Consider the following 144,179-nt stretch of genomic DNA (forward strand, 5'->3'; position numbering starts at 1 on the left):
ATAATGAATTCCTATACACTTAATTACTCCTAATGCTTCAATATTCCTTTCTTTATATTCACCTTTATCTACTCAATCCAAGTTCAATCTGTGATCAATTCACTAATACATAATTAAACGTGTTTCAATGTTTAACACTTTAAATCTATAAATTTCTTATCTTAGCAAATTTATCTGATGATCAATCCAATACCACATAAATAATCAAACTCAATACTTAACTTTTTATCTCCACCATTATTTACCTTAATATTTTTCAACCAATAATCAATTTTATATTAAACAACAATTCTAAATCGATATGATATGTATTCTGGCTCGCCAGCTGAATTTTTTCTCAGTTTCAGCAACTGGGCTTAACTTATTTCTTTGCTATTCTGGTACACTGCCTTCCGTTTGGGAATTATATCCTGGCTTGCTTTCGCCAATTGTGGGGGGGGGGGGATTTTTGAAAATGCTATTTTATATATTATTCTTATTTCCCCTTTTAACAACTCCCCTTTATAATAACTCCCCACTTGCGCAATCTGACTATTTTACTTCACAGAAAATTTCCAAGTTCTAGGGGAAAATCTCCTTGATGAGTTTAATTCCCTTTGGATAGGCTTTTTCTCAGAATAACAAAGAGACACACAAATGTTGTATAATAAAAATACAGTTTATTGGACACTTTTACATAGATACATCAAACAAAAGAAATTTATTAAACTCATGACCAAATAGATTTAATTTCATCTTCTTATAACAGAATGTAAATGAGCAAAGTAATTTGCCTATTGAGCAAACTCAAGGAGGGCTATTTCCTTTACATAAATCATAAACAACTATCTCCTCTTTTAAACTAACAAAATGTTTCTACTTCCTTACTCCTGAGTTCAATTAACTTTCAAAAGAATCTATTAACATTCTCCTTTCATTACAAAACAATTCCTACTCCAAATTGATAAAGCTCCGATACTCTTAATTTCAGTATAAATCATTACTCTGGTTTCTAACAGATTATAGCCTACAACCTTCTCTAATCTAGGTAATCAATACTATCAAATTTCTACAATTAACTACTTGCACATTCGGGGGTTACTGACATCCGTCTATCCCCTTTCAAAATTCATACTTAGTCATTCACTTATTTAACCAAATATTAACAAGTATCAATCACTTCAAAAATTTTATATCTATTCCCTTCCAAAATTTATCTATATATATTGACTTGCCCTGGGTAATGTCCTTCAGTTCATAACATTCACTAACTTATTCATTATAATATAGTACTACTTATACATATGTGTTCAATCAAAAGTTCTGATAAATTGGTTATCAAGTGTCTATAATCGATGTGATGGTGAGAGTACTTAAACAAACTAATCACTTACTGACATAACTTGGCAGACTTCACGGTACATCCTTCTCTAAGCGAGTAGGGGATCCTTTCTATCTGGGTCGCATCTCACAATCACTGGGGGCGTTCGACATAAGATGCTGGATTCCTTCCTGGGTACCTTTGTATTTCTTTATGGACGCATTAATTTCATCTGATCAGAATGGCTGTACTCTTTTTGTCCGGCTTCGGATTTCATCAGCTCCAGCGTACTTGCTCTCAGAATATCAGGCAATCTCGTTCCTTCATAATGGAGTTGACTCCTTCTCATCTACTTTAAGGATCTTGAAAAATTTTCCCTCTTTTCTATGGCACGTGTTCATCTCTCACTTCAAAACTCAGTCTACTTTTGACTGACTGTCTGACCGACTTCTGCACCTCAACTTCATTTTCCACTTACTCGACTGCTTCTCTCACTACTTATTAGATCACTGACTTAACTGTTCACTTAAAGCTTATCTACCCCTCATACTGACTACACATTAAACTTAGCCACTTTTCTCCACCGGCTACTCTATCTAAAAAAACTCATTCCTTTCTTTTCTTCTCCAACTCTCATCTTACTGCCCCACTCACTGACACTGAACCCCTCTCATCTTACTGCCCAACTCACTGACACTGACCCACTCTCCTCTTACTGCCCAACTCACTGACACTCACCCACTCTCATCTTGCTGCCCAACTCACTGACACTCACCCACTCTCATCTTGCTGCCCAACTCACTGACACTGACCCACTCTCTTCTTCCTGCCCTCCGCACTTCTCCTCCCACTCACCCGACCAAAAACAATCTCTTACTCCTGAATTTTCCACGCCTCCCCACAGTGGGTTTCTTCCAATCACCTCTTTCCTATATTCATTTTTATCCTTTCATTTGTTGGCGGGTCAGCCAGCCTAGTGGCACGTGATTCACAATACCCCTCTCCTTTTTTATTTCCTACCTGTTAACATCCGTTGAGCTCTTTCATGTAGGCCGAATGCATCAAAACACCTCCTCCTGTGTCATCACAGCTTGTCTCTATAGCACTTCAGAAAAACCACAAATTGTGACACTAGCTACTATAGCATCTATTTTTAGAAACTAGTGTGCGTTTTGCCGTATGCGTTTCCGGTGCGTGACCCCTCATAAAACTTAAGTTGTTTTTGCAGCGCCGGACCCCCTGCTGGGTTTGTCATAGTATTCTCCGTCAGTTTTCTGTTTTGACGGATGCAAAGCTAATTTTCCTGTTTTTCGTTCTTCCTACCTTTTAAGTTTTACAATCCTTACTGGATAATTCTTGTTTATTGAAACTGACGCTATTAACATTTCTCCCAACGGCAAGAATCCAAAAAGGAAAACTAACTTCAGAAGTCAAAAAAAATATTTTATTTTTGTAAGATTTTCAGATCTTACAAAATACAGCCATAACATATAGCTGATTTTTTAAAACTATAGTGTATATTTATATTCAAATAATAATGATAAAAATAATATCAAAATAAAGGACAATAAAGGGTAATAACTATAAGATTTCAACGTAAAATACCATAGTAAATTACAAATGAGAATCTATATAATGGCACGATTGATTCACCAGATTATTAAGTCTTGGTCGATTCCATTCCAAGGAATGGACCTAAACTATAAAAACATACTAAAAATGGTTTGAGTTCTTTAAAGCCTTTAAAGCTAATTCCAATCAAATACACAATACACGAATAAAGTCGAAAAGCAAAAATATTGGCTCGTATGTTAAAATAAAATAAATAAATCTTGATTCATATCGGTTCGTTTTTTTTTTTTTTTAACCCTGCTAGCCTATCCAATGGTATTAAGGATTTTGTACTTGGATTTGTCGAAACGGTTTTTGAAATTGTAACTCGAATCTAGACTTTTTCAGGATTTTACTCATTAAGATAGTAGTCTCTGATAAAACTGCTTCCTAGAAATTACAACCAACTTCTTATTCATATTATTCGGGAATTATAAATTTATTTCATATATATGTATAAAAATACGAAACTTATCACTCGGTTTTGAAAAATTAAAATCCTATGTTACTGTAATCTGCAGTTTAATAACACGGATTAATTTATTATATCCGCTGCAAACATGTAAGGACTACAAAATCAGTAAAAATACCGATTTAACCATTTTAGGAGAAAAATACTTTAACAGCGTTATCACAGACATATTTAATTCAATATTTGCAATATTTTTAATAAGGTTCGAGCGCACAGTGACGTGCTCGCGAATGTTACAGTTTTTTTTTTTTTTATAAATCAAAGTAAAATCTCTTAATTTTATTGGAATCATACTCAGAATAAAATGTTTAGATAAAACTGAAAATAAGATTCGGCCTTATTGCTAGTTACACTGCAGGCAGCAAACAAGTAGCAAACTTAGAGAATAGAATTTCCTCACTGCATGCAGCGAGAATACTTGTCTTCTAAAAGAGGAGTCTGTCCTTGCATAATGAATGAGGAACCTGCTGTCCTTACGACATTTTAGCCAGTTATTGCCAGCTATTGGAAGATAGAGAAACGATACGGGTTTTCGAATGCGTTGTCTTGACCTGTAAATCTCTAAGTGCAGAAAAAGCAGAAACTTGTTTTCAGTTTTCTTCAAAATCGTTTTTCTAGTTTCGTATTGATCGAATATAACTACCAGTTTTGTTCCAATTTACGCCTGTTATCATCTCCTGTTTTCTTAAGGGAAATAATAAGTTAATAAATTATTTTCGCGTTTTTAGCTTCTGTATTCGAGATTATCCAGACGTTTGTAATTCCGATAGAAACGGTATAACCAACGCACAAAGTGGAGTATAAAATTAGAGAATTTTTCAAAACACGAAAGTGCTCAAAATAAAAAAAAAACAAAACAAAACCTTTTTATTACATGTAAGTACTGGTATATGCAAATGGCAAAGCAAACGAATTATAAAAAAAATTGTTTTAGTTTCGGAATTTTGAGGAATAGTTTTTCTAAAAGCAAGAATGACATTTAAAAAATCTTTAGATAGTTCAGCATAGTCGAAAACTTACCATTTTGTTGGGGTTCCACCATTCTCACCAGAGCGAAAAATAAAATAATGCTAAAAACTATAAACGTTAATTTATTCATCGTGGAACAGTAAATAATCTGGATATAGGAAACCCTGCGAGCTTTTATATATAGAAAGGTCAGGAAATTCTTTAGGAAGGTGAGCGTTTATATGAAAGGTCAGATGATTTTTTTTATACTAAACGATGGACAAATATTCCTCGAAAAGTAATCACATTCTTATAACTAGACAGTAGTGAATGGACACTGAATAAAGGCTTTGACAGATACCATATTTGAACAGCCTTCAGTTCCGTGAAATGTAGCTCAAACATGGACTGAAAGGCTGATCAAATATAGCTGCTGTGGGTGGCCATTAATACTACAAAGAAGCGTTCCTCTAATGCATTTTCACAAAGCTCTCACTCAACACCATTTAACGATCATTTTGTGTCCCGAAGCTCGTATTACTCACCTGCTAAAGGTGACATACAAAAGCATTCGTTGAGAGTTGTGCTTTGTCACGTTTTCAGGAGCTGAACTAATAAAATTTCCAACTTATTTGTATTCACAAGTATGCGTTAGTAACTTTTCCGGAAACTCTTTTATTATGTAACTGTTCCAAAGTGTTGGGTTAACTGTAAAATAGTTTCTTCGAAACTTATTTCAATTTGTACTTTTTGTCGCTTTACGATTTCTCTGTTACATAATATACATGTAATAGACAAACGATATTATAACCCAAATTTATAACCATATGTCTATCTATATATAGATTTTTTTTTTCAAAATATTCATATTATATTAAAACAACAGAAAGAGATATGGTAAACTCCACTTCTAGAGATCCGTAATCCGTAAAAATTGAAATAGGCTTCACAAGGCACATTAGCATAAGCAGAGTTTTAAATTAAAACAAGTAACATTAATTTAGAAATGTGTGTAATAAATACTCGGTTTCTATAGCAAAAATATGCAGTTTTTCTGTTGACAACCAGATACTGTATTAAATTAGACAATTTTATAATATTACTTAGTAATTGACTGTAATAAGAGATGGCGCCACCACCACAAGTAAATGATTACAACCACTGGTTTATAATATTTTGGTATTCGACGTTATTGTATCTGTGATCCAGTCGATGAAATAGGAAACTTCAGTATAAACTCCAGGATTCTGTGGCCGGGCGCATCCTTTACCCCACGAAACAATACCAATTAGTACTCCTCTTCCATTTTTACGTTGAACCATAGGTCCACCAGAATCGCCCTAAGAATTTATAATTTAATAAATATTAGAAATATGGCTTTTTTTTTAAAAAAATAACACAGGCACTTACAGATATTCTGACTCCTCATAGCCTGATGCATAAGACCTCTCTTTATTTCTTCACATACCACACAGAATGGAGGGAATAATACCAAAATGCACTCATTGTGAGCAACCAGTAAGATTTGAAGTAACATGGGAGGCTAAATACGTAACGGATGATCGAAGAATAGAAGAAAGGAGTATGAAAAGAAGAAAAGTGAGAAAGAGAATTTTTAGATATAACTTCAGATGGTTACTTCAGCATATCTTTTGGCGCACTTTGGAAATTGCTATAATTTAAAGATTCAAGAGAATCAGTTTTGAGAGAATGTGAAAATTGAAGAATTTTTTATATAATTGGTTATATATCTAAGAAAAATAAATTATTTTATACGGTGTTTTCAGCAGAAACATGAAAACAAAACTAACTTAGGACATCAGGCAGGCAATATAATTTTATGATAATTTTACCACGTGAACCAAGAACAGCTATTTTATTAGCTTTTAATAAAAGATTAGACAAAAAAATGAAAGCATAAATGAACGTTTCGGGGAAGGTGACAATGTCAGAAGTACTCTTATTTAAATAATTACATTTTATTTCTACACAAATATTCCATATCAATATTAATTATATATTATATTGTGTATTTAATCCTAATATTAATTATATAAATGTGAATAAATATCCGATTTATTATAAACCAACAGAATATTTTTCGAGTTAATATTTAAATATATTTTATTAAAATGAAGTGGTATTTAAATTTAAATAAAGAATTTTTAAATAACTAATAAATAATTTTAAGAATAATTAACCGAATAAACAATTTATTCATATTACAAATAACATTCATATAAATATAAATAATATATCAATAACGTACAAATAACATTTATACTACAAATAACATAAATTGACATAAATCGATAATTTCATTGCAATAGGCATCATTATTTGTATCTTCCCGAATGCAAGAATTTTTTTTTTCCCAAAGAAGTTTAAAAAAAATGAAATAATTAATTACCTGGCAGGAATCTTTACCTCCTTCTTCATAGCCAGCACAGATCATACTATCGTAGATATTTTTAAAACCTTGATATTTTTTTCTGCATTCTTCATCTGTAATAATAGGGACATCGACTGCTTGTAACGTCTTCGATATATAGCCACCTGTTAACAGTACCATAAATTGTCGAAGATGAAAATCAAACTAGCACTTGAGGACATAAGAATTCCTAAACTATCTTTAATATTATATGTCTAACCTTAGACGCTAAGTGTAAGTCTATGCATGCTTAAGGTACAGTATAACTTAATGTTTGCATTATTGGATTTTAGTAATCGATTAAATGATTTAGAAAGGCTGTTTAGAAGAATAGAAACATATGAAAGTGTAGAGCAGCGGCAGCTTCATGGCTTGAATAATGGTTATAATCCCTATTCCTCCAAGCTGTATAAAAAGGCTAGATTTTGAATTCCATCTCAGCATAAACATGTTTGTTGTGCTTTTTAAACTCCATAGTCGAACAAGTCGGTCTCGTGAGGAGGTTTAATGGTTTTTTTCTTCTTCAGTTTTATTCCTGTTTCTACTCCTGAATCCTTGTTGCGTGGCAAGCATTTTCATGATTATGACGAAGTTTTTTCTGAGACAGAGTCATTGTTTCAAAGGCAACCAGCCAGAGGTGTGTTCATCGATAGCAGAAATGTGTCTCCTTAGCTAGTAATCAGCATCTAGTCCCATACTAGACTCCCTAGCGGTTCTAGGTGAATATGAATCTTTACCTCCGCAATTTATCGTTGGCGTAATTAGAGGTTTTTGAATTCTTGAGAAGGCCATTGCTTTTCCAAAATATCTTTTTGTCAGAATTCCAGAAGACTCGAATTAATTTTTAATAATTTATCATTTACGTTAGGAGGAATTCCTCTTTTATGTACTGGATTTTGGTAAATAAGTAAATAAATGCGAAGGTATACGCGTTTGAGTTAATATTAGTATTAGTGGTACATGATGCACGGAAGCAGACTTTTTCTGTATCTGTCAAAAAACGGCAATTTTTGATACCTTCGCTACACACATTCATGAATGTCATCAAGGAAGATGAGATATAGAAGCGGTCCCAACTTATCCTGGCGGAATCCACTTGTTACATTGGTCCAATATCATTAATTGACATCCCTTCTTAGGGATCTCAATTAATGACTACTCTCTATCTCCTATTTTTAGCCAGTTTTTGATCCAACAAAGGATCTTAATTGTAACCTCAGTTTGCTCAAGTGTATAAAATAATTTTATACACTTGAGGTGCCAAAAACTTCACTGAAGTTAAGGTAAATAATGTTAAAGCTGGTCCTTGCATCCAACTGTTTTATGACTTTGTCATAATGATTAACTAGATTGGTCCAAGACTTTCCCTTTTCCGAACCCATGCTGCGATCCCTTAAGGATGTCTATCTTATCGGAATGGTTCTGTAACGTACAGACTCCATGGTCGTACCCACCACTGGAATCAAGCTAGCTGTTCTTTAGTTACCCTTCACTTTTTTCGCACTTCCCTTATGGATTAGGAAGACTTTAGCACTTCTCCAGTTCAGGAAGAGATCATCCCCACGTGGGTAACACAGTTAGTATAATCACCGTCCTGCTCACACTGAGCGGAAAAGACCCGATGAAACCCGTCAGTGACGCGAAGAATTTTTATGGGCCTTTTTCACAAAGGCCCATAAAAATATTTTTTCTCCCGGAAACTCGGGTTTTTCGTTCAGCAAATAGCAAATCAACCAGAGAACACGCACAGTTTACAGGCGCATTATATGCGGCGAAATATGGTCTAAGTTGCTGATGCGCCTAAAATACTACAACAAGGGAACGTTCATGTGCTGACAGTGGTTCACTTCCGCTTGACTGATAAATATCGGTGGTGTATACTTTTATATTCTGTCTATTTTGTTAACTCCTCTGACCCTATGTGGCCGTCCCAGAGTATAAACAGAAATTTATTTAAATTCAAGCACATGCAATACAAGGATTTCACCTACCTTCTGATGTGGTACCCCATCCTGTTACCGTAGCATACCCACTGTGTGAAGCTCCTTTAAAAGGAAGGCATACACTATTGATACTTCCTTCGGACTCTTCTATTGAGATGGGATTTTCAACTTGTAAAAGAGCGATGTCATTTTGTATAGTAGCCGCATTAAATCTGGGATGGCGTATCACAGTCTTCACCTAAGGACAGGGGATAATCAATTTAACCTTTCACGGATCAAGCACGAGAGGGAAAGAGAAATTGTGTTTCTTTTAGTAACGTATGTTTACAAAGTCTATATTTTAAGTACAAAAATGCAGTTGTATAACCTTAATTGGCCTCCTAACATATGAATGCTGTGTAGGGGCCAATGTAATTTATTTATTTATTAAATAAATAATAATAATAATACCCTGTAAGCAGTGGATAACAAGCCAGTGGACAAATCATTGCTGCCCAGCACTACCTGATAGTTCTTCGCTGTTCCTCTATTTGTGAAGAAAAAAGAAACAACTTATAAAGGCAACTAATTAACTTAATTTCAGTATCATTTTAAGTAATTAATTCATAATTATTCAGATTCATAATTTATTTGAAATATAATATTTTAAATAAATATTTGAAATAATAAAACAAAACATAAAATGTCGTTAGCGCGTGCTGAGCATAACTATCAATACTGCGGATGTAAATAGTGATAGCCATATAGTTCATGGAAGCCACAGGCTTTTGCTGCTCTGGACACAAAGAAAAAAAAGAAGAAAAAACGAGTAGGTAAGAAAATACAAGTTATTTGCTTCCCCCCTCACATAGGTAACTATCTAGTTGACCTTTGCATATATTTAAAAGAAAACTTCCTACTTGGTCTAAACCTCTTCCCCTCTAATTTGAATTTATTCCCCCGAGTTCTGGAATTCTATATAACATTGAAAATTCTGCCTTCATTCATTTTACTAATCCCTCTCAGAGTCTTATAAACCTCAATCAGATTCCCTCTAAGGTTTCCAAGCTCTGTAGCCCACATAATCGCAGTCTTTCTTCGTTTGGTTGCCCTTTTGCTGATCTTACCATGCGAGTTGCTTGTCTCTGGACCCTGTCAAGAAGCTCAATGTATTTTTTTAGTCTGAGGTCTCCATACTTGACCACAGTATTCCAAATGAGGTCTTACAATTGCGTTATACAGTGGGACTATAATCGCCTTATCTACACAGGATAATGTTTTAAAAATCATCGATAGAATACTATGGGTTTTCCTAGCTGCCTGTTTACACTGCTCAGAAAACGTCATACCTGCCTGTATTATAACTCCCAGATCACTTTATTCCTCTATTATTTTTAATTCAACCCGACAAAGCATATAATTTATTTTAAGGTTGATTTAAACCAAGTGTAAGACCTTGAATTTTGCTGCTTTAAAACATAGTTCACTTTTCGGAATATTCTTGCAGCCTATTCAAGTAATCCTGAAGGAGCGCTGCTTGGTACTGATCATTATCTACTCTTCCAATCTTTTCGTCATCTGCAAATTTTGACATCAAGCCATCTATTCCATCGTCGATGTCGTTTATGAAAATCAGAAACAACGGTAGTCCAAGAACCGATCCTTGGGAACCCCACTTTTGAATTTACACCAATCTGAAGAATATCCTTTAACCACAACCCTCTACCTTCTGCCCTGCAGCCATTCAGCAATCCATCTTAGAATTTTTACAATAATCCCAATGTTCCAGCTTATACAGTAACCTCTCATGAAGGACTGAGTCAAATGGCTTGTTGAAATCCAAATAAACTATGTCGAAATTGTTCTCTACATCCAGCTCATGAGTAATTGTGTCAAAATAATCTATAAAGTGAGTTAAACATGATTTTCCTTTTAAAAAACATATTGTGTGTGTTATTCCGAATGCCATGTTTATCTAAATGTCTGTAGATTACATTCTTAATTATTGCCTCTAACATTTTCCCTGCCACTAAAGTCAGACTAACCGGTCTGTAGTTACCAACTTCGCTCTTAGTTGGCACTTTTCCAATCCGAAGGAATCTCTCTCGAGTTCAAAGATGTTCTCATAATTATCTTTAATGGTTCAATACACTCCCTGGTGGCCTCCCTCAAAATTATATGCCATCAAATCCAGGAGCCTTACTTGCCTTTATACTCGAAAGCTTTTCTAATAAACAGTGATCTGTAATTTCGAAAACAGTAATTTCATATGGCTCAGTCTCACTCACACAGCCTCTTCTCAGTATTAAAGATATTCAGTAAAGACAGATACAAAGTACCTGCTCAATTCATCGCAACATTATCAGTGTAAGACGTTATGGTACGATCTAATTCGTTTTTTTCTTCCTTGTATATGAAAAAAATATAAAAAATTCTTTGTCCTCGTTCTTTGCTTTCGTAGCCAGCGCTTAATCATTACTTAATCACATGTTTTCTCACACTCATTCTTGGGTTCTCTGACATTATCTGTGGTACATTTACAGATCAGCTTGTACCTTTTGTAGGCTTCAGTACTTTTCATCGCTCTGTAACTGTCCCATGCTATCTTTATCTGCTCTATTTGTCTAGCCAACTCCACATTTCGGCATCCTCCTCCTGCAATATTTTCTTAATGGTATGTAGGCGTTCATGGCTTCTGTGGCATCCATTAATTGGACAGATTGCAGAGTGAGGGCGAATACACTTTAAAGATATTCCATAATTCAATTGTATTCGCCCTCACTCTGCAATCTTCCCAACTAATAGATGCCACATAGCGACTTCAACTGTCAAAGTTCCCTCTTCTGAAATTAAAATCTGCGCCTTTACCTTTAACTTCTGCAACATCTTTCTTCATCTTCCAACAGACGACTGCGTAATCACCAATTGCCAATGGTTCCTGTATTTTAAGCCCTGAGGGGACAGCGAGTAACTTCGGATGGGCATAAAGTACATTTATAGGGATTGTATAAGAATTACCAAAAGGTCACATTACAGAAGTTGATACAGGATGTTCGAAAATATGGTCACATGACATCAGCATAGCGTATGATCCCCTCCAACCGCTAAACAAACCTGACAGTGGTGAACCATGCTCGATATAAGGGTGTCTACAGACTTACAGACACACACATTCTAACCTAACTCGCAGCATGGTCGTTTATTTATTCTACAAATGGTCAGGTCTTGTTCGTTTAATATTGTTAGTTCCCAAATGAATAATAATGCTCTCTTTGCGCCCCCCCCCTTTAAATCTGACAATCTGTTTGTAACATCATAAATTGTAGCTTCCAATATAAATAATATAGAATAAAGTAGAACTTGTAATAACCTTTTATACATCAGGGCCACTTGGCTATTTTTCGTTCTGAATATAAACTACTTCAAATTAACTTTCATGTTTTGGTGTATTTATTAACGGTAATCAGCAAAACGCTGATTATCCAAACACGGAACAAATGATGAAGAGATTGCTTGATGTGGTTTTATTTATACTTTAAAACTTAACACTATCCATGAAGAATTATTTACTACAAACCTATACTGTTAATAGAAAGGAAATAGAGTTACCTGAGTACGCAGTGAGCAGCGGTAGCAACCCAGTTTTCATTAATTATAGCTGCACCACAGGTGTGTTGAAATCTCCCAAACCAGTTACGTTGAAGAGAACCCTAAAAGAAAACAACGAGTTTAGTTATTCCAGAGTGTTTACAAATACACACGGGAAGTTCGAATAAACTTCATCTTATCCCAGAATAACCGAGAGTAAATTTAGTGTGTGGAAGCCAGTATCTGTTCAATCACTTTAGTGGTTCCCACCCTCAAAGTTTCTCTACTTGCCTTAATGCACTTATCCCATCCAGCCTCGCATTTCTCAAACGCTTCCTGTGCACTATATTTTGCGTCGTTCGCCTCTACGTTTGATCCAGAAATTCTGCCCTTTCGTCTCCATTTAAGAAAACAACCAAGAGTCACGTGTTATAAGATCTGGGACATAATGTTTCTTTCTTAAAATGTATTGCAAGGCATTTCTTTCTAATATGTGTCTGAAGCGATTACAATACTGAGAGTACATGGGGATGCATATCGGTTCTTACTTAATTTGTCATGAAATAGAAACTTTTTTTGTTTATTAGAAAAGTTTTCGAGTCTAAAGGCGAGTAAGACTCCTGGGGTGATGGATTTTGAGGTAGTCGGCAAGAGAATGCATTGAACCATTGAAGTTAATTATGAGGAATCATTGGATTCAAGAGAGATTCCTTTGTACTGAAGACGTGCTAACATAGAATCAATATATATAGGCTACTCTAAGAGCGAATTGGGCAACTACTGACCGCATACTGTATTTCAGTGGTTTGGAAAATCATGGAGGCAATGATCAAGAATGCAATACATGGTAATTTAGATAGAGATGGAATTTTGAGGGGAACGCAGCACGGCTTTTTAAAGGAAAGATAATCGTTTAGTCAACCTCGTTAGCTATTTTGACACAGTTACTCATGAGCTGAATGCAGGAAATAATTTCAACATTGTTTATTTGGATATTAACAAAGCCTTTCATTCAATCTCTCTTACCAGAGATTACTTGCATAATCTGGAACATCTTGGGATCATAGGCAAGGTCCTCAGATGGATCGTAGGGTGGTTGAAGGGCAGCAAGCGCAGGATTGTATTTAATAGTTACCTTTCAGACTGGGCTAACGTAAAAGTGGCGTTGCTCAAAGGATCGATAATGAGACCACTGTTTTTGATTTTCTTAAATGAAATGACATCCGACGAAGGGATTCAGAGCGTGATGTCAAGATCGACTGTTTCACGGATGGTTAAAGAAGTGGCAGTTGTGTTTTAATGCAGCAACAAAATGCAATGTATTACACTTGGAGAGATTGAATTTAAAAAAGTAGATGAAGAAAGGGATTTTTGCAAAAAAGATGAAGCAAGACAGGCAACAAGGGGGAGATCCATGCTGTCCTTTGATGATTTAGCGAACATTTTCTTGTAGAGATAAGAAGACATAAACTCACTGCACACGGAAATTTTAAGAGCACACTTGGAATAGTGTGTCTAAGGGTGGAGGTTGCACTTAAAAAAGACATCGAGCTTCTTGAAAAGGTTCGAAGACGTGCGACCTGCTTGGTGAGAGCTACAAAAGGGCACCAGTATGAGGAAGACATCAAATATGTGGGCTACAGAGGTTTGCAACCAAGTACCTTAAGTGCAGAGCGAAGACTATGTTGAGCTTTACAGAAAAATGGTGGGGTTTATAAGGCTCTAAGAGAAGAGAGTAAAACAGAATAGAATCTTTAATAACACTATAAGATATATACAATTAATCTCATCACGGCATGGTAGTGCCAGGGGTTTATAAACACATGTTGAATGATTACATTAAACTAAAATAAAGACATATATTGGAATTCAGATATTGTACAGACACATTCCTATAAGTTCTTATGGAGAACTGTAACGTTGTGTACTCTTAGTATAACAGTCCAGAGCTGGAGTGGTGTGATGTAGCAGTCTGGAACCGGAATCTAGGGACAGAGATGAACAAGCGTGGTCGACTGGGGATTGCAGATTCAGGCGGCGATGGCGTCTTGAGGACACGTCTGTGATGATATCACGGATATCACTATTGGCAGGTAAAAACGCAGCTTGCTGGTACGTGGCATTCTAAATTTTGAGTGTCGTAAGATTTCCACTCTGTACTTCTTGTTGTGTACCATTCCTTGGACGTCACCGTCAATCTGTTGTAATGAGGACAGCGTTTGGTTAGGTAGGAATCTATCGGTGAGCGCTAGCCGGTTATAGTTTACTAGTAGCTGTGCTGAAGACGAGAGATTCGCCAAGAGCATTGATTCTAAAAGGTCCGCTCTGATATTTTACCAGTGGCCATCTTGATCGTGAAGAGCAGCCTTCTTTCTCCGATGTAAGATTGCAATCTGCACAGTTGAAGGGCATCTGCTAATGTTCTAAGAACTGGAGGAGGGTGACGATTGGTGTTGGTCCATTTTTAACAGCCATAATTCTGCAACAAAGATCCTTTTTAAGGTTGGATTCGGCAGCCGAGGTCCATACCTCTGAGGTATACAGGATGACCGGGTATAGATGGGATAATGTATCATTTTAGCAGGTGATGAAGGCGAAATTTTCAAACTTATAAATGATTCCAAAAGTAGGGGCTATAAATTTAAATTACTGGAAAGTGGTTTAGACTGCACTATAGCAAGTTTTCTTTTAATGAGTAGTTTTTTAATTACTGGAATGCGTTGCCACCATATGCGATTGAGGCTGACAACTTGAAGAAATTTAACAGTCAGCTGTATAGATAACTACGTGAGAAGGGAGTAAATAACTTTTCTGGTGCAGCAAAAGCCTGGAGCTACCGGGCGCCATATGGCTAATACTAATACTAATACTAAAATTAATAACGCTTCTTTCCTGGTAAGATGCGTTATTAATTTCATTTATTAAATTTTAGGGAATAAATGACACAATGTCGTTCCAAAACAGAAAACACATGTCTCATCACTTGCATTACCCTCTAGGATTTCATTTGCAACACCCATAGTTTACAACTGTATATCTGAATTCCAGTATTCCACATTTCTGTATTCCAATATCCGTATTCCACAATTGTACAAAATTTGTTTTACTGAATATGATCTGCAAGAACGTTGCTTTACCAAGAAAGACCAATTTTGCAAATTGAAGGGTCTGGAGGCAAGGCACCTGCGAGGGGATCTAATTAAAATGTTTAAGGCATTGGATGGATTGAATAAGCTCAATGTTGGTGGCATTCTTCCTCTCGCTGAAACTACACAGGAGGAGGCATAAATCCAATTTGGGGAAGGATGGTTTCAGGATAGATGTGCGTAAGTTTGCTTTCAGGCCAGCGGGTTGGTGATTGTTGGAACAAACTTCCATCTGTTGTTATGAAAGTGGGTAGTGTGAATAAATTCAAGGAAGAGCTATATAAATTCTTGGAAGGGATGGATGGGTGAGGTGGTTAGTTTTTCTTTTGGCTGATGTTTTATAAGCTTGCTTTCTCTCATCATTTCCCGCTACTAATACTAATAATATTAGCTATGCACAAATGTCCATTCTGAATTGCATTCGGAGGAGATTCCATGAACCACCAAATAATATTTTCACTGAAGAGAATTACCAGTTCTGTGTTCTCTTCCCCCTGGTAGTACAGACTGCTGTTGTCAAATGCAGCAGGACAGCAGTCGTCTGGATTAAAATGTCATGCACAATCTATAAAGAACGAGATCACTTTTAGTTATGCTGGGAGGACAGTTATTTTCAAATATCCTTTTCGAGAGAACTGGAAAATCTGTGTATTTGAAGAAAGAGGACACAGCAGATTATGTAATCTTTTCAAGTATTGATCGCTATAACGGACTTGGTATTCGGTTCCCTAATGAAGCTGTCTACCGAACTGAAGGCGCTGTGAAACGGTTGCGCATAGGCTAATTTCATGTTGTTTCAGCTCAAAAAATCCGGAAAATCCTTCCGCCTGAGATCGAATTGCTAAGCCTCCCATTGGAGAACATTTCAGAAGTTCCCTCAATTTACGAGTATAACGATACTCGATCCCAGGCCTCTCTGTGACTATGCTGTCACAGTGGTGGCTAATAATTAACTGGTGGCTTACTAGAAACAACGATAGTGCTTGGACCGTACTGACCTCTAGCAGATTAATGGGAACTTTTTCCTTAAATAAACACCATTAGGCCTAATTTTTGAATGCTGATATTTAGTTCTGTTTGTTGCGATATCTTTTTATTATAAATGCCGAAGTCATCGAGTGCCCCTATTTTTCGACATGCCTAGGACAATTGACGCCCAACGTAATGTTTGTTTATTGTCTCTGTACTTAATATCATTAAATAATATAATAAGTCATGGACGTGGCCACGGAGGGACTGCCTCTACTGGACGACGTAGGGAGGGCGAAAAATTACTTTTTTGCATGAAATTTCTACTGACAAATAAGGGCAAGGACTGAGAAATCAACCCTTGCCCTTTGCACCACTATAATAAGTATCTACACCGTGAAGCAGAATTATTATCTGAGTTTAAGAAATAAATTTCCAAAATCAGTTCTTGACCCTATATTAAATTTTTCTGAAGCGATTGCTATTATCTCGCTGCAAGCGGTCGCGTAATACTTATATTAAGTGTTGAAAAGAACGTTCTGATGTATTCTTAATGACACTGCTTTGAGGAAAGGTATCATAAGAATAGTCCCTTTCTGGAGACCTCTGGACTGCTCTTCCCTGTGGGGTTGACAGTTTGCTCTCGGCAACTGTGGTTATCTACTCTATTGCAGCCTCTTCGGAACTGAATCGATATCTCTTTTCCTGGGGCGTGATATAAGCCGCTGTCTGAGATGTGCAATCATTGTAAATGTCCTTCGGCCAAAATATCGCATATCACAAGCGCTAGTTGACACGTTCCATTTAACTCAGTAACCATATCGCATGCTAAGAACTTCCACAATCAGGGTAATATACTTTTATGCATATTAAGCTATTTTATACTTCGTTTCGACTTTTCTCAGCCCATCTCCATGTCATAAAGCGTCAGAGCTGAACCCTAACCGAAACTTCTGATAAGCTGAGTTTGTAAAGAAGAAGGAATGATATTTATCAAAGAACTAATATTTTTTAAACATGCAAGTATATAAGAGGTGTGATCAATGAAGTTTGGAGACTGATGACTTCCTCGTCACTAATTTGAGAAATTAGTGATGAGGAAGGAGGAAATGACCTGGGAAGAAGTTTTTTTTTCAGTATTTGAATGGATTTCCTTCGAATTACTCTCTTGGCACAGTCTACGCTGATTCCAATGCTCCTGCATCTTCTGGAAACATTCTTTTGGACTTGTTAATACTTTCGGTGTTGTATTCTGGATAATTTCTTCAATCGTTGCAAATCTGTAATCTTTCAAGGGTACTTTAAGCTTGAAAAAAAAAAAAAAAAAATCACAGGGAGCTGAATCCATGGGAGGGAGTGGACCACAAAGAAAGAAAACTATACACTTTTCTATACAGAACTTCCTTTAAGAAACAGGACCTTTTGAGCTTAGTAAAGTAAAATCATATTCCTATTCCGATTTTTGCAGTTTTTTGTAATTAGACTGATTTTTTTATGCACTTTTCGTATTCGAATTTTGATGAAATTAAATTTATTATATCTTATACTTCGCAACGATTTTTTTTTTACATTTTTGCATTTATAATAAGTTTTATCATAATTTACGCTCAACGTATTTTATTATTATTATTATTAACATCATTTTATTTCCACATCAGTGGGCACCCCCAGAACAGCCTGTTCGGCTAGAGGGGTGTATATAATAAATATTTAAGGCGATTAAAAGCTACACTGAGTTTAAAGAAATAGGAAAACACATTGTGCAGTATTTACAAGTAAGCTGACGTAAAATAAACTGAAGTTTCAAAACTGTGAAGGTGGTACCGTCAATAGTTTTACTTTGTACAGTTCTTTCAGGGTGTCCTGTCTGTAGCGCTTCGAGCTGCAGAAAGCTGAGGCATCGATTCCGAGGGAGTTATATGGTCCGACCGTATTTGCCGGAAACACTGATCCTTGGTATTGCAGGTTTTGTATTGAAGATCGTGGACAAGGTGTTGCACTGCACCGGGTTCGTTGGATGGTCCGAGAGTTTGTCGTCACTTCCCAGATGTGGGGTGAATCCATTCGGTCACAAGGGAGTTGAGCCAAGTTGTGCAGGTTCCTCTCCTTGATGATGGTTTCCCATAGCTTCATGCCGAGGTTTGCACAGAGAACGCTCCGAGAGATGATAAAAGGGAGGCCATCACCCTGTTTAACCATCTCAGGAGCCAGTACCCAGTCTCAAGGAATCTATTGAGTTGAGCAGGGGAGGCCTCTGTGCTTTGGTCAGGAACCCTCCCTCGAGGCTGAGCAGCTTCTGTCGGATTGCCCAAAGAGCAGCAAGCGTTTTCTATCTAGCCATATTGAGGTGGTCTTTGAAGGTTAGTCTGTCATCCTACTTCAACCCCAAATCAGTGTGAGAGTTAACCTTTTCAATGACGATCCCGTTGATTTTTAGTGTAATTTTCGATTCTTTGTCTTCCTTTTTGTGAAGGTCATATGGGCTGCTTTCTGAGGATTCAGCTTTAGCCCGAGACATCGTAGATAATCCTGAAGTTCAACCAGGACATTCTGTGCTTCAAAGGCGACTGCATCTACTTTTGCTGGATCAGGACATTTTAATATCCTACTCTTTAAGGTCTTAGCACATCTTAATGCTATGTATATATACATGTATATCACTGTTTAAAAAATTATACAAACTTCCGATGCCAGTTAGATTCCTCTGCCAAAGCTATATGAACAATGTGTTCGCCAGTTATTCCCCGCGCGTCAGAGGTGCTGCTCCTTCAATATCTCAATTCCTTTACCTCTTTATATCTTTTTTACTATGGTGTTGGAAGTGAATTATGGTGACCCAAGCAAAAAACTAATGTTCAAGCGACAATTCGCCAATTATAAGTCGGCACATGTCTTAGGACATTTGCACAGCATTGAACGAGCGTTATTTAGTTGAGCATGGTGCCACTGTGATTCTGCTGAAGACAGGGATGCCGATCTCTCTAGGATCGGGGTAGATTTGACCAAGTGTGGATATCCCGTAATGTTCGGATAGATTCCAGGTGTACGGAAATTATATAGTTGTCAATTACGATCGAACAATGAGCTAATTGCCGCTGCTTATATTATCACTGCTTATATTGCCACTGTTTATATAATAATATCTCTTACCTGCCATGGAAATTCTCCAGTTAGAGCCTTTCTTCCTCCTACAATTCGATCGCCATCATATGCTACTCTACTAATTCCACAAGTCGCTGTCATAATGGGAGCAATATCTGTCTGATTTTGTTCAATTGGAGGTACTATGATATCCGAATCATCGACATCCAAAACATCAATCCTGCTCTTCCAAGGAGATTCGACAGATAAAATTTCGCAAGCTATAAAAGCCGATTAAAGAAAATATGATAAAAAAGTATTTAGATATGTAAGATTCAAAGAGTATCAAACAGATCAATGCGTCTCAATCAGATTTTTAATGAATATACTACATAGTTTAATTTATAGTATAGGAATTTTTTCGATATTACATTAACATTCTGGAAAATCACTTTAATGAAGACATCTCTGAGAAATTATTTGTTAAATCCATAATAAAATCATTCGCTTATCTTTCACACGAATTGTATTCATTGCAGCCTTCTACTAATTAATGAAAACTAAAACGCAAGCTGTAGTAGTATATGGACATGACCAATTATAAAAATTGCTGTTTTTGTTAGTATTAAGATATTAAAGTTTACATAGGCGTATTCAGGGACATGGGGGTACGTGCTCCCTCTAAGCCCTTGGACTTCGTTCAAAAGACGGCATTCAAGTTCATTGATGATCCCTCTCTTACGAAATCACCTCTCTATTTTTTGTCTCATAGATGTTTAGTTTCTGTTACATGCCTTATCTGTAGATTTCCTTTTCCAAATTTTTAATCACATGTACCATTTGTTGCCTTAATGTAAAACTCCTGGCCATGTCGCCGTGATGAGGATTATTGTTCCTATTGCTTCTAAGTACCTGTACCGTACTTAGCAGCAATAAAGAAATTTCATTAATACTTCCATAGACACCGTTCTTCTGAACTTATATCTGTGATTACACCGCTCTCTTCCAAACCAGTTCGAAGATGCGCCTCAAAATTCATTCATTGTCCAGCTCCAGACACAGAATTAACTTTTCGTCTTTTTCATTTGTCCCTTCTAATACGAAGGGTATTAGAGCCACCTTCTTTTACAAGTATTTCTTGAAAATTACAATCTATGGAAAGTCAAGTCTAATGTCAACAAGTATTTTCTATCATCTCAACAACCTTCAATCCATGCATAGTACTAAGTACTATAGGTTCTAATACCCTTCGTATTTTGAGCCTTCATTAAAAAAAAGTTTTATTTACAAGGCTTTATTTGCGCAGTTCTGGGAAGATAGATCCAACTCCAATTAACATTAGCAGAGGCTGCGAAAACAAATCTGGAACTAGGAGGACGGCATCTACCATGTCTTCCTCCCCATTTCTAGCCCTAGCCCAGTTCATTGATGTACATGTACAAAGCACTGAGTGAGGGCTGTGTCCAGCACTCGACATGATTTTCGTAGCCGCAATTATAATTTCATACTGGTCTATCTGTTACTTCTCTTCATGATGCTCTGCTAATTTTATGAGTTGCCTAATCTTAATCGTCAACTTCTACGAAAACGTTTACACAATAATCAGAACTGGATTTTAAATAATGATATGATTATAGCGCTAATACAAAAGAATGCAATCCTAGTTGGTTTTTGCCCGAGTTGCGCTACCAAATCCATGATCGAATCAAAATCTTTATTACTAGATTCTCAGATTAACAACGTAAACTGCAGCCATTATCAACCCACTGCAGGATGGAAGCCTCCTCAACAATTCATGCTGAGGGAAATGGACCATAATCTGTCACGCTGGTCCAGTGCGGCTTGGCAGATCGACCGTATTTAGCAGTCAGGGGCTTGAACCCCGGTCTACTCAAAGAGCGTGTGCTACTGCACTACCGCTCCTGACCACTCGGCTAACGTAGATAACTACAAAGCGTTCATATTTTTTTCCTCGCTTTGATTTCCAAAGACATATCAGATGAGAATTACACTAGATACGAGAACCGGTATTTGAAGGAAATTGAGCCAGTGACCGAATGATACAACTGACTGGAATAGGTCGATAAAGATAGTCAAAGTATATTGCAATGAAAACTGAAATCAAAAATTTGTTATGTGCCACTTGTAACATTTTAGTTTTTGTCTCTCTTTTTCTATCGTGTTCTTTCTCCCGATACAACTTCCGTGATCCTTCCAAAGCTTGCTGTGGAAGGATCACGGATTAATTGAACGTTCGTGACATAATGAGAAAGACAAGAAATGCCTACTAACGCATTACAATACACTTACAAATCTCCTTTGTATTTCTCATTAACTGCAATTTTACATTATTTTCTAGAGAATTTTTTATGGATTTTAAACTGATTATTTACCCTATGGATCACAATAATGTCGATGTTTTCTGATGATGTTTGTGTTGTACAAACTTTATACTTCATTGGCCTGGCTAGCTGTTTCCACATTACCGAGATGTTTAACTTAAAATTACTGAGGTGTTAAGCGAGTAAGAATAATTAGGTCGATAAAGGCTGACAACATAAATTGCCAGTTTTATCAACACACAGAGATATAAGATAATTCCGTGAACTGACAAACTTTCACAATTTTTTTATTTACAGTTATTAAGCACAGATTACACCAGATTTTACGTGTGAAACGTAGGAAACTGAACGTTACTGTTTCACGTTTGACAAATGAACTGTAATAGCAATGTTGACAAACAAGCAGTTTGTCGACGAGAGAGCTTTTCTTTTTTGGAAAGTCAGGTAGATGCTTGCGTGTTGTTCGCTGGTGCGAGGACAAGAGTTAAAAATAAGTAGGATGTTTCACATTTGAAAGAAGGAAGAGCAAACAGACGTTATGGTCTGACTCAAGAGACTAGCATCAATCTCTTGCTGTTTTCTTGTCAACAGTTGTCGCTTCTGGTAAGGAACTGAGAGTAGTCTTCCTACTCATCCTTTTCCCTGTAGATGATAAACAGAAACTTAAGGAATTTTTCTTTTCGGAGAAAATAATTTAGTGGTGAAACCTGTCATTTGAAGTTTTTAAAAATAGTAACATTCCAAAGGAGATATTTACAAACGTGGAACAAAATAAACCCAACGGTAGTTTCGGGCTAAGAAACCAAATTGTGATTAGCGAGGAGAAATAAAAGTAAACAGAAAATAGAAAAATAATATTTGTTGTAAGTTCTTAATTATATATATATAAGAACATATATAATATACTGAGTGGACAGAAATCATAGGATACCTACTTAGGTAGGCCCACCTTTCGCCCGGATAAGGGCAGTCACACGGCGAGGCATTGAGTCCACTAGTTCACGAAAGCGTTCCACAGGTATTTCCGTCCATGCTTGCTGCACTGCTGTCCATAATTCCGTCACATTCCTGGGTGGAGGATCCAAAGCTCGAACGGACCTTTCCATGGCATCCCAAAGGTCCTCCCCAGGGTTCATGTCCGGTGAACGGGGAGGTCATTCCATGGTAGTAAAATTTGCGAAATGCTCTTCGAGCATTGTTCTAGCCACCACGGCTCTGTGGGGGGCGCATTGTCCTGTGGAAGAGTCCATTGTCCCGTGGGTGCACGATGACCACAAAGGGATCCAGATGGTCTGCAAGGATGGACACGTAACCTGGACCGTTCAGAGCTGCATCTAGAAATACAGAGATCCCAATGTGAGCCAGTTAAACACTACCCAGACCATTACCGACCGTCTACCTGCCTTAACAGTTCCTCGTTGACATGACCGGTGCATAGCTTCGTGCAGTTTCCGCCAGATACGCACCTTCCTGTTCCCTCGAAATAACTGGATACTGGACTCATTGGACCAGGAGACCCATCTCTAATCATCCAGTGCCGATGTTCTTTCGCCCAGTTGAGGCGTAGAGTCCTGTGTAGTGGTGTTAGCAATGGGGCTGTAGTGGATCGGCGGCTTCTATAACCTATTGCAGCTAATGATCGCCTGATGGTCTCGGTGGAGACGTTTCTGGCACCTCCTTCATTGAAGTCGGCCGTGATTTGTGGCACTGTCGCTCTCCGGTTGGCAGAAACAATGTGAGACAGAAGTCGACGGCCATGTTCATCCACCACCTTTCTCCGCTCACAGCTCTGTCCACGATGAGATGGTATTCCAGAAATGGCGTATTCCCGATACAGTCTTGATACTGTCGAACGGGGGATAGTGCAATTTCTGTACCACATCCGCGATAGAGTAACTCATACGTCGGGCACCCAATATCATCCCTCTTTCAAAGTCGGTTAACTCACGACGTTTATCCATACTGAGATCGAATTAATGTCTACGTGAATGCAGTGTACCTATATATCTGCCAAGAGGTGGGTTTGTCCACTAACGAGAGGTGTGACAGCGTCCTGTTGCTCAGGAACCAGGTATCCCATAAATTCTGTCCTTTCATCGTATATAAGAATAGCGTATAGGGTAGGGTATAGGCAAGTGCATCAGATTTATTTGTAGCCATCTACCAATCTGATGCACTTGCACTAATCTATACGCTAGTCATACTACCACTAGCTTGAGGCTTTGCCCTTAAATGTAGTTCAGCATACAACAAAATGATAGCATTAGTATCCTGCGATACATTAAAATTAGTGACTAGCCGAACCCAAGCAATGATCGGACACAGTGCTACGAACGTGGCCAAGTGGTCATCGTAAAAAGTACAGAATTACGCCCGCTGCTAGTTCGGAACAGTGCAGTAATAAGTTTAGAAAGTCTTCACTTTCATAAACTCCTTTCAACTATGTGGCCATTCCGGATAAACAGAAAAAAATTGTCTATTTAACGATATAATTACATTTAACTATTTAACGATATAATTACATTTAACTATTTAACGATATAATTACATTATGTTTTGTACCTTGAAACGGAAAGGAATATCCTATTTTATGAAAGACTATCATATTAATCGCTACCGATATTTCCAATCCTTATAAATTTTTTATTCTTTCGGAAAATGGCAAAAATGAAAATTCAGATTAATTCATTGATTGACGATCTGTAATTTAATTTTCTTAAGCATAATTAATTAAGAAATTTCTCCTTGGGACAAACAACGTCGTACAGTTAAAGAAAATAAGAAAGAAAAAACATCGATTTCTTAAGAGAACTTTTTTCTTGTTATGCATTTAATAATTAATCATTTCATGTTTCATGTTTTTTTTTTTTTTTTTTTTGTTCTTTGCAATTAATTGTGCAGTTTACAATTTTATTGTTCCTAGAACGCGAGGCAGCCAGTGGCAATTGGTTGTTATACAGACTATTCAGCTTCATTAAAATCTTAATACTTGAAACAGAAGCAGGCTTTGATAGGATTTTAATAACACCAACTTATATTTTTGATTTAACAAAAATTTGGTTTCTCTTTTTCACTAAATTTGAACCAAGAATGCCATCAGTAGTAGGGCCTTAGGAGGAGAGAGCATATAATTAGTGTGAAAGATAGCATTCTCTAGAACTATTTATAGTAGAAACATTCAAAATTCAAAATTGTACAGAATACTTCACCGTTAATTGTGCGTTGTAATCCGTAGTAAGCGTTTTTGAGTCTTCTTTCCCACGATTATTACAATTAAATATATAGAAGTATAATAGGATTTTGTGACGTATGATTAGCCTTGCCGTATCAACTCGACCCTATTATAATATCAACACATTGTATTATAATTCGCATATCTTCTTTAGAAATAAACCGATTTTAATTGATGAAAAGTGAGTTAAGGATTTTCATTTAACTTCTAAAATATAGTTTAATGGCCACTAATAAGATAGTTCTGATTATTGATTACGTCAGCAGCCTTGTCGGTTTTATCAGTTACAGATACGAGAGTGTTATCTGTAAAAGAACAGATAATAGTCTCATATCATGCGAAACAACAGCTGTTCCCTCTATTACGCTCACGTTTCCAAACATACCTCTTTTTTTAACACCTAGTTGTAGAAAAAAATCGAATCCTTATTTCTCTCTGTACATATTTTCACATTCAGCATTTCCGATACATTTATCGGTGATTTTTGTCATATAAATTAACTAAACGGAAAGTGCAGTGAATCATTTTGTTACCGCAAAGACGTAAAGAGGTATTGAATGGTTCCATCTCTAAGTATTCTGATACAAGGGAGAATCAAGAGGTAATGGCAAAGAGAAATTAACACATTGGCAAAATAGTAAATAAAAGCTTTAATCCTAAGATTTTTTATTAACCAATCAGAACAGTTATAAATTGAAATTAAAAAAAAAAAAAACTCTTCAGAATTATATCTCATCCTTTATGTTATTGTTTCTTTTTATGGATATATTCTTTTTATATCAGATTTTTTTTCTTACCACCATATATAATGGAGGTACATAAATGCATAAATAAGGTATAAAATTTGGGACATAACTTTCCGTAACCTTACTTCTATATGATTTTGCTTTTAGTGTTATTTAGCAATATTAAGATTCGACATCAGGCAACTGGAGGACGGATATTAGACCAGCCCGTCTGTTGTAATATGGGGAAAAACAACTTCGTTCATACTAGCACGTACAGACATTATGTAAATGTATGAATAATTAATGGCGTAAGAGTCTCATAAACCCACGATGAGAGTTATTCCGTTTCCGTTGAAGAACCTTCGTTTCATTGGAAATCTATTTCTGTTTTTCAGGTCAGGATGACTTTTACAACATTCCAACATTCTTTTGTAGTTTTTCTTTCTTTCTTTCTTAAACTGCATATAAAGTAGAACTTTGGTGAGAACGAGAACAGATACTTAAGAAAAGTAATGGCAGAAACATATGTAACTGAAATATAGTTAAAATAATGTATTTAGGCGATCTTTCTACTTACTTGTAGTGGTAAGAATGAATAGAATTAATAACAGGAAGTACAACATCGCTTTATAGTATGCGTTACATGCAGGAGAGAAAATCAACATTACAAACTACTTTTTCAAGCAACCTTTTATAATAACACATGGGACAGGAGCAATTTATGGCAAGGATTATGATTATGGATGTAAAATATTCATTCTGTATTTCCTCATTACTGCTATCTTTAGAGTCAGCTGTACTTTCTTATCTCCATATATCTGAAAAGTTAACGAAAGTTCATTACTCTTTGAAAAGAAGAAAATTATATCTTTTCGTAAACACGCGTTCTCAACTTTCCATCTTTTAGCTATTTTTACTTCCTGTTTCTTAATGTTTACTTAAATGAAAGAATAAAGAAAACAAATTCATATAACTATTTAAACACGAATAGCGTAATCATTCTTGTATACTAAGTAGATATCACTATTATTAGATATGTTTAATATATCAATTACTGTGTCATTTTGGTATACATTAGGTTAATCGATGATGTTAATTGAATAGTTATTGTTGCATCGATTAATTATTATTACTTCATAATTATTATTTTATTTATTAATTGTTATTATTCCACATTATTATCAGATAATAATAATTGTGAAATAATAGTTATTTATTAGTTATAATTCCACAAATGCATATGATTGAAATTTACTTTAAAAATTGGCTAATTATTATTTAAAAGCATTTATGTATTTTTAATAGTCACTAATACAAAAAAAAAAAGGAAAATTAAAGGGGCAGTAATCTTTTATTTTTTTAAGAACGTTTCAACAGCAAATTTTCAAAACATTAATTTAATTTTTTTCGTGTACGTTTTATATTTTCGTTACGAGTCAATAAATAAAATATTTATGCAACACCTCCAAGTGGCCATTTGTACATTAGCGTCTGCAGTTTAGTGGTGAGTGTTTTGCTGGCAGTTAAAAAATTAGAAAATAGTTATGAATAAGGTAATTGAAATAAGTTTCTAGGAAGACATTCCTTTACCACTTATAAGGATTGGAGGTATGAATATAATTTTGTTTCAATTATTCCATTTGACTTGATTTTATAACATATTTTAGCGATATAGAAGGTAGGCGCCACAGTGACTGGCGCTTTATTGGGCGTCTGCTAAACTTTTCTTAAAATTCGCAATTAGGGTATCGAAAGTTCATGTATAAAACTATTTTTTAGAAATTGAGTGTAGGAATTTTGAGGGTAGCATTTAGTTAGATGATGCACGGTATCGACTTTGAAATACAGAACAATATTTCAGAATATAATTTCAGATGCTTAAAGGAAAAGATCATAATAAAAACTTAAAATTGTTATCAACTATAATATTATATATTATAGTATTAGAATAGCCAAAATGAAGAAAGAAGTTTTAGCGCATATGAAGCGTCATTGTGGGTATATGTAAGAACTTGTAATATGTAAGAACATTGTGGTGATGTGTTTTACAAATTTTACAAGTAATTACCAGTAGATATACTATGAATGCATTCTGGAATCAAAAGAAGAATAAAAATAATTATTATATTATCCACAGGAAAATTATTTCTGGCTAGGGCCGTAGCTTTTATTGAACATTCAGTGCATAGTTTATACGTTATATGCAGAAATAAATTATACACATCTTAAGGCTCTTAGTCGGAATTAATGGATATATGTAATTAGAATCGGGAAGCTATAAATGTATTCTGCCCCATTTTCACATATATTACAGCCGAGATTTATATAAACTGATTGAATTTCTACTGATCAAATATAAAACCAAAATAAAATTTTACACGCATATATTGTTTCTACGTAAAAATAAATTTTGGTAATATTCCAGAACACGGTGCCCCTTTGAAAATCACGTCGAGAAGAAGAGGGGGAAAGCAGTGACGTACGGTTCGTAACTCCGCACACTCACCGCGTTCCCCCTCTTCTCGACGACTGCACGTGGCAAATGTCAGGCGACATTACAGTATGGCGGAGCTGAAAAACAACGAAATTAACGGCAATATTTTCGGAGCATCAACCAAAATAATTATACATAAAAATAATACAGTAATTTTTTTTTCAAAACGAAACAAACTAATGAGACGTAGTAAACGACCAATTTTCACTAAATAACTCCCGAAGTAGCATAAAAAGATAACCTAAAAACCTAACAATTTTTCACTAAACACAAATGAAAGCTGATGAAAAACAACTCCCATTGTAATTTTTTTTGTGCAATGACTGGTTTTCGCTTGAATCCCTCCCGAAGTCGTCGCGTAAAAACATAACCATTTTTCTAAACACAAATGAAAGTCGATTAAAAACATGACGCCTGTTATAATTTTTTTTTCGTCCAAAATCCCTGCTGAAGTCGTAAAAACATAACCTTTTTTCGCTAAACAGAAATGAAAGTCAATTAACAGATGCAACGAACAATAAAATTTCTCTTTGCATAAGCACAAAACAGCAACATAGAGTTTTTTTTTTTTTTTTTTTTTGAAAAGAATGCAGTCAACACAATACTAGGTTAATATGCAACATTCTCACACTCACTTCCTCCATTTGGACTGAACAAAGGCAAAAAAAAAAAAAAAAACCACAAAACAGACAAAAAACACAAAAAGAACCAAAGAAATAAAAAAAAAAATAAGAAAATGTGACAGCAACACATGGCAGCAAAAAACAAAGAAACAGTTTACCTGAAGGATGGAATGGGATAACAACACAGAAACTCAGGACCACGTGGCAAGTAACATTAACACCAGCAGAGAAACAGTAGAGCACCGAACTGAACAGAACAGAAACCAGCAGTCAAATGAAAGTATATGCAACGAATTTCACATTTAGCGCTCCAGTGACGTCTGCTTGAAACGAAGAGGGATGCAGTCAGTGGGCAGAGTCACAACCTGTCAATCACTGCTTTTCCCCATTCTGACAGCCAGTTACAAGGGTGCACCGTATACTGGAGTACAGCGTAAATTTTTTTCATTTTTATTTCTACTGTTCATTGCTATTCTTTATTTTTAAGTCTGCTTTCAAATTTTGTTCATTTGTTTTATATAATTGCTCATCAGTTTTTATATACTTTTTTGTAAAGCTATTGCAATTGTATCTTTTTATATCCCTGTTCCCCTTATATCTGTGTATTATGAGGGGCGTTTCTAGGGTATGTGGAGCCTGCATGCCAATCGCAAATTTGCACCTGCTAATTGAAATTTGGCATCTCCCTTTAAAATTTTCTTAATATGTGTATGTAAGTTTTAGGTTTTCAGACATCTGTTGAATGTTGCCGCCCGGGTGCAGTGCACCCTTGCACCCTCAGGGCAGCCCGCCTCTGTGTGTATATAGTATCTATATGGTTTATCTATTCCGTCTGCTGAACTACGTGTGTCTACTTCTACATGTTTCCTCGCTTAGCTGTAAGGTGGTGGGGATTTTGTATACAAAAATGTATTTTTTCATTATAGAGTATTTTTGTTTAATTGATGACAGATATAAAGAAAATTTGAAATTGAAAAATAAAAATGATTATATTAAATTGAAATTTTATTATACATTGTTCCACAAAATTAACAAAACAAAATGTTTTTCATTAATATATAATTGTGAACTGTGTTACTGAAGGCGAATTTTTGATATAATAGGCATCCTGAGTATTCAATAGAAATCCCACTACCACCTTAGAGCCTTATATTATGCAAATTATTCAGCCTATAAAATCATGGGTTGCGACCACATGACTTCATTCCCTATTTTTTTTTTTTTTTGGCTTGCTCAGTGGGATAGCCACATCTCCAGTACTCAAGGAGGGCAAATCATTATTGTTTAGATGATTCTTTGAAATGGCAGGTTGTTGGACGACTTGAAGCCGGGCAGTTGCAGGTGGAGGTGGCATTAGTTCTCTGATGAGTTCAGTTTTAGCCTACAAACAGATTCTACATGTTATTTTGTCTGGAGACAACGAGGAATGTAGTACCATCCCTCCAACATCAGATTAAGGACACTTACACTGGAGGCAATGTTCTTGTATGGAGGTGTGCAGTAAATTTATTCTAGTTAAAGCTGAGAACATGAATTTGCACATAGCTGTACTGCAGCCAAATGTTCTGGAGGTGTGCAGTAAATTAGCATTAGCAGAGGCATTTGATGCAAGAAAGCAAGCTTATGCAGCATCAGCCAAAAAAAAAAAAAAAAAAAACCCACTTCCACTTCACCCCTCTGTTCGTTCAAAATACCTGTCCAGCTGAGCCTTAAACTTATTTAGGCTATCAACCTCCACCACAAGGGATGGAAGTCTGTTCCACCAACCAACCACCCGCTGGCTAAAGGCAAATTTCCGCATGTCTATCCTACATCTGTCTTTCCTCAATTTGAATTTATGCCCTCTCAGGTGATTTTTCTGAGCTAGAGGAAGAATCCCATCAGCATTGAGCATGCTTAAACCATTCAAGGCTTTATACACCTCTATCAGATCACCTCGCTGGTGCCTAGTCTCCAGACACTGTAATTTGCAAAACTTAAGCCTTTCTTCGTAAGAGCACCCCTTTGTTCCATTGGGGGCAGAATAATGATCAATGGCTGCATCCCTCCATGTTTTTTATAGGAGTACCGCCGTTACTGCGCAAAGTTACTGAGAACTGATCCTTGAACCCTATATATGACTTTTAGGGATACGGTTGATCCAGATTTGCTTTTCATGCACATAAATGCCACTGCACTTAGAGCTCAAGTAGTGGAGGAATATCTTAAAACTCAAGATATCCAAGAACTCCCGTGGCCATCACAATCACTACACTTAAATCCTATCGAATATGTGGGACGTCTTTGGGTGTTGTGTTGCACACTGACAACCACTCCTTGGTCACCTGGTGAGCTAAGGTCTGCATTGGTGGAAGAATGGGATTTGCTTTTGCCACAGAATCTTATAGAAACCCTTATATCGAGCATGGTTCACAGCAGCCAGACCTGTTTAGCCATTGCAGTGGATCATATGCTGTATTGATGTCATGGGCCCATATTTTCAAGCATCTTGTGTTGACTTCTGTAATGTGACATTTTTGGTAATTCTTATACAACCCCTATAAATGATGTCCCTTATACATGTCCGCAGTTTCTCGCTGTCTCCTAATTTCATTGCTTTTGTTTGGTATACTACCAATCCAAATTTTGTCCTTCTTCATTGCAAGCGGCACAATTTACACCATGTTTTCTAGGTGTTCTGTTAATTTTGTCGAGCAGTGTATAATTTTGAGTAGGGAATTTATTCCTCCTTATGCCCTTGTTTAAATGACAAATAGTGTTAGATTTTTTCAGAAAATATTTAAGGTACTTCATTCTGCACACTGTAATTAAGGAGCCTTTTAATTATGCTAGTTTTTTAGATTTTTGAACATCCTTGTCAGAAATGGATGAAGGTTACACAGAATGCTTGGTGGAAATAGTTTAAAAATCCTTTAAAAAATTAGCTAAAATTCCTGTGCTTTATTAATAATTTTTTGGTAATTATTTTTAGTATTGTAAACACTATAAATTATTAGGTGCAGTCATTCTTATTTGGGTCCTGGGCAATCGAAACAGATAATATCAAATTGTTAGGAATGTCCCGGTGACATTCCTAACAACAGTCCACCAACCATTATTCCATTATTATGTAATGAAGCATTCCATTCAAGTCACATTATTTTATTTGTATATATTAGCTTATTAAGTTGGTTACATATTTATTGTTGCCCGCCAACTGGCAGACCCTAGTTCAAGTCCCACCTTGGCTAGAAGTAGAATAGCAAAAGTCACTTAATTGGACCTACCTCCCCAAAGTCGAAGTGACACCTGAGGCTGGAAGTGGTGCCATCTGGTGCCACTCCTAATAACTAACATATGCCACTGGATGCAAACCAAAGTTGAACAGATCCACCTCCAGAGCTGGATGAAGATGTCAAATAGAACCATACAGCCCAACCAACTGTCACTTTGTTGAGTATTGTTTCACTTTTTAAGCTTGATTTCTGTTTTGGTTGATTTTAATAATTGCCCATCAGTTTTTAAAGGGATGTACCTTTTTTTGGCAATCTATTACAACTGTTTGAATTTTATCCATGTGATATCTTAAGGAACACAGACATTTTATTAGAGGGGATGGACAGATGAGGTGGGTAGCATTTTTTTTTTTTTTTTTTTTTTTTGGCAGATGATGTATAAGGTGGTTTCCTTGCATCATTTTCCAGGACTCTGCCGCTACCACTACTGCTAATAATAAAAATTATGTCCCCTACATAAAAATACCCCAATAATTCTCTATTCATTTTGCCGCTTTCACTGCACAAAAAAGCAGAATAGTGTAGTGGTTGTGATGTATGAAGTCTGCCTGCCAACTGCCAGACCCCAGTTCGAGTCCCACCTTGGATAGCAGTAAAATCGCGAAAGTCACTTAATTGGACCTACCTCCCCTAACTGGAAGTGGTGCCATCTGGTGCCACTCCTAATAGCTAACACATGCCACTGGACGCAAACCAGAGTTGAACAGATCCACTTCCATAGCTGGATGAAGATGTCAAATAGAAGCATTGAACATCCTGCATTGAGTGATGCAGGATAAAGTCACTCATGTTCAGGTCTTAGGCAGAAGTCACCTTAGGAAAACACAGAAGTAAATGGCACTATCCCCTATATGGCTGTCACATGTAAAGGGAAAAACCATACAGCCCAACCAACTAGAAGTACTTCCAGTGCAACTGTGCTAGTGACCACCTAGGATGGGAAGAAATGTCAATACTTGAAGTGATGCAGCAAAACGAGTATGTTCGTCATGTGAACATATTATGAAGTAACCAAGATGAAGATAAGTGGATAAGATGATCCCACATAACAGACGAGACATAACTTTCACTGGCAAGAAAGAAAGACCACCTTCCTGATCAATAGCGGTGCCCAACACCAGAAACTTCCTGAAAACTTACGAGGAAAAGATCAAAAAGTACACAGACCTTACGCAGGAAGTAAAAGAGATGTGGTATGTGGAACAAGCATTGACCATCACTATCACTGTGCCAGCCTACATAAGAACCTAGCAGCAATTGGCCTCTTGGAGAATATTTATAAGGAGCTCCAGAAAGCTATACTAGAGCCCCCCACCCCTGAACAACTGTAGGAAGTAACGTAGGATAGTCAGAGAATTCTTTCACCAATAATAGTAACCAGGCTTAACAACTACCCCATGCACTTGGTACCAGTAATCATATCACGCGATGGGAAAAAACTGGATGACGCGATGGGAAAAAACGCGATGGAATAATAATAATATTATTAATAATAATAACAGTAACAAGACATGGGCCGCAGGATGCAAGGTGATCACCCAGATGGAGTACACTCGTAGACATGACCAGGTAGCCAGGATAATACATCAGAAGCTAGCGAGAAAATACCAGTTGATCAAAGAAAGTGTACTGTATTACAAGTACGAACCCCAGGTTGTACTAGAGACCCCACCTTACAAGCTATATCGGAACCATGCCATAACAATGGACAAGACAATCCTTCACAACAGACCAGTCATAACCCTTGTCAACAAGAAGGAAAAGGCTACTTATCTGATTGACATAGTGGTACCCAACACTGGCAACCTGCAGAAAACCCATGGGGAAAAAATCAGGAAGTACACAAATCTAAGAAGGAGATCAAAGAGATGTGGCATATGCAACATGTAACGACCATCCTGATCATTGTGTCAACCACCGGTATGGTGCCAAAGACCCTACATAACAGCCTACCAGCAATAGGTCTCCCACCTACAAGGAACTCCAGAAAGTCATAATCCTGAAAACCTCTAGGCTAGTCAGAGAGTTCCTCGACCAACAGTAACACCAGACATAACAACCACCCTGTATACTTGGTACCAGTACCTGTTATGGGGTGGAACCCCCAATCAGGGAGAAATTATATAAGAACAACAACAATAATAATAATAAAACAATACAAAGCTTTGTTTGTTATCATCTTAAATATATTACATTTCCAACTTGTTAAGGATCAACAAATCCTTATCAATGAGTTGCTGAATTATATGACACAAATATAAATACAATACAAATTTAATGATGTTCCAGTTGAAGTCTTCCACTGAGAAAAAGAAAAGGGGATGGTGTTGGGAGAGGGGGAAATAAACAACAATTTATTGATTCCAAAAACAAAAAGTAGAATAAAACTCAAAAAAAAAAAAAAATGAAGTTAATTAATAATCAAATTCAATAAATAACAAAATATCTTTCCATATAAAATTTAACTTTAGAATAAGGATAATTGTTCCTAATTAAAAAATCAATATTTCCTAATATATTATTAACAGTATAGTGGGGGTGTCTACTTCCATATTGATTTAGTACCATTGAATAATTCAGTACATGGCTCCTAATGAAACATGTTAACAGGTTTAAAATTATTAAATTGTAACTTTAACATTGCTAAAAATTTTAAATTTAAAAAAAAATTAAATTTATTTTATCAACCGAGAATATTTAAAAAAATTTTCTGAGTTTGTAAAAGAATTTTATATTTTAATAACATTAGTAGTGTTCTTTTTTAATTTCCCATAACTTTTCATAAGATCAAACCCGGCATTCCTATTAGTAACTTATTTAAGGGATGAAATGAGTGAAGGTCTGATTTGGCTTTTGCCCAAATATTGATGGCATAATTAAGCAGTGAATCTACCACAGAGAAAAATAACATAACTGTAGTTTTTAAATTAAATTTGTTATTGATAGGATAAAACAAGTATACATGAAAATCTTAATTTACTTATGAAGTTTTTTTTTTTTTTTTTTTTGTTGTTGTTTATTTATTTCTTAAAGAAGGTGGTCCTAATGGGGGAACCCATTGGGAAAAAATTAGGAAGTACATGAATCTAAGACAGGAGATCAAAGAGATGTGGCATATGCAACAAGTAACGACCATCCCGATCATTGTGTCAACCACCGGTATGGTGCCAAAGACCCTACATAACAGCCTAGCAGCAATAGGTCTCCCAGCAAACACCTACAAGGAACTCCAGAAAGTCACAATCCTGAACATCTGTAGGATAGTCAGAGAGTTCCTCGACCAACAGTAACACCAGACATAACAACAACCACCCTGTGTACTTGGTAGCAATACCCGTCATGAGGTGGAACCCCCAATCAGGGAGAAATAATATGAGCAATAATAATATTGTTAATGAAACATCTATTTTGCACTAAAGCTGATCACGAGTCTGCTGGTCTTGATTAGAGAATAAGTCTTTCTCACAAGTAAATATTTAATTTCACAAGGAAATACTGTTTCACCTCACCACAGACTTTGTATTCATACAAAAAATCATAATCAGTATAAGTCAAGAATTTTGTAACCACAACAACATATGCAGCTGATGTACCCATCACATAGCAATTTTGAAGCTGTAATCAAGAATAGCACTGCTCAGGAAATGGAACACAATCCATATACAAGTCGATGCAGTAATGGAATGAACAGGGGATGTAGCATCCTTTCATTAACCACTAAGGAATATGTTTTTCCTATGTTAGTGAATAATCTGACTATATTCCAGGTTTTTTAACATCAGAACAGCGATATTATCACAGCTGCATGAATCAAAAGTTCTTGAATGAAGCAATCATGTTTATGTAGCTTGAGTATAGTAATAAATTTAACTAGCATTAGCATTAGTAAAAGCATATGATGCAAGAAAGCAAGTTATACAGCATCAGTCAACAAAAAACACCCCTTCCCATTTCATCCATCTATTTGCTCCAAAAGTTTGAGCAGTTCTTCCTTGAATTTATTTAAGCTATCAACTTCTACTATGACAGATGGAAGTTTGTTCTAGCAATCAACTACCTGCTGGCTAAAGGCAAATTTTCGCACATCTATTCTTCAACTATCTTTCCTCAATTTGAATTTATGTCCCCTCAGGTTTGTAATCTGAGCAGGTGGAAGAATCCCATCAGCATTCAGTCTGCTCAAACCATTCAAAGCCATAAACACCTCACTCAGATCACCTCGCAGGTGCCTAGTCTCCAGATGCTGCAATTTGCAGAACTGTAGCCTTTCTTGGTAAGAGCACCCCTTCATTCCCCTCACCAGTTGTGCTGCCCTTCTCTGTACTCATTCTAGCAACTCTGCATCCTTCCTAAACGAGGCCTCCAGACCTGTATGCAGTACTCAAGGTGTGGCCTGACCATTGTCTTATACAAAGGGATAATCATGTCCTTATCCCTACTAGCAAAATTTCTGTATATTATTGACAAGAACCTATGACCTGCTCTGGCAGATTGTCTGCACTGCTCAGAAAATTTCCTATCTGACTGTACCATTAACCCCAGGTCTTTTTCATTCTCTGCTACCCTGAGTATAGTATCACACAGTTGGTATGTTTCTCTTGGATTACTGTTACCAGTATGCATTACTTTGCATGTGTCAATGTTAAACTTCAGTTGCCACTTCTCAGCACATCTGTCCAAATTTTCTAGATCCTGTTTCAGTAGTATACTGTCATTACAATCATTAATAACCGTGCCAACCTTTGTATGATCTCTAAACTTGGACATTAAGCCTGATATACCTTCATCAATATCATTGATAAATATAGAAAACAACAATGGACCCAATGCTGAACCCTGGGGATCTCCAATAATAACATTAGTCCATGAATTGATTGATGTGTTGGTTTTATAACTTAAACTTAGACTTAGGTATGCTTTATACCAGATGATTGTCATATGTTTGTTTGTTATTTGGTTTTTAGGAGCATTAGCAACTAAGGCCATATTGCTCCGGGATATGCGGTGGTCATTCCCTGACCTTTCCGCATCCTCCGTATTTGGTGGTGACGGGCTCGAACTCCAGTCTAATCAAGAAGCGTGTACTACGCACTGCTGCTCCTTCCCACCTGGCTACGGAGATGCGATTGTCATATATCCAACCTTGAAAGGCTACTAAGTCTGTAAGTCAGTAGCCATTACATCTCTTTTCATGGAGTATAAGCCAATATCATCTGCATATATCTTAATAAAAGTTTTGTTCATTACCTGAAATATAATTATTAATGAATATATTAAAACAAATTTGGGCCAGCATGTGCACCTTGAAGTATACCTGGAGAAACTCCCTTTTTAACACTTTGACTGTTACATACTGTACTATTATCCTGTGGTTATTTAAACAGCATTCAAATAAACTCAGGATATTGTCTCTTATTTCATATTTATTCAATTTTTTAACCAAGAGAGATGTGTCTGTTAGATCAGATGCCTTTGACACCTCTAAAAATAGCACCAAAATGAAATTATTCCAGTTAAAATTTTCATTGAAGGAGGCATTTAATTGTTCCAGTGACTGTACTGTACCTTTATTTTTCTGATATGAATACAAATCTGTTCAAAAAAGAATACTTCCACAAATAGTTACTCAGTTGAGAAATAAAGAAATTATCAGTAACCTTGCTTAAAACAGATTGGAAAAAATAGGTCTATAATTATTGCTTTGCCCTGTCATATACTGCTGTTATTCTAAAGATGATTAATGAAGGTGGAAACTCCCTTTTTCAATGTTCTTGCAATTAAAGATATCAACAGTAATGAATGGAAATAAGTCACCTCAGGGGCTCACATCTGGTGAGTATGGGCTTGGCACACCCTGGGTCCTGAGCTGGATATCATCATTCTTCTCTTTCTTGGTGATTCCTTTCTACTTCTGTCTCTCACTCTCAGGGTAACTTGGGAATTTTTTTTTTTTTTTTTCTGGTGCAGCATAAATATTAGGTTTCCTTGCACCATATGGCTAATAATAATAATAATAATAATAAGAAGAATAATTTTAAAATAATAAATAATAAATTTTTTTTACTTTCTTTTCAAGCACTGAAGATTAATATTAATATTATTATTATTATTAGTAGTAGTAGTGGCATATGATGCAAGAAAGCATGCTTATAAAGCATTGGCAAAAAAAAAAAAAAAGAAACCTCTCTCACCTGTCCATCCTCTCCAATAATTTATTCAAACTGCCCACTTCCACAACAAATCAAACCTCTGAAAACCTATCCTATAACTATTCTTCCTCAGTTTGAATTTATGCCCATTCATGTGGATAGTCCTAACAAAAGGAAGAATGCCATCAGCACTGAGCTTGCTCAGTCCATTCAAAGCCTTAAATACCTCAATCAGATCACCTCACAGGTGCCTAGTCTACAGACACTTTAATTTGCAGAACTGAAGCCATTTGTTGCCTTCACCATCTCGTTGCTCTTCTCTGCACCTGTTCCAGCAGATCTAAATCCTTCTTAAAATGATCTGTATGCAGTACTCAATGGTTTGCCTAACCACTGCCTTATACAATGGGACAATCACCTTCATATCCCTGCTGGCAAAGCCCCTGTATATCATAGACAAAACCTATCGTCCTAGCAGTCTGTATATGTTTCTCAGAGAACTTCATATCTGACTGCACAATTACCCTCAGGTCTTTTTCATTTTCCACTACTCTGAGTATAGTGCATACAGTTGGTTCATTAATCAATACTGCTTCTCAGTTTAGTGTAATTTGTTGCATACAGTTAATTGGCCAACAATCAAAAGAGAACTTCTTAGTATGTTCTTTTTATAGACTACCTTCTTTGTCAATAAATAATTTCTTGAGTGAATTGCAAATATATTATCTTCTTATTCTGAACTTACTATTAACAAAACTTTCATAGTTGGATATTTCAGTATTAACTTACTGAATGTTCATTCAGTTCATGTTGTTTTAAATTATTGTTCTGTTTTAAATGAAAACGGCTTTGACCATATAATTTTTGGCATAACTAGGAAGCAGTATTTGGGTGATGCATTGGTGAAATCTTGCTTGACTCAAACAATGCTAAATTTAAGGATATTCAGTCTTATATTTTAAAGACAGACTTTTCAGATCATTACAAATGCCTATGCTTTTACTATCACAACAGAGAATTTTTCACCTTAACAGAAACTGTGCAAACAAATCTAAATAGACAAAAAATTTTCCATTCTCATCCCTTCTTACAAATCACAAAAACTTCTTACAAATCATGCCAACACATTCTTAAAACAGGAAGCAATGAATCCAACACAAGACAAATTGTTTTTATAACAAAATAATTTGAAATTCAAAAAACATTCTAACCTAAGGAAAGAGATTATGCACAATGTTACTAGCAAAATTAGGAAGCAAGATAAACCATGGATGACACCTGACCTGAAATTAAATCATTAATTGTTCTGAGAGATAAGTTATTTAAAAAAATTCAGAACTTGTTCAAATAGGATTTCACACTGCTCATATTATGATTACAAAGTTTTAAGAAACAGAATTAATAGTTTAATAGAAAAAAGAAAAATATGTTTAGTGTTAAGGACTTATCAATGAAAGAAAAATGATCAATAATCAGTACCTCAATAAGTAAAAGAAAATGTCCTATTAAAATATTCATCTTAATCAATTAATATTGATACTGTAGGTAACAATAGACATTTTCAGATTGTTAACAGTTTTGCAGAAATATGTAAAATACTCGTATTTACTAATTTTTCAATATATAACAATTATTGATTTACAGCACACACCCTGTGTTCCTTTTAATATCAGTAATATGACTAATTCTTGCATAATATTTAATCCTTCTTATGAAGATATTATTCAAATTATTGATCACCTCAAAAATAAAAATTCAAAAGGTCTGGACAGTATCTCTGTTAAGGAAGTAAAGCTATACAAACACATTATTATTATTGCTCTTATATTATTTCTCCCTGATTGTGGTTCCACCTCGTGATGGGTATTGCTACCAAATACACAGGGTGGTTGTTGTTATGTGTAGTGTTACTGTTGGTCGAGGAACTCTCTGACTATCCTACAGGTGTTCAGGATTGCAACCTTCTGGAGTTCCCTGTAGGTACTTGCTGGGAGACCTATTGCTGCTAGGCTGTTATGTAAGGTCTTTGGCATCATACCTATGGTTGACACGATGAACGGGATGGTCATAACTTGTTTCAGAATTGTTTAGTGTTCCAGAATTGAGACATTTTTTTAGTGAAATGATCATTGGAGAATAGTACACTGTTAGAATTCTTGAAAATAATCATTTGAAGTTAATTTTAGATTTGATTTTTTACATTCCATCCAGAATTTGTAGATAGTATAACTAGAGAACTGTATTATTAAAGTTGATTTATTTGGAACTTTTGTATTTTGCATAATATAAGAGTTAATAATGTCTTCCTTTTTTCAAAATTAATTGTAATAAGCAATCTGTGTGATGTAAAAGATGATCATGTTCAGTATTATTTGATAATTTCAAACCAGATACTTCCGTATTAGTATCTTCCGTATTAGTAGTGGCAAATGGTGCAAGAAAGCAAGCTCATCATCAGCCAAAAAAAAAAAAAAAAAAATCCATTTCACCTATACATCCCTCCCCCAATAGTTTGTATAGTTCTTCCTTGAATTTATTCATTGTGCAGACAGATATGAAGTTTTCTGAGCACTGCGGATGGTCTGCAAGAGTAGCTCATGGTGTCTTGTCAATGATATACAGGAATTTTGCTAGCAGGGATAAGAAGGTGATTATCCTCTTGTATAAGGCAATGGACAGAGCACGCCTTGAGTACTGTATACAGGTCTGGAGGCCTCATTTTAAGAAGGATGTAGAGCTGTTGGAACGAGTACAGAGACAGGCAACAAGATTAGTGAATGGAACAAACGGTTGCTCTTATGAAGAAAGGCTTAAGTTTTGCAAATTACAGTGTTGGAGACCAGGCACCTGCAAGGTGATCTGATTGAGGTGTATAAAGCCTTGAACGGTTTGAGCATGCTCAATGTTGATGGGATTCTTCCTCTTGCTCAGAATAATTGCCTGAAAGGGCATATATTCAAATTGAGGAAAGAGAGTTGTAGGAAAGATGTGTGGAAGTTTGCCTTTAGTCAGCGTGTGGTTGATTGCTGGAACAAACTTCCATCTGTTGTAGAAGTTGATAGCTTAAATAGATTCAAGGCAGAACTAGACAAACATTTGGAGCGAGTGGATGGGTGAAATTAGAAATTATTTTTTTGCCGATGCTATATAAGCTTGCTTTCTTGCATCATGTGCCTTTTCTAATGCTAATGCTATTCAAACTAACTTCCACAACAACAGATGAAAGCTTCTTATAGCAATCAATCACCTGTTGGTTGAAGGTAAAATTCTGCACATCTATTCTGCAACCATTCTTCCTCAATTTGAATTTTTGCCACTCATGTTTAGTCTGAGCGAGAGGAAGAACCCCATCAGCATTGAGCTTTCTCAATCCATTCAAAACCTCAAACACCTCAATCAGGTCACCTCACAGGTCCAGATGCTGCAATTTGCAGAACTGCAGCCTTTCTTGATAAGAGTAACCCCTTGTGTTCCCCTCACCAATCCCATTGCCCTTTGCTGTATCCTTTCCAGGAGCTCTACATTTTTACTAAAATAAGGCTTCCAGACCTGTATGCAGTACTCAAAATGTAGCCTGACCATTGCTTTATACAATGGGATAATCACTCGTTATCCCTGCTAGCAAAATCCTGTATATTATTGACAAACCCCATTAGCTGCCGTGACAGCCTGCCTGAACTGCTCAGAGAACTTCATATCTGACTGCACAGTCACCCCTAGGTTGTTTTTATTTTCCAATATCCTGAGTGTAGTACCACACAGTTGGTACGTTATTCTGCGATTATTGCTACCCATATGCAGCATCATTTGTCAATGTTAAACGTCATTTTCCATTTCTCAGCCCATCTGCCTAATTTTTCTAGACCTTCTTGCAGCAGCAGCATACCTTCATTACTGTCTTAGCCAGCCTACCAACTTTTGTATCATCTGAAAACAGACATTAAACCTGATATACCTTCATCAATAACATTAATAAATACAGAAAACAACAATGTGTATAGCACCGAACCCTGTGGGCCTCCACTAATAATATTAGTCCATGAAGAGCAGTGTCATTGATAACCACTCTCTGTCTTCTCCCACTTAACAAGTCCTCTATCCATAGGAGTAGTAGTGGCATGTTATGCAAGAAAGCAAGTGTATGAGCTTATGCAGCATCAGCCAAAAAAAAAAAAAAAAAAAATCACACCATTCCCTCCAAATGCCAGTCCAGTTCCTCCTTAAGTTTATTTAACCTATCCACTTCCACAACGACAGATGGAAGTTTGTTCCAGCAATTAACCACCTGCTGGCTAAAGGCAAATTTCCGCATATCTATTCTACCTCTGTCTTTTCTTAATATGAATTTATGCCCCCTTAGGTTCGTAATCTGAACAAGTGGAAGGGTCTCATCAGAATTCAGCGTGCTCAACCCATTCAAGGCCTTATACACCTTAATCAGATGACCGCGCAGATGCCTAGTCTCCAGCCACTGCAATTTGCAGAACTTAAGCCTCTCTTGGTCAGAGGATCCCTTCATTCGCCTCACCAATCTTGTTGCCCTTCTCTGTACACGCTCAAGAAAATCTACATCCATCCTAAAATGAGGCCTCCAGACCTGTATGCAGTACCCAGGGCGTGGCCTTATACAGAGGGACAATCACTTCCTTTTCCATGCTACCAAAATTCCTATATATCATTGACAAAACCCCATGACCTGCCCTGGTAGCCTGTGTGCATTGCTCAGAAAACTTCATATCTGACTGCACAATTACTCCCAGGTCTTTTTCATTTTCTACCACCTTAAGTGTAGTACCACACAGTTGGTAAGTTTCTCTGGGGTTACTTCTACCCATATGCAGTACTTTGAATTTGTCAAGGTTAAACTTCAGTTGACACTTCTTAGCCCATCTGCCCAAATTATCTAGATCCTGTTGCAGTAGCACACTGCCATTACTGTCATTAACAACCTTGCCAACCTTTGTATCATCTGCAAACTTCGACACTAAGCCTGATATACCTTCATCGATATCATTGATAAATATACAAAACAACAGAGGACCCAACACCGAACCCTGTGGGACTCCACTAATAACATTAGTCCACAAAGAGCAGCACCCATTAATTACCACCCTCTGTCTTCTCCCGCTCAACCATCCTTTTATCCATTGTAGCAACTTATCCTTAATATGATTCTGCTCCAATTTGTACAATAGTCTTCCATGTGCAACAGTGTCAAAAGCTTTCCTGAAATCCAAGTATATGATATCAAAATTAACTTGCCCTTAATAACACAATGCTCCAATTTGTACTGTAGTCTTTTATGTGCAATAGTATCAAAAGCCTTTCTGAAATCGAAGTATATGATATCAAAATTATTTTTCTCATCCAGTTTCTTTGTAGTATCCAATAAAATTGGTCAGACAAAATCTCTCGTTAATGAACCACTGTTGTGACTGAAGTAGAAATGCACTCCTGTGTAGATAGTTCTGCATTACTTCTTTATCCAGTGACTCCATTATATTTGCTGCTGGAACAGAAGTTAAACTAACAGGTCTATGATTACTCTTGTAACTCTTTGATCTCTCCCCCCCCTTGTGAATGGGGGATATTATTTCAATCTTGATTAATCAAGATTGAAATAATAAAATAAAATAAAAGAAAAGCAGAATATTCACACTATTCCCAGTCCCATAAGGTAACTACTTAATTCTGCATTGAATTTAGTCAGATTCATTGCAACGTTGAGAGGCAACTTTACAGTGTGCAACAATCCGGTGCGCTGAAGTGAACTTCACATGATCCAGTGTGCTGTTATTCCCTGAGATTTTGCATATGTGTTCCCTGGTTCTTGTCACCCTTACGAGTGAGAATCAAAAAAAAAAAAAAAAAAAGAAAGTGTCATATTAGGGCTGCACAAATACTATCTCATCTGCCAATCTGTGTGTTATGGTTACAAAATTGCGTGTTCTCTGTTCAATTTGTTTCTTTTGCCGGATGAAATCCCCCTGTTTCCAGAATAGAAAAAAAAAGTTCCTTTGCTGTTTATATCTAATATAAACTCAGCCACGGAATGAAAAAGGCACATAAAAGTGCCTCACATTATTGACATGATTTAAACTCAGCCACGGAATGAAAAAGGCACATAAAGTGCCTCACATTATTGACATGATTTAAACGCAGACATTTTCTGGCCACTGAGGGAAGGGGGTGATTGATTATAATCACTCTGATATCATGTAAACTATGCAGCGAACATTAATAAAAAAATTTACTTATTTATGTTTTCAAAATTTATTAAACTAGTCGGCTCCACCAGCCTTCTGGCAACACTGCCACCTGTATACAACACTGTTGTTTTTTTTTTTTTTTGGTAGTTGTTGGCGCATCGGCTTCTGTGGCCATAATGCACCTACCAAGGTTTTTGCAGTACTTTGATCCAAACCCGAGGCGGGATTCGAACCCGCAACCTTTGGGTTGCCAGGCAGGCACTTCACCCACCCGGCTAGCCCGGTCGGCATACAACGCTGTACAGATACATCACTCCTGCCATGTTGAGTGGGACTAGGGATCTACAATGAGTGGACAGAACTCATGGGATACCTATCTAGTAATGGGTAGGCTCACCTTTCACCCGAATAGGGTCAGTCACACGGCGAGGCATCGAGTCCGCTAGTTTACGAAAGCATTCCACAGGTATTTCCATCTATGCTTGCTGCACCACTGTCCATAATTCCGTCGCATTCCTGGGTAGAGGATCCAAAGCTCGAACGGACCTTTCCACAGCATCCCAAAGATACTCCACAGGGTTCATGTTCAGTGAACTGGGAAACAGTTCCATTGTGCTAAATTTTTTGCGGCTTGTGGAATGCTCTTAGAACCATGCTCGTTCTAGTCACCACGGCTCTGTGGGGAGGTGCATTGTCCTGCTGGAAGAGTCCATTGCCCTGTGGGTGCACGGTGACCATGAAGAGATGCAGATGGTCTGCAAGGATGGACATGTAACCTGGACTGTTTAGAGATGCATCTAGACCTACCAGAGGTTCCAACATGTGTCTGTTGAACACATCCCAGACCATTACTGATCCTCAACCTGCCCAAACAGTTCCTTGTTGACTTGACGGGTGCATAGCTTCGTGTGGTTTCCACCAGATACGCACCCTCCTGCCCGCTTGAAATAACTGGAGATGGGTCTCCTGAACCGATGAGTGCCATTTTGGATCAGGAGACCCATCTCCAATCATCCAAGGTCCAGTTCCTCTTCTTTCACCCAGTTGAAGCGTAGAGTCCTCTGTTGTGGTGTAGCAATGGGTCTCTGGTGGGTCGGCAGTTCCCATAGCCTATTGCGGCTAATGATTGCCAGATGATTTTGATGGAGACATTTTGACATCTCTCTCGTTGAAGCTGGTGGTGATTTGTGTCACTGTTGTTCTCTGGTTGGCTGAAACTGCGAGACGGACGTTCATCCGCCACCTTTATCTGTCCACAGCACTGTCCACGATGAGATGTTATTCCGGAAATGGCATGTTCTTGATACTGTCGAATGGGGATAGTGCAATTTCTGTACCACATCCGGGATAGAGCGACCCAGACCCATGCATTGGGCACCCACTATCATCCGTCTTTCAAAAGTCAGTTAATTCACGATGTTTATACATACTGATATCGAATTACTGTCTATGTGAATGCAGTGATGCAGTTTACATATGCCAAGCGGTCTGTTTGTCCACTAGCGAGAGGGGTTACAGCCTCACGTTGCCGAGGAACCAGGTATCCCATGAATTCTGTCCTTTCAGTGCACTATCTAGTATTACAAATGAGTTCTAAGTTCTTTTGCTGGGATGGTAGTAAGTCTGATTCAAATGCATTAGCAACGAATGGTAAATACATCAAATGTTAATTCTGGTATCCAAGCCAATAAAAATGTAATAGTCTTTATCAATAAAAACAAAATATAGTCAACCTTCCGCCTTAGATTTTAATGGTACACATGACAAACAGTCACAGAGAACACGGAAGTGAATCTAGCCACAAACGTCTGGCATGCAGGCCTGCTTGCCGGTCTGTCCCTCTGCTGGATTGACCCAGATGTGGGAAACCACCGATGGTGCCTGACCCTAAATACTATGCCACTAGCATGCCTTCACTGGATCCTTCCCCCATAATTCTTATAACCAGGCTCGCACAAGGCAGAAGCTCCTTGAAGCTGAACCTGCATTTGGTCATGCAACCCCTTTTGTGTTCAAACTGGGTCTCTCCCTGGCAAGCTCAGGCATAGCCCAAGGTTCGCCCCTGCCAGAGAGCCTTCACGGGTAGTGCAGTTGGTATGGTCGTCGTCCTCCCATCACCAGGTGGAAAAGACCCGAGTTCGAATCCCGACGATGACCGGAGGAAATTTTATGGGTCTTTGACAAAATGACTGAGTTAGTTAGTCTCAGGCTAGGGTAGTATGGTTTTTTCTCCCGTAAAATCGTTCAGCAAACAGAAAATCGACTTCAGAACACGCAATTTACAGACAATATACACTGCGCAACATGGTCTTAGTTGCCGATGCTCCTAAAACCCAACAACCAACCTGCCAGAGAATTTTCTTCTACTATACCCAGCTACTTTCCCGAGGCGGTGGACGGAAATGCCGGGACCCACTAGGGGCAATAGTTGCTAAATGCCAGAGGAACATAACCCAAAAGACCAACATAACTCAACACTACACGACTGTGGGCTCTATGAGGACTTAAGATGTACTCTCTTCACCAAAATCCACTATCTTCCAAAAGACCGGGAACAGCATAACCTTGATAATGCCAAAGACTACATTGCCTTCACTCACTTTGCTCAAGAATTGTTCACTCGACGTAGGGCGCTTCCACAGACACAAACTTGAAACTGTACCGTACCACCCACAACTCACGACGCAGTTTTGAATCACTGACTGGAGCCTTGATTGAGAGAGAAGTTCCATTAACGCACAGCAGAAGATAAGGAAACTGACATACTCAAACCCCATCAAGTGCCATCTGGCGATTCGAAATAGGTGCTTAACCTAGTTCCCTATAAATCCCATTCCCAGGCCGGGGGGAAGATACGGGTTTCTGTCTCCTCTCCTCCCCTCCCCTTCTTCTCCTGTTGGGGCCTGGGCCTGCCCCACTGACTTTTTTGGGGTCGCCTTCTCTGTCGTCCCCATACTTGTGTCTTTTCCCCCAGTCTTCAGTCTCCCCTCCCCACTCTGCTTAAACTGTCAGCGTACACCCCACACAATGTCAAAATTCAACAACGTCCAAAATTAAACCGCGTTAATATAAACCTCTTTGGGCCTTACTTTTCCACTATTTTTTTGTCCCCATTTTTTTATTATTTTATTTATTATTTTTTTTTAAATTTTTTATTTTTATTTAATTTTTTTTAAGGTCCTAACCATTGAAATCTCAGGAAATTAGGTAGCAAGACCTGCCACAGTGAAATTTTAAAATTACTGGGTATCTGGTCTGCCTCCACGAGGGACAGTGGACAACGTTGGGCCCCAGCAGGGGCCTAGCGACTAAATGGCTAGAAGAACAACGATACACAACACTACACTTACAAAATCCATACACTTTTAAATCTCTGGCCTTTACAGTGAACTGTTACACCTACAATGAAAGCAACTCGGAGATGGGGGAAATCCCTGGTGCCGTTAGACACGAACACACTATACTACATAACGCAAACTTACGCTAAAACCTACGCTGTCTCTGTCATAGAGTTTGTAATGCGACACAGAGTGTGCTTTTTGGTTTATAGGGAGAGAACCCCTGTTACTGCTGGACAATAAACACTATACACGAAGGTCATCCAACCCACAATACCAACACCAAAACTCGCACTATCTCTGGCATTTACGGAGTTTGTACCGTGACACTTGGATAATCATATCGTGTAGTGTCGAGGAACCGGGGTTCCATCCGCATTAACGCAGAGTTGGGGATGGACTCCCCACTCCACAGCGGTACTGGGAACCGCGTCAAAGATGTTTGGACAACTGTTAAAACCTTAGATATACGTGTCTTCCATGGTCCTGAACTGTAAACTTTCTCCGCAATTTATCACAGAACAGTTCGAAACATTCCAATCATTCACATGTTGATCTGACGTCTAATGAGAGGCCAGTAAGTCGAAACAGCTGATGGATTTCTGATACGCTAGACTGTTAAACTTGCGCTCTTTTTTGATTTCCTCAGCTATAGGAATTTATTAAAAACATGCTTGAAATATTTTTCTTTTTTATTCTTGTATAGGAAGAACTGTTTAATTAAAATTTTCTTTATATGCAGAGGAGGTAACAGCACTTTGTTTCTATCTATTATTGGATTAGCTTTAATGTTGTTTGAACATGGTGGCGGACACTGTCTTGGTGGCGATGCTTTCCTTTCCCGATGCTCATACTTTTCATGACTATTCCACTCGCACAGAAAGCAAGGCATTTTGGTGTAACCAGGTTGGCGGAGCATCAGCATTAGTAGAGGCATATGATGCAAGACAGCACGCTTATGTAGCATCAGCCAAAAAAAAAAAAAAAAAACCCACAAACCGTCCATTTAACCGATCCATTCGCTCCAAAAGTTTGTCCACTTCTTCCTTGAATTTATTTAAGCTATCAACTTCCACAACGACAGATGGAAGTTTGTTTCAGCAATCTACCCGCTGGCTAAAGGCAAATTTAAGCACATCTATTCGACAAGTATAATTTCAGTTTATGTCCCCTGAGGTTTGTAAGGCGCCAGACCCTGCCAATAGAAGGCAAATACCGAAGGTCAATATAATATAATGCGTTTGTTAATATTTGTATATAATATAATGCGTTTGTTAATATTTGTATATAATATAATTCGTTTATGACAATACTGTGTATATCAGTGATATTATGAAATATGAGTTTAAGAAAAATCTGAGCAAGAGGAAGAGTCCCATTAGCATTGAGCCTGCTCAATCCATTCAAGGCCTTATAAAACCCCAATCAGATCACGTCGCAGGTGCTTAGTCTCCAGATGCTGCAATTTGCATAACTTAAGGCCACGAGTGCCAAGCGTTAGTGTCCAAGCGATTTTTCCTGAGCGATATATAGTGATTTTCCCAGTGAGTTTTTTCTGTTTAATTTCTAGTGCTTTTCAAATTCTCAGTTTATTGTAAGTGGTTCTGTACTTTACAGATTTTGATTAAGAACCCAGAAAGGGAAAGCACCTTTCTTTTTCTTAGTGTATATATATATATATATATATTAATTTTTCACTAACAAACTAATTTCTCCAGCTGCTTGGTCACTAGGTGGCACCGCTCCTGCCTCCATGTGGCGGGGCCAGTAACCTGGGAGAAAAGCTATCCTCCGGGGAAAAAAAGGAGCAACCATGGACATAAATGACTATCCACCTCTCAGCCTGTGGGAAAGTTATCACCATTTATGATCCAAAAATACTTGGAATCAATTGCGGGATCACCAAAAATGGTGAAGAGACTTCAGTCCGGAGACCTCCTTGTTGAAACAGCCAGCACCAAACATTCTGAGTGGCTATTAAAGACAACTACATTTGGTGGACTGCCAGTATCAGTTACTCTCCACAATACCTTAAATTCATCGAAAGGCGTCATCACTGAGTGGGACCTACTTGCTGTGTCTGAGGAGGAAGTAGTCTAAGAACTTAGTAATCAGAAGGTAATCAGTGCAAAGCGCATAATGATTAAAAAAAGATGGAAATCTCGGCCCAACTCGATCCATCATTTTAACCTTCAGCACTCCTGATTTGCCATCCTCTGTAAAAGTTGGCTGTTTCATATCTCATATCTTCAGTTCCTAAGATATCTCATATCTTAGGTATTGAAGCCGATATACAAGAATTTTTCATGTATTTAAAACATATTGGCCTGTACAGGAGCATATAATTTAACATCTCTAACGATATGTTCCTGTAAATAAGCTGTGAAAAGACACATTTTGGCTTCAGTAGCCCTTGTGTCGTTAATTCCAATTACAGCAACAGCAGAACTTAAGCCTTTCTTCGTAAGAGCACTACTTTGTTCCCCTCACCAGTCTTGTTGCCCTCCTCTGTACTTTTTCTAGCAACTCTACATACTTCCTAAAATGAATCCTCCAGACCTGTACGCAGTACTCAATGTGTGGCCTGATCATTGCTTTTTACGAGGGGGCAACCACCTCCTTATCCCTGCTAGAAAAATTCCTGTGCATCATTGAGAAGACCCTATGAACTACTTTTGCAGCCTGTCTGCATTGCTAAGAAAACTTCATGTCTGACTCCACAATTACCCCAAGGTCTCTTTCATTCTCCACTACCCTGAGTGTAACACCATACGGTTGGTATGTTACTCTGGGTTTCTGCTACCCATATGCAGTACTTTGCATTTGTCAATGTTAAACTTCAGTTGCCAGTAAATGTTAAACTTCAGTTGCCGCTTCTCAGTCCATCTCCCCAACTTTTCTAGATCCTGTTATTACTATTATTAGCTGTATGGTGCAAGGAAGCCCGAGGCTTATTCTGCACCAGCCAAAAAAAAAAAAAAAAAAAAAAATTCTGAGTTACCCTGACAGAGAGAAAGAGAGGGAGAGAAAACAAGAATCTCAAAAGTAGAAGGGAATCACCAAGAAAGAGAAGACTGATGATAATATCCAGCTCAGGACCCTGGGTGTGCCAAGCCCATACTCACCAGATGTGAGTCCCTGAGGTTAATTTGCAGTAGTATACTGTCATTAACAACCCTGTCAACCTTGGTATCATCTGTCAAATTCGACGTTAAGCCTTGATATACTACAAAACAACAATGGGCCCAACACATAATCCTGGGGAACCCCACTAAGAACATTAGTCCACGAAGAGCAGTGTCAATTGTTTACCACTCTCTGTCTTCTCCCACTCAACCATCCTTTTATCCCTTGTAGCAACTTACCCTTAATGCCCTACTGCTCCAATTTGTACAGTAGTCTTTCATGTGCAACAGTATCAAAAGCTTTCCTGAAATCCAAGTATATGTTATCAAAAGTATATTTTGCATCCAGTTCCTCTGTAACCACATCATAGTATCAAGGTATCAAAAGCGGATATTATTGGGATATCAGAGACGTGACACCACATATCTGATATCCCAATAATATCCGCCTTTGATACCTTGACCGGCACTTCAAATTCATCAAATTTATTTACTATAAATTTACTCCTAGCATTGGTGTACATGTAAATATAAATGCACCTATTCTTACTCTTAGTTACCCTAATGCAGTCCATGTACAGTGAAACTTCCCTTTAACGGACAGCCATGGGAAACGAGAATGTGTCCGTTAGAGAGAAGTGTCCGCTAACAAGAAGTCTGAGGGAGAAAAAAAAAAGAAAGAAAGAAAAATCGTTAAACGTTTAATGTAAAATTAAATTAAAATATATACAGATTTTGCACAATATTTTTGTAAATAATATACGTACAATTGTGCTATGCATATTATGACTTTATCTTAAGAAAAATACATACAGTAATCACTTATTTTCTTCTGCACCTTCTTCCGGCTGATAATTTTGTTTTCAACATTTGTTTGGAGTGAAGAAACCATCGAAAGTCCTTCAGCATCTTCTTCAGCGGCGAAAAACATTTTTAAACGATTGATTTGTATGAGCGTTTCTTCTATTTTCATCGGTGGTTTCGTCGTTAATATGTTCTTCGACAGAATGACCTCCTTCCATTTCTTCATCCTCATGAGGAACTTCTTGAAAAATATCGATGATAATGTCGTTGATATCTAGAGCACCATCTTCTGTAGTGAGGTTCGAGTTTATATCTTTGTGGCCAGGGTCACTTGTTGCCGAAGTATCGTACATTATCAATAGATATTGAAGTTCTTGTTCTTCTTGGTGCTCCACATTGCTGTTCACAACTTCAATTTTTGCGTTTGAGAAGCCAGACTTTACAAAACAGTTCACGACAGTTTGTTTTCTAATTGCGTTTACTGAAGAGGAAATCCATTGAATCGCATCTAGGATGCTGAGTTTCTTTGCATGGTCACTCGCACATGTTACATCGTTCATGTTTGTAATGAGATGTCTTAAAACACGTTTTCTGTAGTGAAGTTTAAAATTTTTTATTATCCCTTGATCCAAGGGTTGACACTCTGCAGATGTGTTTGGTGGCAGAAAAACGATTTGAATGTTGGACAATTCAATGTGCGGATGAGATGCAGCATTATCCATGAAAAGAATAATAATTTTTCTGTTTTGACGAATCATGTTTTGGTTAAAGTGACTTATCCATTCGCTCATGATATCTCGTGTCATCCACGCTTTTTTTTTTATTAGACTTCCAGTCAACATTCAAAAGATTCAACTTTATGCCCTTGAAACAACGAGGATTTTGTGGTTTTCCTATAACAAGAGGTTGTTCAAAGTCTCCCAGCATATTTGTACACAACAGTACAATCAAGCGTTCCTTAGAAATTTTTCCGCCCTGGCACTTTTCGTTTTTTAGACTCATTGTTTTTTCAGGAAGAGCTTTAAAAAACCACCCTGTTTTGTCACAGTTGTAAATATCCTTAGCTTCAAAATCACGACATAAATCTTCCAATTTGACGGTCCACTCTGTTACAACCCCAGTATCAACAGATCCACCTTCACCACTTAACGGTTTTCCAAGAAATTTTATGCCGAGTTTTGAACTTGTCTAGCCATCCCACAGAAGCTTTGAGCTCATTTACTCCCATAGATTTCGCAACCTCTAAAGCCTTTTCCCTAATAATAGGCCCAATAATGGGAATTTTTTTAGCACGTGCGCGACAAAACCACTCATACGTAACATTGTTAATTTGAACTCCAACAGTTTTCGGGAATGATTTTTGAACCTGATCATTTCCGTGTTGCCAAAATTGTTTGAGCAGTTCATTTTTTTTCTTTAGGATGTCGCTTACCTGCGTCTTCCCGATTTTGAATTTTGCAGCGAGATTGCGAACACTATTTTTTTGCCGATCATACGCATTAATTAGTTCGACTTTATCTTTTAAAGTTAAATGTTTACGAGAAGACATTGTGCACTTCACACGACACTGAACAAAACTGAAAACTGAAACTCAAAAGACGAAAGGCCGACAAAATGTCCCCCCCTGCACACACCGAATTCATCAGAAGTTTTACACGCGCCTTCAAATTCTTGAAAAAGGGTTTAGAACCGCGACGTAAACCTTGATAAAATTCAGAGAATCGGAAATTGAAAATAAACACACGATTGAGGCAATACGTGGAAGAAACGTTCCTAGAAAAAGGGCCGTGAGCTCGCCCGCTGTCCGTTTGGGAAGATCAAATTGAGTGCTAATCTAAACGAAACAGTGCAGATTGCCTGTCCGCGTCCGTTACAGAGAATGTCCGCTAGACAGAAGCTGAAAACACGTTAAAACCAATAGAGGAGAGTTGGGGAATTTGAAAATGTCCGTTGTAGAGAGATGTCCGTTAAAGAGAGGTGTCCGTTAGGAGAAGTTTCACTGTATTTACTTGTTTCGTGATGACTCCCTGCCGTTTCTGAAATCCCCATCGCCTTGCATTCCAGGCTGCTGCTCATTCCAATAGAAGCAGTGCAAGAATCACTTTCACCTTTGCTAGTGGCTACTGTTAATCTATTAGTCCGTGTATCCCCTCCCCCCAAGCTAGCAGTTTTCCAACTCACCTAACACTGCCTCGATAGCATCAGCAAATATTCTTGCACCCTTTCTGTTTAAGTGTGTCCCATCCCTGTAGAAGAAATCTCTCCTGTTAACAAGCGCAGACCACTAAAAAAAAATTCTATCCCATGAGTCTTGCACAATCTCTCAAGGGACGAATTGATTGACAAGGCTCTCATCATATACTCCCTCCTATCGTGTCTGGGCAGGATTGCAGACACCTTCAAATTTAATCCTAACTCATGACTTTTTTCTACATTGACCTGTACTTGCTGAGTAAATCTGCAGATCTCCTACTCTTAATGTCATTAGTGCCAACCTGTACAACAGTATCACCTTTTGTGCCCTTAAAAGATAATATCTGCTTTACAACGTTTGTCCCTGGCAGAGATACCCTGGTCCTATTCCATGTATCCTTTTTGTATAAAAAAACTATTATTATATTAGGGTTACCCATAATTGATTACATAAACTCGTATTTGTGTCTGCAAATTGCATGTGTCCACTGGTCGGTTTTCCTGTTTTGCTGGACGAAAAAAATCCCAGTTTCTTTGGGGGGGGGGAAAGCTTGCTATCTACGCCTGAGATCGACTAACTCTACCACGGAGCGAAAAAAGCCCATTAAAGTTCCTGATGTTATCGACGGGATTCGAACCGGCTTTTCCACCTAGTGTGCTGAGGACGGTGACGATACATTGTGCTACCTGCGCAGCCTATCCTTTTTTGCACAATATATTTCCCGTTTACCTGACAATTGAGTCACCGACAATAACTAGCTCCTGTGGGACCAGTGCATTCTGCCCCGAAGAATAAAAATTTTTATTTTTATTCTTTTATTTTATATCTTCATATTTTTGTTGTTATTTTTATTCTTTTATTATTATTTTATTTTTTAAATTATTATTATTATTATTATTATTTATTTTTCTGGCTGGCGCAGAAAAAGCCTGTGGTTCCCTTGCAGTTTATGGGTAATGCTAATACTCATTTGGGCGCCTCCGTAGCCAGGTGGGCAGGAGCAGCAGTGCATAGCACACGCTTCTTGATTAGACCGGGTTTCGAGCCCGTGCCCACCAAATACGGAGGATGTGGAAAGGCCAGGGAATGACCACCGCATATCCCCGGAGCAATATGGCCTTAGTTGCTAATGCTCCTAAAAACCAAATAACAAACGAACAAACAAACAATACTAATTTGGGATTAGAGTTCTGGAAGTTATTCGTTGGACCAAATACACTGGTCCAATTAATAACACTTCGCTTCTCCGTAGAGATACGGCAGCCATTTCGTTTAGTACCACCAGCTGGAAGCGAGGAACTCGTCGCGCTGTAATTTCGCTGTGTAAGTTTGTTGGGGTTGGATATTGAGTGAGAGATGGTCTCATGTCATGGATTAGGCTATTTCTCATTTCTCATTTTAGGGCTAAGTTCCAGAGAGAGAGAGAGAGAGAGAGAGAGAGAGAGAGAGTACCTCACAGCTGCAGACGTCCATGTGCATATTGTCAACAATGGACACTTTCAGGACGATAACGGCACTCTCCTTGGAGCTGGATGTGTTAAACAAATGTAAGATTCTAAATGTTAATTTGCAATTCTTGGAGTGTTTAAGATAAGTACGGAGCTAAGACTGTGAGTCGTTAGTACAGTATGTCTGCAAGAAGAGTGTTTTCTACTGGTTTGCATGAACGTTGAAGAAAAAATCCTGCACTTCATTCTAAGGTGCGATAACTACAGCTTCGAATGAAAAAATTATAGTGAATTTCTCATTTGCGATGAAAACCCAAATATAGGCCATATTCAAACAAGTAAGAATAACGAAACCACTCACCATTTCAGAGGACTGTTTTGCAATCTATACGTCTACTTCCTTCTGTGGTTTTTTAAATGGTAGTTCAAATAATGGCAATTGACTCGAACACCTCTCGTAAACAGTTTTTATTTCAGTTTAAAGTAACTAATTTCATTCATAAGTTATAGTTGCGAATTCACTGCAGAAGGGGAATGGTTTTTGTTTTATGCAAAATTACTGAAAAGCCAACTGGAGAACTCTTTTACCTGTAATGAATCAGCCATTGATGAATCTGTTTATTTAATAAAGTGTATGAAAGAAACGTTGCTTAGTGTTTATAATTATAAGGTAAATCTATCATTTGTGTGATATTGAGACTTGGATTATAATGAAAGAACGCTTAAGAAATCATATTGAAAAAAAATTCTCATTTATTAAAGTAATTTATTTTCTGCTCTCTAACGGCTATTCATAGCCATAGTTACGACTGTTAGATAATTAGATGGAACTAAATAATTACAAGACTGTTAATTAATTTTCTTTTCTAAATGAAGCCCTTTATCCAGTCTGCATAATGTGACACTTCAGTATATACTCCAGGATTATTAGGACGGGCACATCCTTTACCCCACGATACTATGCCAATCAATACACTTTTTCCATTTACATGCTGCACCAGAGGACCTCCAGAATCACCCTACATAAATAAACACATTTGAGTTAAGCAGAAATTGAAACTTTTACATAATGCAGTATTTTATTTGGAGGAATTAAAAATCTAAATTATTGAAGAATTTGGCGTCAAGATTGCTGGTGTTGTTTTGCGTTCCAATTTAATCGGTCTCTGTGTTTTCTAAAAGAAAGACGCAAGTGATAGCCTTCGTTGGTATCGCAGTTCGTAAAATCATCGTCCTCCCTACATTGGTCGTAGAAGACCTAGTTCGAATCCCGGCAATGATGCGTGGAATTTTTATGGGCCTTTTTCACAACGTGGCTGAGTTAGTTGGTCTCAGACGAGTGTAGCATATTTTTTTCCTCCTAGAAACGGGTTTTTCGTACAGTAAACAGCAAATCGACCACAGAACATACGCAATTTTCAGACATTATATACGGCGTAATGTGGCCTAAGTTGCAGATGCCCCCTAAAATCGGCGCCTCAGTAGCCAGGTGGGCAGGAGCGGCAGTGCGTAGCATACGCTTCTTGATTAGACTGGGGTTCGAGCCCGTGACCACCAAATACGGAGGATGCAGAAAGGTCAAAGGAATGACCACCGCATATCCTCGGAGCAATATGGCCTTAGTTGCTAATGCTCCTAAAAACCAAATAACAACAACAGCCCCCTAAAATCCTACAACAACAGAGTCTTCGGGACAAAAATACCATGTGACTGAGACCGATTAACTTGACCTTGGTATTAAAAAAAAAAAAAAAACCTCATAAGAGAGTTCCTTCCGTCGAGATTTGAATCAAGGCCCTTTTCCCATGCGCTGTCGAAAGACAACAATTATAATCACTGAGTCACCTGCGAGGGCTGCAGTAACTTTTAGCATGATGAACTTGCTGGAGAGGACGCTTTACATCCCCCTGTAGTCTGATTTTGCCCCTTCAAATTTCCATCAGTTTCCTCTCCTTAAGCGACATCTTTCAGCAAAACATTTTTTTAAATAACAATGAGTTTAGATACTAATGCGATAATGAAGTTACCATCATCACGACACATTCCTGCAACGGGATTTTGAAAATGTTAAATCTTGGGGTTTGAAGTATCATGACGGTTATGTTGAGAAATAGACCATACTTTGTAACTAAACAATTTCTTTTTTGTTTCTCACCAACTTTTGAAAATAAATTATTGTGACTTTAATTTCCAATTTACTAAGTTCAATAGCAAAGCTTAATTAGTTGTTTCCAATTTGTTTTATGAACTTCATCACGCCATTGCTGAATTAGTCGGACTCGGACGGGGATTCTGTTCTCCATCCTTGGTTTGGATAAAACGGAGTTTTTCATGGAAAAACAGGCAACTGTTGTTGTTATTTGGTTTTTAGGAGCATTAGCAACTAAGGCCATATTGCTCCGAGAATATGCGGTGGTCATTTCATGACCTTTCCGCATCGTCCGTATTTGGTGGTGACGGGCTCGAACGCCGGTCTAATCAAGAAGCGTGTGCTATGCACTGCTGCTCCTTCCCACCTGGCTACGGAGGCGCCTAACAGGCAACTCCATTTACAGCCAGTTGACGTCCCATAGCATTATTTTCGCTTTGGCGCAAAAAAGCAAACACGACAAACAGCAATTTTCTGAAGTGTCCTGAATTATCTAGTGCAGAGTTCAGGTGATGGTCTAGTAAAGTTTCATCATTAGAGGTGGAATTAAGATTAATATAAATCTTAATTTATTTTTGCACTTTAATTTTACATAAAGTCCTTTTATATCACTTATAAGATTATTTTTTTATTTTTATTTATTTTTTTTTTTTATGAAAACCCCAAACACGAAAGGTATCAAAACCTATAGTACTTAGTACCATGCATGGGTTGAAGGAGAAGTATGGGGGGGGGGGAAGATGCCGGAAACTTTGCTCTAGAGACTAAACATGGGTTTTCCCACTTCAAGCCTCCAATAAGCAAAGTGGTGGTATTTCACCGGTTGATGAAAGTCATCTACCACATGAATGGAGCAATGTAAATGTATTACTTCTTTTTCTGCTATAGGCGATGTGATTTTTTCCATCTTGAAAAGTTTTGTTCATCTTATTTGAACACCAGAAGTCTATATGGAATGAAGTAAGTTTAATGAGTAAGTTTGATAAGTTATTTTCATTTTTTTGACCACGCGAAGTAGCTTTTAAAATATCCTTATTTCTCTTTTTAATACAATTGTAACTTTTCAATAACTATGGTATTTAATAATTCACATCCTTTTTTAGGCTTAGTCTACTAGAAACTGTTTTTTTTTTAATTTTTTTAAAAATTTAAATAAATCTGAAGTAAACACTTCACTCCGAAACGGTAGTATATGCTAGTGGTAATATAACATACACTATCTTATTTACATTAGAAAATTACATATCCACTCAACTTATTAGTGAAAAATAATGTAAACGTACCGATGAGAAAAAAAAAAAAGTTAACAGTTTATCAACACCGGATCACATCACATTTGGAATTGATATATGAATCGGCAAGAGCAGATCCAGGGTTTGGATCCGTACTTGCCAATTCATACACGCCAGTGATTTTAAACAGGATGGCAAACATTAATTTTCCCTTTATACTTTTTTGTAAAAATTTTCAGGTTCAATTATTAGGTTTTCAAAAGCGAAGAAAATATTGGGATATCATTACTATAATATAACTCCCACCCACCGTGAATTCGCCTGGATAAGAATAAATAGTTCCACCCGCAATTTCTTACATATACTCGTATACGTATTATGCCTGTAAATTGCGTGAGTTATATGGTCGATTTACCTGTTTTTCTAGACGAAAAAATCCTGCTGTCTGCACCTGAAACCGAATAATTCAGCCACGCAGTGAAAAAGTCCATTAAAGTTCCTCGCATCATCGACGGGATTCGAACCCGAGCCTTTTCCACCCGGTGTGGGGAGGACGGTGACGATACCACTGTGCTAGTCGCGCAGATCATGGATAAGGACAGAGTGGAGTGGAGAGGAGACTTGTGTTCCTTGTACCATTAGCTGGATCCGCCCTTTTATATTAGAGTTCTAGGCGAAATGTCAGAAGCTGGTGCGGGGCCGACAGCGGCACACAGGAGTCAAGCCAGATGCTCTCGACCAAACCGTTCCCAATCACAATTCCTGGAAAAACCACCTAGACCACCGATCATAATTCTTGGAAAGACCACCGATCATAATTCCTGGAAAGACCACCGATCATAATTCTTGGAAAGACCACCACCATCATGGGTGGAAATCAGGAACAGGGTGGAACAATCGTGGTACAAAAGGACATTTCTTGAATAACTGTATTTCTGTATGCGAGGGAACACGCTTTGAAGGCTCTTGAGTCTGGCTGCTTGGGAATGGAGAGGCGAGTTATTACTTTTGAGGTTTCCTGGGCATGATGGCATCTCTCTCATGGGTGGTTATCCCTCTGTATAAGGCAATGGTCAGGCCACGCCTTGAGTACTGCGTACATGTCTGGAGGCCTCATTTTAGGAAGGATGCAGATTTACTTGAGCGTGTACTGAGAAGGGCAACAAGATTGGTGAGGGGAATGAAGGGATCCTCTTTGCAGAACTTAAGAGAGGCTTAAGTTCTGCAAATTGCAGTTGCTGGAGACTAGGCACCTGCACGGTGATCTGATTGAGGTGTATAAGGCCTTGAATGGGTTGAGCACGCTGAATTCTGATGGGATCCTTCCACTTGTTCAGATTACGAACCTAAGGGGGCATAAATTCAAATTAAGAAAGGACAGATGTAGAATAGATGTGCGGAAATTTGCCTTTAGCCATCGGGTGGTTAATTGCTGGAACAAACTTCCATCTGTCGATGTGGAAGTTGATAGGTTGAATAAATTTAAGGAGGAACTGGACAGGCATTTGGAGGGAATGGTGTGATTTTTTTTTTTTTATTTATTTATTTTTTTTTTTTTATTTTTTAATTTTTGGCTGATGCTGCATAACTCATACACTTGCTTTCTTGCATCACATGCCACTACTACTACTACTACTACTATTTCGATCCTATGTGCGAGTAACCTAGCGGGAGTGACGATATTCTGTGCGAATTAAATATACACCGATGAGCCAAAACATTGACCAGCGAGTTGTTATGCAAATCGAAGCAACTGCAGGTGAACTACTGCGAATGCTTGGGTCAGGACACGGTATAAAAACACCTGATACCAAAGGTCCGTTAATCAGCGTTACTCTTGTTCTTCAGATAGGAAAGGCAGCAGACTTAAGCGAGTTTGACAAAGGACAAATTGTAATGTCCAGACGACTGGGTCAGAGCATATCCAAATTATGATATTAGGGTCTCCCGTAAATGAACACATCTATCTGTATATTTATTTTGTCTGTAAATTGTGTATGTTCTCTGGTCGATTTGCCTGTTTTGCTGGACGAAAAAACCCCAGTTTCTAGGGAAAAAACCTTTCAGCTACGAAGTGAAAAAAGCCCATTAAAGTCCCTCGCGTCATCGACGGGATTCGAATCCGGGCCGTTTCCACCCGGTGTGGGGAGGACGGTGACGATACCACTGTGCTATCGCGCAGACGGCCAGAGCATATCCGAAAGGCACGACTGGTGGGGTGCTCGCGGTCAGCCGTGGTTAGTACCTACTGAAAGTGGTCCGAGGAGGGATAATCCAAGAACCGCAGGCGAGGTGTTGGACGACCACGGCTCATCGATGCTCAAGGTGTGCGAAGGCTTTCCCGTATGGTACATGACAACAGAAGGGAGACTGTGGTGTAACCCCCCAGTAATTGGAATGCTGGTGATGGGAGTAATGTGGCACAACACACAGTACATCGAACCCTGCTGTAAATGGGGCTGCGTAGCTGCAGACCGCTCTGAGTGCCAATGCTAACCACGGTTCACTGGCAACAGCGCCTGCAATGGACACGCGAGCATCGAAACTGGACCCTGAGTGATTGGAAGAAGGTCGTCTGGTCCGATGAACCACGTTTCCTGTAGCACCATGTATACGGCCGGGTACGTGCGCATCGTTTACTGGGGAAGTTATGGCGCCTGGATGCACCGTGGGACGAAAACAAGTCGGTGGCCGTGGTGTCATGCTTTGGGCGATGTTCTGCTGGGATAACCTGGGTCCAGTCATCCATGTGCCAGGCACTCTGACGTTTATCACCTACCTAAACATCAACTCCATACTTCTGTCTTTCTCCCCCCAGCCTTCAGTCTCCCCACCTTTTCTATCTGCAAGCTAGCGTACGCTCACACACGTCAAAATCTAACTTTATCCAAATCATCCACTCTTTCGGCCTTTTATACTTCAAGCGCTCTCCCTTCTCAGTCGAACGAAATTTTTATTTTATTTTATTTATTATTATTATTTGTTTTTATTATTATTATTTTTTAGGTCCTCGCCACTGAAATCCCAGGAAACTAGGTGGCAGGACCTGCCAGAGTAAACTAACTAGTGAGTACCTGGTGTGCCTCCACGGGGCGAAGTGTGGGCAACGTCGGGCCTCAGCAGAGGTCTGGCGGCTAAATGGCGAGAAGAACAACGGTACATGACATTACATACCCCAAGATCCACACACTTTTAAATCTCTGGCCTTTACAATGTGCTGTATCACCTGACAATGTAAACTACGCGGAGATGGGGAAACCCCTGGTGCCGCTTGACCCTAAACACACTTTACACTTTACTTTACCTAAACATCATTACTGACCAGGTACACCCTTTCACGGCAATGGTCTTCCCCTCTGGCGGTACCGTCTTTCAGCAGGATAATGCGCTATGCAACACCACCCGGATTGTTCGAGACTGGTTCGCGGAACACGAGGAAGACTTTCAGGTATTGCCCTAGCCTCCAAATTCCCCCAGACATCAATCCCATCAAGCATCTGTGGTTTGTGTTGGAATAGCAACTCCGATATGCAGCGTCTCAACCACGGACCTTACAGGAGTTAAAGGATCTGCTGGTTACGTGTTGGTACCAGATACCACAAGACACATTAAAAAATCTTGTAGCATCCATGCCTCGAGCAGCATCCATGGTACGAGCAGTTTTGGCTGCACCTGGAGAACCAACATCATATTAGGTAGGTGGTCATAATGTTTTGGCTCATCGTTGTAGGTTCATAATTAAATTAGAAGGATTGCGTTATAAAGGTAACTGATATTACGTTATTCATCGTAGTTTATAAAGAACGTTGATGTGTATACTCTACCTGGCAGGAATCCTTCCCTCCCTCTGCATAACCAGCGCACAACATAGAATCTGCTATTTCGTCCACGCTGTAGGCATTCCTGCAGTCTTCATCCGATATTAATGGCACTTCGGTAGTTTGAAGGACTTTCGGCAGATTACCCTCTGGCAAGAACAACCCGAGCTTTATTAATATTAGACGAAATGATGGGAGGAAACTAGAGTAATGAATCATCATCCTTTAAAAATAAATCAAAATATAATATATACACAATAATTATACAGGCCTGCGATAATTTCATTGTCTTAAATCTGTTGCCTAGCAATTCATGCATGCTGATTCCAAATACAGTATTCAATCTCGCAATTATGTGCAGATTTTTCACAAAAAAAGTCGTGTTTTTATTTCCGTAAATGAGTCGTAATTGAAATCGGAACACAGCTTTTACATATTGTTGAAAATCACAGCTTATAGATTTCTATAGAACAATTGCGGCGCAAGGTTATCCATCGTTATCCATTGTCCCTGGCTTCCTCACTTCCAGTCGGAAGCGGTGGCCAGGTGATAGAGCTGTGACATAAATTGAGAACCGTTATTGGCTGAGAAGAGCTCCATCAGCAACGAGATACTTCAGGTCATTATAAAGCTCACAAGAAATGTACTAAAGAAGAAGAAGAAGAACTCTATTATATACAGAAGGCACATTACTGTATACAACTCCCTTCACGGCTACAGGCCAGGGGTTTACATAAAAGAAATTACACAACATAATTAACAAAGATGAAGAAAAAAAAAAAAAAAAAACAGCATTATGACTCCAGAAAGGTTTGAACACTGGAGTGATGGAGTCATGGCAGTAATGGACAGGTCCTCTGGAGCAGGTTCTAATGTCCTGTGACGTGAGGGCGCCTTCGTAGCCAGGTGGGAAGGAGCAGCAGTGCGTAGTACACGCTTCTTGATTAGACCGGGGTTCGAGCCCGTCACCACCAAATACGGAGGATGCGGAAAGGTCAGGGAATGACCACCGCATATTCCTGGAGCAATATGGCCTTAGTTGCTAATGCTCCTAAAAACCAAATAACAACAACAACAACAACTGTGACGTGGTCCTGGGAAAAAAGTCGACCGAGTACTTTCTGCTGCCTATATTTCTTATCGACTGCGAATTTGTAGAGGTCGCCGTCCAAGGAATGTGTGTCTTGCAGCATTTGCACGGGTAGGAACCGATCAGATAACTTTAATCGGTTTGGAATGGCCTGAAGGATTGGATTAGCCCTAAGGCTTGGGACCGGGATCCTCCATCCGCAGTTAGTCCAGAAATCTGGTACTGAAATAATGGCGACCATCATTTTGATGGCAAAGACGAGTCTTCTCTCGTGAATGATGGCAGGAAGACGTCTGATATTGACAGCTGCCGCCATCTGGGTGGTCCTTGGTGCAGGGGGAAGCCGAAATTTCCATATGGTCCACTTCAGTAGCCAGAATTCCCCCGCGAAAATCCGTTTAAGATGGATCGTAGCAGTTGAAGTCCAGACTTCGGCGCCATAGAGTATGACCGGATAAACACGTCTTGATATGTCTGCACCCAACAGCCTGGTCATGGACGTGCATAAGTTGTTGTTTAATCATCCACCGGAGTCTACAGAACTTTATTTGCAGGTGGTCTATGTGCGGTAAAAAGGAGAGCTTTTGATCAAAAATAACACCCAAATCTGTATGTTGTTGGACGGCAGAAATCGCGGATCCTCTTAAAATGGGTTGCACTATTGTTAGGTTCTGTTTGAGAGAGAAAGTCAACTGTTTTGAATTCTCAGGTTGAATTTGGTTCCGTTTGAGAGAGAAAGTCAACTGTTTTGACTTCTCAGGATTGATGTGAAGTCCGAAACCGGAGAGGAGGGCCTCAAGGTTCCGGATTTTCTGAAGGATTAAGGCATTGATGTATTCTGCAGTGTCTCCAGGGCTGATGGGAGTAAACGGTTTTATGTCATTAGCAAAAGTGATGATATCAGTTCGGCCCGTCACGAACGACACGAGAACAGCTGACAACCATTTACAAGATTCCGGACAGGACCCCACCTTGTGGGACTCCAGCTGTAATAGTCCTGATGTAGTGCAGATTGCCATCGCGAACAATAATGGTCCTGTTCTCAAGCATTGTCTGAATAAACCAGAACTCGTTTCCACCAATGAGGTAATACTCACGTAGTAGCCTTGCCAACTCGTAAAGGATATGGAATCAAATGCTGCCTGGACGTCGATATACATAACGGTGATTTCCGAACGGTGCTCAAATGTCTCGAGGATCTTGGTAGTGGTGGTGACTAGATTTGTGCCATCTATATAAGTCTATTTACTGCCATCTATATAAGTAGTTGTTGTGTATGGCACTTGTTTCTGCATACGTGTTGTCTTACTTTTATTTAATTAATTAATTAATTATTTATTTAGTTGGAGTCCATAATCTCATCCCTGGACAGCAAAGTGCTAGTAGGGTTTACATTAGTGACAAGTCAGTAATTGCAATAATTACAAAACTCAAGAGATAAACGATTAGTGTATAACATAATTAACATAATGATATCATGTATTAACATAATTTAATTAATAATAAAATAGATTTATGGAATAAACAAAATAAAAATAAATGTATAACAACAAGAGTAAATTAGATCAAATTAATTCTATAAAAATGAATAGAAATTGATTAGTGCAATTATTAGAAGAAAGTGATGTCCATTTTGAATTCCATCATAAAAGTGGCACGTCGCAGGAAGAAAAGAGCATTCCCAATTGGCCTTGTCAGCCGACGATGTGAGGTTTCAGGTTAGTAGAGCTAATTAACCATGGAATCGCTCGTGCTGCGTTAGAATTGAACCACGCAGGTTTCAGCAGGATTTGTTTTCTATATTTCTTTTCAAAACATATTTTACTTATGTCTATTTCAAGGATGTTGCAGAAATTGATGGTATTGGAGAGGAACATGTATGAAATACATGTTAGGTTTTGAAATGCGTTTCTGTAGATAGTAAAGTTGTAATCTCGGTCTCTTCTTCTCTTCCTGCTGCATAGGATGTCAATGTCTGAGGCATCCAAAGCGTGTGTAAACAGCCGACTAAGGGTTATAATATTCCGTTTAACGACGAGATGTTTCCACGGTGGGATGTTCAGGTTTGAGAACAGTACCGCCTTGGAGATTGTGAAAGGCTTCCTCGTGACCCCGTTCAACAATCGCAGGTACCAGTATTCTAATCTAAGATGGCATATCAGGTAGGTGGGCAGGGCAGATGATTAAATCACTTATGCGTACATAATGACTGGGACGATTACATCTCGGGACATACTGAACGATTCGATTTGCATTACAAAACCGATGAGCTCTTGCCGAATGGCTTGGCTCACATGGCAGAGAAGTACTTGCTTCTGGAGTCCATGAAATGAGGGAGAAAAGTTAGGTTTTGGTCCCATGTTAACCCGAGATCTTTGTGATGAGAAACCTTCCTAATTTCAGAACCATTAATGATTGCAGGAATGTGGTTCTTTATTTTATTTTTAGTGAAAGTGACTTGCGCTGATTTTTCTTGATTTATTTGTAAACCATTTGTAAACCAATGGCATGTAGATACTCTTCAAGGAGTGCGAGTTTTCGTGTTACTTCATCCGAGATTAAATGGGCCGAGTTTGGGTCTCCTGAAGTGATGAATCTTGTCAAACCATTGGCATAGGACAGGAAGCCTTGGTTGACCGACGGAAAGGGTTCCAGTGCAGCTGCAAATAGTGTTGAGGAGAGGACGCCCCCTTGTGGGCCTCCCCTCGAGATGTTGAAACTTCTGCTGAAGTACTGATGTGCGACTAGCAGATGTCTAGGTTGAAGGACTGATGCCAGGACTTTCAAGAGATTGCCAGTGATACTGAAATAGGATTCCAGAATGTGCAGGAGGGCGGGGATGGATATCTGATCATATGCTGTCTTTATATCAAGAAACAAAATATCAAGTTGCGACTTGCAGTTGAAAGGACTTTGTATCCTGAAAAGGGTGTCTAGGAGGTTGGTTGTAATGGATCTTCCACTAATCACTGAATGTAGATAGGAGGTCGATGGTTAAAGCAGTAATCGATTATTGCTGTGTGAACGACTTTTTAAAATATTTTAAGTAGTGATCATCCTATTGAGATGGGCTGAAAATCTTTTGTCCCCTTTGGAGTTTTAATTTTTAGGATTGGCTTAATAAAGTAGCTGTTCCAGATTCTAGGGATTATAGCAGTTTTGAGGATTTCCTGAAAAATGTGTAAGAGAATGTCAATTATGTAGATGCTGCATAACTTTATTATAAATAAGGGATATCGATCCCGGTCCACTGTTGTTTTATTGGGGATCTTGTTAATTACTGCGATGAGATGATCTCTCGAGATAGTAACTGCTGATAGGGCAGGTCTGTTAGTAGGCTGAATGTACGGTACAGGGCGTTGGACGCCATCACGCGCGAGCTCACTGAATGTATTGTCAGCCCACTCAGAGAAGGTATGCTCGTCAAGGACAGTATTGGAATGTTGGATCCACTTGGCTTGTGAAAGAAAATTGAAAATCATACGAGAGTGAGCTTGCCTTTTCAGTCTTACGAAGTGGGCTCTCTCTTTCTTGAAGACAATGTGATCTGCTGTTGTTTTGGTTTTTCTCCATTTTATGAAGGTTTTTTGTTTCCTAAGCAAGGTCATTTTCAAGTCTCTGGAGAACCAAGGACTCGTCCTCGGGGTGATATGCAAATTTTTGGAAGTACCCGAAAGTGCAATTTGAGAAAGCACTTTTGAGAGTGCTAGTACCGCGTCTTCGACTGATAAAGAGCACATACTCTGCCAGTCAGTCATCTTGAGGCGTTGGATAATGACCTCCGTTTTAATAAATTTTGTCAAATAGATTATTTTAGACTCTGTGGTATGAGTCGGTGAACGTAAGCCATCAGTGGGGAATCGGGAATTCAAATGAAAGAGGCTGATGATCAGATCTATCTAAGTTTGAAATTTTATGGGATGAGAAGAACCATACTTGGTAGATTGTGATAGATAAGATCGAGGGCTTGAGATACTCTGGTAAGGGGAGTAGTCTCTTGCTTAAGCCCGAAAGACATGAGAGTCGAGTAAAGGTTCTTTTTGGCTTCTGCACGCTGTGGTTGAAGCATATTCAAGTCACCCACAAAAATGGTAGGGTGGGCCGGTTGTAGGTGATGTGCAATCCAAGCTAAGAGTTCTATTCTTGCATCTTAATTGTGATCTTGAGGCGCCGTAGCCTAGTGGTCAGGCGCGCGGGTGCATAAGTACACGTGCCTTGAGTGACCGGGGTTCAAGCCCGTGACTGCTGAATACGGTGCTGTTTCTTGTATTTTGTGTAACTTGTAAACTCCTCTGACCCGGAGTATAAGCAGAAAATTTATTTATTATTTATATACTAGGCAGACTTGGATGTAACAGTTGTCAACTTTAAAGGAACTATAAAGTTATCTGATATACTCGATGCGACTCTTAGTTGTTGATAGGAATTGGAGTAGAAGAGGATCACTCCGCCCCCACGTCTATTTGCTCTGTCATTGTTGATATAATTATAAGTGAAGACCTGATGAATAGGTCGAGCTGTTTGTATTGTTGAGCCAGGTCTCAGAGAAGCAAATGAAGGTGACTTCAGCATGAAAGAGCAGGATTTATAGGGTGTGGAGTTTGTTAGATATACTCCTCACATTCTGGATATAGCAGGAGAGGTGAAGACTTGTGGCTGTTGATCTGTCATGCCTGATTGGTTGATATTCTAGGCCTATCATCTGGGTTGGGCTTTCTTTTGTTAGGAATTCGCGCACTTTTGATCCTTGAGGCCATATATTTGGGCTGAAAATAGCAGAGAGATCTTGCACTCTGCATGTGATTTGAAAAGAAGCATATGGGGGGGGGGGGTTTCGTTTTCATTTTTCTTACGTTGGTTTTTAAACCGAGCTAATCCCTGATCATGGCTTGAACAGTTGTTGGGAAAGTAGACGGATCAAGCCTAGTAACAAAGACCTGCGCTGACCGAGGTATAGATTTTAGAACTGAATTACCAGCAATTCCATGGATGAAGTTGCTGAAAACCAGCTTCTGGGAAAGAGAAGGGTATCTATTGTGGTAATGTTTTCTTGTTCCACCCTAAAACGTGGTCTTATGCTAGGAATCTTGCTGTCACCATCAGAGAGCCGTTGCGGGTGACGACTGTTGTTTTTTCTCCTATTCTGGGTGTGTTCGTAAATGTATATATCTCTTGGCTCAACTGTCTTCTTTTTTTTCAATTATCTTTATTTGTGAATGGTAAAAGGAAATTGTGTAAACAAAGTCGAGATATTTTCTGTCATATTTGTGATAAATTAGCTATAAAAAACAACGACAAAACATTACAGAATTCATGAAAAGAGTTTAGCTTGTGGAAGAATGTGACTTGTTTTGCACAGAATCTTATAGACGCTCTTATATTGATCATGGTTCACCGCTGTCAGACGTGTTTAGTCGTTGGAGGGATCGATCACACGCCGTACTGATGGCATGTGATCATATTTTCGAGCATCTTGTATCGACTTCTGTATGTGACCTTTTTGGTAATTCTTGTACAACCGCTGTAAATATCCCCTTAAAGCTGTCGGAAGTTTCTTGTTGTCTCCTCATTTTATCGTTATTCTATGGCACAGCACCATTCCAAATTTGTCCCGCTTCAACACAAGCTGCACTAGTTACCACACGTTTTCTACGTGTTCTGTTAATTTTGTGGAACAGTGTGTGGAAAATTTCCCCATGCTTGTGCTGTGCTAGTCGGGAAAATCTACAAGCTCTTCAGTTATAAAACATTTTCTTGAATGCCTCAAATATAAATAAGCATCTGCACAGTGTGTATAATGTCTTCACTTTACTTTGAATTAAATTGAAGGAACGCGAATTTTTGGCCACTTACTACATTTTGTCATGAAGTTGACCAGATAAATCTTCAGTCCGTCTTGCCGTGGTTTGTAATGCGATATATTCACTGTTGATAAGTGTTGAATTCTTTTCATTACGTTCACGATCTTTCGATTCAAGTCTTAACAAACTCTTCTGAAAATGACTCGTTATGTTCAGTAATCAAGAGAGCTACATCATATCTGGTTGAATATTCTTTTCTTGAGTAGTTGTGCCACTGAATAAATGTTGCCTTGTCTCTTGCCTGTGCTGCTGGCTCGACAGCTAGATCTCACCGAGACGCACCGGTCTATACTTCGTTAGATTTTGTACGTTTGGGCTGATAATGTCCCTTGAGATTACGTTCCTTGAGCACAGTAACTCTCAATAGACATCTGCTCTTCTCGATAGAATCAAAAGACAGGTAATTACTCTTAAGAACTAGAGTTCTTATTTGGAGGAGAAGATCGAGGAGCCAGTCATCATCTGTGATGTGAGTCCTATCCACATCAAAGGCAACGTGGATGCGTAAATTAGTAATTTCTGTTGCCACGTAGGAGGATATGCTGAGTAATTGTGGGTAGCAGGGTCATTTCTCTGATTTTGTGCTGTCTCCTAATTTTAAGGGAAAGAAGAAACAAACATGGAATGCATAAATAGAAGTACAGTACATGCCTTTTTGTCATGAGTAATTTTTTTTTTCCTTTTTCCTACCTCCAGTTCTTCCCCATCCTGAAACTGTGGCCATTCCTGTTGCTTCCAACGTCCGTTCAGGTAAACATACGCCATTAATCATTCCATTCGAACCATTTATGTTGATATTGCCAAGTACGTAAAGTAGCGCTATGTCGTTCTCTATCGTTGATGGATTGTAGCCATGATGAGGAAGAGGAAATACCTACATGAGAATTAAGTGCTTAATTTGACAAAGTTTAAAATTATGAACTCTGTATGTCTTAAAAATTAATAGATTTTTATAAATTTCTGAATTTTTAAGAAAGCAATAGTGAAATTATTTGAATAATTGACATTTTTTTCACTGAACGAATATGGCTCTTACCAACTTGTTTATCTAAAAATTTAATTGATCCTTGTATTAAGATCTCGTTCTCTTGAAGAGGATATGTAATCAATTCTGGAACTGTTATCGATACTGTGTATTCTTTTTATTTGGTAAGCCCGAAAAATTAGAATCGCAATCGCATAAGAAACACCAGATTGGACAGTATTCCAGGATTAAACGAGAGAGAGAAAAAAAAACAACTTTTACTGTAATTTTAACAATAATATTTTGTGATCACCTTCAAAGTAATCTTCCTGTAAGTGTATATGCATGCTAACGTCTGTGCGATGAAATCTTTCACCTCATTGTCCGAAAAATTGCGACAACCTTTTGATGCCTTCTTCTTGAGAGGCGCTCAAAGGTAGGATAACAGGTTAGGACCCATGTGAGTTCTGACCCGTCACCTTACGGTCATCATATCTGTTACGGCTAGCTCTCTTGCGGCTAGCACAGTAGTTATGATCATTATCCTTCTACATCGAATGGAAAAGATCTACGGTTCATGCCTCGCCCGGAAACTTGGTTTTAATCCAGCAAAACTGGCAAGCAGACCAACAATAGGATATACGCAGTTTACTGACAATACACCGACCGATGTCTCCTAGATGTATGTTTTGTCTGAAAAGCCCAGTGTGTTTGTTTTGTTTTTGACAAAACAAACACATAGGGCAGAGGTTCCCAAGCTTTCTCGGTTCACGGCGCCCCTAGGCCAAAAGAAATACCTAACAGTTCCGTTTATTAAGTAGTTAGATCCAAACAACTTAATAAGTAATGTTGAAACTGTTCACCTCGAGCTAGTAGTTCGTGCGGTATCCGACAGATGTCGAGTATAGCTGTGTTTCTCTCGAAAATTTAAAATATCTCGCGGTGCCCTGAGGCGCCGCAGCGCACAGTTTGGCAACCGTTGACATAGAGCGTTCGCCCGGGTGTCGCAGCACTTCTCCAACAACACTTCGAGTTTGGATGTCAAAGTTGTGTGCGGGTCCTTGCCAGTAGCACAGTGATTATAATTATCGTTCTAACACCCTGAGCGCAAGAGATTCGAATCTAGTTAATAACGCAAAGAATTTTTATGGGCTTTTTTTTTTTTTTTTTTTTTTTTCACAACGTGGCTGAGTTAGTTAATCTCGGAGGAGGGGTTCCTTGTTTTTTTTCCCTCCCGGAAATGCAGATTGTTTCGTCCCGCAAACCTGTCGAATAATACCCTTCGACGTGGGCACCTGTACGTGGTGATAGGATCTCCCAGTGATGCTGCTATTCCTCCGTACACAACCTAGGGTCCAGGAAAGCATCATAGGAATCCGGCGCCTTCGTGCACCGCACAAAGGCGCCTTATCAAGGGTAGCGCCATTTGGATTTGGAGTTTAATAGTTAGCAAATTTTAAATATTAAAATAAAAAAAAATTAAAAGTTAAACACGAGACATTATTCTCGGTTTTTTTTTTTTTTTTTTTGTACATTATTATAAACATTACAAAACAAGTTACTATCCCATTACATTATCGTCTAAAATTTGTTTTCAGCTGTGGATTACAGGAAACAGAATGGTTAAATATTAATAAAAGACATTTTGTTGTTGTTGTTTTTTTAATTCCAAAATGTAATTTATTATTTGAACATTGAACATTAATAAATAGGTTAAATTAACTGTACAATTATTTATTAGTCTTTTTTTTTTTTTTTTTTTTTTCAATAGCAGGTGGAGCATTCCTGCCTCCACTGCGGTCTATGTAGAATTATCTCAGTTTTTGTCTCATGCCTTTTCTTATGATATTTCCATTATTATAAACTGGGACCTGTATAACTTTACCACTCTTTTCAAATGATAAATTCACAGACCTTCCTGTTTTGTCCTCTTCATTCATTTCGTCTACCTTTTCTCCTTTAAATCTTTGAAGGGGAGGGCAATTTTCTTCTTCCATTTGTAGTTTCTGAAAATTTTAGTCTTGAAATATCGAAGTCGAATGTTAAAATAAGTTTGTTTTCTAAATTGCCAGACAAAAGTTAAGGTATTGATGAGAGAAGCAATTTACGAAATGATTATTCCAGGTCAGTGAAATTTGATATGTGAGCTTGTGGAAAAGTATGCCTGTTCCAAAATATGCAAATTAGCTCATGTATATATGAAAATTATTATCCAGCTGAGGAGGTAGATTATTATGGTTCATTAGAGAAAATGGGAGCCAGCTGAATTTTAACGATTTTGGCCCTGTAACTCATAGTCAATTTTTCTCTCAAAGATGTCCGTCCGTACATGCACTGCACATTATGGCTGTACAGACAATCAGACCACCATTAGTCCCATTTCCTGCTTGATGTTTCGTTTCGGACCTCTCTCCCTCCAGATGAGAATACTTCAAGAAGTTGGCTGGAGACTGAATCTAGAGTCATCAGTTGCACCATTGCTCTGATGTTATGCATTGCATAAATAAAGTTAAATCTGATGTTTAACTTTCAATGCAAAACATCAGAGCAATGGTGCAACTGATGACTCTAGATTCAGTCTGCAGCCAACTTCTTGAAGTATTCTCATCTGGAGGGAGAGAGGTCCGAAACGAAACATCAAGCAGGAAATGGGACTAATGGTGGTCTGATTGTCTGGGCAGACATAATGTGCAGTGCATGTACGGACGGACATCTTTGAGAGAGAAATTGACTATTTGCTGTGAAATCGTGGGTAACCTTGTATTACGACTTCTCCATCTCTCCTCCGCACGGAATACAATTTGGCTGGAGATATTCCGTCCCGAAGCGGCTGCGAACTCGGAACAGAGTTACTGTAATGTCATGTCATGGCAGTTGGGGGCCAGATATTGGTCTCTTCTGATGTGACTCTTGGTCGCTCTTATACAGCTCTTCTCCTGGAATTGTCTGTACAATCGGGATATTCCATTTGGGTAGATATTCAGACCCTTTGTAATCTTTGCCCGTTATTAGTCCACTCCTGATGTTATCAGTACGCTGGCAGACGATTGATGCTGCATTTGATATCATCCGTATGCAGGTAGACGATTGATGCTGTATTTGATATCATCCGTACGCAGGCAAACGATCCCAGGCCGTCCCCATGTGCTAAGAATGATAACCAGTTAGTGGTAGTATATGCTATGCTATAAATTACCTGTACAGTATTTCAATACATGGTGGAGTTGCCAGGAAAACTGGCAGGGACCGCTTTCTTTAATAAATAAATAAAAAAAATGTCCTGCCCCCCCCCCCACCACCATCATAATAAATCACTCGTACGGTAGCTCTGAGTCAGGATCACAAAATGGTACAACGCTATTCATGTCGATATTAGTATGTTTTGTACTGTTTTGCAAGGTCAAATTTTTATGACAAAATTTGAACCTAAAAAGGTTTTGCTATTCATGATTAATATCTCGGTTTGTTTTGTTATAGGGTTTTATGCGCATCAGCGACTTAGGTCATATTGTGCCGTATATATTATGCCTGTAAATTGCGTTTTTTCTGTCGTCGATTTGCCTGTTTGCTGAACGAAAAACCCAAGTTTTCTGGAGAAAAAAAAAAAAAAAAAAAAACATACTACCCTCACCTGAGACGAACTAATTCAACCACGTTATGAAAAAGACTCATAAAAATTCCTGGTCATCCATAGGATTCGAACTCAAATGATTATTTCTAAAACATTTCAAATGATGTTTTAATGGCTGTAAATTACCTGTACAGTATTTAAATTTTTTTAAATTTTAAAATGTAAATGTATGTAAAACTTTTTTAATTTTCTTTTCCACCGGCTGTGTTAATATATTGGAAATAGACTTTTGATAGATATGTTCACAGGAATTTTTTTTCTTATTTTTAGCTGTAGAATGTGCGCTTACATTTTTACTACATTTTTGAAAAATGGAATTTTATATGAGAAATTATTTGCAAATAATTTTTCGTCTAAAATTCACTAGCTAAGAACTACTAGCTATCGTTACACAAAAGTGCGCAGCAGTTCTCAACTTTTGGTTACGAATCCATTTATTGAACAATCAAATGAAAAAATAACTCACTTTCATTGGTAGGTCGGTATTTGTTCATACTGTATTACCGTTGAGGCAGTTAAGCGTTCTAATGAATACTCATGAGGCATACTCATGAATATTTATGCTCCAGCCTTTTTCTGAGCAAAGTAGCCTTAAAATATTCAAAATTGTCAAAATAACGGAATTTTAGATTCACGCATATTAGTTACGTAATTTAATTTCTCAGGTTAATGGTTACACAGATTTTATTTGATAGCTTCCGTAATTTGTGCCTTAAAACAGAAAGGTTTGAATGTTTTTTCGGTATGAACAGAAATTACAATGCTATACATAACATTTATTCTCGAAATATTCTCGTAAATTAATATAAAAATTGCTTAGATAACTGGAAAAAATAAAAAAATAAAAAATCACCATAAATGCACTGCTAACAACGTATTACAGTTTTTCGTGCAATTTTTAAATTTATTTACAAGAATTTTTTCGTGATTTATTCCAGGACTCTGATGGAATAAAACGTGTAAATTAGACTAAAGATCGAGCAAACTAAAGAACTCTAGCGGAACATGCACAAAATTAAAAAAAGAATAAAAAAAAAAAAAAAAAAAGGTTGAAATTCTTATTGAGTAAGCGTGAACTTGTAACATTATACACTTACCGCATAACCATTCGGGGTTGCAAGCTCATCGTTGAGTTCTTTATTACCGACTACAATCCTAAATTGGGTAACTGGTAGTCTGGAAGTAAAAGAAACATTATATTGCAAGACAATAAAGTCCTAGAACTCAGATGTGTCTCAGAAAATTGTGAGATAATATCATTTACGTATTCTAAGCTAGAAATTTGTAACAAACACAATTTCGCAACAAGAACTGAAACCTACTTTCCTGTAATGAAGACTGCAGACAGGCTGGAACTAAGAACTTATCTAATTAGGAAAAAATTTAAAAATATTTATTTTATTGTATAAAAGAAATGTCTTGTTTTTCCCATATTGCATAACTGTTTTATATATTAGATTTTCAATTCTCAGAACATTGCATAAAAGTTTAATAATGTCATAAATCTTAACGTTATCAGTCCAAATTGAGATAATTAATTATACTAAGGTACCTGCGCCAAATATAGGCACCCTTAAGTTTTGGAAATTTTTAATATTTTTTATAAATAAATAAATAAATAAATCTTTATTGTGAAGTAGATTTACAGCACAATATCCCATCACGGCGACGAGCGCCAGGGGTTCACATATAGATAACATAAGTACAAATTCAAATGGCTACAAAATATAGCGAACACATACAAAAGGCTACAAAATACAGATTACAAATGCAAAAATAAATACAAATACATCATAAAAACAAGGAGCTGAACACAAATAAAGAAAAACAAATACAAGTTGGCAGTGATTCAGGTTTCAAGAGCTTTGATAAACTTGTGTCTGTCCTTCTTTTTACTTATTATGGTGTCGATGTCGGCGTCCACACGGTTGAGGGCAGCGAGCATCTGCTTGGGCAGAAATCTTTCGGTGAGTACAAGCCTGTTGTGGTGAGCCACAAGTGCTGGTACCGACCTTAGGCTTGGCTGTGGAATCCTCCAAGAGCAAGCATTCCAAATATTTGGAGATGATATTTGGCCTGAGATGAGTTTGGCTATGAAGACCAGCCTCTTTTCAACGATCAGGAACTTCAACCTCGGGATGTCGAGTGCTTGTGCCATCATGGTAGTTGTGGTAGCGGGAGGTAGCCGAAGCTTGTTATTCGCCCATTTCAGTAGCCAGTATTCAGCAGTGTACACCCGCTTAAGGTTTGTATGTGCAGCAGAGGCCCATATTTCTGCACCATAGAGAATGGCAGGGTAGACGGTGGAGGTGATGAACCTTTTAACAGTGGCAGGATGTCGGACGTGTAGCAGCTGCTGCTTTGAGATCCACCGTAGACGAGAAAATCTGGTACTGAGTTTGTCGATCTGGTGAACAAAGGACATCTTTTGGTCGAACAGAACGCCAAGGTCTGTGTGCGAGGGTACGTTTGGTATTCGTACCCCTGCGAGTGAAACGTTGAGTACTGTCGGCATGGATTTAAGGGAGAATATAACCTGAGCAGACTTCAGAGGGTTGATTTTTAGATTGAAGTTTGCCAGGTACAATTCTAGATCCTTAAGTTGGGAATTGATCCTGTTGCTAAGCTGGGCGGGGTCGTCGCCAGGGTTAATTGGAGTCAGCAGTTTGAAGTCATCGGCATAGCATAGGAGACCATTCGTTGAGGCAATAATGGGCACGATGATGGCTGTGAACAGGACACCAGACAGGACACCCCCCTGCGGTACTCCAGCAGTAATGTCGCAGGATAGGGTATGTTGCTGCCGATGGAGAATAAGTATTCTGTGACTGAGAAGTGATTCCAAAAAGCACAGCATATCACCTCGAATGTGAAAATTCTCCTTAAGTAGGAGGAGCAAGGCCGGAATCTACACGGCATCAAAGGCTGCGCTTATGTCGAGGTATGTGGTTGCTAGCTCAGCTCTTTGTTCGAATGCTGAGAGAATGCGTTCTGTGGTGGCTGCCAAGTTAGTGATTGATGATTTTCCTGCGATAGCATAATGGATTTCAGGTGGTTTCGTCTGGAGGATTTGTTGAGTGATTGTGGGTAGCAAAGCCTTTTCAAGAGTTTTTAACAGACAAGAGGCAACTGATATGGGTCTGAACTGGCTGACGTTTGAGGCAAATTGGTTTTTGGGGATGGGGTACACTCTGTATTTATTCCACTGGGGCGGAAAATAATGCTCAGCGAGGCATCTGTTGTAGATCGAGAGAAGAGGGCCTATGATGAATGTGCTTAAGCATTTGATCATAAATTGTGGAATTCCATCCTCCCCAACAGTGGCTGTTGTGGGAAGGGAATTGATGGCACGTATGAGCTCCTGTTCCGTGATCTGGATAGTCCCTAGGACATCTGAAGGGTTTTCATAGTCAGGCTGGACAACTGTAGATGGGACTGTGGTTGTATTTGAAAATCTGGCGATGTATTTGAGCCATTCTTGAGGATCAAGCATGTGATTGAATCCACCATGTGGGGCAGCATAGAATGGCTTTCCTTTCCTCAAAGTGCGGTTAAGGTTCACTTGGATTGCGTCAGCTTTCTTTCGATTAAAGTGGGCCCTGGCACGGGAAAAGGCGATTCTGTCTTTACTGTCATTTGTATGCTTCCATTTCTTATGTAGGACTTGTTTCATTTTGAAGCTGTTGTTAAGATCAGCAGTCCACCAAGATCTGGAACGGGGAGTTACTGTTACTCGTTTGGTGGCAGCATAGTCGGTGTTTAAGTTTGTGTATTGAAAACATGATTAACATGAACACATGAAAACACGATTCTTAATATGATTAAGATTGAAATTTTATGGCTGTAATTTAGCTAATATCATCTGGTGAGGTGAGATGGGCGAAGCAAACAAATAGAGAGGTACCCATATTAGGAATCCTTGATCCTTTAAGCACTTCTGATTATTCAAAAAATAACATTTCTTTTTACACGAAGACATCGTGAAGCTGTAATTTTACGTAATTCACTAAATATTTTAGATATATGAAAGATAAATGTAATAAAAAGGGAATTTAGAGATGTGAAAATTAACATTACAGTTAAAAAAGTTTTATAGTCATTAAAACATCATTTGAAATGTTTTAGAAATATAATCATTTGATAACTTCTGAGTCATGAAAACATTAGTCAATATAAAATTAAAGTGATAGGAAAACTCAATTAATCACAACCCATAAATGATGGATACTCGATGAAAGGTATGATATTCTTTGACGTCATACGGCAACATCGCTCATGACCCCAAGTAAAGTAGTTCGAACACTTTATATTTTACTCTCTGTCTTTGCAATAGAGAGGCCAAAATCATGATTCCTGAGGTTATCTACTAGATCTAGTCTCCGCTGTATCATCCTCAGTATGTATCCCTTTGTTTTGGTTTTATCAGCTTGCACAAAAATTCCTTTTCTTTAGATCTGTGCCTTGTATTTCCAGTGCCCGAAACATTGCCTTATGCTGTATGGAGTCAAAATGCCCTTTCAAAATCCACAAATGCTAGGCATAATGGTGTTTTATATTCATTTGCTTTCTCTATTAGCTGTGATATTACGTGTGGATGATCCGTAGTTGAGATCCTGTCTTAAAACCAGCTTGCTCGTTTTAGGACAGTTTTGCTCTTTCGGTTGATTCTCATCAAGTATCCTGATCTGTTAGTGATCTGTTTTTTTTCTTTCTAATCTGTTAGTGATGATCCTTTTGAACAACTTGTAGAGTGGGACAATAAACTAATTGGTCTATAATTTCCAATTTCTGATTTATCTCAGTTCTTATGCAGCAAAACTATAATTGCATTATCCCACTCCTTAGGCGTCAAACCTTTCCTAATGTATTTTGTGAAGAATCTTGCCAATTTCTGTATTGTGTTTCTTTCTCCTAATTTTTAGAACTCTACAGTAACTTCATCTTCACCCGGGGGCTTTTTGATTCTTAATTTTCTTTAATGCATGTTCTCTCTCATCAGGAAGGATATGGGATATGTTGTATGTGTTGCAAATTTGTGATCCATCTTCTCCACTGCTGACATCATTCCCTTCTCCTTATATAATACTTTAAAGTAGTGTCTTGCTATTTGAATTATGCCTTCTCTGGTATTTATAAGTACAACATCACTATTCTTCAGATTCAGTATCATTTGTCTTTCTGTATTACTGTTCATGACTGCCGATTTAAGTCCTTTGTTTACCCTTAAGGATTGTTTTACTTTTGTGTTATACTCAATTTTGTCCTTGTGGGTGTTTACCTTGCTCTTTATTTGTCGTCTTCGGTTCATCATGACAAGTGTTTCTTGACTAGTTTTTTTCTTCTTTGGATTTCTTTTTACCTATAGGTTTCTCTGTCTTTTTTTTTATCACTTTCAGAAAGTTGTTTTCCTCGTATATCTTGGTCCTGCAAGGTCTGCAGAAGCTAAAACTTATTTTTATGCTCAAGTACATACTGTTCTTTCTCCTCCTCTGTTATCTCAAAGACCTTCGTATTATTTACTTTTGCCAGTTTTTTCCTTTCTTTTCTTACATCTATATCGTGTAAATCTTACCATTCTGTGATCACTTCCAACATTTACCTTGTTCAGGATGGTAACATCGTTCACAATATATCTTCTGTTAGTGAGGATGCAGTCAATTTGATTAGTTGTTAATTCATTTGGACTATTCTATCTCCACTTTCTGTTTACCCTTTTCTTGAAAAAAATGTTCATTACTGACATTGAAATAAATTCAAGGAGGAACTGGACAAACGTTCAAAGGGAATGGATGTGTGAAATGGTTTTTTTTTGGGCTGATGCTAAATAAGCTTGCTTTCTTGAGTCTTATGCCTCGATTACTACTACTACTACTATTACATTCCTCGAGTTTCTACAAATTCCACAAGTCTTTCACAAACTCTTTCATTTCTTTCACTAATTCCAAAATTTCCTATAGTTTCCCTTTCTGTGGTGTTTTGTCTTTTTCCAACCTTAGCATTGAAGTCTCCCATAATGATGGTGTAGTTAGTTTTCTGTTCATGTAGAAGTCTCAATTTCGGTTTACATTTCTTCAGCCTCTTTATCATCATGGTTCGATGTTGGTACATATATCATTATAATCTTTAGTTTGTACCTCTTAGAAATCCTGAGTAGTAATCTCGACACCCTTGGTGATGTACTTTTGAATCCAAAATGTTGTTTTTTTATATCTTTATGGGCCAAAATGCCAACTCTACCTTCACTGTTTCTATTGGTGTACAGCAGATTTCAACTGATAAACTTATAAGATTCATTTCTTCTTGTTTCAGCCAAGCCGATGAGATATATTCCAATTCATATTTTCTAATTCCTTTTCCAGTTCTAATATCCTCTGTTCACTGATGAGCGATTTTACATTGTAACATGCCATTGTAATACACCCTCTGCTTCCACTCTAATCCTTTTGCTGCGGTAAGAGGGGGGGGACTGAGGACCATTTGTTTCGTCGTGTTGTCATAAAGTGCTGGAGGGTTTGGTCTTTTCCTCTTCACGCTGACCAGACGTCTTGAAGAGAATCAATCTCCACGTTCGTTGCCTCCAAAGTGACGTAACAGGGCTTTCAACGAGGTGTGCATACGTGGATTTTAGGGAAGCAGGTAAACTGGACTTCTCTTAAATCATCTAAAATAGAAAGATATTGGCTCCATCAGTGTTTTTGATTGAGAGTCTGATAACACACAGAATGCCTGTTCCCCTCTAAGCCCTAGCTGACTAGGCTATATCGCACAAAAGAATATTTATCTGGTAGCCAAAACGATAAGAAACATGAATATAATAGTTTACCTGGTCATATTAGTCATCTTATCTTCTTATAAAGCAAGACATCCAGAGTTTGGTTTGGGTTTTATTGGCGCACATCCAGAGTCGAATGGTATAGAAAATCATTCAAAGGCACTATAAGACTTGGAAGTGTCCGAAAAAGTGTGTTAGAACACTCTTTTCAGAGACTTACATATATGTACAAATCTGAAACTGAATTATGAATATGGAGGAAATTAGGACACTAGTTGAGGAAACTGATTGTTCAGAACAAAAAAAAAAAAAAAAAAAAAAGTAGTAAAGTCTTCATAGTAGTGTAGTGGTCAGGTTACTTTTTAAGTAAAATTCGTCTTTACCACGCAAATGCATTGTGATTTTGATGCTGTTGCACATACGTAAGACTGCTGTACAAAATGGAGCAGTATGGCATTAAGGGCAAGTTGCTGCTATGGATAAAGGGATGGTTGAGTGGAAGAAAAGAGAGTGGTAATCATAGACACTGCTCTTCATGGAATAATGTTATTAGTAGAGTTCCCCAGTGTTCGATGTTGGGACCATTGTTGTTGTCTATATTTATCAGTGATATTGATGAAAGTATATCAGGCTTAATGTCCAAGTTTGCAGCTGATACAAAGGTTGGTAGGATTATTAATGACAGTATGCTACTGCAACAGGCTCTAGAAAAGTTGGGCAGATGTATTGAGAGGTGACAACTAAAGTTTAACGTTGAAGAATGTAAAGTACAGCATATGGGTAGTAGTAACCCCAGAGTAACGCACCAACTGTACGGCACTACACTCATGGTAGTGGAGAATGAAAAATACCTGGTCTGATATGAAGTCTGATATCAAGGTTTTTCTCAGCAGTGCAGACAGGCTGCCAGAGCAGGTAAATGATATATAGGAATTTTGCTAGTTGGGAGAAGGTGATTATTCCTTTGTATAAGGCAATGGTCAGGCCACGCATTGAGTATTGCGTACAAGTATGGAGGCCTCATTTTAGGAAGGATGTAGAGTTGCTAGAACGAGTACAGAGAAGGGCAACAAGATTAGTGAGGGGAGCGAAGGGGTGCTCTTGCCTAGAAAGTCTTAAGTTCTGCCAACTGCAGCGTTTGGAGACTACGCACCTGCGAGGTGATCTGATTGAAGTGTACAAGGCCTTGAATGGGTTGCTCAATTCTGATGGGATTCTTCCTCTTGCTCAGATTACGCACTTGAGGGGGCATAAATTCAAATTGAGCAAAGACAGTTTCAGAATAGACGTGCGGAAATTTGCATTTATCCAGTGAGTGGTTGATTGCTGGAACAAACTTCCATTTGTCGTTGTGGTAGTTGATAGCTTAAACAGATTGAAGAAAGAACTGGACAAACATTTGGAGCGAATGGATAGGTTAAATTGGAAGTTTTTTTGGTTGGTGTTGTATAAGCTTGCTTTCTTGCATCATATGTCACTACTAATGCTAATATATAGCGTCTACAGAGAAAATGCAGTTGGATGTCTTCATATTATAGTTTTCACTTACCCAATAACACAATGTGCAGCAGTTATAGCCCACTTTTCATTTACTACAGAAGCTCCGCACATATGTCGGTAAGGACCAAATAGCATTCTTCCTTGTAGAGAAGCCTGTAAAGAGAAACTTCTTAGAATTGTTCATACTTCTTAGAATTGTATATCTGGTAGATTGGTGTGATAACAGAAAACATCGGAAACCTTTCAGAAACAAATATAGTTTGTGCATTCATTGCGTTACATTTCAGCTACGTTAGCAAATAGTAATAATTCATATTTTATAACAAAAAAAAAAACAAAAAAAAAAACCAGAAAAAACACCGACTTTTAATGCGAGAACACAGAGCATTTCGTTTCTGTGAATTTGCCACATTGCCTATTCACTCCTCCAACCAGCACATGGCAACAAACATAACGTCCAGTGTTTCCGCTTCAATATACGGCATGTAGATAGCCTATGTGATATGTATAAAAAATAAATGATAATTCCCTGATTTCTATTAGTCCCCGATTATAATGACATTTGGGAAGTCTCAACAAATGTTTTATAAGAGGGAAATATCAAATTTCATGAAAATCCGCTATGAGCTAAGTTATTAATAATAATAATAATAATAATAATAATAATACAATAATAATTACATGCGGACGGGAAAAATTATAATTTCCGAATTTGTTGGAAATTGTTATTGGTCCGCTTGTAATGAAATTTGAAGCGGCTCAACAAATCTTTTTAACGGCCCAAATATAGAATTTCATGAAAATCCATCCACTAGGAGCCGAGTGTACATGCGGACGGACAGAGAGACGGACTGACATGATGAAGACCGGCGCATTTTGCATATATGCTAACGCGCTAAAATTTTATAGTCCTCTAACAATGAATTAAAAATAATATTTTTATGCAACCTGAAATTCTTTAAAAATAGACAAAAAATTAACTTGGTGTTTTGCATAGGACTACTGTTTCTGAAGCACGAATTAATATTATGGGAGAGGGACTACTTAACGAAAATTGAATTAATATTATGGGAGAGGGAACTACTTAACGAAAATTGAATTAATAACTGAATAATTTTTTGTTGTTTATTCCAGTATTTAATTTAACATTAATTATTTTTTTCATTAGGAAATCTGATTTTTTTAAATAAAAAATATCAAAATCAAATAAAAAAATCAAATTCAAATTTAAAATAAAAAAAACAAATTTAAAATAAAAAAAAAACAAATTTAAAATTTAAAAAATCAAACTATCAAACGAAGAAATAATTGATTCCTGAATAAACATTTTTGTTTATTTCGGTATTTTATTTTATATTAATTAATTTTTCATTAGGTAGTTTGATTTTTTGAATTTTTTTTCTTACATGCAGGTGGCAGTTAGCATCTGTTTCAGTATTACTTGCAGTTTATTGCAATTCCTACACGAAGTATAATAGTGTTTAATTATGTAAATCATTATTAGATATTTTAAATTTTATTGCATGTAATAAGATAGTTTTTTTTGTTACCTGCCAAGGAAGTTCACCATCGAGCGCATCTCTTCCTCCTACGATCCTATCACCATAGTAGGTTGACTTGCTCACGCCACAGTTTTCTGTGTTAGAGACAGCTAAACCTGAAAGATTATGCGGAATTGTTTACATTTTGGAACAATTCTTGTGCAAAGTGAAAACTACCATTTTACTTGACAATATCTCTTTGTCTCTCTCTCTCTCTCAGTGTGTGTGTGAGAGAGAGAGACTCGAAACAAATCCATAAATATTACGGAAGGGGCCACTGCGGAGGAGAGGCGGTTTGATTGTCTGAGTAGTAATAGTCTCCAACATACTTTTGTATACCGAATCCACACCTTCGATAATTCAACTGTGACTTCTGTGAGGTACTCAGACTTTTTAAGTGATAATGTATAATAGAGGAGAGTAGCCCCCTACTAATGATTCGTTCCATTCGAGAAATAGTCTCATTTTTCAGAATTAGAATATTTTTAGAATGTAATGTTTTCAGACATGCTTCCCTCTGAACATGTAACAGATCCTCTAGGGCAATGATTCTCAGCTTTTTTAAGCCCGTTTTCCTCCTTTTACTGGGTATTATTTTCTATCGTCCCCTTCACGTAAATCAAAACCATTTTTCTTGTTAAACTAATTGAAAAAATATGTACAATATATGCAAATTTATGACTGTTTTGATGGGGTATGAGTATCTATGAATTTCTAAGGTTTTTGTGTAGAAATAAAATCTGCAAGTTTAATCTGTTCTATTGAAAAACTCACGAAGTTCATGGTTAATACAGATTTAATGAGTTATTTATGTCCGAACTATTTAAGAAAATAAATTTTATATAATATAATTATGTTTATTTTAAACGAGAAAATCTGACGAGATCTCCAATCTTTATGTGACACAGCTAGTTTTCAAATAGTTTTAAGTTCTGCTCGGTGACATTTCCCAGTTATAGCTGTGACAAACTCATAAAAGTGACCTCCTGAAAAAGTGAATTTCAGTGTCGCCAAGGCTCTTTAACACTTTACTAACCTCATGAGCACCCACTGAAAGTGCTGGTGGCTGTCAGGGGTTATCATATCTCTTTTAAAGACTATAACTTCTTATATTGGATATTCACTTTCAAATGGGCACGAGCTAATAGTAGTAATAGTATTCATCATATAGTGCAAAGAATCCACGGACTTTTGCTGCACTGGCTAAAAAATAAAAAAATAAAATAAAATAGTAGATAAGAAAATTCAAATTATATGCTTCCCTCCTCACACAGATAACTATTCAGTTGACCTTTGAATTTAGTCAGACTATTAGCCTCAACTACCAGCGAGGGTAACTTTTTCCATAAATTGACTCGCTAGCTAAAAGAAAACGTCCTACAATCTAATCTTAAACCTCAACTCGTGTAATTTGAATTTATGACCCCTGGTTCTGGAATTCTTTATAACAGTGAGAATTCCACCTTCATTCATTTTACTAATCCCTCCCTCTCAGAGCCTTATAAACTTCAATCAGGTTGCCTCAGCCTGGTTGCCAAGCTTTGTACCTCACATAATCGGAGTCTTTCCTCATATTGTCGTCCTTTTGCTGATCTCACCATTCGAGTTGCCTGTCTTGCTCCCTTTCAAGAAAAGAAGCTCAATGTATTTTTTTCAGATGAGGTCTCCATACTTGAACACAGTATTCCAAATGTGGTCTTATAATTGCCTTATAGAGTGGGATTATGACCTCACTATCTCTACAGGATAACTTTCGATAAATCATCGATAGGACACCATGGGCTTTCCTGGCTGCCTGTTTACACTGTTCAGAAACTTCATATCTGCCCGTATTGTAACTTACAAATCCCTTTCCTACTCCACTGTTTTTAATTGAACCCCACCAAGTGTATAATTTATTTGTGGGTTGCTATTCTCCAAGTATAAGACCTTGCATATAGCGGCATTAAAACATAGCTGTCACTTTTCTGATCATCTTTGAAGTCTGTTCAAGTCATCCTGAAGGAGCGCTGCTTGGCACTGATCATTAACGACTCTGCCAATCTTTACGTCATCTGCAAATTTGACATCACGCCTTCTATCCTATCGTTGATGTCATTTATGAAAATGAGAAACAACAGTGGTCCAAGAACCGACTCTTGAGGGACCCCATTCCTGACGTTACAACAATCTGAAGAATATCCATTAATCACACCCCTCTGCTTTCTTCCCTGCAAACACCCCAGCAATCCACCTTAAAATCTTACCAGTAATCCCAGCCTGTTCAGGCTTATGCAATAACATCCCGTGAGGGACAGTTAGATGCTTTGCTAAAATCAAAATAAACTATGCCGAAATTGTTGCCTAAATACAGTTCATGAGTAGCTGTGTCAAAATAGCCTTCTTAGTTAGTTAAGCCTGATTTACTCTGAATATCTCTCATACTATTACGTATTTATTCTTGGAACAAATTTCCATCTGCTTTTGCCTAAGTGGGTAGTTTGAATAAATTCAAGGAAGAACTGGACAAATCATTGGAGGTGATGGACAGGTGATGGGAAGTTTTTTTTGGCATCATATACCCCTACTAATATTAATGCTAATTGTGTTATTATTTTTAATTTTTTACTTATTCTTCCTGGGCCTTCGCTTCATGCAAACACACTAGATGCAAGAAATTATGTTCCAATTTTATCGTGCGGTCTTCGTTAACAGTATGTTGGATTTTTTACTTGTCATTGGTTTAGAGAGGTTTCGGTTAGAATTCCGCGGAGATTGTAGGAATTCTAAAAGACCGGATTTTACACACACACACACACACACACACACACACACACACACACACACACACACACACACACACACACACACACACACACACACATCAAGAATCTTAATTTTTTTTTCTAAAAATTAAGAAATTTTATTTTTTCCAAAGAAGTAATAAATTCCTTACAAGGTTATGGATTTGAAAGACACTTGCTTGTAATAAATAACATTTTTTTACTAGGATTTGTATTAGCTTTTTTCCAGGCACTTTCCGGCATTTATTCATATAAATTATGATTTTAGACAATTTATGAGAAATGATATTAACTTACCTGATATCCCTATAGTAAAAAGAACCATCCAACATTCTATATGATCCATCTTTCAACTAGCGTCTGTCCTTCCCTAATGAGCCAACAGGACTGAAGAAGTTGGTTTTATATTATTGGGTCAAACTTGATTTATAACTCATAGGGATTTTATGGTATGCTTAACATGATCCCAATATTCCAAGATATCCAAGTGAAGAGCATAACTGGGTCCAAGAGATTAAACTAAGTCTTCTTACGAAGATTACGCTCAGTGCCAAGGAAAGATTAATAAAGAGAAGTTTATTTACTTTAAGGTACAGTGGCACACTTATTATTTTGATTATATACAACTTCCGCATGTGTGAAGTTAATCTAATAGTTCAGAAATCTAACTAGCTGTTTAAACTTCTGAAATTACAATTAATTAGCTTTGCGATTCTACTGTTAGGCTGCGTTTCGCACTATATAATATTATTTTTTAAATTTATTACCAAATGGAAGTTATATCCCAATGCAGACAATGCTTATACTGAATTGCAAGAGTTTCATCTAAACTGTATTAAAACAACAAAGTTTTCATCTAAAAACTTAATGTTTTACATCATAAAATCTTGAAACAATGAAGGCTACATTTACAATTGCAGTTAAGCAATCGACTTAAAACATTTGTGATAAATCTGTTCGCCACAAAATAGTTAGTCATTCAATTCAAAATTTCTGAATCATATCACTTCGTATCACATGTAGACAAGGTGTACTTTTCACTAGATTTACAGTTTTTGGTAAAGTAATGGGGCCCTTAAAGTGAACGTAATGCACAGTGACAAACATACTTCTTATAGTACTGGTTCAGTACATACAAGGGGTGGTCTAAAAGTAAGGAAACTATTTTGAATTACTGCTGATGTAAATGTAAGTTATTTGAAAAATAGTTTATCTTGAAAAAAAAAAAAAAACCACGAATAATTAAAGTTATTTGAAAAGTACCACGAGCCTTATAATGAAGGAGAGGATTGAAATTATAAGGTGGCATGTGAAATATGAAAATGCCCAGAAGTTGCACGAAAGTTCAAATTTTTTTTTCTTGGATAAACCACCACAATAAATACCACAAAAAAAACTGAAGAAATTTGATGAAATGGGGAACAGTGCACAATCTACCAAAATCTGGTAGACCTTGTATCTCAAAGACATCTGCCAATTTGGAACTTGTAAGAGAGGCTATCCAAAGAAGTCCGAAAACCTTTTCAAAAACAGCGAAGTTTGCAATTCGTTAAAATACTCAAAACAAACTTAAATAGAATCACAAAGGAACTTAAATACAAAGTTTATCATCCTACACGTCTACATAGTTTGAATGAAAATGCTCCTGATAGAAGACTGAAATTTTCCGAACGGTTTTTTTGACTATGAGTGTTACAACCCCAAATATCGTTGACAATGTTTTGTTGATTGATGAAGCCACATTTAAATAAATGGAACTGCTAATCGCCATAACTGTGTTTATTACTCTCTTAATAACCCTACAGTTATTCTTTAACAAGAATTTAAACGCTCCTGGCTTGACAATGTGGGCTGAAATTTGGATAGAAATTATTCTTGACATTTTTTCTTTCAGGGAACCGCGAAAGGAGAAAGCTACCTGAGACCGCTATCCCAGGGGCCGCATCTAAAGAAAGATAAATCCTCTAAATAAGGTGCAAAGAAGGACGACTGGATTTTTGAAGAGCGCTAAGCATTATACCTATGAGGAACGGCTTAGATGTGGTCTGCAGCGCTTACCCGATAGACACGTTAGATTTGATTGAAGTGTATGAGGCCTTTCACGTATAGGTTATTAATAAATTCCAGCCGCAAGGAGAGTTATTAAAATGACTGCTCTTTTTAGACAAGAACCAGAGGGTACAGCTCTATTGCTTAACTTAGGGAGCGCCAGTTGGCTAGATCGCATGAAGTTTACCTTCAAGCAGCTTGTTTCGAAATTGGAATAAGTTGCCTGTAAGGTTCGCCTAGGCAGAAAGTTTGGCAAAATTCAAGGAGGAATTAGGTAATTTTTGAAAAAGTTTGCTTCCTTGAATTATTGCCATTTTAATTCTAATAATAATACTACACCACGATAGCTTTGCATTAAGAACACTATCAACCATGACAATACATGACGTATCTACCACTACCGCTGTCATGTAGCGCACTGTTTCTCAATAAGGACAGAGCCTGACACTACAACAGTCAGTATACTGATGTTTCCCGCGCAGAATGTGGACCAGCGACTTGGCCTAACCGAGTTCCAAAGTGTGATGATCGTTGAGGCTAGATTAGCAGCGCAAGTAACCACAAAAAAAACGAAGTCATATTAAGGTTACTTGAGAACCTTAAAAAAAAAAAGGTAAAGTGCAGCCATTATCAACCCACTGCAGGATGGAAGCCTCCTCAACAATTCATGCTGAGGGAAATGGACCGTAATCTGCCACGCTGGTCCAGTGCGGGTTGGCAGATCGACCGTATTCAGCAGTCAGGGGCTTGAACCCCGGTCTACTCAAGGAGCGTGTGCTACTGCACTCCGCTCCTGACCACTCGGCTACGGAGCCCCTTATCTACATATAAATTGCGTGTTTTCTCTGGCCGGTTTGCCTGTTTTTCTGGACGAAAAACCCGAGTTTCTGTAAGAAAAAAAAACTTAGTAACGAATGGGCCTGGTGTACTGGGGTCCATGGTTGAGAGAAAAATATAGATACGTATAATTACGTATCTATATTTAGTTCCGTAGTAGCCAACATCTACGTTAGTTCCGTAGTAGCCAACATCGCCATGGAAGATCTGGAGGAGCAGATACACCTGAACCCACCTGCACCTATTACAGCATGGTGCAGATATGTTGACGATATTTTTACTGTAATACCACGTGGCTCTGAAACAGCACTACTGGAATACTTCAACTCCCTATCTAATTTCATCAAGTTTACTATAGAGTTAGGGGTCAACGATGCGCTCCCGTTCCTAGATGTCTTAGTGCATCGCGTAGGCCCACATCTAGAGACTTCAGTATACCGCAAACTTATGTGGTGCGGGCAATTCACTAACTACAGATCCGGCCACGCACCAAGTCATCTCAATAGCACTGCCCGCACTCTATTCTCCAGGGCTTGGAGCCATTCCAGCACTGATGCTATTAGGCGTAACGAGATCTCCCGTGTGAAGGCGGACCTAACCAAATGTGGTTATCCATCCCATGTGCTAAGCAGGTGCCTATTACAGGCACAAGAACTCACATCCCACCCAAGACCACCGAACCAAGACGGTATACCGTCCGCCTACATTCCCTATTATCCAGGCGTGTCAGGACGGATCTCGAAGGGTCTTAGAAATTACAACATCAAATGCTTGCAGTTACCCTGCAGGAACCTACGTTCACTTGTATCCAGTGTGAAGACCCCTGTCACACCTCTCTTACGCAGCAATGTAGTATATCGCATCACCTGTAGAGACTATGACAGTTGCTACATAGGAGAAACATCAAGGCGTCTCCAAGATCGCCTTACGGAACATGACAGAGCAATCCGGCTTGTCGAAACTGACCAGTCCGCAGTCGCGGAACATTTTTGGGCCACCAACCACGATCTTGATCCCAAACGTGACTTTGAAATAGTAGACCACTCACGACACTTTCGCCACCGCCTATGGCTAGAGTCACTTAACATATTAAACAATCCAAAGGCAATAAACCGCCACAAAGGAATACGTGCGTCTACACCCCATCCTAGAGACAACCGTTTTAATGCTAGATGATCAGTGGAGTAAAACAGCGTACGTCCGTGCAACAACAATAGCAAATGAATAACGTGCTTCACTCAGCTCATTGCACTTATCCGTTGTATTTGTATTTGAATTCAGTTGAAAAAGAGACTCGTTAGTCTTGAAAGCTGCTACCTGTTACTTATTCGTATATTTTATTATTACATTAAACTTGGTTATAATTATACGTATCTATATTTTTTTCTCAAAAAAAAAAACTTGTTGATGTGCTCGTTTGAGATCGACTTACCCAGCTATAGCGTGAAGAAGGCCTATTAAAGTTCCTCGCGTTATTGACAGAATTCGATACTGGACCTTTTCCATCAGAAAATCTTATACATAGTATAAGTGTTTAATTTTATTACATTATTAGAGATAGAGAAGTTTTCGAAAATGCGTAGAAAATGAATATTTTTTTTTTGTAAAAATATTAAACAAAAACATCTAACTCTGTATCTTTTTAAACTTTTCTTACAAAGAATACAAATGTTTTCCTCAAACTTCATCCATTAGGTCACAGGTCCCATTTAAATATTGGTGGTGATCGTACGGATACTGATTCTTTTTTAAAACGTCTTAATTGCTTTAAATACGCTAATTGGGTTTTTGCTTTAATTAAAATGCTCTGATTGGGTTTTTGCTTTAATTAAAATGCGTTAATTAGTTTTTGATGAAAATAAAACCGAAACAGCTGCTTGGGTGAAGTGTTGAATTATTTGGTGAAATATTTTACCCTAATTTATTGTTGAATCATGCCTAGAGAAAAAGTTAGTTGGTCTTGATTTTTTTTAGGCACCCTTTTTTTTCTTATATTAGTAAAAAAATGTGTGCCTTAAAAACAAGGTCAACTAATTTTGTTGTTTTAGGCATAGTGGCATAGTATTTAGGATCAGGCGCCACTGGTGGTTTCCCACATCTGTGCAGTATGTACTCTGTGATGGAATGCAGAACTCTGCAAAGCCAGAAAAAGTGTTGTTGATATGGAGGTTTGATGGCGCATAAGCTACTTTGGCTATAATGCACCTCAGAAAAAGTGTCGTGTATGGTTTATGTAGTATTGTGTTTTGTTCTGTTGTTATGCATCTGGCTTTAGACATAGTGTGTGCGCATAGTGTTAGGGTCAGGCGCCACCTGACCATATCTGCGCCATGTGTACACTGTAAAGAAATACAGCACTGAGCTGTATTTCTTTATTCCTGAGCGGAGTCCAAGTTAAAAAAAAAAAGAAGAGAAAAAAAAGGAGGAGAGAAAAAAAAGAGGCGATTAGATAGAGTGAGGTAATACACGGTGTACGGAAGAAGAGGGGAGGGATGAAAGTAAGAGTAATGGGATGTAGGCGAGGCATCCCCAAGCAATCAATGGACACTAAGTTCCATCAGGTGAAGGCGAAGAAAGGGGAAGGAATGGGGTCGAAAGTGACTGTGCAAGGGAGCACAGATAGGATCGTCATTTGGTGCCTCTGTCAAGTCCGAGTGGTGTCCAATCCAGGGGTTTAAGTCAATCCATTGGTAACTATCAAACTCCAATCGTCGAATAGTTGTCCGTTTAATGGCGTGAAGGTCAAGTTCATGACTGTCTAGTCTGGATGGTAGTCCATTATGGTCTCAAACCATCTGTTGTTTTCCTTGGGACTGTTGTGGTGCTGGTACAGGAACTGTAGATAGGATTTCCTTCGGCTGAAGAGCCCTTGTGCGAAACGCGTAAAAGCTGTATATTCCTCCCTACTATCAAGCCGGTGTGTTTCTTAATCTTTGGGCATGTAGGTCAAGGAAGTGATGAAGGTGCAGCGGAGATCCTCATACAGGGGGCAGTCGTACATGAGGTGGGACCAATTCTCAGTCCCACCACAGGTACAAGTGGGATCATCGATAATTCCCAGGGCTGTCAGTTTGCCTTTTAATGATCCATGGCCAGTTAACAGTTATGTAGCATAAAGGCCAGGTGGAAACCAAGGAGGAAGCCTGGGGAACACCCTATCAGTGTGACGGAAGAACTTTCTAGTGATTTTGCCTTTGTTGGAAGTAGTCCATCTCGCTTGCCACGCCTGCTACAGATGCGTGAGGAGACGCGTCTTTTCTGCTGTTCTGTCGTTTGCGGGGTCTGTTGTGAAGTCGAGGATGGTCTTGGAATTTGCTCTGGAGAGGTGGAAGAACAGTCCACAGCGGACGACCTCCAGGTCCAGTGGCATGGTGTCTGCCAGGATTTGCAGGACATGGGTACTGACAGTGCAGCAGGCAAGGGTAGTGGCGAGCAGGATGTTCCTTTGCAGAGAGTCGAGGATCCTTCTACCAGTAACAGTGATGGCTTCCGGGTACCAGATGCCTGCTGTGTACGTTGTAATCGGGGTAAATACCGCTTTATATAATAAGGACAGAGTGTGCCTATTGAGTCTCCAGTCCCGTCTGGAGATCCTGGCGACAAGGGCGGTGTAATTGCATATCTTCATAGGTATTTAAGATGTTACTGGAAATTTAGTTTGCTGTCAAGGATAACTCCTAGGTACTTAAGTTGAGTGGAGAATGCAAAAGTGGTGAAGTATTTATAATTGTCATAGGTATGAATTAGTATACGTTCTTGTTCCTTTGGCAAATTAATAATCTTTGTGATCAGAATAGATCTCAAGTCTTCATAGTCAGGACAGTCATACATTATATGGTGCCAAGATTCGTCAGTGCCACAGTGGCAGCGTGGATCATCTGTGATGCCCAGAGACGTTAATTTTTCTTGTATCGACCCGTGGCCTGTGAGGAGGTACGTTATGTACAGGTCAGGGGAAAATTAGCTTGGGGCTTTTGGGAAGGTGAACGTTACTTCAGGGATGAATTTCTTTGTAATTGCTCCCTTAGTGGATTTCGCCCATCTGTCCTGCCAGGCTTGCTGCAGGTGAGCGAGAAGGCGCCTTTTCTCTGTCTTGCGATTGATTGCTGGGTTGCTGGTGAATCCAGTGGTGATAGTGGAGATTCCTTTGGACATATGATACAACATGCCGCATCTAATTATTTCAAGATCTAGATTGAGGACTCCAGCAACGACTTGTAGAGTAGGAGTGCTCACCGCGCAGCAGGCTCTTGTGATGGTAAGTAGTATTGCTCTTTGAATGGTGGCTAATTTCTTCTGATTTGTGACAATAGTTGCCCGGTGATACCAAACCCCTGCAGCATATGAGACGGCTGGAATAAAGACTGTTTTGTAAAACAGGGCTAGGGTACGTCGGTTTAGACCCCAGTCCCTGCGGGTGACCCTTGCCACCAATGCTGTGTAATTTCTTATCTTCTTTTGGATATATTGTGGGTGTGGGAGGAAGGACAGTTTTGAGTCCAAGATTACACCAAAGTGCTTAAGCTGGATGCGGTGCTTGATGGTTGTGGCATTGATCTTAATCTGCGGTGGTCTGGTTGAGCTTAGGTTCCCTTTCAGGAGGATGCTGGAGGTTTTCTCAGAGGAGATTGTCAGGTTGTGCTGGGTAGCCCACTCCTGGAGGAGCCAGAGTGCTCGGTTATCAGAAATTTCTAGCTGGGCTCTTGAGGTGGCAGCCACGGAAAGGATCAAATCGCCTGCATAGGCTTGGGACTTAACATGCCCAAGATCTTGATTTAGGAACTCATCCAGGACCATGTTCCAGAAAGTTGGTCCTAGGACTGAGTCCTGTGGGCACCCCTGTGGATCTTTCTAATCACCCTGGAGTAGGGAGTCTCTACACTGACAGATCTGTCACATAGATAGCTTTTAATGCAGGAGTAGAGATTTTGAGGAATCTGTGCTTGCCTGAGCCTGCCAAGGACGCTCGACCACCAAAGTGAGTCGAACGCCCCGGCGAAGTCGACTGCAATTATTAGGAAGTATTTTTCAGGTGTGGATTGAGCAGATGTTATCAGGTTTAGTGCGTCTACTGTCGAGCGCCCCTGACAGAATCTATACTGGTTGTTGGCCTGTAGATTTCTGTTTGTATAATACTTGTGAATTCTGAAGAAGATTGGTCTCTCAAGGAGTTTGCTGAGAACAGTTAGGAGGGCGATTGGTCTGTATGACGTTGGCTGTTGTGGCGGTTTATTCGTATTCTTGAGAAGAAGCCGAAGATAAGCTGTCTTCCAATCAAGTGGATAGGATCCTTTGGACAGACAGTGGTTGAAAAGGTTCAGCAGTAAGTATGGCTTGTAGTCTGCTACTCTTTTTGACAATCTCGGGCTCCAGACGGTCAGGACCTGGGCATTTTCTGCCCTTGAGTTTCAATACTGCTCGATGAATTTCCTCCAGGTGAAGGTTTCTTCGGTTTCCTGCGTGGTGTAGCACCCATTAGAGGTACACAGTTGGGCCTTGTATTGGTGGGAGATCAGAGATTGGTGGCTGGAAAATGGTATTGAGTATATTATTAATTGACTGCTCCCAGGTAGTGGTTATTGCGCCTAGGTGGTGTGAGAGTGATTGTCAGAACCTCTCCCCTGTTGTCTAGGTATGAGGTATATTGCGGGTCAAGCAGCTTCTGGGATTTCTCCCATCTCCGCGAATGTTCTATGTATCGGTGAAAGTACCCTGTCAAAGCCATAGATTTAGAAGTGTGTGGGTCATAGTGACATAGTGTTTTGGTAGGTTACTAGCGGTATCCAGGGTTTCCCCTATATCCGCCGTTGTTTAAGCGTTTATCTTTGCCAGCATAAAATTTTTTAACAATTTCTCTAATGATAACGTATACAATTTTGAATTTTGACTAAAGAAAAAAAAAAAAAAAGTATGTATATATATATATATATATATCTATATATATCCAAGTATAACAAAGCAAATATTAAATGTTATAATAAATATAAGTATTATAATAAATATTAAGTAGTAACATAACCAATTAATGCCATCTAGGACGATTAAACATTACATCGGTCTGTATGAATATGAGTTAAGTTAATAATGGTTAGAGTTTTTTTAAAAATAAAATATGATATACTAGCTTATCAGGTAAACCATAAACCATGGTGAATACCCAACGTGACCTGGAAAAAATCAATCTATGCCATGACTTAAGCAATAAAAATATATAAAAATACCATTAAAATGTTAGTTATGGCAATCAGATACATTGCAAGGGACTTTTTCGAGGGCTAACCCTTACAATGTATCAACCATAATTAACGAGCTATCCGTTTCTGTAGTCATCGTCCAGCATAACTATGTCCTAATATACGTAAAATAGTATTAAGTTAGAGCCAATGGTATAAATATAAAATTAGTAGTAATTTAGAGCCAAATAGTAGTAATAAATCCAAATTTAGCAGTTAACTGGCAAGATGACTGTTAGCCCGACGGATAGCCAAAATATTAAGTTAAATTAAAATTATAGAAAGAGCTATAATTATTGTTAGGCATATGTGCGTAGTTGATAGTAAATGCTGCCACGGTAGTCTCATCAAATTAATAAAAATAGTAACAGTGTGAGCTATAGCTAACTAAGGCGAACGGAACAAAGGTATAAGAATAGATATAGTACCTCAATCCCCCTCGAATACTCTAATAGTTCATGAGGTATGAAAAAATAGGGATAAGAAAGTGAAAGTAAAACAGCAAAGAAAAAGCAAAATAATTAACATAGGATGTACCTTATAGTAAGGTATCCTGGTTAGAATGATTTAAGATTAAAATTAGAATGCTTACCACCGTATGGCCAAGGTACTAGAAAACCACATGTATTGGCGCGTGTAGCATATATAACTACCGATCGCAGCCCCCCCTAGGAAATGTGATAGTAAAGTTAAGTGATAAAATAAGTATAATTACATACAGCGCCCTCTGCTGTTATTTAATATACTGTATAGTATTACACATAGAAAAGCCGTCAAATAAGTATATCTCGAAGTAATAATAGAAGTTTACAGAATAAGTTCCTACCCATGGAGCAAATATAGGTACAGGTTTTTAATGCGAGTAAGCTATATGTAACTTACTCCATGGGCAGTGCCTACTATTTACATAATTACATATCCAACGAAATTTATCTAAGCCAAAGCAACACCTACGAAAATTTTTTATATTATTTTATTACAACGGCTATGTTATATTAGCGCCTGTTTAGGACTTTATCTATAATATTCTGTGCGTTAAGATTATAGTTCCCCTTGTTGTTAGCTATCAATAAAGCTCTATACATATATCTAGTAATTATGTGGTGTGGGAAGTAATTTTCTAAAAGCTTGGATCTGAATTCAATGAGTGTATCTATTATATAATCTGTCTGGTTACATATATGTATTCTTCTGATGCTTTGCGCGATTAGGGTATTGCGATGTATCCTTTTTGAGATATTCGAGTTCCAGTTAGTGAGGTCAATAGTATTAAAATGAAAATTTTTGCGTTTATCATACAGTTTAGTGTGTACAGTATTGTTATCTATCCTTATATCCATGTCAAGGAAGGTAGCAGATTTGGAATTATTAGTGTTGGTGCGTTCTAATGTTAATTCAGGCGGATAATATTTGATTGCTTCCATATGGAAGTCAGGCATATTAAAAACTATCAAATCGTCAATATATCTGTATAGAACCATATTTTGTTTAAAATTATATTCGAAGTGGTGTAGGTATAAATTTGCCACAATGCATGAGCTACATGCACCCATCGGTATCCCTGTATGTTGCCTATAAAGATTACTGCCATTAAATATATAGTTATTGAAGATGCAAAGGTTGAAAAGGTCATCCCAGTAGTGTTTCTCACAGGGTAAGATATTTTTGTATTTATCATAATAATGGCTGAACACAGTTTTTAGGCTGTTATGTGGGATGCTAGTAAACAAGTTATTAAAGTCGAACGTATTGATATGTTCTATGGTATGGATGCCTGTGTTGCTATTGATGTAATTCAATACCGGTCTATTATTGAGAATAATATTTGAATGACCTATGCTATCAAAAATAATTTGAAGTAAATTAACTAGTTTGCGATGCGGAATCTTAGCGTAGCTATCCCTACACGAAGTTATAAATCTAAAACCTGTCGGATTTTTATGAAACTTAGGTATACAGTATATGTATGGGTATGTAGTTGTATGGTTGGTAAGTTTTAATTTTTTATGCCATGCACGTATTTTCTTAGTAATAGCGTTACGTTTATCCGTTACTATTTTGTATGTGCTACTGTTGTTAAGTTCATTTAGTAATGCTGTAGTGTAAAATTTTTTACATATGATGCTGTAGTTATTAGAGGCTTTATCAATAGTGGTAATAATAAACTTATCTTGTATCATTTTAAGCTTACGCTTAATTGCATCTATATTAAAAATCTTAGTAGGTGGTAGTTTCCTGCTTGCGGACTTTATTTGTTTCTTGATGGCCTGAAAGGTGAGTGTAAGCCACTTGTGGAAGGCTTCCAATGATGTGTTATATTTGTAGGATAACTTTAGGCAGAACTTCATTATATCTGAATGTAGTTGTTTAAAGATGGCATAGGTATTAATATCAGTATTTGGTCGAAATTTAAAACCAAATGATAGAATCTCACGTAGCTCAGGATAGTCTATAATATTATATTATTTATAATATTCAAATCTCCAGTGATAATGTGTTTCCAGTGATAATCTAAAGTGATAACAGCCTAAAAACTGTGTTCAGCCATTATTATGATAAATACAAAAATATCTTACCCTGTGAGAAACACTACTGGGATGACCTTTTCAACCTTTGCATCTTCAATAACTATATATTTAATGGCAGTAATCTTTATAGGCAACATACAGGGATACCGATGGGTGCATGTAGCTCATGCATTGTGGCAAATTTATACCTACACCACTTCGAATATAATTTTAAACAAAATATGGTTCTATACAGATATATTGACGATTTGATAGTTTTTAATATGCCTGACTTCCATATGGAAGCAATCAAATATTATCCGCCTGAATTAACATTAGAACGCACCAACACTAATAATTCCAAATCTGCTACCTTCCTTGACATGGATATAAGGATAGATAACAATACTGTACACACTAAACTGTATGATAAACGCAAAAATTTTCATTTTAATACTATTGACCTCACTAACTGGAACTCGAATATCTCAAAAAGGATACATCGCAATACCCTAATCGCGCAAAGCATCAGAAGAATACATATATGTAACCAGACAGATTATATAATAGATACACTCATTGAATTCAGATCCAAGCTTTTAGAAAATTACTTCCCACACCACATAATTACTAGATATATGTATAGAGCTTTATTGATAGCTAACAACAAGGGGAACTATAATCTTAACGCACAGAATATTATAGATAAAGTCCTAAACAGGCGCTAATATAACATAGCCGTTGTAATAAAATAATATAAAAAATTTTCGTAGGTGTTGCTTTGGCTTAGATAAATTTCGTTGGATATGTAATTATGTAAATAGTAGGCACTGCCCATGGAGTAAGTTACATATAGCTTACTCGCATTAAAAACCTGTACCTATATTTGCTCCATGGGTAGGAACTTATTCTGTAAACTTCTATTATTACTTCGAGATATACTTATTTGACGGCTTTTCTATGTGTAATACTATACAGTATATTAAATAACAGCAGAGGGCGCTGTATGTAATTATACTTATTTTATCACTTAACTTTACTATCACATTTCCTAGGGGGGGCTGCGATCGGTAGTTATATATGCTACACGCGCCAATACATGTGGTTTTCTAGTACCTTGGCCATACGGTGGTAAGCATTCTAATTTTAATCTTAAATCATTCTAACCAGGATACCTTACTATAAGGTACATCCTATGTTAATTATTTTGCTTTTTCTTTGCTGTTTTACTTTCACTTTCTTATCCCTATTTTTTCATACCTCATGAACTATTAGAGTATTCGAGGGGGATTGAGGTACTATATCTATTCTTATACCTTTGTTCCGTTCGCCTTAGTTAGCTATAGCTCACACTGTTACTATTTTTATTAATTTGATGAGACTACCGTGGCAGCATTTACTATCAACTACGCACATATGCCTAACAATAATTATAGCTCTTTCTATAATTTTAATTTAACTTAATATTTTGGCTATCCGTCGGGCTAACAGTCATCTTGCCAGTTAACTGCTAAATTTGGATTTATTACTACTATTTGGCTCTAAATTACTACTAATTTTATATTTATACCATTGGCTCTAACTTAATACTATTTTACGTATATTAGGACATAGTTATGCTGGACGATGACTACAGAAACGGATAGCTCGTTAATTATGGTTGATACATTGTAAGGGTTAGCCCTCGAAAAAGTCCCTTGCAATGTATCTGATTGCCATAACTAACATTTTAATGGTATTTTTATATATTTTTATTGCTTAAGTCATGGCATAGATTGATTTTTTCCAGGTCACGTTGGGTACTCACCATGGTTTATGGTTTACCTGATAAGCTAGTATATCATATTTTATTTTTAAAAAAAACTCTAACCATTATTAACTTAACTCATATATCTATATATATATTTACTTAGGTCTAGTTATGCTTATGTTATATATAAAAAAAAAAAAACTTTTATTTTACCCTTTAATTTGTATTTTAGTGTATGTAGTGTGTTGTTCTCGTTGTTTGTGGCTGGCAACTGGCATTTAGCAGCAGGGAGTCGCGGACTTGTAGTGTCCCGACCCCCCGCTCCCGTCACTTGCCACGTGGAGGTAGCCAGTTTCTCTTGCACTCTTAATCATTTCCTTATTAAACAATATTTTGGTAGTACCCTGGCTCTCGCAGGGCTCAGTCCTGACCTAGGGCGGGCGTTTTAGGATGTTTTTAGTAGCCGGACCCCTGCACACGCAGGGCCCAATCCTGTCCTTGTGGAGAAGCCCGGCATTCTAGGTTATTTTATATCTATTTCAATTCTTTATCATTTACATAGGCATATAGTCAGTCAGTCTTACATAGACATAAAAGTCAATCAGGCATTCTAGGTTATTTTATATCCATTTCAATTCTTTATCATTTACATAGGCATAAAAGTCAATCAGTCTCTTATAATCACTGTTGTTTTCTTATGTGCTAGGTGAGTTTTTGTGTGTCACGTACAAGTTTGTGTGTTCCCTGACCTTTTCATGTGGTCAGCAGGTATACTGTCTTACTTTTCAAGCCATAGGTCCATGGCAGACTGTGTTTTCCTTGTCCTGCCCTTCTTCCTTTCACTTAGTAATTATTGACAATACAACACGCGTTACCTTCACAGTGTAGTGTTGTCACAGGACACGGTTACCTGCTAGTCTGGCAGGCCTAGGAGAGTCCTTCTTCTCTGGAATGCTCTCTCTGCAAAGTTCGCCAGTGCTTGGAAGGTTTCCAGTGATTCCGTCACTTTGAAGAAATCCTCCGTGTGGTACACCTCTGTTATTAGCTGGAACGGTTGCCTCAGGTCCGTGTAGTTATTGCAGTCCAGCATTATGTGTTGCACTGTTTCGTGCGACCCGCATTTGCAGTCAGGAGAATCGGCCAGCCTCAGAGCATGTAGTCTTGAGTTTAAGCTTCCGTGGCCCGACATGAGGAAAGTAGTGTATAATCCTGGTTGCAGCCAAGGTTTGTTTGTCTTGCTTATTTCTTGTGCAAGGGGGAAGAACTGATACGTTGTCCTCCCCTTGGTCTCTTCCCTCCATTCTCTTTGCCATTGTGTAGTAAACATTTCTCTTAGTCTTCTTTGATCTTCTTTGTCTATTCCATTAAGATTTATTGCATATTCTTCAAAGGCATGTGGGATTCTTTGTCTCCTGTAGTAATTTAGATATGCTTGTATGATTTCATATTTTATGGGTAGCTTTCCACATATTATCTGGAGGGCTGAAGTTGAGATGGTTCGACATGCTCTGGAGGTGGCCAAAAGAAAGATTCTTTGTGCCTGTAATAGGTATTTATTTACTAGGCTGCGTTTGATGCCAGGTGCCCAGGCACCCGCTCCATAGCATATAATGGGGAGGAAGAGGCTTGTATAATACAATGCCAGTGTGGATGGTTTTATGTTCCATTTTTTCCTTGCAATTCTTAGTAATTTTCCGGTTAATTTTTGAGTTTTTTTCTTTAAGTATTTTGCATGCTCTATGAAAGTTAAATTTTCATCTAATATTATTCCTAGATACTTGTATTTGGATTCCCTGTCTATGCTCTGTTCATTGATTTTAATTAATGGAGGTCTATTTCTATTGAGCTTTCCCGTGAATAGGACTTGTTTTGTTTTTTCTGCTGATATTTCCAGTTTATTTATTGTGCACCAGGACATTAGATCTTCCAGGGCCTCTTTTGCTCTGGATTCCAGCTCGCGCCTTGAGTTACCCTGTAGGATCAGAACAAGATCGTCTGCGTAAGCTATTTTCTCTATTTGGGGGAGATCTTTTGCGAGCCACTCATCAAGGACCGTGTTCCAGCAGACTGGGCCAAGAACAGATCCCTGTGGGCAGCCGCGGGTCACTGGTCTTGTTACGGAGCATGCTCCGCTTGAGACCACGAGGTGCCTGTTTGAGAAGTAGTCTGTAATTAGACGATAAATCGGAATTGAAACCTCTGCCTCTCGAAACCTCGCCAGCACACTTTGCCACCATAGGGTGTCAAAGGCACCTTTAAAGTCTACAAAGAGACCTAGGACATACTTAAATTCCGAGGGAATAATAGTGTTTAGAACCTGCTTGATAGCTCCCACGGCCGACTTGCCAGGGGTGAAACCGAATTGGCAGTTTGAGGATAGATTTTTCTTGGTATAGTATTGTAGGAATCTGCCTACTATTAGTTTTTCTAGGACTTTACCTATGACAGAGAGTAGGGCAATGGGGCGGTAGGAGGAGGCTAGGTTTGGGGGCTTGTCAGGGTGTTTAATTAAGACTTTGAGGTTTGCTATTTTCCAGGGGGCAGGGAAGATGCCTTCATGTAGGCATTTATTGAAAAGGGTTTCCAGTACTGTGCTGTTCTTCTTCCACAGTCTTTTCATGATAGTCACCTCTATTAGATCCAGTCCTGGGCATTTTCCATCACTAAAGGAGAGTATTGCATCATTAATCTTCCCGTGTGTAAAATCGTCCTCTTTATCTGCTGCCCTGTATGTCAGGTGTTGAAGTCGGATGGCTGTCTGCGTCGGGCTCTCAGGGATTGTTATATCCTGCTTTATAATTCCATCCAGGATTTTATTTACTGATTGTTCCCATGTTAGTGTTTCGTTGTTCGGGGAGCACGTGATCGTGGAGAATACTTCTCCTGGATGCTGTTTTTCGAATACTAGCCTGTGACTTCAACCAGCTTTTTCCAGGCTAGGTGTTTTTCTTTGTATATTTCATTATTGTGCGTCTGTTCTCTTTATATATTTCTTGCAGTCTCTCTATTTGGTCTCCTGTGGTCTATTTGTTCTCCTTGCATTCCGCAAGTCTTTTCTAGATTTTTTCGTTAATTTCCGTAGGGTTGTTAGGTCATTGGTCCACCACGGCACCTGGTTTGCTTTCCTCCGTTTTTTCTTTAGTGTGGCATCGCATATGTCTGTGAGGAGAGACATTGTTCTTTCCACTATTTGTTCCGTAGGCTGGTGCTGTATTGTTTCTAGAAAGGTGCTAGTGAATTTGTCTGTCACCTGTTTATCAAACTCGTCCCAGTTTATATTTTTTGTTTTATATCTGGGAGAGATCTGAGAGATCTTACTACCCTGAGGGGTCAGCGCTTTTGTATAGTCAAAGGTTATTACTGCGTGGTCGCTTGTTGACCAGTTTGGATCTAACTTCCAGTTTGTAATCGCATTCGCCAGTGAGCTGCTGGTGAGGGTGACATCTATGTATGATTCTCCTACTTCCGAGGAGAATGTTGGTGGATGCCCTGAGGTATTGTGTACCATCAGATTTTTCGATATGATGAGTTCCTCCAGTAGCTCCCCTTTTGCATCTAGATTGGGGCTGTTCCATAGTGGTGAGGATGCATTGGCATCCGTCATTATTATGATTTGTTTCCCAGGAAGGGTGTTTAGCAGTGTCTCTAGGAAATTTAGATATGGGGTAATTTCTTGGTTTCTACCTGGGCATCGCATGTAGATTGAGGTCACATATATCTGCCCGTACGGGCCCTCTAGGCAGGCTGTTGCCGCATACTTTGTGCAGAGGCAGTTTATTTTTATCACTGCGAGTGCAGCCCAAACCCTTGTGACCGCTCCTCTCCCTTCACCATCAGTTGAAGGTTCTGCTTGAATTATTCTTGTGTTGGGTGGCATTCCTTTTACCTTGTCCCTATAGTTGTAGGGTTCCTGTAGGACTAGGATGTCGAACCGTTTCTCAAGTGCTAGTTTTGCGAGATCTGAAGTCACTGTAGCCGAGCGTCGGCAGTTCAGTTGGCAGAAGGTTAGCTTGTCACAACTTAGATTATTATTGATAGTATTAAACATAATTGGTCTTTTGTTTTGTATTCTCTTTGGCCCTTATGAAGTCCGGGCATGTATTATCTCTATATGAGTGATTGCTGTCTCGCTTCCGTATTTTGCAATTTGGGCATGTTGCTGGTCCATCCGGCTTTGGGCAGGAGGCCTGCTGGTGTCCAACCTCGCCACAGTGACCACACGTGTGTTCACTCTGCCTGCAAAACTTTGCTGAATGCCCATATGCCAGGCATTTAAAGCATCTGGTCGCTACAAGGAAGTCTTTCAAGTAGTGTGCTGACCACCCTATATATATGCGCCCATCGTGTTTGAGTAGGTGCGTGCGTATGCGTGGTGAGACCTCCAGTACTAGGTGCTTGTTGTTTCTTTGCCTTGCATTCATTCTGAATCGGACTTTTACTTCATTGGTAAATTCCTCTGAGGAGATCTTGGAGTCCTCAAAATTTTTTCCGTATAGGTCTTCCATGAATTCATTGTCCGGAAGGTCCTTGTTTACATCGTACACTATTACTGTTGGGTGTAATTTGTGTGGGTAGCCAATCTTAAAGTTGAATTCCTGGAACTTGTCACATTGCTTCAATTTGTTTAAGTCATTGAGTGATGCTGCCTCGATGGCCACTCCTCTCTCCCTCAATTTCCTTATTGATTTTATTTTTATGTTTTTGAGATCCGTCTTGAAGTTGTTTGTGATTGTATTGCTGACCTCTTCACTTGTTTTTATCACTGAGTCATTTGTTGCCTTAATAATAATTATGTGTTTGTCCTGTCCGCTCGGTGGGGTCAATTCAGTGGCACTCCTCACTTCCTTTCCTGATGCTGCAACACTGACGTATGATGGGCCAGGGCTAGGTGTAGGTGAAGTTTGTGCGCCTTTGTTTGCTCTAAGGATCTCATTCTCTATTGTCGTATCAATGACTATTTTCTCCATGTGGCCCCATAATCTGCACAATTCCGTTACCATATGGGGGGTGATTTCTTGTCCCGCCTGGAGGGCATCCAGGAATTTATTTTTGAGTACCGACATGGTCTCTATTTTTTCCACCTTGCTTGCTATGTGGTATTGTTGTGGTGGACATTCGACTTGCTTGTCTGATGTTGCAATCAGTGATTTTACTGACGCCCTTCCACCTTGGGTTGTTTCATCTTCCTCTGTTTCTGTTACTGCCATTTTTTTCTTCCCTTAGGTTTTCCTTTTTATTGGCTTGGTCCTGGTAATTGGCCTGTTTTAAATCCTTTTGTCCTTTTCCTTTTGCAGGGGTCTTCTTCTTGGTAGTCCTAATTCCCTTGTGGGGTTTTTTGTTATGTTTAAATTTGGCAGCAGTTTGCTGGCTTATTAGTTTGTTGGGTGTGACCTCCCTCGTTGATTCTTTAGGGTCTCCTCTTCAGTACAGGTTGAAGAGTCACTGCTGGAGTCACTACGTTCTGTCATGTCCAGTTGTTAGGGCTCGCAGGCCGTGGTTATTTTCCTTTGTGTGTTTTGATGGTGCTGTTCTTGTAGGACAGTAATGTTGTGTGAGTTGTTTATTCAATTCCCCACTTGGCTGTTGTCTCGTGGCTCTGGGATTCAGAGTTGCAGAGGATTCTAGTTATTTCTTTTTCAGGACGGGGATGTTCTTGTTTTTGCTGTTTGTGCGTTGGAGGTGGTATGAACCTCTATCCCCAGCCTGGCTACCAAGTTTCAGGTTCTTGGGGCTCCTGGTTGAGGAGGAATTCAGTTTTTCCAATTCCAAGACGGGGATGTTCCTGGATCTTGTGGGTGTTCCTATCCTAGTGTTCAGTAAAGTGCCGTGATGCTATTTTTCAATTTGCACCCCAATCGGTCCTGTGGTTCTCGAGTTATCCATATTTCTTTTTTGGGGGTTCCGGTGATGTTCCTGTGGGTCCTGACAGTTGTGTTGCCACTACTTCTGTATACTGTGCAGTGAGCTGTGTTAGTGACGTAGGTCGCTGTGTGCGCCGGTCACGTGCCTCTTGACCCTGCTCTCAGTATGTCTTCCCCTGCAACGTTGTCATGGCAACCAGGTTGTAGACGACAGATTTTCCCGCCGATTCCTTTGTTTGGATAACGGGGAAGAAGGCAATATGTCCGCCCGCCGTGTTGTTGTTGGTTATTGTCGCCGCGTGGCTATCGGGGGTTTTCCTTATCTAGCTCTCTATTTAGGCTATGATGAATTCGAAGGTGTTCCCAGAGTCACAAGGAGCTACCCATGTGTTCCAAAATATAAGGAAATGTATATAACTAGCCATAATATAATTATTTTGATGTCAACAATCCTATATCCTATGTTGTATGGGATCCTATGTTAGGGCTGTGGGCATAAAGCTACTTCCGTACGGAAATTACTGTTTGCCATAAAACTCCTAATTTAGCTGTAATCAATTCCAAAACATATCAATCCACTCACCTACTGTTCCTCTTCCTCTTCCTTATCTTTAAACTCCATTTTGGGCACTTTAAAACTTTAAATGATAACACTTTTTCAGGAGCATTATTTTTGCGACCGCACGGTGAGATTGTTGAATGGTGATCGTGTGTGGGTCATGAGTAATGTTATATGTTGTGCCCATTGTTTATCCGGCTTATTGGCCGCCAGGCCCCTAATGGGACCCGACGTTGCCCATACCTCGCCACGTGGAGGCTAGCCGGGTGTTACCAGTGAGTCAATTGTACTCGGGCAGGTCCTGCCACTTACTTTCCTGGGATTTTAGTGGCTAGGACCTAAAATAAAATTGGAACGAGCGCGGTTGATTTTAGTTACATTAAAGTTCAGTTACAATAATTTTAGTTACATTAAAGTTCATTACATTGTTCAGTTACATTAAAGTTCATTACATTGTTCAGTTACATTAAAGTTCATTACATTGTTCAGTTACATTAAAGTGCTAATATGGGGTTTGATGGTGAAGGCCTGTTTCTGAAGTGCCTAAAAGGTCGGGCGAAAATATTTTGGTGTATTTTAAATTTGGACGTTTAGGGCTGTGCGCTGTGCAACAGAAAGTGCTGGGAGGGGAGAGTGAAGGCTGGGGGGTGAAATAGGAAGAAGAGGGTCGATAGGGTAAGTGACCCCCAATTATTCAGTGAGGCATGCCCCACCAGAGGGAAGGAATAGTGTGGCAAGGGAGAGAGGAGACAGTGAGCTTTCACCCCCCCCCCTCCTTGCCGGGTGTAGGAGAAAAAATTGTTGCACCGCACAAGAGAGTGCAGAACTTTGAGCCAATATGGCTCCGTCAAGGCAGCAAACTTGGAGATCTCTATCATAGGTTTTAGTATCCAGGTTTGTCCTCCTCAGCTAAGAAAACTGGTTAGGTCCGTTGTCAGTCCGCTATCAATGGCTGCAGTTCTGTTCATCATGGCAAGATCCGCATCTCCGTGGGGTTCTTCTTCCGTTCGCTAGGTATTAGATTATTAGTAGTGAGCAGGTTCCTGAAGGAGGTCCTCCTTGAGTCCTCTCCACGCGTGCTCTGTGTCTGTTTTTTTTTTTTTTATCTGTTTCTTCTGTTGATGGCTATCAGTGTTTTACGCCTAGCAAATAGTTTTTGGGCATATTCCCTTAGCTCCCTATATTCCTCTAGTGAGTCCAATAGATGTGATTCCAGGTTCTTGGGGAGGTAATGTATTGCGGTAATCAGTCTGCACCTGAGGTCCTCATAATGGGTGCAATCATACACAATGTGCTCCCAGCACTCAAGCTCCCCACAGGCGCAGCTCGGATCCTCCTCAATTCCCAGCGCTGTCAACTTGGCTTTAAAGGCCCCGTGTCCAGTCACTAAATGGGTAGTGTATAAGCCAGGTTGAAACAAAGTTGGGGGACTGGGGTAAATCCTGTCGATGTTCGGAATAAATTTCCTGGTGATATTTCCTTCATTTGAATTGGCCCAGCGTTTCTGCCAAACTTGCATCAGATGTTTTTGCAGTCTGATTTTTTCATTTTTGCGTAGTGCATTAACGCCCACAGTATAGCCATGGTATGTACAGGGTATTCTTTTCTCTATGTGGTAGTTCATTCCCCTGCGCGTGATCTCTAAGTCATGGGGGAGAGCCCCGGCCAAGACCTGCAGTGCGTTGGTACTTGTTGTTCTGCAAGCACGTGTAATTGTCAGTAGGATGGATCTTTGCATTGCATCAAGGATGCGTCGGTTTACTATAGTTGCTGTTTTGGGAAACCATATCGCTGAGGCGTAAGTGATGATCGGTAGAAAGTTTGTTTCATGAAACAATGACAGGGTGCGTTGGTTTAACTCCCAGTCCCGCCTGGCGATCTTAGCCACCAATCCAGAGTATCTTTTAATTTTGGCTCTGATATAAGTTAGATGGTGTTTAAAGGAAAGATTACCATCCAGTATAACCCCTAAATATTTTAACTGGGTCACTAGTTTTATTGTGGTAGATCCCACCTTTATTTGTGGCGGCCTACGTATATCAAGCTTGCCTTTTAGCAGGATGGAGGACGTCTTTGTTGTTGATATCGTCAGGCAGTGGGTTATGGTCCAGTTTTGCAATAGCAGCATTGCTTGGTTGTTGCCTTTTCCTCTGGCCTCGGCCCTGCTATCCGCAGCAATGGTGAGGACTAAATCATCGGCAAAGGCCTGGGAGCGCACATCGCCGAGGTCCAAAGCCAAGAACCCGTCCAGAACCATGTTCCACAGGAGTGGCCCCAGAACAGAACCCTGGGGTAGCCCCTGCGGACACCACGATTCACTCTACCATAAAGTGCTTCCACGGTGATGCGTCTCTCAGAGAGATATGACCTAATTATGGAGTATAAGTTGATCGGTACGTGTGCCTGCCTTAGTCTTGGCAGGACTCTCGGCCACCAAATGGTGTCGAACGCCCCGGAGAAGTCAACGGAGATGACTAGAAGATATTTATTATTACAGTTTGTTGCTGATTCCGATAGGCTACGCAAGACCTCCATAGTAGAGGAACCCCGCTTGAATCCGTATTGCGATGTCTCTGTGAGTTTCGCTGCCTGGTAATGCTGATATATCCTTGTGTAGAGTAGTCTTTCTAGCAGTTTGCTTGCAACCGGCAGTAGAGATATTGGCCGATAGGAGTTTGGCAGGTGGGGTGGTTTGTTCGAATTTTTGGGGATTAATTTTACTTTTGCTGTCTTCCATTTTTTTAGGGAAGATGCCCTTGTTTGTTTGTTATTTGGTTTTTAGGAGCATTAGCAACTAAGGCCATATTGCTCCGGGATATGCGGTGGTCATTCCCTAACCTTTCCGCATCCTCCATATTTGGTGGTGACGGGCTCGAACCCCGGTCTAATCAAGAAGCGTGTGCTACGCACTGCTGCTCCTTCCCACCTGGCTACGGAAGCGCCTGAAGATGCCCTTAGCCAAGCAACTGTTATAGAAGTGTAAGAGGAGGTCTGGAACGATCTCCACAGTCTTCTTAATAATTTCGGGTTCTAAGTACTCTAGGCCTGGACATTTATTGTTTCTTATCTGGGTTGCCATTTGTTGTAGTTCATCCTGTGTGAATGGTGGCTCCTGAGTGTCTGTTGAGTAAGCTTCATTATCTTGACAGATGATAAGTTGCTCTGGCAGTGTTGGCTCTATTGGTTCCGAGAAGATGGCATCCAATATATTGCCTATAGATTGTTGCCAAGTGGTGGTATAATCACCTTGTGGTGTCTGGGTGGTTGAAATGACTTTCCCCCTGGAAGTTTACTGGTGACTATCTTGTATACCACTCCCCAGGGTTCGGTGTGTTCCCTGGTGTGCTGACAAAAGTCTCCCAGACCGCGTTTGCTCTTAACTATCGCATTTGTGTAGCTGTTTCTGGCTTCTCTATATCTTTCCCTTAAAGCTTCAACCTCATGGGTCGGCCGTGTGCGCCTTGCCCGTTGGAATTGTTTTCTTCTTTTAATTGTTTCCCGTCTGAGCTGTTGAATTTCCAGGGTCCACCAGGGGACAGCCGGGTTTCTTCTTTTTATTGCTGCATTGCTGGCTTCTGTTATTATCTTGGTTACTTTATTTTGGGTTTTATTAGGTTCCTCGAGCTGATTTGTCCCAGTTAGGTGTTGGGCCGTTACTGGTATTAGGATTTCCTTAGAACGTTCCCAATTTGCTTTGCGAATGGCATAGCGGCTTTGTATTTGCTTGGATACTGGGACTCTGTCAAGTCACCTTGCTATCTTATAGGTAACCACTCTGTGATCGGACGTTGTCCACGAATCCCGAACAAGCCAGTCCTTTATATAGCCTGCGACGTTCCTAGTGGACAGAGTGACGTCAATCGTCTTGTAGGCACTGGTTGCGAGGAAACAGTAAATTTGCAACAGACGGAAAGATGTATTTTGCCAGTCTCTACTTTTTCAGGCATGTTTCTCCATACGCTGAAGAAGGTTCATAAAAAAAAAAGGAAAAAAAAGTGAACTGTGTTAAAAAAAAAAAAAAAAAATTCCGGTTGCATCAACACCTTTATGCGCTACTGCTCACAAGGTTGCGAAGTAGAATAAAGGTAAAACGTTTCAGTGTTTGTTGACTCTACTGATATTTTGAATTTGCATACAGGAATGGAAATTTCATTTTACGATAGATGTGGACCTTTTTGAAGGAACACTGTGAAGCACAACTAGATTAGTTATGGCAGTCACAAATTTATAAGTGTAATGTTTCTAAACACGCTCAGCACTCATCTTTGTGTAACCCGACTGAGGTATTTAAGGCTTTAATAAGGCGAATAAACTGAGGTCAGAGCTGTGTCAGCTAAACCAGTTCTGCAGTATTTATGTATTGACATCATATAGTCTTCGCGAGTAGCACAGTCGTTATAACATCGTCCTCCCCACACCGCGTGGAGAAGGCTCGGGTTCGAATCTCGTCAGTGATGCGAGGAACGTTTATGGGATTTTTTTCACTCCCTGGCTGAGTTAGTCGGTCTTAGGTGTCAGCGTGGTTCCCCCCCCCCCCGGAAACTTAGGTTTTTCGTCCAGAAAAACAGGCAAACCGACCAGAGGATAGACACATTTACATGGTACACACGGAAAGATGAGGTAGTTCTCATCTACCCGTGTGTAGTAACGTGGCCCTAATATGTCAGATTTTTTTTTTTTTTTTTTTTTTTTATGTTTAAACTGAAATCATACAAGTCTATTTTGTGACTCGAAGCGCAATCATATTGCAAGATATGGGATACATTTCCAAGGAATTCCAATGTCAGGGGAATGTAGGTAATTAGGAATTTCAAAAAAAAAAAATAAATAAAATAAAATAAATAAATAAAAATAATAATAATTAAATTAATAAATAAAATAAATAAGAATAAATAAATAAAAATGAAATAAAACAGCTAGAAGGTTCTAAACACTGGGACTTAACATAATATTCTTCATAAGTCGACAATCTGGAGACATTCTCAGAATACATTGTTCTCAGCGAATTCAAAAGCTTTTGTTTATATCACTGTTGTTTGTGCTAGCAGCACTAAACTTACAAACATTACCAGCAGGAATAGCCACATTAGATGTTCCATATCACGTTGTTCTTTCCTTTTATTTTACTTTATTTAATCAATTTTATTATCTTTTAAATTAATTTTTTATTTATATACATTATATACTTTATTACTTTATTTTTTTATGATTTATGTTTTTTTTATCTACTTATTTTTTATCTACTTATTTTATTACTTATTTTTAAGCTTTTGCTATTCTTTTCTAGTCTACTTATTTATTAATTGTTACTAAGATGTCATTCATAATCTTAACCCCATTAACAGGCTCTTGAATAAGGCTTAAACTGAAATCTGGCAGTCTCTCTGTGGATCTTGTATTGTTATCTGTTACAGTGTTGAACAAGTATGTGAACATTTTCAATTTAATTATTTACTCTTTTTTTTTCTATCAATAACATGAAATTTAACTTCCCTATCTTATGATATTAACTTATAAAATTTGAATGAGTTGCTCTGCTAATTCAAAATTCAAATTCATTTAAAAGTTTTATGCATTTTTATTCAATACTTAACACAAAGAAATTGCTTGCCAGAGATTTCATAGTGTTACTTTAAAATCTTAATTTAATTAAATAAATACAAATAAAAATAAGAAATTTCATTAACTTACAACCCATTATTGGTCTAAGAGTAGTTTCGACAATAATCCTTTCCAAACTGCACTTCCCTCCACAGAAAGAAGGGACCGATTTACCTGAAATTGTGTATGCACAACTGTTACGTAGATGGACATATGGAAATAAACAACGAGCTTGCCGAGCTGATCGGCACAGTATAACGCGTCTGTTTCTCACCTGTTTTTGGAAACTCAATGTGCTATGAAAACGTGTGCAGATGTCGGCAAGCAAAGAAAATAATGAGCGAATGCCTGTCTAAGAGTGCGAAATGCCTCTAATACGTGTAAGGCGATGTTACGTATTGCCTACGGATTTTGAAAGTAGCATCACTGGGTTGTCAGAAGATGGATGACCAGTATCCAAATTTCTGTTCGTGTGTGTCGTGACGTCCGAACGGTTGGGCACTGCAGGCAACAACAATGGGTACAGGAAGATACGTGGACACTTCTCTGGTGGCATCAGAAGACCATCAGAATGGGAGGGTTGACGAATTCACCGGCTTTGGGATGGAGCGTAGAAAGGACAAAAGCGCTGGGCTTACAGTAGTTTCAACATAATGTCTTTTCGTCAACGTGTCATCAATAGCTGCCAGTGTTGAACAGCTTTTGTAACTGATGGCTCGCGATATCGTTATTTGAGGTTTTGGTCTTGTATACAGCTCTGTCACTGGCGTGTCTCCAGACGTGTATACGGCTGTCACTGTATCCCAAGTAGAAATGTGATTTTTGACTAAAGACGACGCAGTACCATTCTTGCCTTTAAGTGGTTAACTCCCTGCACCACTGTGAGGCAGGGAGGTAGTGAATGGCTTTAGAGGCAGAGGAAGCAATGGAGGCGAGAATGTTGCCCCACTTCTTGCGGGCGTCTGCTAACCGTGCTTCCCTACACAGGCACAGATGGATGGCGTTATTATTATTATTATTATTATTATTATTATCAGTTTATTTAACAAACACCCCTGTACAGAAATTTCCTAGGAGGGTGGCGCATACATACATCACTTATTAGAGTGTAACATAGGATTAAATATCAGCAAATACATAAGATATATACACATAGAGGAAGAATTACATACAGACATCATGCATTCACAGAAAAATTACAAAACAATATATGTACATAGAAAAATTACAAAATTACAAAACAATGTACATACATAGAAAAATGACATCGTCATTTACACTATGAATTGGTCCTTATTTTTTATTCTCTGAACAAAAGGAATACCCTCAGTCCTATAAGAATCTTTTGGAATATAATATATCGTTCATTTAAGATTTTTATCAGTTCGAGGGCACTTGAAGTCTCTCTTCAATTACGTTCTTCATCATATCTGTAGTTTCGTATACAGATCCGCTGCAATGAGCTTCCAGTAAGTTTTCTCGTGGCAGTACCTGTCCGGGTCTATTTTGAGGTCTCTAAACAGCTCCAGAGTATTGGCAGGAAACATCCGCTTTAATCCGTCCGTGTGGTGGAGAGCGCTTCGGAGACTATGAGGGTTGTGGAGGCGGGCTCCAGGGCGGGGCATAACTACAAGATTTTCAATTTGAGGGGCATCTACACTCCCAGTGAGAAGTTGTGCTAGAGTGCAGATGTTACGTATTGTGATCATCTGAATCCACGGAGCTGTGTTCAAGTTTGCGTACAGTATGGATTTCGAAATTGTGAAGGGCTTCCCGGCGATCTTATTTAACCACCGGAGCAACCAGTATTCCAGGCTGAGAAATTATGATGTTGGAAATCTGGCGGATTGTGACAGATTTATTTCTGTTGCTAGCGAATCAGTTGATTCTTCCATTCTGATGATTCCGATACCACCAGAGCCTTTGCGACGTGTGCAGGTATCTTTATGTACTCATTGTTGTCAACAGCCTCTAACTGTTCGGACATCATGACCCACAGGCACGTCGATTTGCTGTGTTGACCATTCAGCTTCTGACAGCCCAGTGACCTGGCCTGTTTCAAAGGCTGTCTGCTGTACATAGGGGCGCCTCCGTAGCCAGGTGGGCAGGAGCAGAAGTGCGTAGCACACGCTTCTTGATTAGACCGGGGTTCGAACCCGTGACCCACCAAATACAGAGGATGCGGAAAGGTCAGGGAATGACCACCGCATATCCCCTGAGCAATATGGCCTTAGTTGCTAATGCTCCTAAAAACCAAATAATAACAACAACAACAACAACAACAACTCAGGTACAAATCGCCGAGGGCGACAATCAATATCCCACAGGTGACGATGCTGTCTCCACTTCTCTGTTACCCCACAGGGCAATTGAATGCCACCCTGCAGAAGTTATGCATGATGTAGCTGCCTCGGCCACTAAATGTTGCCAAACGGCAACTTCGATGCACATGGAAAACTACCCGCGGATAAGTAATGATTATGTGATTCTCATAAACAGTCAGCTGAATACTCTTATTCACGAGCTTAAGCAAATTAAAGCACAAAACTCAAGCCTACTTGAAGAAGTACAACTACTAAAGGCAGAAGTATCTAGAAATAAGTTCACTTTTGTGAACCAGCCTTCTGTCATAGAACAAAACCATCGAAATGTCAAAGGAGCTACATCAAATGAATACATGGTACCAGCTCATCGTGATAGTCATCAAAGTATGAAGAAACCCACTAAATCTCAAACCAGCAGTACTAAAGAAAAACAATCTTTAACTAATAGGAAACACAGCGACCTGCCTACTCCCATCGATATGAGTCAATTACCTGTATTAGAGCACCCTTGTGAACCTAGGTGCGATATCGATTATATATCTGAAGCAATCGTTTCTCACAATGAAGCTTCTCAAAATGCTCCATGCCTACACTCAAGCATGAGTGGTGACACCAATAAAAAACCGACTTATGCACATATTGTCTCCCAGCAGTCATCCTTCAAACGATCGCGACTTAATTCCCCTTCGGAAGTGTCATTAACGGTCAATGATCCAACTTCTCACCAAGATAGTTCTGTAAATAGATTGGTAGCCCAGGGGGCCGGTCCCACTCAAGAATCATCACCAGCATACCCCAACAAAGCCAAACCAGCCAACCAATCCAACGTATTGGAGAAAATATATAATATAACATCAATCCAAACAAAATCGAAAATCTTCATGTCGGGACTTGGACCATCCACAACCGATGCAAATATGTCTAAATTCTTTGAGGAACAAATAGGGATCAAGGTGGCTGTGAGACCTGTGAAAACAAGATATCCCTCCTATTCTTCATTCACAATTACTTGTGAAAAACAGGATGAACTAAAAGTGCTAGATACCAGCACCTGGCCGCCAGGAACTGTAGTAAAAATGTACAAAGAACGGACATCTTCCGCACAAGATCGACAATAACACAGGGATAGCAACCAACGTCAGCCTCATGCCAACCTGTCTCAATAACTCCCTTTAAATGCTTCTACCAAAATGTATGCAGTATCAGCAATAAACTACACCCCCTACAAACCATCATGTTACTAGCTGAATATCAGTTTATCTGCTTGACTGAAACCTGGTTATCTCAGGGAAGGCAACTGGATGTCATAGGTCAGCCTCTTGATTACCTCAGTCTCCATAATTCCAGGGATAGCAGACGCGGTGGAGGTGTTGCGTTACTGTACTCATCCAGTTTCAAGCAGATTTCAGGTGACCAAATCAGATAAATTCGAAGCCCTATGTGCCACATTAAGAAAGGATGCCATACAACTCCAAATTTGTCTTGTATATCTACCCCCTGACCACACAGAAGATTCACGAAGTGAACTGATAGCATGGATAGCAGCCAACCTAGCCCCCAATATCCCCACCTTCATTATAGGCGATTTCAACATGCCTACGACTAGACATGATGAGGCCACTGAGGATCTCATATCAGCCATTGGCACATTTGGCTTATTTCACCAAACCACACCTCCTACCAGGGGAAACCAGATGCTGGATCTATTATTCCACAATCTCCCACACCTAGTTCTGACCACTGAACATCACAGCTTCCCCTCTGGTAATGCGATGGATGAACAGGATCACGGGCAATGCTTTCACCATTTCCAGGGCTGTTTTATATACCAACTTAAATATTACTCCCTGGAGAGTTCACATTGCATCCAGGAATATTCTTCTTCCTCAGATGCTTACCGGTGTGATTGACGCCCCCAGTCTTCGAGGACTTATCTCTGCTCCACGTGCTGGACGCAGTAATGACAGTCCCTACCTACCGTTGCATTCTATACTGTGCAGCCTGTGCTGTCTGAAGAATTTCTTTCCAAACAACGCAGTGAACCTTTTCAATTCATTGACAATAGACCCTGTGAAATTCTCCGAAAGTAAGCAGTACAGAGTGAAGAGCATCTCAGAAGCGCACAGCTTGCTTCAACTATAATCTTGACAATGAGTGAATTTCTAAACAATATTGTAAATAATTGTATTCGTGCATTTTTGTACACTCTTATATTGTAAATAATTGTAATTTTTGCTTTTGTACACCCTTCATATTGTATATAATTGCAATTCTTGCATTTTGTACACCCTTCTAGCCGGTCGACTGTGTATCAGGGGTGAAAGCAAACACTTGCTATTTTTAATAAACGGATTTAATAATAATAATAATAACTGCTGTACATAACGCTGTCTTATGCGTGTTAAAGGTATTGCACACCCTTAAGATTGAAACTCGCTCACCATTTCGTTTTCTTGATGACGTATACACAAGTTTTTTTCAGCATTTTCAGATCTCCACATCAGGGTAGTAACAGACAGAATATTCTACTGCGCTGATCAGCTTGACGTCTAATCTTTTACGGCCATAAACATCACAGTTATGCGAGCAAAAATTTTAGGTAAATCCACCCTCAAATTTTCAGGTAAATGTGTGCGTTGTTTCTAGATGGGACAATTTCAGTGACGAAAATTAGAGAGAGAGAGATAGAGAGAGATAATCTTTATTACCCTTCACGGCCATAAAGCCAGGGGCTTACAGTTTCCCAAACTTCCGGGAAAATTGAACAATTATTTACAAAAAGGTAATTTTACAAAGAAAACATTATAATACAAAGGAGAGAACTCCTTACGAGAGTTAATCTGATTGAGCTGGCTTAACATCGAGATAAGAGCACCAGCTCAATCAGACAGGAACAGATGTAAGGTACACATCAGTCATTGCTGATTAGTCCTACTCGTCATAATTTTTTTCCGGTAAGTCCGGTCAGCAGCGAATTTGTTGAGGTCGGCGTCCAGTGCCTGGGTTTGCTTGAGCATCTGCTGAGGAAGGAACCTGTCCGAGAGATGGAGTCGTGCTGAATGCGAGTAGAGCTCGGGATTGGCCCTAAGGGCAGCAGGGGGGATCCTCCAGCCACAGGTATCCCAGAATGAAGGTGTTGCCATTATGCCTGTTATCATCTTGACTGTTGCTAGGAGGCGTTGGTCGTCGACTAAGGTGGGAAGCCGTGGAATTCCGAGAGAGTTGGCAAGCTGCGTGGTACGAATCTGAGCTGGAAGGTTGTGCTTCCTGTTGGCCCACTTTAGGAGCCAGAATTCTGTGGCAAAGAGTGGTTTTCTTTATTGAGTGGTTTTCTTTATTGACGGTGCCGCTGACGCCCAAATTTCAGCAGCATAGAGTAAAGGTGGAAAGATAACTGTTCTTATGTACCTCACAGTTATCTTTTTATCTGTGATATGAAGGAGATGTTGTTTTGCTATCCACCGGAATCTTGAAGCACGTGTGAGGAGCATGTCGATGTGGGCGTTGAATCGAAGTTTTGGGTCGAATACAACGCCCAGATCACGATGGCTGGACACAATTGGGATGAGGGTGTTGCCGACCGAAGGCTGGAGAGAAGAAGGCGCGTTTGCTTCAATGAATACACCATGAATTCGGACTTAGCAGGATTGATCTTGAGCCCAAACTGGCAGAGGTAAGATGTGACTGTGGTGAGAGTGTTGTTAATTTCCACTTTTACCAGATCTAGGTCTTGACCTGGGATGATGGGAGTGAGTATCTTGATATCGTCCGCATAGCTCAGTAGACATCGAGAATGTGCAACCAGTGGGAAGATAATGGATGAAAATAGAAGGCCCGAAATGACCCCTCCTTGTGGGACTCCTGCGGTGACGGATCTAGTAAGGGTGCGATCTCCTGTATGAAGCTTTATAACTCTGTTATTCAGAAGAGAGGAGAGAAAGCATAATATGTTCCCTGTGATCTGGAAGTGGCATTCCAGGAGAGTGAGAAGTTGGTTTACTTGGACGGCATCAAATGCAGCCTCAATGTCTAAGTAAGTCACAGCTAGTTCCTGCCTATTCTCCAATGCTGACAAGATAGTATTCGTGGTGGCTAGCAGATTGGTGATCGTTGATCTGTTTGGAAGGGAGTAGTGAATTTGGGCTGGATTACTGGGCAAGATCTGCTTAGTGAGGATGGGAAGTAAGGCCTTCTCCAGGAGCTTCAGCAGGCTGGAGGAGTTGGAGATGGGTCGGAAGTGTTTAGGTTTCGATGGCGACTGAACTTTGGCTAAAGGTTTGATGAGATAGTTTTTCCACTGCTGTGGGAAAATTTTGTTCGAGAGTAACTGGTTGAAGATAATTAAAAGTGGCTGAATAATGTACGGACTTAGGCATTTGAGCATGAATTGGGGAACTCCATCATCACCAGTGGTTGACGAGGCAGGTAGAGAATTGATGGCTACGATCAGCTGTTGTTTTGTAATCTGAATGTTGTTCAACACTTCTTGCTGGATGGGCTCTGTTAGTAGAGCTAGATCTGAGTTTGGCATAGGATTACGGTTAAATCTTGTGACGAAATCGAGCCACAATTCAGGATCAAGTTGTAAAGGAAAATGAAGGTTCACTTTCTTGTATGGGATTTTTCCTTTAGCCAGCTCACGGTTAACGTATAATTTGATTGCCTCGGATTTCAGGCGATTAAATTGAGCCCGTGCCCTTGAATAAACGATACGATCATTGACATTTTGCGACTGTTTCCATGTGCGATGGAGCTGTTGCTTCAGCTGGAAACTCATTTTGAGTTCAGAATTCCACCAAAGTCTTGTATATGGACTGATTGTGATCTTTTTGGAGGCAGCATATTTGGCAACCGTGTTGATCCAGTTTGTGAGAATGTTCACAGCTAGTTCTGGGTCACAAGTCTCTAAGGCCACCCAGGGAATGAGAGAGGCGGCTCTGATGCACTTATCTACGTCAAGTAAGTTGGGGCTAGTGATGTCAACCTTTGTTGTTGTCCTTCTGGCTTCTAATTTGGGGGCTGGCAGATATGCGGTCACATGTATTGGGACATGATCAGAGTCAAATGACGTTTCTGTAATGTAATCAAGGGTACAAGGGAAAGAGGCTAGAACTAGATCTAAGAGGTTATTCCTCCTAGTTGGAGCTTCATTAATAAGTTGTAGGTCAGCACATCTCAAGTGTGCCAGAAGATCCTTTTTCAGATTAGATAGCTGAGGAGGTAAATTGAAATCACCACAAACTAAGTGAGAAGCTGTGGGATGCAGCTGATTGATTAACCAGTTGGAAACTTCAAGGATGACTTGCTGGGACGGCTTTGGGGGTATATACAGCACACAGACGTCAAACGTCACGAAGTTGTATCCTAACGTAACGAGGATTGCTTCATAGTTAGGAGAGTTACTGGATTTATTATCCAATAGCTTGAAAGCGGATTTCTTGTAGAATAATGCGACGCCTCCACCCTTGCGTGCAATCCGAGATGTGAATACGACCCCATAATCAGCTGGGGCAGCTGCCGCTAGGAATTCTTCATCATCATTCAGCCAGGTTTCGGTGATGGCGAGCAGGTCAAAATGTCCGGGGAGCAGAATTTGCTCCATAGTATCAAGCTTGTTCCTAAGACTACGCACATTCTGATAAAAGATGGTGCAAGCAGGTACTCTGGGTACTTTGATACGGATGGGTGGTCTCTGACATGGCACTACTCGATTCAGCGGGGTGTGTCTAGGATTGACGAGCACAGGGATCGGCATCTTGGTGTTCTGTGTCTGTGATTCTGGTTGCGGCAACAATTGTATGTTAATTGTAACAAAGCCTGCTTTTCGGTTTAATTTAAAAAGCTTTTTCAGTTTAATTTAAATAGTTTAAGTATACACTTACATTCACACAGTGTAAGCGTATAGTTAACGGTTTCCTGCACATCGTGTTACAACGACCACTTAATTAAAATTTATTATATGAAAATTTATTTCTATGTGAACGTTTACTTATATGGAAATACAGTATATGACTTTATTATTATTTATGCATTGATTCTTTAATTGTTCTTAATAGTACTGTTTTGTTTCATGTTGATTTTCAAGTTTCAAATGTTGTATTCGACTATATTTTGTTTATCCTTATATAGTATTTCATTTATTTGATTTTATGTATTTTATTCAATCATTTATTTTTATTCATTATCTATTTAATTTACCAGTTTATCTTCACGCACTGTAATTGGGATTATCCAGTGTGCGTGTGAATTAAATAAAAAAAAGTATGTGCTTATATAACGAAAATAATAGATATCTAAAATATTTACACACTTCTGAAAGGTTGCGCTTATAATCGGTTGACTACCTTCTTTGTCTTCGGAATTAAATTAAAGTATCACATTTTTGTTCTTTTTTGTTAATAAGAAAACTAGCAAACAGTTTTTAAACACCCTTTTATGCGAACTTGTGAAAGACAAATTCCGCCGAAACATGTTTCTCAGTTGGAAACATAATATCGGTGTTGTGTATATGGTATATTTCGCTTAGGACATAGAAGTTTTAATTTGTTTAACAATTTTTGTATCTTTTTCCTAACAGTTAAAGAATCCAACCTATTCATATTATTCATAGTTCCTTGAGTTATTCATCTTTTTCCAAGGGAAACCATTAATTCCCTTTATTGTTTAACACCTGGTCAGAATACCGAAATGTGTATCTAGAGTTAATTAAGAGTTTTTATGCTGTATGCTTTTCTAACAATGCAAAAACAGCATTTAAATTCATTCATTTCTATCTGAGCAAGGATACATGAAGTATGCATGCTGAGTAGGAACTTGTATCTGTCAGGTTTATGTAGATTGTTACATCGTACCCTCTTCAGAAATCCAAACGAGGCGCACCTGCAGAAGTAATCTCCGCTTGCGTGGTGCAGTGTACGAGATACGAGATCACTCAACTTTATGATAACTTAAAATGTAAAGGCGTGTAATTTTTTTTTTTTTGCGTTACATCTGCCTCGAGTGCACTCTAGAATTGAAGCAAGTCCCTAATGGATATGGAATGGCTCCTTATAGTACAGCGCAGGCGCCATTACCGCCAGAAAGAAATTAGAATTTGGACAACATACAAGTAAGTCCTTCATATCTAAATCTGTGCAAAAGTCGCCCGCGCGCGCACACACACACACACACACACGCGCGCACGCACACACACACACACACACACACACACACACACGGAGAGAGACCGACGGACTTAACCTAAAAACTCTGAATTACATTCCACTATTTGGAACTAGGTTAAATAAACAACACCCAACAACGGAGGCAAATAGCAAATATTTCATGACATCAATTACAGGAAGTCGTAACAATTTTGTTATCCAGTTAAACTTTGGTCGATGGAATAGCACCTTTTTTAGGCGCGTTATATATGCATAAGCGCCTATTGTCTTCATCGTTTCCGTCCGTCTGTCTGTTCGCTCGTCTACATGTAACAGAGAGACTCCAGTTGACGGATTTTCATGAAAATTTATATTTCGTTCACAGAAAGATTTGTAGAGGCATTCAAAATTTCATGAAAATCGGACAAATAGAAAGCTGGCAATTATTATTTATTTTTTCCCTACTATAAAGTTATATTCTTATTAATTAATAGATAAGAATATAATTATATTTACTTTTCACTTCAGTTATTTGCAGAAAAAGAAAAAAAAATTAAATAAAAATAGAATTCTCCGAAGTGTAATGCGCTGCGTGCATTATCTAACTTGTAATATTATCAGTTGTTTAGACATTAATAAGAAAAAAGTTCAATCGATATCACATTTTCAGTGTATGTTTAGTTGCTCCTGGAAAGCTTTTAAGATCGGTTATCGCGTCCCTACAGCCCTCGGCCACAGAAATCTATTGTTATAAATGAAAGTATATTTCGCGAATTACTTACTGTAGAACGTTGGATCGCCTAGAAAATTCGGATCGAGGCCAGTTTTCAGCCTGTGTTCTTCTGTTGGTACTTGTGAAAGTTTCAGGTCCGGTTACGATTTCACAGCTTTCATTCCTTCCCTTCCATTAAAAATCAGAATAAATGTGAAGGTATGTTTTCCCATTAATCGACAAGAAAAAAACGGACTGCTACCAAATTTTCAACATATGTTCTGTTGGTCCCTGGATTGTTCAATTTCGATTTCACAGCATTCTCTCCCCAGTTGCTCCTGCAGAAATATTACTATAAATATTTGTTCCTAAAGCTTTGATCCATTTCAAAATTTCAGTGTTTACCTAGAATATTTTAGGAATCTTTGTAACAAATTTTCATTTCGATGGATTGAATTATTTTGTTATAAATAATGAATTACAGTATTACTATTTGTTAATGTAGACTTTGACTTGTAGACTAACTTTGTTGACTACGTAAACTCTTAACTTTGACTCACTACGTTGACTTGTTCTTTTAATTGCTGCAAATTTGTTTTAGAATGCGGTAGACTGACTGTTATCCGAATGTGAAGTCCTACTTCAAGGGTTATTGGAGGCTGGAGAACGTGGATTGACAAAACGTAAGAAAAATCTTGCACAATGGTGTGCATGTCTAGTTTTAAATAAAACAGAAATGTTGAGAAAGTTATTAGTAATTGTCGTTGCGGTAGTGCGATGGATATGAACACCCTCGTGGACAGTAAAGAAGGCCTGGGTTGGAATCGCATTAATGAGTCCAGAATTTTTTCACAACGTTTAGCCGAATTAGTCAGCCTCACGAGTGGATCAATGGTTTTTTTACCCAGGAAGATCGGGTTTTTCATCCTAGAAGCAGCAAATCTACAACTGAATGCACGCAATTACAAAAAAAAAAAAAAAACCATATATATACTTAGTTACTTTGGCGCTTAACGCATACCGAAATGAAATGAAAAGAAAGTATTTTATTTATTATATAAATATCTAATATCTAATTCAGTGGAGCGGAAAGTTCAGCCTCATACACACGATTCTTTCTTACCTGCGCTGCGTCAATTCTTTCGTGAGGGGTCGGATTTTATGATTATTACAATTACCTGTGTTACAGAGCACTATCAGTGTAATAGTAGTTCAAGGAGAACAACGTGGTGAACTTACCATTTTCAGTTTAGCGCTCAGGTCTGAATGTAATAATTACATTCCATTATTGAACAGTTTCGGGATGCTTTGGAACAACAGTTGAAAGTCAGAGCATGACGTTCTAGTTCAAGCAGAGACCTAGCCGCAGCCTTACTGGAGGGAGTGGGACAAAATTCCAATCTTCAATACCAAACGTTTGAAGAAAGTATTCCCTAGATGTTTATTGTTGTCATACTCGATATTAATTTTTTTTAACAAGATATGATTTCATTTAGTGTCCCAATAAATGTTAGAGGATAGTTATGTTTAAATAGTTATATTTAGAAATTATAAATATACGTATATATTTATAATTATTGATAAAAAATAAAGAAAGAAAGTTAAAACGACAATAACTGTAACTAATATGTAAATCAAGAATGCTGATGGGACCTTCGTGCGATCACCATCCGAACGCCTGCAACGGTGGAGTGAATTCTTCAAAGCTTTGTATAATCACGACCCACCTCAGGGACCGCCAGCAACAGCACTCTCGATCGACCCCCCTGAGGTCTGCATGGTCGATGTTGAGCCTACAGTAGAAGAAGTGAAAGCAGCCATACAATCCCTGAAGAATGGCAGGGCACCAGGAGTGGACCAAGTCACCACAGAAGCGATCAAAGCCGGGGGAGATGTACTGCTTCGCCGACTACACTCACTCCTCAAAACCATCTGGTGCACTGAACAAATTCCGCTAACATGGAGGAAAGCCATTATCGTACCGATCCACAAGAAAGGTGATAACCGGGACTGCAAGAACTACCGTGGCATCAGCCTCCTTTCCATCATCGGAAAGGTCTTTATGAAGATCATCCAGTCAAGACTGCAAAAACATCGCGAGCAAACCAGTCGAGAAGAACAGGCAGGATTTAGACCCGGGCGAGGATGCTGTGATCAAATCTTTGCCATTCGTCAGCTGATGGAGGAGAGGATCCGGTGTGGACAGCGAACCGTCATTGTTTTCATTGACTTTAAGTCTGCTTTCGACTGTGTCCACCGGCCTGCCTTATGGAAACTACTAGAGGTTGAACATGTACCTCGAAAAGTCATCACACTCCTCCAAACTGCATACAACGGTTTAACCAGCCAGGTGCGCATCCAGAACGATTTATCTGAGGAATTTACCATCCAAACTGGAGTCCGCCAAGGGGATGTAGCCTCCCCGTTGCTTTTCAACATCGTGGTCGACGCCATTATGAGGCAAGCATTCAGAAACAGACAGGGCATACAATATGACAAGGATCACTATGTGACTGACCTGATGTTTGCTGATGATAGTGCTATCCTTGCCGGTAATGACGCTGAAGCCACGGACATCCTCTACGACATTGCCCGCATTGCCCGGCCATACGGTTTGAAGATCAATGCTGGTAAGACAAAGGCCCTGACAACAGATGGGTCGCAAGCCACCATCTATCTCGAAGGCGTCCAAATCGAGCAAGTGCAGGACTTTAAATACCTTGGGTCGCTGGTCCAGGAGAAGAAAGTTGCATCCACTGGAAATCCACAGCAGAATTGGACAGGCGGCCACTGCGTTCGCCTCGCTCAAATGGTGTCTGTGGAAGAGGACCAACATTTCCACAAAGACTAAAATCCGACTCTTCCGGACTTTGATCCTGCCCATTCTTCTTTACGAATCGGAAACATGGATTTGTCTCAAGTTAGATTTGAACAAACTTGAGGTATTCCAAATGCGATGCCTGCGGCAGATCTTGGGCATCTCTCTTCGCGACCGCATCACTAATGATACCATCCGTGCCAGATGCCAACAGCAACCAACCATTGCCGACCAAATCCAGAAGCGAAGGCTTAGATGGTTTGGCCACGTATGTAGAATGGGCACGAACAGAATACCATCCACACTCCTTTGGAGACAACGACCCACCCAATGGAGCATCCAACGGACCGCGCCTAGGAAAACGTGGGCCAAGCAAGTGGAAAATGACTTGAAGAGCCGACGTCTCGACCTTAACCAGGCTAGGACTGACGCCATGGATCGTAAGGTATGGAAGAACATCACAGAGCAAGTCCGAAACCCTGCGGCACCTACAGCAGCATACTGGTTGCGTGGCCAACCGCCTCCCCCAGCTGCCAGCTAAGGACCAAAGAAGAAGAATATGTAAATAATATTTATTTACATATTAGTTACAGTTATTGTGTGTGTGTGTGTGTGTGTGTGTGTGTATATATACACACACACACACAGGGTGATTCACTACCAGTGCGATAAACTTGCAGGAGGTGTAGGGGGCACAAAGACGAATCGAAATCACATAGCATTGCAGGGTCCGAAATGCCTTCGTCATGCGGTAGAGGACGTTGAACGGGAGGTCGCGTGAACAGCGATCCCGCTGGTAGTCAGCATTTGCGAACCGTTTCTGTTGATGAAACCAAGTAGCGAAAGTCCTCCGGAGTGGATAATCCGCAGGCTCCAATGATTGGACGCGTTGCAGATGGTATGAACTCATTTGGTTTGTTGACATTATCCTCCATACAGTGGATTGGGAAATACCCAATCGTTGGCCTATCGCTCGAGTACTCGTACTTGGATTGCCTTTTGCAAGACGTAGGATATTTTCCTCATTGTCTGGTGTCCTCGTCGTTCGCTCTCGATTCAGGGTACCTCTCGTGAAACAACCAGTCTCACGTAACCTTCTGCGCACACGTGCGAAAATCGTATGATGATGAGCACGCCTGTGCGGGAACCGTTCCTGGTACAAGCGCAGAGCGGCGCGCCCGTTAGTAACAGTCCGCAGCTCCATACGCGAGGTGCATGTCGGCCAGTTCAACGTTTGAATACTCGTCCATCCTACTGCCTCGGGAACCGGTTCGCAAATGCTGACTTCCAGCGGGATCGCTGTTCACGCGACCTCCCGTTCAACGTCCTCTACCGCATGACGAAGGCATTTCGGACCCTGCAATGCTATGTGATTCCGATTCGTCTTTGTGCTCCCTACACCTCCTGCAAGTTTGTCGCACTGGTAGTGATCACCCTGTATATATATATATATATATATATATACACACACACACACACACACACACACACACTGTGCTGCCACTTTATTAGGTACACCTACCTAGTAGCGTGTTGAGCCTCCTTTAGCCTTCAAAACAGCCTGAATTCGTCTAGACATGGATTGAACAAGATGCTGAAAACGTTGTGCAGGAATGGAGTACTATGCAGACATGAGTGTGTCACGCAGTTCCTTGAGATTCGACGGAGGTGTAAGCCTGCAGTGAACAGCCCTTTCCAGCTCATCCCAAAGATGTTCAATAGGATTGAGATCCGCGGACTGAGCGGGCCACTGTAGCAAAGAAAAGTCATTATCATATTCCTGGAGCCGACCGGGCTAGCCGGGTGGGTAAAGTGCCTGCCTGGCAACCCAAAGGTCGCGGGTTAGAATCCCCCCTCGGGCTTGGATCAGAGTAGAAAATGCAAAAACTTTGGGAGGTGCATATGGTCACAGAAGCTGATGCGCCAACAACTAACAAAAAAAAAAAAAAAAGTTCCTGGAACCATTCCATAGCGATTCGAGCTTTGTGCACTGGCACATTATCCTGCTGGAATAACCATCTGACTGAGGATAACCTGCCAATATGAACGGATGCACTTGATCAGAAAGGATGTTTAAGTACGATGTGGCATTCAGATGTGAATCTATGGGTATCAATGGACCCAACGTGTGCCAAGAAAACATCCCCACACCATAACACTGACCCCACCACCTTGCACAGTAGTCGTCAGACATGACGGATCCATGGATTCATGCTGCTTTCGCCAAATTTTGAGACTTCCATCAACATGATGCACCTGGAACTTCTACTCGCTAGACCAAGCAACTGTTTTCCAATCCTCGATAGTCCAGTGCTGGTGTTGCTGTGCCCACAGGAGGCATGCTCTCTTGTTCTTCATTGATAACAAAGGTACGCGATGTGGCCATCGGCTGTTGTAGCCCATTTGTGACGAAGTGCGACTAGTGGTCCGATGCAATATTTTGTTCTGCTCACAAAGGTTGTATTCTGACGTAATGTGCGACATTGTGGCCCGTCTGTTTGCTTGCACAATTCTAGCCATCCTCCTCTGACCTCTCTCTCCTCAACAAGCGATTTTCTTCCACAGGAGTGCCGTTGAAAGGATGTTTTCTGTTCGTTGCACCATTCTCGATACATCCTTGAAACTGTGGTTCATGAAAAGTTCAGGAGAACTGCCGTTTCAGAGATGCTTTGTCCAGCACGTCTTGCACCTACTACCATGCCACGTTCGAACTCCGTTAGATCACTCCTTTTCCTCATTCTTGCTACGGTTTGTGCGCTTAACCGATCTAGAAAGGTTGTTCTGCTGCATTTTTATCCACAACTGTGATCATGTAACTTGCAACGTTGTGGGACAAACCATTTTTGTGCACAGAAGGGGTGTACCTAATAAAGTGGCAGCACAGTGTATATATATATACTAAAGCAATAAAAAAAAAGAAGTGAGGAAGATAGAGAGTGAAAATAAGAAAGAGAAGAGAAAAGAAAAGGAAAATGGGGAAAGACAAAATGAAAGATAAGAGGAGATAGTATAGTTAAAAATTGAAAGAGTAAAAAGATAGAAATATACAGGGTGTTTCAGTTAAACGTTTCAGAACTTCTAAGAGGGGTAGGGTACATCCTGACAACTCGAAATCATATAGCAATGTGGGGTCGGAAATGCTTTCCTGAAGCGGTGTTGTACACAGAAGCACCATAAAGAAAAGAGACCGTAAGTGAGAAATCGTTTTAATAATACATGAAAAGAAGCAAAAGGTACATGGATTAAAGTAAGTGTTCGAAGTTTCTTCCACGGGCTACAATGCACGCCTCACATCTCCGACGCATGGACATCCGAACATTCTGGAATACTCCAGGCGAATTTCGAATTTCTTCGGCGGCTACTGCGATTCTTGCAACCAGCTCCTCAGAATTGTCAACAGGGGTGTCATAAACTAGCGATTTCATATGACCCCAGAAATAAAAATCAAGCCATGATAGGTCGGGTGACCGAGCAGGCCAACGCACGGGACCACCACGTCCGATCCACTGTTGACCAAATGTGACATCCAGGTAGTTACGAACATCTCCGCTATAATGGGCAGGGGCTCCATCGTGTTGGAACCACATTGTCTGTTGCGTCGATGCAGAAATCTGTTCATCTCTCAAAAGTTGTGGCAATACTTGCTGCAGAAAGATCAAGTAGATAGGTCCGGTTAGACGACACGGTAACAGGTAAGGTCCGATGAGGTGATCTCCCATAATACCGGCCCATACATTGACCGAAAATCGATTCTGTGCTGCACGACGTCGTATTGCATGCGAGTTCTCGACCGCCCAGATATGGTCGTTATGCGTGTTGAAAATTCCTTCCCTTGTGAAGGATGCCTCATCGGAAAACAACACTTCAGCAGGAAAAAGGGGATTTGTAGCACATTTTCCAAGGTACCACTGTGCGAAAGCAATACGAGGTGCATAATCCTCCGGTTGCTGTGTCTGGACACGCTGCCTGGAGTATTCCAGAATGTTCGGATGTCCATGCGTCGGAGATGTGAGGCGTGCATTGTAGCCCGTGGAAGAAACTTCGAACACTTACTTTAATCCATGTACCTTTTGCTTCTTTTCATGTATTATTAAAACGATTTCTCACTTACGGTCTCTTTTCTTTATGGTGCTTCTGTGTACAACACCGCTTCAGGAAAGCATTTCCGACCCCACATTGCTATATGATTTCGAGTTGTCAGGATGTACTCTACCCCTCTTAGAAGTTCTGAAACGTTTAACTGAAACACCCTGTATACATAAAAATTGTCTGTGTTATTGAATGAAAACCCCGTGTTGTCAGGGAAAAGAATCATGAAAATCATGTCCAATATATAAAAATTATTTCTGTCTTGGCGGTTCGATCCCATACCTTTTGGATGCAGTGTGGAAGGATAGTGACGTTGGCTGCCGTGTCAGAAAAATATGGTCCCCACTCATAAATTCAGAGAAAATTCCCTAATTCTCTTAGAACTGTATGCGAGTCAGAGGTTTGTTCAACACATAAACGTTTATTGTAGAATAAAAAAAATAAAAGCTTCATACCAATGTTTCGACAATTTCAAGTAATAGAACAAAAATACACGAGTACATGGAAAAAACTCCTAAGTGGAAAAACTGAAAAACGTTTTTCATGGAAAAACGGCTTGCATCAGGGTTGTCAAAAGTAATATAGGTACAAAACTAAATTGTCTATATAGTAATTTCAGGAGTATTGCAGACAAATTAAGTAAATATAAGTTTTTGATCACATCAGTGATATAATTGGGCTTACTGAGATGTGGTGCCATGATGAATATTGTGTGTTAAGGAGAAATAAGGAGTGGGAAATTGAAGCTTTTGATCAAAAATAGCCGGAAGGTAACAAGAATCTTGCCTGAATCAGATCAGATAATGCGGATGTTGAGTCAGTGTATGTGAAATGACTTGCGGTAAAAGCAAAATGATATTAGGGGTATTTTATAAAGCCAAATGATTCAGAGGAGTCTGACAGAAATTCTTTAGGCAGTCTAAATGGGCCAGCTAGTAAGATTGCCTTATGATCGGCAACTTTAATCTACCTGTTATAGACTGGAATGCGTGGACGGGAAATAACACTGTATCGTAGCAGGTTGTTGAACAAACTGGATCATTGCTATTTATCCCAGCATGTCCGAGAGATTGCTGGGAGGGGATTCTAATATCCTAGGTCTGTCTCGACCAAAATTCGACAGTATGCAAGGGAGGAAAGCGATAGTAGGCAGTGATCTAAAACCTATGTAATTAAAGATAAAGGCAAGATTCAGTTTCAAAAGGAGACTATAATTGAATGAGGTATTTCTTGGGCTCCATTAACTGGAGTGACTGCTGTATAGTGTCAGATACGAATACGCTATGGGAAACGAAATTTGACTACTGGTACTTTTGTACCAGTAATCAAATTCCATTAACGTAGGATGCCAAAATGGATAACAAGTGAGGTTATCCATTTTGACATTCTCTTATATCTAGATATGGGCCAATTACAGACGGTCACGTGATTTCTATTTTTACGATTATTATAAGAGAATATGTAACAAACCCCAAAGTAACCCCAAAATAATTTACACTTGGTGGACTTGAACTAAAGTCAGTAGTAGAAGAAAGGGACTTGAGAGTTACGATACGGCCAGACATGAAGTTCTCTGAGCATTGTAGACTGGTTGCAAGGAAGGCCCAAGGCAGGACCGTGTCGAGCCATATTAGTACCTGAGGTAAGAATGAAAATTGCGCCCTCCCCTAAAATATTAAAAAAATGAATTAAAAAATATAACTTATTTAAAATACATTTCTGGTGCACGTTTTAATAAAAATAAAAGGATGACAAAAAAAAAAAATAAAATAAAAACTGTTTAAAGGGATTTTTTATTCTCATTAGCAACATTATTATAAATATATAACAGATTTATTTATGCGTCATTAATTTCAAAAATTATTTAATCTTACTTTTGGCGCCGCTTTCAGCTTTTAACCTGAGGCAAGAACCTTGTTCACCCCACCCTCGGCACGACTCTGGTCCAAAGTGTCCTTCGATGATCTATCGAACGTTTGCTAGTAGAGATAAGGACATCATATTCCATTATATAAGGCTTTTTTTTTGTTAGACCACACTTGGAATATTGCGTTCAAGTGTTAGACCTCCCCTCGAAAAGACACCGAGCTTGTTGAAAGGGTACAAAGATGGGTAACTCGTCTGGTAAGATCGGCAAAAGGGCATCTGTATGAGGAAAGGCTTCGAATATGTGGATTGCAGAGCTTGGAAACTTAGCACCTTAAAAGAGACTTGATTGGGGTGTTTAAGGCTCTGAGAGGCAAAAGTAAAACGAATGAGCACGAAATTTTCACGATTATAAATGATTCTATAACTAGGGGCCATAAATTCAAGTTACAGGGCGAGATGTTTCGACTAGATTGCATGGTTTTATTTTAGCCAGCGAGTTATAAATTACTGGAACAAGTTCCTACGTGGGGTGGTAGAGGCTGACAGTTTGGGAAAATTCATAGGTTGGTTGGATAGTTACCTACGGGAGGAGGGAAACGCATAGAGTGCCTATTTCCTTTTCTTTTATTATTTATTTTATTTAATTTTATTAATAGTATTGTTTTACTCTTTTTTTCTTTCTTTTTTTTTTTTTGCCTGGTGCAACATAAGTCTTATGCTTCCTTGCACCACATATCCATTACTAATACTAAAACTGCTGATGGGGTACGATGGCTGAAAACTGGTTATGAGAAAGCATTAGCAAAGAGCTAAGAAAGGGGATAACAGGTTTTCCCATAAAGAAGAGAGTAAATCCATAGTCCCTTTTATATGGGTAGATCATTTCTAGTGCAGTTAGTTGCAATGGAATCAGTTGCACTGGAAGGGCCATACAAAGCCTAGTAGAAACGGCAGATGAGTTAAACAGATACTTTTCATCGATATTGGCGATCGAAACTCTGGAAATTTGTTAAGGACTGCATACGAGTGTATCAAACTGTTGGGAATATTAATGAGAGCGTCATTGGACTCCGGGAAGATGCCTTTGAACTGGAGAAGTGCTAATATCTCCTCGGTCCTCAAATGTGGTGCTGAAGAGGAGGTAGGTAAGTATAGGCTGGTGAGTTTGGCTTGTGTGGTAGGGAAGTCATGGAGCCATGGTAAAGAAACCATTCAGGACTATCTCGACAAGCATGGTATTTTGAATAGAGCATGGGTTCGTTAAGGGGAAGTCATGTTTGGCCAATCTGGTAAATGATTATGATGTCTTCATTAATCAGTTGGATTTAGGTAACAACTTTGATATTATATATCTAGACTTTAATAAAATTTTTTATTCTGTCCGTCATGGAATGCTGCTGTGTAAACTAGAAGGCGTTGGAGTTATTGGTAACAGCCACGCAGGATCGCAGGCTGGCTAAAAGGTAGGAGACAGGGGGTTGTCATAAATGGTCATCAGGATGGGCTAGGATAACAAGTAGAGTCCCTCAGGATCGGTGTTCGTTCCCCTCTTATTTCTACTTTTCATAAATTATATTGATGTGGGTATCCAAGGTAAGCCATCAAGTTGCTGATGATTTGAATGTGGGAAGGGTGATCAATAATTGGAGCCGGGCCACGATGCTTTAAAAGGACAAGATCGGTTACATATATGCTCTGAAAACTGAAGTTTAATGCTCCTAAATTTATGGGAACCAGAAATCCTGGAGTCACGTATGGGGGAGAAGATCTTAAAGCGGTTAAAGAAGAAGACCAAGGTATTATGATTCAGTTTTACGTGAAATTTTCCATGCATTGTAAACAAGCGGCTAGAAAGGCACATGTTATCACGTTTATGATTTATAGGGCCTTTGTAATAGTATTCCTCTCTTTACAAATCATTGGTTAGACTTCATTTAGAATACAGTATTGTATTCAGTGTGGGAATCGAAAAATAGACATAGAACTTCTGGAGATTGTCCAGAGAAGGGCGACCAGATTGGTGATGAGTGTAAAGCGATACACGTGTAAAGAATAGCTTAGGAGGTGTGAAGTGCAAAATTTGACAATTAGACATTTGTGGGAAGATGTAATTGAGGTCTCTAAGGCACTGAAGGGATTGAGTAAAATCCCTGAGGAAGATCTGTTTCCTTCGTAGGTGAGATACCAATTAGGGAACAGAAGTATAAAATCTCAGGGTATAATAGAAGATTGGATCTCATGAAGTTCAGCTATAGGTATAGGTAGCGGCTTTTCGAACATTGGAATAATTTGCTTGCCAACGTGGTGGAGACAAGCAGTCTAGCTAAATTTAAAGCAGAACTGGATAATTAACTTGCGGGAATAGTATGAATATTCTGTTTTTGTTTATTTTATTATTATTATTATTATTATTATTATTTTATTTATTTATTTTTAGCTGTTGTAGAAAAGTTCGCTTTCTTCCGTTATTTGTCTTTACTGCTAATTCTTGTTGGGGGCCAGATAAAAAGTGTTCGCGCGCTAGGTTGCCCAATCCTTGTGCTAAACAGACAAATGAATTCCATTTGTCTCTTAAAGCCAAGGACGAGCATGGTCTACAAATGTTGAGTTTTTTATTATTTTTAAAAATTTTTTAATAATGCTGTAATGATCATTAAGTGTCAAATTCGATATAGCATATGATTTCTGTTTGAAAAACAAGAAATGCATGCTTTATCAGCGTTCAGCATTCTGACTTAGGTACTGAATGGCTGACTACTACCATTTCTTTTTGCCTAGTTTATGGAGGTTAATGTTCGAGTTGCTGTAACAGTACATTCACACTTCGCATTGTGCTTGTACAGGAATCGCGTGACGGTTTAATCTCTAGGGGGAAACGATCTATTATCAGAAGCAAGTAGCGAAAACAACCAGATTAGCGAACGTTGCGCGTAAAGAAAACTACTAGTGGTTTGGACAGATATGCATTGTCTTTCAAGCATTTTGTAGATCATTCTGTAAAAATAAATAAATAAATAATTTTCCATTTATGTTCTAGATGGCCAGGACCAGAAGCTTCATCGTAAAGTGTTCTGTTACAGTCGATTTACCAGCACATTAGCTAACAGTGGGGCGGCCATGAATTATGCCTGTATTGCTACTCCACGGAGTTTACGCTACTTAAAGCAACATATCTGCATTGAATTAATCGTAAATATTTGAAGGATACGAAGAGAACTTATCAACTGATGCAATTAGCATTTTGAGATGTACACTGAGCCGATCTAGAATTTTTGGTCCCAATGCTAAGCTCAGTGAAGGGTCCTCTATTTTCATTAACTTGAAACGCTATGCTTTACTCGTAAAATTATTATTTATAACGTACATTTTAAGTAATATTTAACAAATCTAAATGATAAACAACTGCAATTAAAAATAAGCAATTTAATAATGTATAACGTTATAATTAGATAACCTTATAAATATGGACAAATATGGTTCTTATTTAAAAATTCATACTCCTTTATATTTGCAAAAGTCTTTAGGTCTTTAAGGTCCATTTGGCGGCCTTTGTTTTTAATCCAGTAGCTATTTTTTTTTTATTTATTAATTGAAGCGGTCCCAGCCAACCTATGGCAACCCCGCTGTCAGTTACACATAATTTAGCAGTACTCTGATATACTGCCTCTCCTATTTGCCCAAATACAGGGAGGGAAAAACTGCCATGACCAAAAAAGATAGATATGAAAAGGTCTTAATTCTTACAGCAGAACAAACTTACCTTTGTGATGAGTTGTCTGGTATTGCACTACTTTCAACAGATAGCTTTAGCTATATAACAAAATTTGTTTTGAATTCTCACAGGCACCTGCAGCCTCAGTCTCAGTGAGCAAATCCCCGAATCCGGTGAGTATTGTAACTACGTTCTCAACTGATCTGATCAAGCCAAATGTTATCCTCACTAAACTTAAAGCATTTAACTGGAACAACCTTTACTCCAAATCTGTGGACGAAGCAATAAATGCTCTTTCTAACGAATTGAAACACAGCTCTGATTGGTGCGTCGAAGGCATGTAAAATCTCCTCAAAAACCAAGCGGTGGTTCTGCCCTGAGGAAAAGCATGCTTTCAATCTAAAACAAAAAGCCTACAGAACTTGGAAAAAGTCTGGATCCTGAAAGACCACATCAGTTACAGCAAACAAAGAGCAAATTTCCTGCGCGTAAGGGGGGACCCATCTTCAGTATACTCAAAGATGGCTCAGGCATTCTAAAACGCATCGCTACTACACGTGGACGTCAGGTGGTAATGGATGAAGAAACCTTCAAACAGTGGGTACAGTCAACTTTCCACCCTGATTTAGAACAACGCCCTTCCCTACCTGTAGCGGCCATCACAGATACAGCCAAGACCTCACTTACGCATGTTACGATCTCGCGAGATATGATAATGAAAGCAGTTAACAGCCTACCCAACAAACCTACAGTTGGTCCCGACGGATTTCCGCTCTTCATTCTCAAAATTTGCAGTGTCTGCGTGATCGACCTTTTGCATAGCATATTCAACTGCATTTTCTCTAGTCTGATTTCACATCGACAATGTGGAATATCTATCACACCCTACCAGTACCGAAAACTAACAAACCGAATGTCCTAAAAGGCTACAGAGCAATTTGCATATCATGCGGGCTGCTAAAAGTCTTTGAAAAATCGATTCAGCCCATCTTAGTCGAACACTGTTTCAACGGACGACCACATCATTTCCATACTGTTATTCCTAGAAGGTCCACACTGTCTAATCTTTTAATGGCTAGCTGGGCAATCCAAAAAACCCTAAATACTAAGAAACAACTCGAAATCGTATTCCTGGATATAGAAGCATCTTTTGACACACTTTGCACAAGAGAGCTGGTGAAAATTTTGAAACATTACATCAGAATCGAAGGAAACCTACTTGTTATTCTGAACCAACTTCTTAACAACAGAAAAATTATTATCAAATATAACCACACACTGGGGAGCACCATCACGACCTCTGTCCTCATGGTTCTTTGCCACTGCTTTGGAGCTCTTCTTTGCGAAGCACCCAAACTTACTCTCATATGCTGACGATCTCAAGACGCTCGTCACATTAGATGATCCAGCAAAAGCATATGCAGTCGCCTTTAAAACACAGAACGTCCTAGTCGAACTTCAGGATCTACGATGTCTCGGACTAAAATTGAACCCTCAGAAAGCCGCTCAGATGACCTTCGCAAAAAGGAAGACAAAGAATGCAATTACACTAAAAATCAACGGGACCGTCATTGAAAAGGTTAACTCTCACACCGATTTGGGTTTGAAGTGGGATTACAGACTAACCTTTAAAGACCACCTCAAATTGGCCAGGCAGAAAACGCTTGCTGCTCTCTGGTCAGTTCAACAGGAGCTGATCGGTCTTAGGCCTCGAGAGTTCATCTGGATTACATCCAAAGAAATTTGGTCCCCGTACAACTCTATGCATCTGTGCTTTGGTCAGGGGCCTCTCCTGCTCAACTCAAGAGATTCCTTGGGACAGAGTATTCGCTCCTCAGATGGTTAAACAGGGTGATGGGCCACCTTTTTACGATCTCTCGGAGCGTGCTCTATGCAAACTTTGGCCTGAAACCATCATCAAGGAGAGGAACCTGCACACATTGGCTCAACTCCTTTGTGGCTGAATGGATTCACCCGACATCTGGGAAGTGACGACAAACTCTCGGACTATCCAACTAACCCGGTGCAGTGCAACACCTTGTCCACGATCTTCACTACAAAACCTGCACTACCTAGGATTAGTGTTTCCGGCAAATGCGATCGGACCATATAACTCCCTCGGAATCGATGCCTCAGCTTTCTGCAGCTCGAAGCGCTACAGACAGGATACACTGAAAGAACTGTACAAAGTAGAACTATCGACTGTATCACCTTCATAGTTTTGAAACTTCAATGTTATATTATGTCAGCTTACTTGTAGATACAATGTGTGTTCATATATTTTTTAAACTCAATGTGTTTATGTATTTATTATATAATTTGAATATTTATTATGTACGCCCCTCTAGCCGAACCAGGCCGTTTCCGGGGGGGGGGGGGGGCCCACTGATATGGAAATAAAAATATGTTAATAATAATAATAATAAAATTCAAAAGTGATTTTTCGATTAACGTATGGCAGCTCATGTCTAAAAACTTTTCAACTGTTTTGTCTACACGTTAATAATAAAATAAAATGTCTGTTTATACTCTGGGACGACCAAATAGTCAGAGGACTTAACAAGATAGACAGGATACAAGAAACAGCACCGTGTTCAGCAGTCACAGGCTTGAACGCCGGTCATTCAAGGCACGTGTACTTATGCACCCGCGCGCCTGACTACTAGGCTACGGCGGCCGTTTTCTCTAGAGACCGCCTGCTATCTAATGAAAGATCAGTTAGTCCAGAAACAGGCTGTCACAGCAGTGCCATCTTTTAAACAACGGTCCAGTTAACCTTTTTTAGAGTGGCTATCTATTTGAAGGTAGCACAACACCAGGATAACTTGTTCTAAAGGAAAGATCGTTCTGATGTAGAATTAGTACCATTGCATAAGCAGTTTATATCCTGCTGACCTCAAAAACATATTAAAGGGCAAGACAGTCCTTTTCCTTCTAGCATCTTATAAAAAAAAGATCGTCATCTTTTTTTGCATGAACTCTTATTAAAGTGATAAATTCTTAAAGGTTATTAAAGATTTCCTATTATCTCGGATTGCTTTATTAATATTTCGAATTGTAAAATGTCGATTTTTTGTAAATATGTCAGATTTTACAGAATTTACTGTGTTATTATTTGATAGTTTTTTTTCTGTAATATTTATAGAAAAAATTAATGGGTACAGATTCGTGAACCGCCGTCCTAATGAGTCTTACGCCTTACTAATTCTTGCATCATGGCGCGGCATCTCTAGAGCCTGCTTATTTTAAAGTGAGACTAATATTTGTCAATAACAGTGAGCAGAGTTCAGTAAAGGTATGTTTGCTCCCGAAGTAGCTGTTCAAAAGCGGCCCCCTTTTCTCCCACTAATTGTATTATATAAATTTGTGCCATTAATTTCTTGTGTCTTGCACCAGAGGCAGATGCCTCGGCTGCTACACTCTCGTCGCAGCGCCGGTAGCGATTTTATTTGGCACTAACCAGTAGAAACGACGAATAAAATAAATAAATTTTCTGTTTATACTCCGGGAGGGCCACATTGGACCAGAGGAGGTTACAAGATAGAGAGACTACAAGCATATCACTGTATCCGGTCACGTGGGCAAATTCAATGAAAAATGACAAAATACTGATTATCACTGGTCGGCATCAAATTCCTCCTTGAAGTAATTTCGACAGAGTTCGAAATATGTTCAAAAATTGAGATACGTGCGTAAAAAGTTTTCGTCACCCTCAGTTTTCATATATCGTCGGTTAATCGCCGAATACCAAGACCTGTAGTTCAGTTTAATGATCTTTTCCATCTGTTTTACGATGTTCCATCTGTTCTGGAGATTCCTAGAGCATTCGGGAACTTTCTACAACATTCGATAATGTTCCGGAACGCTCTAGAATATTGTTACGTGCAGAAGAAATGTCGGGATATTTCTCGAAGGTTCCAGAACTTTCGACAGAGTTCTCTAGAAACGTTGTGAGCCTTCTAGAAACGTTGTGAGCCTTCTAGAAACTTATCTACCGGTATATATACGAATGGGTTCCGCACCCAAGCAAGCATTTTCGTAATTCAAGAAGTGTAACAAAGTGATCAAGTATTTTAGTGAATTAGTGTTTGTAAACAAGTGTTGTGTGCATAGGTGTGTAAATCGTGAGCTGTGTTTAAATTAGAAATAAAAATCCACAATGTCTTAATTGCGTTCATATGTGCGCGCACCTCAACCGTACATGAAATATATCGCGTTCTTGCCGAAATAAGCCTGATAGCGTTTGCTACGTTTGCGGAAAAGTGGTATTAAAATCGTAGTGGAAGTCACTGTACTATCAAAACTTTTGAGAAAAGTTGTGACAGTACAAATACAGACTTTTCAACCTAGAACGAATACAGATTCAGACTTTTCAACTCTTGATACTGCAAAGCCACATCTAATCACTCAGTCAGAATTGAACGATTTGTTCAGATTACTAGGATCACGGCTTCAGCAGTAGAATCTTCTTGAAAAGGGTGTGAAGGTGTCTTTTTATAGGAAGAGGTAATCTAACATAACGACCTATTACTTCATGGATGGTGCTTTGGTTTATTGTAACAATGTCTAGGAATTAATGAAAGAGTTAAATCTGGAGCACGTCCCCGAGCAGTGGAGGTTTTTCATTTCTTCATCCAAGGTCAGTTTGAAAGCGGTTTTACTCCACAATGGAAATAAGGGTCCATCTATACTATTGGCCCACGCAGTTCACATGAAGGAAACGTACGAGAACCTACAGGTTCTTTTTCGAAAAAAAAATTGCTATCAAGAATACAAATGGAATTTCTGTGCCGATCTGTGAATTTCTTTGCTGTGAATTTCTGTGAATTTCTTTGCTGACTGGGTTGCAAGGTGGATTCATTAAATACTACTGCTTTTTATGCGATTGGGACAGCCGAACGAAGGATTGCGGCTACAGGGCAAAAAATGGCCAGACCGTTCAGAAACTACGCCAGGCCATAAAAATGTAGCACATCCTCCTTTGGTGGATAAGTCAAAAATCTATTTACCTCCATTGCACATCAAGCTAGGTTTGATAAAAAAATATTTGTGAAAGCGGTGGACAAAAAAAGGACAAGGATTTTCCTGTTTGAGGCAAAAGTTTCCTCCAATCAGTGAGGCAAAGATAAAAGGGAATTTTTGTGGGTCCTCAAATTAAACTGCTATTCCAAGATGAGGAACTCACTAAAAATTAAATGCTGCAAAAATAAGAGCTGGAAGGCTCTTATTTCTTTTTTGTGGGTCGTTCCAGCTCTTATTTCTGTAACATTTAACCTTTTTTTTTGCGAATTCCTCATTCTGTAACATTTAACCTTTTTTTTTTTTTTTGCGAATTCCTCATCTTGGCATAGCAGTTTCATTTGAGGACCCACAAAAATGAAAACAGGAAAACGTCTGCCGGAACTTTTTAGGCAATGAGAAATCACAGTTATAATGAAATTGTGGATGAGCTAATTTTAGCGTACAGAGAGTTGAGATGCAACATGTCGTTAAAGCTTCATTTCCTACATTCCCATTTAGACTTTTTTTCCTGAAAACTTGGGAGCGGTCTCCGATGAACATGGTGAAAAGTTTAACCAAGATATTTCTCAAATGGAAAAAAGATACCAGGGAAAATGGAGTACAAATATTTTGACAGGGTACTATTGGAATCTCCTACGGGAGACACCAGTGGATAATTATAATAGGCAAAAAACGACAAAATAAGTGTTCTGTTATCAGATAAACATATTTGTAAATTGAATAAGGTTAATAGACCCATTGTTCAATATTTCGTACTGTATGTAACATTTTCTTAAAATATATGAAATCTTTTTTCACTCGAAACTTAGTTTGTGATTTTAATTCCTTCTCCTTTAAAATTACTCCTATATTGCTGTAAGCCATCGCAAGAACCAGTACTCGATCCCAAGGACGGACTTATAATGTGAATCGGGAGCTGAGGACCAGATTTGAGAGGCCTACATTGCAATTGGCAGGACACACTTTAAAATGTACTTGGTCGCTAGCTGGGGATCTCTAATCCCTACCAGTTCTTGTCTAGTAGCCCATAGAGCACTGAATATTTTTGTCTTCATATGGGCGAAGTGTTGAGCGAAGGTGAGTCTGTCATCCCACTTAAGACCCAGGTCCAGGTGAGAGTGCACGTTTTCCACACTAGACCCGTTCACAGAGATCGAGATGTCATTTTTATTCTGCTTGTAAGTTATGGTCATTTGGGCAGACTTCTGTGCATTAATACGGAGCCCGATGCAATCCAGGTAGCTCTCAAATTCTCGGATTGTGCTATTCGCCATCTGGTAAATACCTTTTGCTGATTCGTGGTCTTTGGAAGTGATGAAGGATTTTACATCGTCAGCCTATCTTAAAAAATTGTACCTTGCAAGAAACGGCTCCAGGGCGGCCGCGAAGAGGGTAGTCAAAAGAACTCTTCCCTGTGGCACTCCTCGCGAGATGGTAAAGCAAGATTGTAGCTTTTGGTGCTTAACAGTAAGTTGTAAGATGTAAAATCTTACAAGTAAAATATTTTATACAAAAGAGAGATTAATTAAAGTAAAGCTTCTGATATAGCAATATAGGGCGGCGAAACCTTACCAGGCACAAATATTACTTAAGATAATGGGTCACTCGCTAGGGATTAAATTTAGACAAGGTCACAAGAGAGAGGGGTAAACAAAGAAATGACTAGTAGCAGAAGGGGTGCGCTTCAACTCAGAGCACACGGGAATAAATGGGAACAGGTAGCAGTGGCTGTTAATGAGTACCTTTGAATAAATATGGCTCTGAAAGAACAATACAGCAAAGGACTGAGTTTGTCGGGACATTCCTTTAATCGGTAACACCTGGAGACGAGACGGGTAGTAAATACTTGACAAATGCTCTGATGAGATTTAAGACTGGCGTCTGGCTGTCGGTGATAGCAAGTTTTGGGATCTTAGGAAGAAAAGGTGTTAAGTGAAACAGAAAGATGGCGGCGAACTTCAAAGCAGCAGACGGCCTGGGAAAGGAATAGTGATATTAAAATGGGAGGTTGAATCTAGCGGGGATGGACATAGCATGGGAAAGCCACACTAGCGAATAGTCGGCATGTAAATTTAAATATTGAAGAGTGGTTAAATTTCTGAGCGAAGGGGGCCAACACAAAGAGGCGGTACACCGGTTCGGACAACAAAAAGAGAGCGCGCGTAGCCAAGACACGAAAAGTCAGCCAGTGAGAAAGTTCTGACAAAGTTAAGATGAAGTAGTAAGTGTGTAGGGTTAGATAACGACTGAGGGCAGATTTTGTCAGATTTTTCTCAGCAGTTGAGAAAAATCTGACAAAGTTAAGATGAAGTAATAAGTTGTGTAGGGTTAGATAAGTCCTGTCAGCCAGTTGAGAAAGATCTGACAAAGCTAAGATGGAGTAGTGAAGGGTTAGATAAGTTTAAGTACAGTCAGTAAGTTAAGAAAAGTTAGAGGAGTTTCATGATAGAAGAGACAGTCGAGTAGTCCGTCATCGGAAGGCAAGGGTAGTGGCCCGTATGCAAATAAGAGTAGTACGTCATCGGAAGGCAAGGGTAGTGTCCCGTATGCAAATAAGTCTAGTCCGTCATCGGAAGGCAAGGGTAGTGGCCCGTATGCAGATGAATGAAGTGTATGGAGGAATAAGCCTAGTCCGTAATTGGAAGCAAGGGTAGTAGCCCGTATGCACATGAGTGAAGTGTATGGAGAAATAAGCCTAGTCCGTAATTGGAAGCAAGGGTAGTAGCCCGTATGCAGATGAGTGAAGTGTATGGAGAATAAGCCTGTCCGTCGTCGAAAGGCAAGGGTAGTGGCCCGTATGCAAACGAGTGAAGTGTATGGAGAAATAAACCTAGTCCGTAATAGGAAGGTAGTGAAAGTGGCCAGCATGAAAATAAGTAGTGTAAGAAGAGGAATAACCCTAGTCCATCATCTGTAGGCAGTGATAAAGGCCAAGGAAAGAAATAACCCTAGTCCACCTGAAGGCAGTGGCAAAGGCAAAGGCGCAGATAAGTGAGCTGAGAAGGTAAAGTTGTAATCCCGAAAGCTAAGTAACAGTATCGAAGACGAGCCCATAAATTCCTCAGAGACACAGTGATGCCCTATCCAGATGTATACTACAGCCCATTGAGAAACTAGAAGTCCTGAGATGAATGCCCTTGGCAAACGATGATGCCATTCCCAGACAAGGAGCTGAAGGCCCCAAAACGGAGAAATCCGATTCGTAAAATTAAGTAAGTGACTAGTTATAAGGTATTCTCACTTACCTATAAAGGACTGTAGGAACTCTAATATCAGATAAGTAGAAATTTAGAAAGATGTTAAGGGAAGGTTGTACAAAGGTATAAATAAAAATACATAAATATAGAGATAAGTCAGATGATAGTTTTGGGTTTTGAGTAATGTATAATTAGACATGGTGTAGAAAGGTAAGGGAAGGAAATTGGATATTTGTTATTAGTTACTGTCTAGCACAGTGTTTCCCAACCTTTTTTTACCATGCCCCACCTAAGTCTTTCTAAAATTCTGATGCCCCCTATGTAATGTTGGGAAACACCGATATACATATTTTTTATATTCAAAAATTGAATTATTCCCTAAATGAAGCCTAATTACAACTTGTTCAGGACACAAAACTTAGGTTTTAGGAAGAAATCATTAGGAAATTATTAAGAAAAAAACAGTAAGTAAATTTTCAAAACATATAATGGACAACTAAAATTCAAGTACAAAATAATTTATATGAAAGATTTTTTTATAATATTTTAATTTTTAGTAATTATTATTTAATTGTTTAATAATTTCAACATTCCATGTGAAATCACTTCTAGATGAGTGCACTAAATTTAGTGAGACCCTTGTGCTTGATGCTTGCCGCAGAGAGATTTTATATTGGGCTCCAATTTAGTCAGCTTCAGTCTCAAGTCTCCCCGTTTTGTGATATCCAGTCGATTTCTTTTCTTTAGGAACAAATCATTTATGGCACTAAATCCACATTCAGCTAAATATGAAGATGGAAACGGTAACAATAGCTCTCTTGCAAAGTTGGTTGAATTTGGGTATTTAATTTCTGTTTCATCACAAAGCCATGCCATCGCTCCTTTTATATTGAATAAAGTTTTAACTGACTCATCATTTTGCATTTCTGAGAGTTCTTCTTGGTACTGCATTGATACATCAGACAAATCCACTAACATTGGTTGCATCATCCAGGTTGGAAAATCAATTTGTTTTAAATCAGAAAACCTTTCTTTTAAATCAGCGGACAGAATTTTCAGATGATCGACAATAACAAGTACAGCGGTATCAGTCACTTCACATTTTTGCAGCCAACGAAACTGTTCAA

General features: G+C 38.9%; 1 protein-coding gene across 1 annotated transcript; it reads right to left on the minus strand.

The window, feature by feature from the left end:
• Positions 1-5,497: 5,497 nt before the first annotated feature.
• Positions 5,498-87,116, minus strand: LOC150075235 (trypsin eta-like). Its single transcript, XM_090388407.1, has 11 exons — positions 87,068-87,116; positions 83,997-84,103; positions 82,496-82,599; positions 75,272-75,350; positions 70,270-70,453; positions 19,538-19,749; positions 12,294-12,394; positions 9,156-9,231; positions 8,754-8,943; positions 6,742-6,887; positions 5,498-5,671 (listed from the first exon to the last, which is right to left on the minus strand). Exons 1-11 carry the CDS (start codon positions 87,114-87,116, stop codon positions 5,498-5,500), a joined length of 1,422 nt encoding a protein of 473 aa, XP_090244533.1.
• Positions 87,117-144,179: the final 57,063 nt, after the last annotated feature.

Source organism: Mastigoproctus giganteus, chromosome 14, assembly GCF_048544385.1.
Source record: "Mastigoproctus giganteus isolate SK-2022 chromosome 14, ASM4854438v1, whole genome shotgun sequence".
NCBI lineage: Eukaryota > Metazoa > Arthropoda > Arachnida > Uropygi > Thelyphonidae > Mastigoproctus > Mastigoproctus giganteus.

Bases quoted from the DNA above. Each gene is read 5' to 3' on its own strand.
- LOC150075235 (XM_090388407.1), bottom strand. From the start codon at position 87,116: ATGGATCATATAGAATGTTGGATGGTTCTTTTTACTATAGGGATATCA. The intron at 84,104-87,067 runs GTAAGTTAATAT...ATAATCTTTCAG, and splicing joins TTTTACTATAGGGATATCAG to GTTTAGCTGTCTCTAACACA. The intron at 82,600-83,996 runs GTAACAAAAAAA...TTCTCTTTACAG, and splicing joins ATGGTGAACTTCCTTGGCAG to GCTTCTCTACAAGGAAGAAT.